Raw genomic sequence first — 144,179 nt, forward strand, 5'->3', positions numbered from 1 at the left:
CATATCGGTGTAAAATAAGTACTTCAAATTTAACACAGGCTTTTTTTTTTTGTACTCGAGTATTTGTGCTTCGACCGAAGTACCCTTGCCGCCTCCGCTTATCGGCGACCTCGCCAAATGCCTTTGATAACGTTGACGCACCCACTGACAAAAACCTTGCCTCTTGATATGACAAGGGCTTGCGGACGCCATCGTGTGTGTGTGTGGGGCCGGGGGGGGGGGGGGGGGGGGAGCTCCTGGTGTTATCTGTCGTCCATTTGGAACATTCCGTAAAAGTGGTCAGTGAGGTTTCGCACACTGGTTGAAGGAATTACTGAGGCTGGGAGTCGGAGCTCGGCTCTCACCATGGGCGCCGTTGCTCGGGAGGCCTGCAGCGAGCTGGCAGCGTTTGTTTCTCATCAACTTGGATTTAAGGGCTTTAAAAGGTTCACAGCTCAGCACGACCCGACACTCGTTTTTGCAGTTAAAGGGAGAAACGACTGTCAAAATAAATAGAGGGAGCGGTTGCTATTCTGCTCTGATAGCAACATACACATTGTACACACACACACACACACACATGCGGAAATAATACCATGAAATAATTCATGCTCAGTTTTTAATTCCTATTATTTCAAATAATTTTATGATTTAACCAATTAACATTTTCCGTTATTTACGATAAACTAATGAACGGATTATCCAATGAGCGCTAAGAATTCATAAAGTACAAATAAATGTCAATATTTGAACGAAGCAATTTTTGCTTTTTGTTACCATGACAACCAGGGCGGAGCTTATCGGGTTGAGTTTGATGACACAAATACCAGCGCTTAAAAAAAAAGACAGTAAAAGGACATTTTGTATTTTCACTGGCAGAGGCAGCACTTCATCACCAACTTTTTCTGATATACTAAAAGACAACCGCATTATTATTGCATTACAAATCGTGTTTTTTATACATTTTGGCAGATTCGTTTTTTTTTTTTTTCTAGGAAGGCACTTTTGACGGTATAAATAAAAACTCACGTTTGCATATAATTTTACCACAAATATTCTCTGGCTGGCAATGCCTTATTATTGTTATGCTTCTTTCTACTTCCAACCGGTTGAGAATGACTCAAGCTAATTATTTTTTATGACAACCATTTTTTTTTTTAAAGTGGCTCAGTGCATCAGCAAAAGCATCCAAATTCTTTGTTTCTATTCCTTCTGGCAAAAAAAGGCAACTATAGAGGAGGGAAGGAAAGGGCGGTGTTGTCATGCCGCGATATCAAAGGGAGCTGAAAGACATATTTTCACAATAAAGCAAACGGATTCAATTAGTGATTCATGACATCCCTTTACATTGTGCTCAACTCATTTCCTCCCGGCTTCGGCTGCCTTTTATGACAAAATGAATTCAAGGGAATGTTTTGAAAACGATGAGGGCACTGTTTAATTTTGGGCAGGGGGGGGGCGTTGGTTTTAAGTGGAGCGTACCTTGAGATGTTGGAGTTGTCGTCGGTCATCGTCCAGCTGCCTCCTCTTGTTCTCAATCTCTGTCTGCTTCTTCCTTTTCTCCTACAAGCAAATGAGTACATGATTTATATGGATGTCATGCACCCAAAAGCGCAGACGTGACAAAAATGCCCCCCCCAAAAAAATGCTGACATTCATTCTTCATTTTTATTTATTTTTATTTATTCATTAAGGAATATCGATCATAGCATTCAAATCATGCGGCAACAGATCCTTCACTTTATTTTTCTGCCAAGGTGACTCAGCTTTTTTTAGACATGAATTAAATTTAAAAAAAAAGTTTTCAAGTTTGAGCCATTTTTTTTTTAAGAATGTCGGTTGAAGTACCGCCAAAGGATTTTCTTTTTAGGAGGGGGGCACCTACCATTCAAAGCATGCAGTGACATTTCCAAACTTTTACTGTTTTCTGCATGAGTGCCTGAATTGAAATGAGAAATGCATATGTCACCCCCCCCCCCCCCCAAAAAAAAGATTATGTGTGACTTTCGGGCCCTGCTTCATCATTTATAAGTGTTTTTTTTTTTTTTTTAGCATGAAAAATGACAGAATAAGCAAATAATTGAGTAGATTAACTTTTGAAAATGTATGCTCCTTGTGCTCAAAAATATACAAAACTATTTTTTGGGTGGTTTGATTTTAAGCTATTTTGGTTGCATTGAACAAATAGTGATCAAATTTGCCACAGGATTAGCAGTTTGTTGAAATAGTAACTGTCAGTGTTGGAAAATGAGAGAAAATGTTTAAAAAAAAAGAAAAAAAGAAGAAAGAAAGTGTATGCGCGTGTGTGCTCCACATCTTTATTCCATCCAATAATATTTATCTTTCTTTTAAGCGCGAGTATTTACAGAAATAACAAGCGAGAGGGAGTGCCTAAGTGCATTGGCGTTTGATGTTCTCTCGTGGTGCCGGGAGATGGGACATAATCGGATTTGGGGCTCAGGGTCGTCACGGAGAGCCAATAAGATGTTGCGTGTTGCTTTTCTACTCACAGCGATGACCTGGAGCCTCTCTTCTTGCGACACCTCATCCATCCTAAAGATGGCATGAAAGAGGGAGAGAGAGAGAGAGTGAGAAGAAAGTCGAGCAAACGTTTGCTGACTGCGGCATTTGCCCGTTGGCCGCCCACGACGACAAAACTGTCAACAAGTTCGATACGCGTTGCTTTACTTTGCTTTGGATTCTTTCCAGCGCAGGAGAGTCGGTGGAGGCATGCTAATGTGCCAGCAGGAGATTCCTGCTCTACTTGTAATGATTTCCAGACAAGAGGAGTGAGAATGGAAGGTGAAAAGGGCTGCTGCACAAAAAAAAAGGGCGGCGGTAATACTGGGAAAGTGGTTAGCATGTAGGGCGGCCCAGTAGTCCGGTGGTTAGCACGTCGGCTTCACAGTGCAGAGGTACCGGGTTCGATTCCAGCTCCGGCCTCCCTGTGTGGAGTTTGCATGTTCTCCCCGGGCCTGCGTGGGTTTTCTCCGGGTGCTCCGGTTTCCTCCCACATTCCAAAAACATGCATGGCAGGCTGATTGGACGCTCTAAATTGTCCCTAGGTGTGAGTGTGAGCGTGGATGGTTGTTCGTCTCTGTGTGCCCTGCGATTGGCTGGCAACCGATTCAGGGTGTCCCCCGCCTACTGCCCGAAGACGGCTGGGATAGGCTCCAGCACCCCCCGCGACCCTAGTGAGGATCAAGCGGTTAGGAAGATGAATGAATGAATGGTTAGCATGTCGCAGTTTTGTTTTCGAAACACAAACAGATTTTTATTTTTTATTTCTTTGGAATGAAGCATTAGCATTAGCGCCTAGCAATAAATTCTCCAATAAGTTGAATTGTTAATTTTTTTATTTTTTTGCAAATGTTTTTGGTTTTAATCTTATATATATATATATATATATATATATATATATATATATATATATATATATTCTGTATATATACAGTATATCGATCGTTATTTTAGCTAGTCTTGTTTTTTAGGAAGCAAACAATGAAGACAAATGCGACAACAACAGCCTGTGCCCACGTTGTGTTTTTGTCAGCGACGATGACAATGATGAAATGATTTTGCTGACTGACCTTTTTTTTTTTTTTTCACAACAGTAACACGATGGTGACAATCTTATAATGTTACTCGACAATCATTTGGTGATAAATGTCATCGCAAGCTTGAATTTTGCTATGTAAATCTGGTGCTAATGGGCTGCTAGCTAGCTAGCAAGCATCCGTTTATTAGCTGCTCTGTGTGCTACTGTTAAGAGTAGAACATGCAGGGGGGGTTGGGGGAGGGGGTTTGGCCGGGATGGAAAGTGTAATACGTTGTTGCCTTATTGATCCATGAATAAAACTATCAGATATCGATCAGACGAAAATGTTGAGGAAATGAACAATGCAAACAAGGTCATCAGCAACAGTTTGGACAGACGTACACAATGGCTTCAATCATTTCCCCAGTCTGCTTTCAGGTCGCCCCCCACCCCTCAAGTTTTCCTCCCGACGGAGGAGATTATTTCACCGATGTACACAGACAGAGCCTCGGAGGCACAAGAGTGCCTTCTGCCATGTGTCGAGGAGCCACATCAGCGTCACACGGACAAGACCGCAATCATCTGATCGACCCCCACCCCCATGCAAGTGTGCACACAAGACACTCGCGCCGTCTCAATGCTCGTCCGTGCTGCCTTACATGAATGCTCCTGGTGTGGGGAAAAGCCTTCTTGCTCAGTGCTTCTCAACTTTTATTGAACCAAGTTCCATATTTGACGCCAGGAAAAATCTAGCAGGCCACCAAATAAACAAAAATGTCAGAATATAATTGATGATCTCATCTTAATTTATTGACTATAGAGTTTATCCGGAGCTCGCATTTATCTGTGTTGATTTAAATGACAAATTGACAACTAATTTTGTACAGTGTATATAAAAAGTCTACACACCCCTGTCCAAACACCAGATTTCAACACCCACAAAAAAAAAATGAAAACGAGCTAATTCATTTCCAAACTTTTTCCACCATTAATGTGACCAATAACTTGTACAGCTCAATTTATTTTAGTTGACTTGATCTTTTTCAGAGGTCCAAGTGCAAATACACAAAAATAATGTGGGATGTTTCTGCGTTTTGAATTAACCCATTTTGGTGCTAGCACCGAATGCTATCGTGTCCTGTTCATATTTCTTTCCACCTCATCTAAGGCTCAAACATTTTACAAGGGATGGATGACTAACGATACCAGGCATCGTATCGGTGCCTTATTTCAAGATATCGGTACTCGAAACGTCGACCGATAACCGTGGTCGTTTCACAAGCAGGAACTAGAAATGAGAAGAATAGCAAATTGCCATTAACTTTGTACAATTTTAAGAAATTTTGCTCTTTTGGGGAAAATAGCTCTTTCTTTAAAATGATCGGTCACTTTTTGGGGGGGGGGGGGGTTGGGGAGGAATTTTGTGTCTCAAAAGTGCGAGTGGTTTCGGTGACTACTCAAGAATTGAGTACGGTACTCAGATTGGTATCGGCCTGAGAAAAAGTGGTAGTGTCACTGTAGAGTCCCAAAAATATAGGGACGACTGCGATTGGCCACTCTGTGTTTTGTGGGTGTGGCTTCATGAAAAAAGAAGAATTCTCGAAACAGCCTTGTAAGAACAATAAGAAAATCAAGACATCAAGCTCAGAAGAACACGGATAGCAGGAAGTGGTCTTGAACAAACAAAGTCATATTTTGTCAATACGGCAAGGCCGGCGCATCGCAAGAGAGCTGACTAATGACGGCGCTAATTCCCCCCCCCCCCCCCCCCCCACCCCGACGAGCGCATCCGACGCTCTCGTAGCACTTCCAGGAAAGGAACGCATTAAGGGCCCGCATAGAGCCCCCACCAGCTTGCCGCTAATAGCGTAGCTTCCTCCGGCACCGAGATTCGTTTTACACAAATGACACAAAACGCACCCAAATGAGAAAAATCTTTCACAAGATGGCGGCCAAGTTTTCTTTCAACGCAGGTTTTCACAATCTTCCGACGCATGTGTGATTTCTAGCTATGAGACACCGATTTTGACACATTGAATAGCATGATTAATTCAGGACTTCATTCTGCACCGTCTGGATTGGGGGGCAGGGGCTGGGGGGGGGGGGGCGGAACAACAGAAAGATTATATTTAACTGGTACACTAACTGGACACTGTAACAGCCTGTGCCCACCCACGCACTAGCGCAGCCAATAAAGGCTTTAGTGCCTCAAATACCGCAGCAACCATGTGGGAGGATTTTATTTATTCATTTTCATTATTCGTCAGAAAAACAAAACAAAAACAACGGGGGGGATGCTATTAAAACCAGTCGAGTGGAGCGATCAACCCCGCGGAACGTTTTCAAACGCCAAACGGTGACTTCACGTTTTAATTGGAGACTTGCGTGTGAGAGGTGATCATCATCGGCGCCTTTGCAATCAAGCGGAGAAGAGAGGTTCATTCGGAGTCCATTAAGGTGAGATTAAAAACAAATGAGCTTTCCTGATTTTTTTTTTTTTTTAAGTCCCTTAATAGTGAAACTGTGAAGACCTTCCAGGCATTTTGCGTTTTCCACATTTTGCAAAGCGACTGGCCTCATTCCTAAATTCCATCCACCCATCTATTTTTCTATTCGCTTATCCTCACAAAGGTCTTTGAGCAGGAGGCGGGGGACACCCTGAACCGGTTGCCAGCCAATCTTCAATCAGCCATGCAGCGGCCCGCTAGTCCAGTGGTTAGCACGTCGGCTTCACAGTACCGAGGTACCGGGTTCGATTCCAGCTCCGGCCTCCCTGTGTGGAGTTTGCATGTTCTCCCCGGGCCTGCGTGGGTTTTCTCCGGGTGCTCCGGTTTCCTCCCACATTCCAAAAACATGCGTGGCAGGCTGATTGAACACTCTAAATTGTCCCTAGGTGTGAGTGTGAGCGTGGATGGTTGTTCGTCTCTGTGTGCCCTGCGATTGGCTGGCAACCGATTCAGGGTGTCCCCCGCCTACTGCCCGGAGACAGCTGGGATGGGCTCTAGCCAGCACCCCCCGCGACCCTAGTGAGGGTCAAGCGGCTCGGAAGATGAATGAATGAATGAATCAGCCATGCATGTTTTTGGAACGTGGGAGGAAACCGGCGCACCCGCAGAAAACCCGCGCAGGCCTCGGGAGAACATGCAAACTCCACACAAAAAAATCTACAAACAACATTTAAAAATAATAATACAGGCGTTTTGAATTGATTTGAATCGGGAAATCCTTTTTTCTTGGTGGTTCAGTTCATGGAAGATTAAAACCTGATTCTCGGTTTGACTCGTCAATGTGTTTTCAACGAGGAGCCGATTCGCTCATTTTGATTTGGCTTCTTTTTGGCTTTTTCCAAACGCGATAAACCAAATAAATGCTCAGCGGAGAGAGTTAAAGAGCCATATTTCAGCCACCAATGCTTTGAACGATAAGAAAGACAGCAAAAATTGGCAACGAATGAATGGATTTCCCCAAACACGTACACTCGAGTAATAGAAGTGTCTGGCAGGGGGGTGGGGGGGGGAGAAAAGTTTCCACTCCACAGAGTGAATGATGACAGTGAAATGACTCTTGACTTAATGACCCTCACTCTGCATTGGAAGAGAAAGGAAACTAATCTCCAGGTGCCCCCCTCTCACCACCCCTCCTCACACTGCTGGAGAAGCACTTTGCTCTCTGAGTCTCCACACTTCCATGTCTTCCTTCCTTTCTGGCCCGACAAAAAAAAATAAAAATAAAGACAACAATAGCCTTCCCTACACACACACAAACACATTCTTGTGTCCGGGTCAAGCATCGGACTGTCTAAAGCCGCAACGGTCAAACCTCGGGAACGTCCGCGTTTAGCTAGGTCCACTGTTAGCATTGCAACTTCTAAGCTTGTACCGCCACAATCAATTTGTCAAATGTCCAGGCAACCACATCAGAATTGAATACCGAGTTTTAATTTCAAAATACACGACAACATGTTGGAATATGATTTGCTGAAAATGCGCAAACAAACGGTGACAACAATGTTAGCAAAACAGCCGCGTCTTACTTGGGGCCTCAAACTGGACATTTGAAATTGTGACACCGTGTTGCATCTTCAGCTGAAATTTAGGGCGTCCCATTAATCGCGGATACTCCACGTCGTCCGCATTTCTTCAACCGTCCTTTCCCGTTTATCTCTTTCAATCACCCGAGTAAGGAGGACCAACATGGTCTTCTTCTGGGTTGCATTAGTGTAGCAGAGACCAAAATGGCGTCCTAACTCTAAAGTGCAGTTAAGACGGACAAGTGCCTGTGTGGACATTTTTTATTTAGTTATTTATTTTTTTTAGCTGATCAGCAGTATCCTCATATCGGAAGCCCAATGCATTAACAAGACCCTCCGACGCTAAGACGGGAAAGCATTAGGTGCCTTCTTTTGGCAAAGTCCCAGAAACAAAGGTTCTCAAGAGGCTCGGGAATTGTTGACGTAGTTGCGCCGTTCGCTCGGAATCGTGAATGTTTGTGTGTGTTAAACCGGGGTTACATCCAGTTCAACCCCCCCCCCCCTTCCATCTCGGGTTTGTATCAATAGGCCTTTTGAGAGAGGCTAACGGGGGTGATCATCATGAGTATGCACCAATGAATGTGAGCTGGGAGAGGGAGGGGGGGGGGTAATCGACTAGAGAAGAAAAAACGATACTTTCCAGAAGACACGGTATCTGGTGATGCTCTCTTGCTTCAATTTACGTCATGACAAAGCAGTTGGTGGAAAAGTAGGGAGGGAGGGAGGACGAGGGCGGTGGTCGTGTGTAATGTGACCATCCAGGACCAAAAGAGACATTCGTGAAAACATGAAATTTCACACACACTTGACGCCAGATAAAAATCAATCAATATTTTATGACTGTGTCACTGTCGAACCTTTGGCCCCATTGAGCCCTCCCTATTCACGGGGGTTAGTAACCCAATTACAAATGAATAACCCCCCCCCCCGCCCCCATAAACGACGTTGACCTTTTGAGAAACTATCCTCAGATGTTCTTCATGTATTTAAAAACTAACGTCCAAAGTCACATGACAATCTTTCACTTCATCACCGCCCAAAAAGGATCCGGACCTTTCTATGCATCATCTTAAGATGTTTACCGCCTTGCTTTCTCTGGCGTCACCTTGACAAGGAGACTTTGCCTGCCCGTCGGACCGCGACTGGTATCTTCCGTCACGCTGCCGTTTGCTATCAGCTAACGCTAGCTTCAAAAGGGAGCAGGGCTTTTCATCGACGTCTTTGGATGTTACAAAAACAAACACAAAAATATGTGGCTCTGCATTTTTTTAGTTCATAGTTTGAATAATTTTCTCCGGAAAATCTACGGTTGTGAATCGGCAAGAGTTTACAGTCAGGCAGGCCGGGCGCTTTCGCTTCATTCTTCATTACTGATCTAACGGCTAACAGTTCTAACAGCTAACATGAAAAAAAAAACGTCCTTGGCACTGAATGAGTTTTACTGACAATGTGTGCCATTTTTGATATGGATATACATCACAGCGGGGGGGCCAAGTTGACACCCATTGTCCTTTAATAATGGCCAACTGGCCGGGCTAAAAATAGCTCACTTGGTCACAAGGACCTGAAGTGGAGTTTTGCACTTGACAGCACACTGACTGAAACTGTTAACGACTCCAATTCTGTCCCTCGAGGTCCAATTTACGTTACGTTCACAATTAAAAACCATTCGGAGCACGTGATCTGTGTGTGATGTGGGTTTTTGTTCAAATACACAGAGAACCAGAAACTGCGGAAAGCTTTGCTAACACCCCCGATGACACAGGCCTGTTTCGAAATCATTCGAAACAGCTCTCACCTTCGTAGGATGCAATTGGCGTGTTTGCGTTCACTCCCTCGCATCTCGATTGACAATGACTGGAAGAGTGAGAGAGACTAAAACAAAAACAAGCGCTTTCGTGTCGTCTAATCCACCTGCTGTGCGCTAACAAAGCAAACACAAGTCTGCTAACACAAACCGTTTGACTCAGACAATCAGTCGCAGGCAAAATTAGCTTGGTTAGCTTAAAAACAAAACCCAGCCTCATGCTTGTAGCATATTAGCTAACAAGCTAACATTGAATTGTCAAGACTCTAAGTCTTGAGTAGTGCTGCAGCATTATGGCCAAAGTGATCATCACGATTATATTCGGGAAATGTATGTTTTTTTTTTTTACTGGACTACTTTAACAAGCGTAAACAACTTTCAGGGCAACATGATTTTTTAACAGGAACGGTCTATGGGTCGTGACCGAAAGAACGAGATCACGGATACAAGCGGCCGAAATGAGTTTTCTCCGCAGGGTGTCCGGGCTCTCCCCTAGAGATAAGGTGAGAAGCTCGGTCATCCGAGAGGGACTCCGAGTCAAGCCGCTTCTCCTCCACATCGAGAGGAGCCAGATGAGGTGGCTTGGGCATCTGATTCGGATGCCTCCTGAACGCCTCCCTGGTGAGGTGTTCCGGGTATGTCCCACCGGGAGGAGACCCCGAGGAAGACCCAGGACACGCTGGAGAGACTATGTCACCCAGCTGGCCTGGGAACGTCTCGGGATCCCCCGGGGAGAGCTGGAAGAAGTAGCTAGGGAGAGGGAAGTCTGGGCTTCCCTGCTAAAGCTGTTGCCCCCGCGACCCGGCCCCAGATGAGCGGTAGAAGATGGATGGATGGATGGACGGTCTGATTATCGTTTTACAAGAATAATCATTAAAAAAAAAAAACAGATACCCAACCATGAAAAGTTTTCCAAGGGCTAACTGAATCTTGGTTAATGTCATTTTGCCAGAATTCAAAAACAAGTGACTTATCCCTTTGCTGCAGTGGTCTCAAAGTTAGGTCCCGGAGGGCTGCTGTCCTGCAGGTTTCCCAAAGTCTCCATTTTGCAACACACCTGATTGAAATGATCAGATCATCAGCAAGCTCTGCGGAAACCTGACATTGAACCTGTTCATTTGAATCAGGTGTGTTGCAACGGGGAGACTTGAAACACATGCAGGACAGCGCCCCCCCCCCCCCCTCCAGGACCTGACTTTGACACATATGCTTCGGAGGCACTCGCTCGGCACCATGATGCTCGTCATCACCATTTGTTGCTGTTCTTTCGACTCCCGCCATGACTGTGCAGTGCGCTGGCTTGTTCTGTAGTCGGTTTAGCATAGCACCGCTTTCGCCCCCTGGTGGACGGATGACCATATGTTGACGAGCAACACAGCAAAGGTTGCATTTAAATTGTAAATATCGCTGACGACCAGGTTCATTTAATTGTGGAATGATTGATGAATTTAGCTCCAATGCAATCTGTGTTCATTTTGAATTTGGACTTAAAGCGGCTTTGCAGACGGTCAGGTTCATGCAGAACATGCGTTTTGTCTGGGCTTAGGTTTTTTGACAATGGAGCACCGCTTTATCCAGCGACTGAATTTATCCATGTTAATTTGGATCTCTGATGGATTCGGAATCATTGATTGACATTTTTGAAGGATTTAGGAGACTATACGGGGGGATTTCTTAACATTATCCAGAGCATGCATTGACGTGTGTTCATTCTGACGGATTCGGTTGACTTTTGACAACCGCGTTGCTTTTTCTGATTTTTCATGAGCGTTAGCGGCTATTTAGTTTGGACTTTTGATTTTTAAATTCAGATAGTATTAATTATTATTATATTATATATATTATATATTATTATTAGGCGGCCCGGTAGCCAAGTGGTTAGCGCGTCAGCTTCACAGTGCAGAGGTACCGGGTTCGATTCCAGCTCCGGCCTCCCTGTGTGGAGTTTGCATGTTCTCCCCGGGCCTGCGTGGGTTTTCTCCGGGTGCTCCGGTTTCCTCCCACATTCCAAAAAACATGCGTGGCAGGCTGATTGAACACTCTAAATTGTCCCTAGGTGTGAGTGTGAGTGCGGATGGTTGTTCGTCTCTGTGTGCCCTGCGATTGGCTGGCAACCGATTCAGGGTGTCCCCCGCCTACTGCCCGAAGACAGCTGGGATAGGCTCCAGCAACCCCCGCAACCCTAGTGAGGATCAAGCGGCTCGGAAGATGAATGAATGAATGAATGAATATTATTATTAGCATTTAGAGCAGGTTGGATAGGTTTTTCCCAAAAATACTCATTTGACTTTTTTTAGGTTTAGTTTTAGTATTTTTTATAAGTACATGGAGTATTTGTAAGATTCAGATACCCCCCCCCCCTCCCCCCCAGCGTACTCGGTATACTCTACACATACTAGTGTACTGCACTGTACCGACCTGGGCACAGCAGCTTGGATTAGATGCATACAGTCACATACGCATGAACACACACACACACACACACGCACATACACACACACACGGATTCCAGACAGGGCTATGTCATGGCCAACACCGTGCGCCATATTGGAGCAGCAGACTGCTCACATCACAACACACACGCACTGGTGGAAGAAGCCAGTCAGCATCATCACCGGATTGAAATCAAAATAAAAAAAAAATAAGAGGGATGACGATGCTGGTGCTGATGTTGAGACACCCCCACCACTCCCAACACACACACACACACACACTCATCTTCTCTCAGCATCACAACAGATCGATGTAGCTTCGGCATAAACATGTCCGGTTACACCTGTCGGATGCACAAATTGGGGTAACGGGTGGGACGCCAAAAAGAAAAAAATCTAATTTTTCTCACATTTGAATCATTTTTTCCCCCTCTCTGCGACTGAAGTATGCTGCAAAAATAGGCAAAATCACGACTTACTCGGCTCCGGTGGTTGATCCAGTCTCCTTCTTCTTTCCACACACGCCCCCCCCCAAACCCCACCCCCTTCAAAAATAAAAAATAAAAAATGGGAGAAAACACGCGTGGTGTTGATTTCTCCCTCTCCTCCTTCCACTCCTTACAAGCTCCCCTCTTCCTCCTCCTCCTCCCCCTCCTCCTCCTCGCCCTCCCTCCCTCCTCTTCGTCCTCGTCCTGGAGGTGATGCCGGTCGTCCGGGTGCCCGCGCGCTTCTCAGGCCGACTGTGGTGGTGGCGACACCCCCGCGGCTCTGCGCCTCGACGTACACGGCGGAGCTCCGAGCATGGGCGGCGGGTTGAAAGCAGGTTGTAATGTCGTTGGTGCGGAGGGAGGGAGGAAGCACGTATAGAGAGGGAGGGGAGGTGAATTTGGAGATGGAAGAAGGGGGAGGGGGTGGGGGGTAGGGGGAGAAAAACAGGGAAGGGGGGAGGGACGGAGGGCCGGGGAGGGCCCTCGGAATAAAAAGGCGTTTCTTATGATGCCGCTGCTCTCTTGTGTTCATCCGAGAGAAGATTCTCGTTCGATCAACTGCAGCTCTGTTTTGAAAACGAGAAGCGGGGGTTATTTGTGGATTTGTCGTCCTCTAGTGGATAAAAAAATGTCATACACGCCTGTCAATGTGACATTAAACGTCCACGTGCTATTTTGGGGTTGATTAACTTCCACACGAAATTAGATTTTTGGATGGATTCTTTTCTCCATTTGACGGGGGGGCTCAAACGAGCAGAATTGCACCTGCGTTGAAAATCCAGCAGAGTGAGCTCGAGTTTCAGAATGAACGTGCAAGAGGCGCCGCTGCTATTTTGGGTCGCAAATATATTTTTGATGAAAGTGCCATTGCCATTTGGGGCGGGGGGGGGGGGGGGGGGGGGGACTAATTTTTGGTTTTCCATAATGCCGTTTGAGTATTTAGTCAATAGCTTATTGACTAAATAGTGAGTTTGAATGTGATTGGTTGATTCCGAACACAGTCAGATCACAGTTAAAAAAATAATGAAAAATACTTTTTCCATTCAAAAGTATAAATCAATTGAGTTGTTCATGTCAGATAGTCGGTCACATTGATTGATAATTTTTTGAAATTCTTCAGCATAGCTAAAAAAAAATAAATTAAAACAAAACACCAGGACATTAGGCAACTCAATTGCTTATTTTCTTTTTTGTCCACGCCATCTAATGAAGGCAAAACATGGTGTGAAATTTGAACGATCACTTGAGGACTTAGGCCATTAAAAAAAAGGAGGCGAGAGACCTTATTCGTCGCTGATTTAATTCTTATCATTTATGTGTGTGTTTTTTGTTGGACATACCTCAAGGGAGCAAAATTGCATGACCGACATCCGGCAGGGAAGCCTTTTTTTTTTAGCTTTAGTGTAAAAGCTGCAAAATATTGGACATTTTCCCCACACTGACTATTACTGACGCGTTAGTTTACATTAAAGCCATGATGTCGCTGTGATGTTATGTCATGGCATCGTTGCAAAGCACTTTGCCATCCAATCACGTTGCGCTCATGCTTTTTCAAACGGCAGCCACCCATCCATCCATCCATCCATCTTCTTAACCGAGGCCGGGTCGCAGGGGCAACAGCTTTAGCAGGGAATCCCAGACTTCCCTCTCCCTAGCTACTTCTTCCAGCTCTCCCCGTGGGATCCCGAGGCGTTCCCAGGCCAGCTGAGTGACATAGTGACATAGTGACATAGTCCTGGGTCTTCCTCGGGGTCATGCCCGAAACACCTCACCAGGGAGGCGTTCAGGAGGCATCCGAATCAGATTCCCAAGCCACTTCATCTGGCTCCTCTCGATGTGGAGGAGAAGCGGCTTGACTCTGAGCCCCTCCCGGTTGACCGAGCTTCTCACCTTATCTCTAAGGGAGAGCCCGGACACCCTGCGGAGAAAACTCATTTCGGCCGCTTGTATCTGGGATCTCGTGGCCATAGATGACTGCACCGATCCACCTGTCGATCTCTCGCTTCCTCCTGCCCTCACTCGTGAACAAGACCCCAAGATACTTAAACTCCTCCACTTGGGGCAAGATCTCCCCCCCGGACCCAGAGGGGGCACTCCACCCTTTTCCGACCGAGGACCATGGTTTCAGATTTGGAGGTGCCGATTCTCATCCCAACCGCTTCACACTCGGCTGCGAAACGCTCCAGTGAGAGTTGGTGAGCCCCTGTTTGAAGGAGCCAACAGCACCACATCATCTGCAAAAAACAGGGATGCAATACCGAGGCCACCAAAACGGACCCCCCCCCCCTCAACGCTTCGGCTGCGCCTAGAAATTCCTGGTACAATTTTCCTACGCCTCAATGAACTCCACCAAAAATTGCGTTACACCACCTGCACCACAACTTAGACCGGTTTTCACCTGGTCTAGAGTCTAGTCTACACTCTATGTTTTTGGAAACCTAGACAAGGTAGTATTGAGCTACAAAAAAATATTGTTTCAATAACGGCACGTGTAATATTGCCGTCTCTTGACATGGGAATATTTGGCTCCAAAAAAAGGGATTGTTTGAGGGTTGGCCCGGAGCGAGGCTGGTGTGCTTTGTGCGGGAGATTTAGGGAGGTTTCCATTTGGGAAACAGTGCGCACATCATCATCCGCCCTTCAGCCATTTTGACTGCGCACACGAGACTTATCCACAATCACATTGAACGCTGTTGACAGATGAGCGTCAGACATATTTTTTTTTTTAATGACAAACAGCACAGGGAGGTCATACGTGACAAGAAAGCGCTATTCGCTGCTTTCTCAAATGTGTTTATGTCTCGATTATTTACGCCCCCCCCCCGACCGGCAGCCCTCAGGCCCAGCTCAGCACTTGACGTCTTATCTCTCTCTCAGAAGCCTCCCTGAATATGAATAAACATTGAAGAGGAGGAAAAAAAAACCGACAAAAATTCACCCTCCCAAAATAAAAAAGCGTTGGTGCCGGGTTGAGATAAGACCTGGAAAAATGACAAAATGTCTCCCGGTTTACTGTTGACAACACGCGGTGGTACTTTAACTGCCATGTTGAAGTTGTTTGGTGACCTTTGCTCATCACTTTTCCCCCCAAAAATCAAATAAAACACAATTTGCTCCGAGATTTATTTCTCAAGACATTTTTCAAGATTAATTGCTGAACGACGGCTGAAAGCGACGCTTTCCCGCCGCCTCGTGCAAAATGCCGAAAAGTACAAAGAAGGAAAAGAAGATGAACAATAGACAGGCTTTATCCTGCCGTGCGCACTTGAAGCAGCTCGTTACGAGAAGTGCACAGCGCCTCGGGAGGCACACAAAAACACACCCACACAAGAGGTTGGAATCGTGATAACAATTCACGCGCAGCTGACATTTTACACCGAGCAGGTAGACGGCAAACATGGAGACATTTTGGAATTTTTCCATCTGTTACGCTTCACAGCCATCTCCTCCTATTTTTCTCGACTGCTTTCCGTGTTTAAAGATCCCGAAGTGAAAATAAACGTCATGTAAAATTTGAACAAAAAATGTGAACGACCGAGTAAATCAAATGAGCCTTCAAAGGCATGAAAATCAAGCCGTTGTCTCTGCTCTCAAACTCTGTGGGTTGTGTCCGCTGAATGCGCAAAACCAATGCCTGCTCAACCAAACGGATGCAACTTCATATGGATCGCTCTGCTAAAATGTCCACTTCTAGCATTCAAGCAAGTGCATTTCAAAATCTGCCGTTTTTTGGCGGGTAGGTGGTTAAAACCTACCCCCCAAAAAACGTAACTCAAATGACGGGTTTTTCTGTCTCAACAAGACGCAGAAAAAAAATTGTTGTGCCTTTTATTTTCAGTACGCTCAATTACTCCAATGGTCTAAGAATCAATTAGCCAAATGTCGGAGGTCTGCTCAAAATTTTCAATTCACTGGGATCGGTTCAACGAAAACATGATTTACTGCCGCATTTGTGAATTGAGCCTTCATCTGCTTTTTTTTTCAATCTCCGCTTGCACGCTCTTTTGATTCTGACTCATCGCCGTCTTCCCTTCCGTCCACGGATTTTCATTGAGCAGCCAGCTTCTGTTTAGTCCCGTCCGGTGTTTTGCATTTTGTGCTAGCTTAAGCGCCTCGTTGCGCATCAGCCTCAATGAGTCAGTACAAGTGCCTGCTCCAATTGTCTTTTTTTTTTTGCAGTAAATGCTACAAGAGTCAGATGTCTGCAGTGTGCCATTTTGCACACATATGAGATGGATCACAGGCTCCGATTTGCTTATTTAAACGATGCCCCCTTGCCAACCACAAATAGAAAAGTCTAGCGCGTCCTTAGCATTTCTGTGACGACTCTTTCTATGATTACTTCCCTGTTTTGAACGCGACGTGACGACGTCTCCAAGCAGATGCGAGTTCTCCCCAATGTCTTGACAGCGAGGAGTGAAAGTGGGTCAGATGTGTGTTTTTTATTTAAGCGAGATCGCAAACCTCTGCCAAGAGCTTCCGTGGAGACGTCTGGTCTGTCTGACACGCTTCCTAGACAGGAGCCAGGGGAGTGAGTCCAGGAGACAGCATGGGGGGACGTAAACAATCTCCGTCAATATTTCTTCCAGTTCAAATGTACTAACCTGGATTTAAAAAAAAGAAAAGTAAAACGCATTTGAACACCTTGTGGAATTTAGTGTTGAATGGAGCGTTGCCAAATTTGGCCGCCATGACCAAAACTGCCTGCGTCTTTCCAGGCATGGATTCTTGAGACTTTTATGATGGAATTGCCTACCAAATTTCACGTTGCCACGTGAAACAGACTTCTAGGGCCAACTGGTCAAAAATGACTTTGGAATAGTTCAAAACAAAATTCCAGGCATCAGTTCTTTAGACTTTTTGGTGGGTCTGCTCATGATAGATTTGCCTACCAAATTTCACATTGCCACATGAAACAGACTTTGAGGGCTCAAATGGTCAAAAAAGGACATCAAGAATAGCTGCTTGAAACCAAAATGACAATCTCCCTGTGTCTTTCCAGGCATGGATTCTTGAGACTTTTTTTGTGGATCCACTCATGATAAATAGCTGACCAAATTTCACATTGCCACATGAAACAGACTTTGAGGGCTCAAATGGTCCAAAAAGGACATCAAGAATAGCTGCTTAAAACCAAAATGACAAGCTCCCTATGTCTTTCCAGGCATGGATTCTTGAGACTTTTTTTGTGGATCCACTCATGATAAATAGCTGACCAAATTTCATGTAGCCACATGAAACAGACTTCTCAGGCAAAATGGTCACAAATGACTCTGGAATAGTTCAAACCAAAAACTCCAGGCATCAGTTCTTAGACTTTTTGGTGGGTCTGCTCATGATAGATTTGCCTACCAAATTTCACATTGCCACATGAAACAGACTTTGAGGGCTCAAATGGTCAAAAAAGGACATCAAGAATAGCTGCTTGAAACCAAAATGACAAGCTCCCTGTGTCTTTCCTGGCATGGATTGTTGAGACTTTTTTTGTGGATCCACTCATGATAAATAGCTGACCAAATTTCATGTAGCCACATGAAACAGACTTCTCAGGCAAAATGGTCAAAAATGACTCTGGAATAGTTCAAATCAAAAACTCCAGGGCATGAGTTCTTATTTTTATTTTTTTGAGAGTCATGATTTGTGGGCCTGCCAAATTTCATGTCGCTATGCGAAATAGGCTAAGGGGTCTAAGTTTCCCCCAAAATTCCTGATTGGGGCTCGAAGGCAGTCTTTGCTATTTTCCATCCACTGTAACATGACTAGGTGAGGCGGGGTAAGCAGTGCATGAAAGAGGTCATAGACATAATACAAACACACACACACACACACACACATGCACGCACACACACAGATATGGGGCCCAGTCCCAATTAGTTTGCTCTGATAACTGTGTCAGTGTAATACTACGCATTGTAAAGCCTTGAGGGTATTGAAGTCAAGCACTGTACAGTCTTACTCATGCATGTGAGGCCACATTCACATCAGACCAATCGAGCGGAAACACTATCGAAGTCTTCTCTTGATACGTGTGCGACCGACACTTGAAAGAGACAATATTTCAGACTTTTGAGTTGAAATGCCCCACATTTCGCAACGTACGAAACTCCAAGATCACCTGTGAGTCTGGTTTCTCATGAAGACCGCGTAGCCTGATTGCACTGCCGCCATTGGCTCGCTTTTCATGTCATTGGATGAAATGGATTGCTGCCAAATAAGTGCCGTTTTGTTTTCTTGTCAATTTATTTGTGTCCCGACGATACGTTTATTTAAATGATATTGTTTTGATTCACTCACAACAAATTATTTATGGAAATAAATACATACTTATTGTTAGCTTATTTTTGTTTAAGTTTTAAACTACATTACTTGACAGCAAAAAAACAGACAAATATATATATATATATATATATATATATTTGTCTGTTTTTTTCTAAAAAAATTATGTATTTTTTATATAAAAATTATATATAATTTTTAATTATATATATATATATATATATATATATATATATATATATATATATATATTTGTCTGTTTTTTATAAAACAATTATTTATTTTTTGTATAAAAATTATATATAATTTTTAATTATAGATATATATATATATATATATATATTTGTCTGTTTTTTAATAAAACAATTATTTATTTTTTGTATAAAAATTATATATAATTTTTAATTTTATATATATATATATAATTTTTTTTCATTTGGACAATGCACATTAATCAACACACTTGTGTAAATGCGCCGGATTTAGCATAAATGCTAGTTTTCAGACATAGTGCCAAGGCAGGTTTCTTAACATAAACAACATAAGTTAACATAAAATAACCAAATAATATAAAAGAATAATGGTATATTATATATATAAAAATAAAAGGACAGAAAATCATATCGTACCATATTGGATATAAGAACACAGAGAGCGCATCGATGTCTTTGTTCCCCGTGCTAAAAATACACCCCGAGATAAATAAATAAGTATACAAAGAAAGAAAGAAATGGGGAAAAAAAGACTCCTTGCATTGATTGCGCTGATGGGAAGAAGGACGGCGGTGACCCACTTTGTATCGCCTTTCCTCACTTGAGGAATGGCGAGCGGGAAGGAAAACGAGGCATAGGGAAGCTTACGATTCTCTCGACAACAGAATGTTGGACATTTAAAAAAATAATAAACAATTCTGCAGCACCTGAAATGATTGTCAATATATAGACACCCACACACCCACACACACACTTGCAAACATGCACGTGCACACACGCAAGTGCATTTGAGTCATGGTAGAGCCTTGTGACCTCATCCTCAGGCCTCCGTCCTGCACACCATCTGCACCGTTGGCTCTTTGCTTCCCAGCCCTGAGCACACACTGTTACACACACACACACACATACACACACACACAGGCACACGCACACACATTCTGTACGTGTATGTGCACATACGCAGAACAAAAATCTGTGAAATCTGCATGCACGGAGCAGCAAAAATCCACCCGACTGACTGATGTCAGGAGCCAAACAATGACACACATCCGAGTGGACACAGCTGGCGTGCACACGTGTTGGATGGATGGACAGTTAGATAGAGAGGCAGACAGACGGATAGACAGCTAGCTAGCTTGTTAGATAGCTAGGCAGACGGCTATATAGATAGACAGACGGACAGACAGACAGACAGCTAAGCTAGCTAGCTAGATATAGATAGCATTTATTTTTCATTATTTTACTTTTGATTTCTACTGATCTGTCATTGTTTTCTATTATTTTTGGGAATGTAACCATGTGGTATGAAAAAATTGCAACCACAATAATTGTTCCCTCTATTCCATTTTACATGCATATAAAATTAAGAAGGAAAGGCCGTTTGACAATTTTTTTTATCTCAAAACAATGCATATATCTTTCAACAGCAAAAGGCGAGATAAACAGTGAGCCAAGAGCCAATCTTCACAAGTTAAGAAGTTGTTCCGTTTTATTCAACAAGATAATTATTTTCACACATCAACACAGATAGAAAATATAGCCCGCCAAAACAAAAAATGGCAGAAGAGATCAATAACGAAAATTAAGGATGTTTTTTTTTTAACACTCAAAAATGAGATTTACGATTACTCAAAAGCACTAAAAATGCAGCAATGGCTTGTTAAATAAGGTAAGGGTGAAGACCTGAAGAAAAACACACACGCTACACTAAATGAGGCGCTCTCGTGAGGATTTCGTAGGAAATAGTACAAAAAGTTAAGCACTGTATTATGTTTGAACTGAACAATTTTGCAGGAAGGTGACTGTCGCACAAACAACGAAAAAAAAACTCAAGAAAATGCAAAATTTGAAAATGAAAAAAAAATTCCATTAAAAAAAATCTATTCTTTTATGTGGCATATTAACATATTTAGGTTGAAGTCTTATTAGTTTCTTAAAAATAATTTAACAGTAAAAAAACCAACAAAAAAACAACAACAACAACAAAAAAGATGTTTCCGCTATGTGCAATTTTTGTGCAAAATCCTACTAAAGAAAACCCCAGCGGGAACAGACTCATGCGTAACGCCGTACAATACCCATTTGTACAAAATAGCTTTCGGGGATCGTTAATAAATGTTTTTGGGTCCGCCGTTTATGAAAATATCCCCAAAAAATAAAGCACTTGTTGACGGATGTTGGATGAAACAATTTGCACAAAGTAAGCTAAAAAGTTAACTTTATACAACAATGTCGAAACGTAGAGAGTAGTCGATTAATCGTTGTTTTCTACATAATGCATGACCACGATATACTGGAAAGGGATGAAATAATTTCGCTTTTGATTATAACTTTATTGTTCATTCATTTGGCTTTACATTGAGTTTATCGTTTAGTTTTTTTTTTAGCACCACTTTCTAATAAAAGCAGTTATGGTTCATGATATTTTCATGGTATACCTACAATGATCAAGATTTGCCGGACATATATTTAAAGTCTGGAGAGATACTGAATGAAGTGGACTAATCTGGATGAGTTCTGATTAGTTTTGCCCTGATCGATGAAATGACAGAACTCCCCAGTCCAGTGACCTGAATTATGTTTGTCAAAATAAGTGTGGTGTTTAGTTCTGTGGTCTGGGGTTGAGGTTTCGGGCTTGGATTAGTGATTCAAGGTTGGGGGTAGCGTTAGGGGGGGTCATGGTGGTGTTAGATTACGATTATGCGTGTATGTTTCAATTCTAAGGATTAGGGTTTAGGGTTCAGGTTAGGATTTAGCGTTTAGTCGAGCATTGGGTTTAAGGTTATAATTTTAGTGGAGGGGTTTGGGTGTAAAATAAGACCGAGGTTTAGGGTTTAAGAGAAGGGTTTTCGGGGTTTTGATTGGGCTTTGGGTTAGATCTAAAGCCGAGTGTCAGGGTTTGGGTTTTGGAGTTCAGGGTTTAGCATTGGGTTTAGGTTAATATTTGGGATTATAAATGTTAGAGGTTAGGTTTGAGTTAAGGTGTGACATTTTGGAGTTTAGTGTTGTCAGGTTGTAAAGTTTAGGGCGAGAGTTGCATTTGGGCTTACAGTTAGGGACTTAGGGTGACAGGTTTAGTGGGTTAGGACTGGGTTGGAGTTAGTAGATTGAGGTTACTAGGTTAGCTTGAGTGTCAGGTTCAGGAGTTGGTGTAGAAGATGTTGGGGTTTGGATTGAAGAGTTTTGTTACGGTAGGTAGCAGTTACGGTGAAAGTTTTGAGGTTTAGGGTTGGGGGCTAGGGTTGAGGCTTGGATTGATCAATCTGGATTTAGTTGATATGGTTTGGGTCTTGGGTTAGCCTGATCTTAACTGGATTCAGACGATAGCATTCACACTTGGCCAAAGAATTTGGACGGTCAGAGCAATCTGACCAGAGAGTGAAGAGTAGCCGACTCAAACGTGAAGTGTGGTCACATAGCCCCAAGACCCTCTAACATAAGTCTCAAAGACCAGCAGCCGAGGCAACAGCTGCAGTCGTCTTTAGGAACGCTGGCATTGCCCGCGGTTGATTTGTTTTCCTTCGTCCTCTCAGAGGAAAACAGATTGAGCAAATCTGAGGCCTTTTGAAGTTCTATCTCCTCTTTCCGCTGCAGATGCTTTTCCCTCCCTGGCGGCGAACAGGCGGCAATTCTTGTTCTTCGTTTTTTTTTTATCGCTTTTCTCGTCTTCTGACAGCTGACGGACGCTTTAGCAAAAGTGTTCCCATGGATTTGAATTGAAGAAGCCATCCTGGATCGGCAGTCCAAAATTGTCAAGACCCTGCACAACTTTACCCGGCTCCCCGCCCCCCCAGTCCTTCAAATACGAGTCGTTCAATATAGCAGCGGTTCCCAATCAGCACTGCATTGGCCACTTGGTTCCAGACTAAACTGAGAGTCTGAGCAAAAATCCTTTTTGGGCATCAGGTAGAAAGAACCTCTTGTCTCAGTCATGCGATTTATGAAAAGTCAATCCACAACCGATCAAAAATCCATTCAATACAAATGTCTTGGAAGAGCTTCTACGGAGAGACCAAATGATGAGACAGGGGGAAGATCCGACAATTTCCAAGGAAGGAAAGCGCCCATTGCACTAAGTCGCAAAAATTTGCAAATATTTGCGCAGGTGGCAAAAGTTCAATTCTCATCGGGTTTCGTTCAAGTTTGCAAATGGTCGTCAGACGCTCACCTGAACTTGTCGCAAGGGAACTTTGGTCCAAATTTCCTTGCGACAAGAAAAAACATTTAAACCGGTGGCAAACATCTGACGCTCGTTTGCCGGACGGTTCGCGAACCTTTGCTCCCTTGAAGAAACCCTGACGGCAAAGCGCATTTTTGCTTCCTTCGACGACAGTCGCAAATGTTTTCCGATCGGTGCGTTCGGGGCTTCAGAGACAATATCGGGAAAGGTTCATTCATAGAAGATCGTCCTAATCCCTAACAATGGGTATTGTGATTTTCTTCAATGCCGGCAACAAAGGTAGTGAGTGGACTGGACTCAAGGAAAACAATTTCAGTGTCATCGTGTCATGACCCCAAGATGCGACTCGTTAAATGGCATTTCCAAATGTTGAATTTTTCTTGGATTTGTTTCGACTTTCAAAATATCGCGTGACGTGAAACCCTCCCATGGCGCAACAAAGGTTCAGGACCGGCTGCACTATAGCATCCGCTCGTTCTGGAGCGCCTTGTAGTAATGCTCCTGCTCGGCGTGGCTGCGAGCTGACACGGAGGGTCGGCGGGGCAGCGTGGACGAGCGGGACAGCATCTGGTCGTCCATCAGCAGGTCGGGGTGGGGCGGAGGGGGGAGCATGGCTGAGCACGACGGGTGGGGAGGCGGCGGCGGATGTGGCATGGAAGAGGCCGGTGGCGGTGGAGGGGGCAAGGGGGAAGAGGAGCTTTGCGGTGACGCCTGAGGAGGCGGGTGAGACAGGAGAGACGTGTGAGGGGGTGGCGGCGGGAGATGGGGCGACGACAGCTGGGGCGGGGGCGGCAGAGGGGAGGAGGAAGTAGGGTGCGGCGGGGGCGGGAGCTCCGGAGTCTCGCCACCTTGCGACTCCTTTTTCACCGGGAGCGTCCGGTAGTCCCGGTACAGCGGGGCGCCGTCCTGCCCTCGCAGCACACCGCGGTGCTTCTCCAACACCGCCGCGTCGCCCGCCATCATGTTGCCGCCGATGGTGTTCCTCCACTCCCACGGCTTCCCGTTGGACGTCGTCACCCGCACCACCGGGTGGTGGGGGGCGTGGGCGTCAATGGTTACGATGCTGCCGCTGCCGGCGATGCTGCCCGGGTTGCTGCCCATGCAGCTGTCCCGGTCGGAGGCGAGGCGGTAGTAGGGCGACTCGGAGCAGTTGGAGCCGCCGCCGGAGGAGGAGCCGCCACCCTCCGCGGAGGAGCCGCCGTGGCTTAGTTGCTTGGACATTGCCATCACCTGCAAGGGGCGAGTAAATGTCAGGAAGGAGGACACGAGTCTATCCTTTGGTTTTTGAGTCATCTGGAGTCTATCCCAGAAGGATTTTGAGTGGCTCGGGTACACCTCGGACTTGTCAGCAGCCATTGGCAGGACACTTCACATGACAATTTATACACACAAGCACACTGTGAAAAAACAACACCCCCGAGAAAAGTTTGAACCAAGACTCAAACCATTTGGGCGACAGGCGGACCATGCCCTAGGCTGGTAGGCAATCACAGGCTACGTAGAGCACGTAGCCCCACGGACCAGTTTAATCGATCCATTTTAAGATCCGCTTGTCCTCGACAAGGGTCGCAGGGGCGGTTGGGGGCAGGGACTGGAGCCTATCCCAGCTCTCTTTGGGCAGTAGGCAGGGGACATCCTGAACCGGTTCCCAACCAATCGCAGGGCAAACAGACGAACAACCATCCGCGCTAACACTCACACCGAGGGACAATTTGGAGTGTTCAGTCAGCCTGCCATGCATGTTTTTGGAATGTGGGAGGAAACCGGAGTACCCGGAGAAAAGCCACGCACGCACGGGGAGAATATGCAAACTCCACACAGGAAGGTCAATGTTGGAATCGAACCCGGTATCTCAGCACTGCGAAGTCGACGCGCTAACCACTCGACGACAGGGCCACGACCAGTTTAATGTCAGAAATATTTTCATGGACCGGTCTTTTAGGTGTGACGGATAAATACAACAAAATAATAGGATATGACCTGCATGAAAATTGTGGTATTTTCAAAACGTAATATTAAAAACGCCAAATCACAACAATAGAAACGTCCTGTCCGGCCGCATCACTCGCTGGTCACTATGGTAACGTTTAAACCTGCCTTCAAAATAAGATACAAAGTGCATGGAAAAATATGACTCACCATCGCTGCATATTATGCAGAGTGAGATTAGTGCGTGGGAATCTTCCATTGATATCCATATTTTAAGTAGGAAATACTGATACTGTACTGTCGATGAAATGTCGCCTTCTTTTTCTTGTAAGTCGTCGGCTCCTCTTTTGTCTCCTGGCTGGGCCTTTTCCCCGTCCCAAAGACTCATTTTGCTAGCTCCCGAGTTTCTTTTTAGCGTCCATCACGTGACCGAGAAGCCCGCCTTGACCTGCGTCAAGAGTGTCGTACCGTAGACTGATGTAACAGAAAATCCAATCGAATAAAATTAAACGGATGTAATCTACGTTATTTATTCTTTCTGCGCGGCCCGGTACCAAATGACCCACGGACCGGTACCGGTCCGCAGCCCGGGGGTTGCGGACCCCTAACGTAGAGACAACTAGTCAGTCACATTCACACCTATGGCTACTTTAGAGTCAGGATATCTGGGGAAAACCGAAAATGAAGAACCGCTGACGGGATTCTGATTTCGCAGCTCACCTGAGTGACTCTCGGTTGAGCGGGTGGCTGAGCAGGTTGCGCGTTGGGCACCCTGGGCGTGGACACGGCGATGGGTCCCATGCCGTGCTCCTTCGCCGCGCTCCTCTCCGCCTCGGTGAGTGAAAGCCATTTGGCGCGGGTCTTGGCGCTCTTGGGGGAGACGGGCGGCGGACGCGCCGCCTCCTCGGGGATGTGGACCAGCGGAGGAGACACGACCATCCGACCCCCGGTGGGCGTCGCCATGCCTTTATTGGCCTGCACTTTGGGGTAGAGAGAGGACGGCACCCCCTTGTCGCCCGCCTCATCCGCCGCATCCGCCACTTCCGTCCCTTCCTCGCTCTCGTTCTCATCCCGGGAACTTTGACTCCTGAGTTCCAGAGAGCGCTGCTTCCACTCTGACACGAGCTGCCGGGATCTTTGTGGGTCCAGGGGCACGTGGAAGGTCATGTGGCGCTGCGAGATGGGCGGCTCATCGGAGGGCGAGATGGGGCTGTTGCCGTTGGCCACCCGGGGCAGGGTGTTGCTGAACGTCACCATCGTCTCCTTGCCCATGGGCCCGCGGGTGGCCAGGAGCTCCACGTCGGCACTGGCTCGCTTCAGGGAGGCCAGGGAGGCTTTCTCCCGCCTCACCTTGCTGCGCCCCCCCGAAGCCATGGCCACGGCCAGCTCCTCACGGCTCTCCGACACCCGCGGCGTCTTCCTGTAGAGGGAGTCGTGACTGCGCTGACTCAGCACCCTCAGGGTGTCCTTATGCGGCGTCGTCAACGATTTGGGCTGAGGCGACGCGTCTTCTTCGGACGCTTTGAAGTTTGCCACTGCGTACACGGCCTGCGGGTGGGGAGGGGGTGGCAATGACATCAGGGGCGAGATCCAATACAGTATGTCCTCCCTTATGGGCTTTACATTTAACACACAGGAGTGATTGTGTTATTGGGCTATGGGGCGGAGTTCCTTGAGCCCCGTGAAATCTGCCTAGCAACACGGAGAGTTGTAATTTTTCATTTTTCTCATCGAGTATTAAAACGGATTTTATTTACATACTCCTCTTATTGGTCCTGATTAGTATTGATCCTGATTTTAACAGAAATATTTATTTATATATCATATAAATATATTTATAAATATATAATAATAATTATTTATTTAAATAAATGATTTGTTGATTTATATTTTATAATATGTACTTTTTTTTTTTTACAGGATAGAAAAATACAAAGCATCTATCGATCCATTATCTTAACCTCTAATTCTGACGAGGGTCGTCAGCATGGTGGAATCTGTCCCAGCCATCTTCGGGCAGTTGGCGGGGGGGACACCCTGAACTGGTTGCCAGCCAATCGCAGGGCACAAATTGACAAACAACCATCCGCGCTCACACTCACGCCTCGGGACAATTTCAAGTGTTCTAATATGGACCAAATGGGACTTTTGTAAAATTAAAATTAGAAAAAAAAGAAGCGCTAAAGAAGAAAAAAAAACACTGTACAGTATTGTCAGGAGTATTCGGTTGGATTTGAAAATGTGTTCACTTTTTTTGAGAAATTTTATCTCCGTTTTTTTTAAATACTTTTTTTTTGTTTTTGTCTTGAGAAAAGAAGAGATAAAACGAATTAAGAGGAAGTGAAAAGTTCCCCTGCCTCACAACATGAAGGACAAGAGGGAAAATCTGCAGCGACTCCTTTTTTTCTTCTCCTCCTTTCACTTTCTCCTCCCTAAACTCGAGTGTGAAATTGCTGCGGCGAATTCTTATCCGATTACCGCTTCTCTCTCTGTCGCTCTCGCAATAAGCAAGGCTAAATATAGCTCGCCGGGAGAGAAAAAAGAAAGAGGAGGTGACGAATAAAAGAGTTTGTGTTGGCGCGCACAATAGGACAAAAATCCAAGTAAAAGCGCTTCATTGGAAGAGACGGCGTCCTTCGACTCCTGCCAAATGCCGGCTTGATGACGTGCAATGCAAGCTGCATGTCACAACTAGAAATGGAGACAACCGCATTGTAAGTTTTGATTTTCTTCATGATTATTATTTTTGCTGCAGGTCTCGTATTGGCAAAAACGGCACGAGCAATTTCTTTTTTTAAAACAAATAATAGATCGTGAATGCAACTTCTGTAGAAAGTGCGTATGAACGCTGAAGGGCCGAGAAAGTTTCAGAAAATCGACAAATGTGATTTTTAATTTTTTGGGGTGGAAAAAAAAACTTATGATACGTGTAGGCATGCGAGAAAAAAAAAATTGGTGATCAATTGCGATCAATTGTGAATCAAATTGCGAGCAGGCCATTCGACAAGAGGCAGGGCTGCGCCGCTGTGGGAGTGGTGACAGGCATCTTTAATCATAGCCGATTAACGTGGAAAACTGTAAATAGAGCCTATTGTGTCAAAATGGATGTCACGCAAACGATTTCCGCACCGACTGACCAGGTAGACGCCGACGCCGGCTCCGATCAGGTAGCCCACGTATACGTCGATGGGGTGGCTTCGATGCTGGGTGATCTGCGTGAGGCCGGCCATGCCCGCCGCCATGCAGAAGGCGAACACCAACAGTGGCTTGAGCAACTTTGTGGTGGCGCCGATGCTGGCGTTGAAGTACATCTGAGGGCACAATAGATGCGAGTAATTACCTCAGCGAATGAAGTCAACCAGTTGCAAAAATTTTTGCGTTGCCGAGAAGTCAAAACGCCAAAATATGTCCAAAGATTTCGCTTTGAAGTTGAAAAATATCTAATCAAGTGTTTGCCGTTGTGTGTCAACACATTCGGGATCCACACTGGAACGGTTTCCCCGACAGGAAAAACGCCGACTTTGCACAAAGTGAAGATGCCTTTTCAGCACTTTTTTTGCAACGCAGCAGTCACAACAAAATCCTCCAGAATGATTATTTGATCAAAATATCAGCAACGCCTTACCAAATGAAAATGCGCTTCATAGAATTCCTCATGTGTTGCAAATTAAATCAAAGTAGAAGGAAATTCTTTAAAAAAAAAAAGGATGCTTACAGAAATGTAGACAGCGGCAAAGCCGGAAAGTGTTGCATGCTGGGATGGGAATGTTTTCCTGCAAAGAGCACAAAAAAAACAGGTTTGTACAACAACACAAGTCAAACATGTCATTGGGATTGTTGAATGCAGCGTAATAAGGGCGCTGCACATTTTCAGCAGGATCGGATTAGCCCGCTATCGGCTGCATTAGCAATAATCTCCATTGTTGCGTTGGAGCGTTGCGCAGGAAGCAGTCGAGGGAATCCGTTGTTGGAAATACACGTTTGGTTTTCCGTCTTCCGACCGTGACAAAATAAATCGGGTGACAGGATAACGTTATTGCAAGAATATGGAGGTGTCATTTTGATTTTTTTGTGAAATATATATTTTTTTAATATGTAGGCCATTTGAAAACATGGAGCTTTATGCATAGTATAATATTACAATTTTTTGTTGAATTTTGTGGGTGCGGGGGAATGACCCACAAAAAGAGTTTTTGCACTAAATGGTGGTTTGCTGTTCAACAGTTTTGTGCTGCCTTTGAATGATCATTTTTATGCACAAACTCACACCAAAGGGCTGTTTTGTACTTTTTCAAACCCTTTGTTGTCGAAAGCTGCATTGAGAAATATTTTCAACCCCCCCCCCCCAAAAAAAACAAAAAAGGAATTATGATGATATTATTTGTGCACATCTGCACATATTCGGACCGTATTTAAAATGGCGATTATTGTCGTCCAGCCGGTATAAGGAAATGCGTGGCCCTCGTGCTTGTCGTCCTACCTTGCCGACATGATGGCGTACTGGTCTTTGCCAGTGCAGATGTCCTGCGTGATGTAGGCGTTGTTGTCGCAGGCCACACCCGGCGCCGTGTAATTGGGCTGGCAGACGGTGAGGAAGAAGGGGGCGTGGTAGCCGGTGGCCAGCTGGATGACATCTGTCACCAGCGCCGTTGCTAGGAGACCAAACACGTGAACACCTGAACGGTAACAAAGGAGGAGGGAGGCGGGCGGGCGTCAAGGTCAGCTCGAACTTCCAAAGGGTTTGAAGTTAAAAAAAAAAAACGACAAAGTGCCTTGTGTGGTTTCGCCACCTGAACGCACAAACAAAAGCAAACAAGTGGAGCGATTCAATTTGCACTCCAAAAGCGTCAAAGCGGGCCTGGAGATATTTACCATCGCATCACGCCTCTTTAGCACTCGGTCAGCCTTCATTTAACACATCTAATTAGTTCATTAGCCGACTCCCCCCAAAAACAGGTTAAGTGAGCATCCTCGGCTGGTTTGTAAAGAAGTTCGACCGTACACAGCATATCATCAGGTATGTCCATTTTTTTTTAACGTTTACGTTTAATGGGGTGTCCACATTCCGTACAAACCGAAGAAATGTATCAGGCGGTGGCTTACTGACCCACAAAGCGCACGGTCCTGCGCAGGAAGGAGTTGAAGCTACACCCGCCGGCGTTGATGCTGCTCTCCGTCTTCGGGCAGGTCTTGAGTTTGGACTGCATGCAGTACATGAGGCCCTCCCCCATCATGATCTGTGGACAAAAGCCAGGAAGTGAAAAAAACCCCCAAAACAAAACAGGAAAAAAAAAACTAGGGCTGATGGAGAACGTAGACTAAAACACTATTGATGTTGTTGATCGCTTCCAATCAAGGTGACGGATGACTTTGCTGCTTCTTTCCATGCTGCTGGTGGATAAACAGTGTGTGTGTGTGTGTGTGTTAGCATTGCCTGAGGAAGCCTGCGGTGTGTGCCAAAGTGCAACAAGGGTTTATTGGGCAATGCTGTCCAGTGATTGTGTAATTTTCGTAGAGGAGATTGAATCGTTGTCCCTGCGCACATTCGCGATCGTCAGCGGTTGTGTATTGTTGATGTCCCGCTTCTCATTCCACTTTCGAATGGGGAAGTCAGCATGTTAGCATAGGGCAAAAAGTCACGCCAAACTGGAGTGAGAACAAACAGAAACAGAAAATCGCGAAACCCCCCCCCCCAAAAAAACTGAAAAATATGATATCCGATCCCCGAGCTGATCAGAAGAGTCAGACTCCACTATTTGCGGGTATTTAGACCCAGCCTGGCCAACGATTAGCCAGAATTTGCGCGCTAAGCTAACTTTAGCTTCATGATAGGGTAAAAACTATCCTCCTGATTTTCATTCTCCAAAAACTGTATTTTTGCTACTACTCTTACCGACGCGGCGGGTCCAGCGAAAGCCAGGCTGAGCAGCATGAGCAGCGGGATGAGCTCATCGCCCGTCTCCACGTAGGGCATGGAGAGGTCGCGGTCGTAGCAACGGAAGCCCACCACGGCGGGAGACAAGACGTCCGTCAGCTCCAAGAAGTACAGCGACACCAAGGACGACAGCACGATGGGGAGCTGCGCCGCATAAGCAAAAGGGATACGCTTGATACGTTTCACCATGACGACATTAAAACAAAAACCCCCCAAAAAGGTGTTTCAGTGAACATTGACGTTACCTCCACAAAGTAAAAACATGGCAGCAGGGTCATGCTGTCTTTGGGGGGTTTCTTCTTGGTTCGGTTTTTGGGGGACGTCATCTTGGGGTGGGACCACTCGCAGGCTGGTTTGGGACAGGACATGTCGGGTTAAGTGTTAGTCGCGCATGGCACGTTTGTTTTGCGTCGTTGTTTTTGAACGATAGAAACACACACGTCGACTGAACAGACAGAAACGGGTGAACAAAGAAAATGCAAGCAAACGTCGACTAATATCTCCTTTTTGGTCTTTCCTGATGCTCCCTTTCCTAATGTCTCTTTCGCGACAATCCCTTTCTTCATGTCTCCTTTCCTACAGAGCTTTCCGTAATGTGCCTTCTCGGAGTTGCCTTTCCCGATGTCTCCTTGCCGACAATCTCTTAGCTTATTATCCTTTCCTGAATATGTGATTCCTTCAGATGCCTCATGTCACCTTTGATCCCTTTTGCGAATGTCAACATCTCCGCAAATGTCTTTCCTAAGGTTTCCTTCCCAATGGTCACTTTCCGAAAGTCTTCTTCCCTTGCAGAGCCTTCCTTGATGCCCCCTTCTCCGAGTTGCCTTTCCTAGCGTCACCTTCCCTACAATTTCGCTCCTATTGTTTTCTTGCTTATTATCCCTTTCCTTATACCTCATTCCTTAAGATGCCTGACATCACATTGGCTTTGATCCTTTTCCTAAAGTTTCCTTCCCTAAGATCTCTTTCCTAATGTCTCCTTACCTGGGTATGGTGATTATGTCTCATCACTTAAGATGCCTTCATGTCGCCGTCCCTTTGCTCCCTTTCCTGGTTCCTCATTCCTTAAGATGCCTGATAGCACCTTGGCTTCGATCCCTTTCCCAAAGTCTCCTTACCTAAGATCTCTTTTCTAATGTCTCCTTACTTGGGTATGGTGAGTGTGTCTCATTCCTTAAGATGCCAAATGTCATCGTTCCTTTGCTCCCTTTCCTTATGGCTCAATCCTTAAGATGCCTGATAACACCTTGGCTTCGATCCCATCTCCTAACGTCTCCTTCCCTTCGATCTCCGAATGTCCTTTTCCCTTTGGTGCCTTTGTTAGTGTCTCTGGTCCGACGATCTCCTTCTTCTTGTCCCTTCTTCCCTACAGGAGATTTTCGACTGTCTGCTGCCCTAGGATCTGGTTTCTAATGTCTCTTTCCCTTACTATCCTTTTCCTAATGTCTCTTTCCTATGTGGCCCTATCGCTTTTTCCTTTCTGACGCTCCCCTTTCCTCGTGTTTCCTTGCCTACGATCTTTCTCGACAATCTGTGTTTTTAATGTCTCCTTAGCTGCGATCCCTTTTCTAATGTCTCTTTCCTCATGCTTCTTTTCCTAATGTCTCCTTCCCATTGATCCCTCGACAGCCTTTCCTTCCCGAAGATGTCATTCAAATATCTCCTTCCCCGCCCTTCCCGAAGCTCCCTTTCCTAACATCTCTTCCCTTATGAGCCCTTTCCTAATGTTTCCTTAACCATGATCCTTCCCCCTCATTTCTACATAAATACGGTGTTCTTGCATTCCAGATGAACAATTAAAAAAACTAAAATTATGTGTCATTCCCTCTGATTGCCTATGCCAAGTATTTTATCCCCCCAACCCCCTTCGTGGTACTTGATAAGAAAAAAAAAAACCCTGTAGATCTCCATCCTTCTCTCCTCTTTCCTTCCCCACGTCCGCTGAGCAACATATCAGCTCGAAGAGGACGTCGGGATGGCTGGATGGTCTCCAGTGTGGCGGAAAAGCTGCTTAGTAGGAGCCGAGCCCCCTCCCCAGCGTCATCTCAGTGACCTGCTCTACTCACACACACACTCAAACCTGCCCCCTCCTTTAAATGACATCACACACACACACGCGCTCCTGTCACACAATGTGCCTTTCTCGCAGAAGAGGGGTGGCTTGTTTATCTCCCAAAAAAACGGCATTTGTTTCTCTGAAGCACTTTTGCGTGAATGTGACAGCAAAATGTCGGCCGGCCGCATCCGACGAGACTTCAACCTTGTGTGTGTGTGTGTGGTGGACAAAATCACAGTATGTCAGCATACCAGACAGTCCGAAGGACCACCGACATGAGTGGGGGTGGGTTTATTTTCCAGACTGACATGGGAAGAATAGCATTTAAAAAATGGCATGGAAACAGGAGCCCAGAACAGTTCCATGAAACCTTTAAACAAAAGAATGAAGCCAATTGATCGACCAATCTGATTGTGTCGGTCCACTCACAAAAAAATACAGTCAAAGAGTAAAGATGCTCAACATGGGTTGGCTCAGGCTGCAGGAAAGTTGAAGAGGAGCTTCGAAAAGGGACTTCAGCTCTGCAATCAAGTTTTCTTGGTTTCTCAGGGAAAACATGTTCATGGGTCACTTTGACCCGCTGCCTGTTCAATCATCAAGCACTTCATCCGCAAATATAATTGAAAAAGATGCAAATTAAAATTCCTATCCGTCAAGGACTTTAATTAGCAATTAACGTCAGGTTTTACCCTCTTGTTGTGTCTGTTTCGTAGCCTTCATCAGAAATGTTCACGTTGACCCACCTCATTCTCAAAATAGATAAAAAAAAACACACATTTGAAAGAACAGTTTTAAATGGTCTCATTATCATTTAACCGGAAGTCAATGCTTACCTCATGTCCATTCCGTACATAAGCAATATTCACGGGTCAATGTGACCCGCTGTTTAATCAGCAGCAATCATTGTAAATAATCTCAATGCAAATTATGTTCTCATTCTGAATCCAGCAGAATAATTTTTCTGGGTCTGATTTTACAACTTTAAAAGGGTCATTTTGACCCGTCCGGCAACACAGTGTTTTAAAATGACGTGTATTGTTCAAATGACAATGATTTGAGCATCACAGAAGGGCAGCTAATGAAAGGCATCACGCAAGTTGCCGGTGAGATCATCAATTATGGAATGTACACACACCCGAGCACATGCAGACACGAGCTCACGCACGCACACACACATACACACACACACACACACACACACACACAGTGCTGCTCACCTCTATCCCGGGGGCTCCGTGAATTCACCGAGTCCCGTCGCCCCCTTCGCCCCCGGCGTGCTCTGGCGTGCTGCTCCAGTTTGGCGGCTCTATGCCCGTCCGTCCCTTTAATCCAGATCCATGTCCTCTACAAAAAACCCAAATCCCAGTTGAGGTGGATGCTGAATGTTGGCTGGGATGCGAGGATGGCGTCAAAGGATGCAGATGGCGGAAAAAGTGCCCAAAATGTGCTCCGATTGTGGAGTAAAATCTTCACGTGCTTCCACCGTGGTGTTGCTGGTGCAGGCTAAGGGGTGGGGAGTGAGGGGGTGGGGAGTGGTGGGGGTCCGGATCATCCACTTCTTCTCCTATTATCATCCAGCGGTATTCACGATATTCCTGAGAATTCCAAATCACGGGGGTGTAAAAAAAAAAATTAATTCAAGGAGCAATCTTCCACTGAGCTTTTTTTTTTTCCAGGCAAGCGCCCCGGTGTTCGGTTTATTCGGGTACGCAGTCACAAAGGCAAGCACAAGAAGGGGGGGGGGGTGGGTAGGTGAGGGTACAAGGGGGAGGAGAGAGTGGTGCACCGATGGTGGGGGGAGGAGACAGTCTGCTCCACACTTCCACTTCTTCCATGAGACAAAAAAAGGGGGGTCGGGGGGGGGGGCGGGGATCAGCGGAGTGTGCACAAGCATGGGATGAAGAGGAGGAGGAAGACAAGCTCTCATCAATGAAGAAGCAATGCAAGTGCATATGTGTGTGTGTGTGTGTGTGTGTGTGTGTGTGTGTGTGTCGGGGAATACTATGGACGTTTTCCCAAGTATTAGCACAATTGTGAGCTGAACTTGAAAAGTTCTTTTGGGCTGACAGTAAACAATACAGAGGAGTTCGAAACATCACTTCTCCAGTTGACATCACAGTCAAGATCAAGAGGGACTCTTGAAATTCAGACGTAAATAAACCACAAAATACAACGAAACCTTTTTGCCTCTTTGAACATTTTGGGCCACCGTACTTCATGATGACCATTGACGATGCTAAAGAATGATTCGCATCACTCTTTGTGTTTGCATCGGAGTCCACAACCGCTGTGACCAAGTGGGACTCTTAACTGGGTGCTACGCCAGTGGGAAATGTTCAGCAACAGAATCGCTTTGTATTTCCTGGTTCTGTTGCGAGGCAGAATTTATTAGCCAGTGTAGGTCATGTATTTGTGTGCCCCCCCGCACCCCCCGCAATCCAAAACCCCCATTTAGGCCACTATACTAAGACTTCAAACTACTGCAATGACCAACAGGGACTCTTAAATGGGTTGTGATGGGGACGAAGTTGCTTCTTCTCCATCTTACATCACTTGTTGCTAGGCAGAATTCTATGGCCAATAGCAAAATTCTGCTTATGTCACGTATTTCACTTGTTGCTAGGCAGTTTTGTGGGGTCAAGTGTTAAGTCATGACTGCCCAAGTGGCCAAATAACAAAATGAACTCATGTCAACACAGCCTAAGGAAATGAAAGCAAAACATTACGATGAAGGCTTATGATACACATTTGCTCTGTATTAAACATAAAACACAAACTCGGCACGACTACCGATTCTTGTCATGTAAAAACAAACGGAAAAAAAACATGCTTCTAAAAATGGTGGCTGGCCTGTGAATCAATGTTACAACTGGAGTGTGTGTGACACCCACACACACACACACACACTCACACACACACAGAATGCTAATATGTGTACATTCCGGAATGCTTCAAGCCCCCCCCCCCAAAAAAAAACACCCCCACACCATGAATGGGGGGCGACATTTATCCTGCTTGCAGTTGCCAAGGAAATTCTCTATTCTCTATGAAGGGGGAAGGAGGGGAATGTCTGGGCTCATGCACACCCTTGCAGCCCCCCCCCCCCACACACACCCATCCACCACATCCAATAAGAGGCTATGCTTGGTCACAGCTGGTCCGAGCTAATCAACTCATCACTCCTGTTTACCTTCACAGACTGAGCACAATACAGGCCATGTGTGTGTGTGTGTGTGGAGGGGGGGGGGATTCATAACTTTAATTAAAATTATTCAAGACTGCGGCTCACACATGTGCTTCAGTTACCTTGTGGGAAGCGTTCGTATGTCATTTGCAAGTCACCCTGAAATGTTCTCATTTCAAATACGCAATAAGAAATACAAAAAAAATGGGTTTTACCTGGTTTGTGTGGTCCCCACACCGTCGCAGGTCCCGTGATGTGACTGTGTAAACAAACATGTCCCCACCAATTCATGATTACAAGAACACACACACACTCACACAAACACACACGGTTAAGAATGGCTCATACATATCATATGATGCCTGATTTGTGGCCCTCTACACTGCAATAGGTCCCCCGTAATGTGACGGCACACCTCAGTGCAGCTGACACATTTCCCCCAGCGGCTGTGAATACACACCTACACACGTGCACAATGATGCGATTGTCTTGCGATTGATGTCCTCTGTTTTCGGGCCACCCAGCACACTAAACAAACAACAGCACTAAACGTGTGTTACGTCACGACAAGCGCAAAGCAGCAGCGACAAAGGGCCAGTGGCGAATAATCATCTGCACGTTCAATGCAGAACGGGTCGCTAATTGACACGCACACTTGGCCTTGTTCCCGATGCACCACACACACACACTGCAGTCCCGTATGGCAGTAGATGATTGCAGGTGATGATTCGTGGTCACCCTCAACATATCCAGTGGCAGAATTTAATTTGGCATTGGTGCAAATGGAGCGAATACAAAGTTGAGTGCTTAAAAGTGAGATATCATGCACCTTTCGAATGTATAGAAATGTTTATTTCAAAACATGGAATGGTCCATATCATAAAATCTCCATAAATGTGGTTACAATTTGTCCGTAATTCCATGGATGAAACGTATTTTGCGTTTCTGTATGGGCGCGCTGTTGTCGTCGAGTGCTAAAATAAGTTCTCATCCTTGTCACTTTTATGAGGTGGCACTGTTTTTACATGATGCCTTCGAGTGATGTCCTCGGCTCCCAAACATGGTCGTGGTGGTCTTACTGCGTTAGGATTGCACATGGGAAGCAGAAAATGGACTGAAGGAATCCATATAGACTTTCAAAGTGTCACTCCCACCTCGCCCCCACCCCACCTGAAAATTAGATTGCTTCACAAATGTCTTCCATCACTTTGCAAGGCCACCATAGCTGCGGGAAGAAGGGCAATGGCGCTCTCTAGTGGTCAAACGCAGAATTGAATGACAAGAATGAAAGACACTTGACCGCAACGAAATATGTATTTTTTTTTTTTAATTTACGGGGAAGAGAGGCATATGTTACATTCAGGACTATGGTTCAACATAAATTTATATAGTTCAAAATAAATAATATATATTGCTCGATTCAATATTTTGAATATAGGAGGAAACCATTAAAAAAAAAAGAATCCAAAATTGATCCGATGTAGTTGATTTGATCATTTGTGTAGATTACGTTCATTGTAAAATGTATTCTTTATTTTATATATATATATATAGTCCTACCTATGTAAGTGAATATTGCAATACTATTTTTGTACCAGTAGTGGGTAGTATTGAATAATTCTAATCGTAATATTATATTAGGTTTTGTGCTCGAGCTGGTGTGCTTTGAGTGAAGAATTTGGGCCGGTTCTAGTAGATTTTTAGACTGAAACGTAGAAATGAATCTCCTGTTAATATTTGAAGATGGTTCTGTCATAATTAAGAATGCCCGTCTTCCCGCAGCGATGCACTTATTTTTCCTCCACCAGAGAGCTCCACAAATCCAATCAAGCCCCGCCCCCTGCGTGTGATTGGCTGTCTCTTGTCCTCTCCAAAGTGCTAAGAACGCGCGTCAGGCTTCCCTGCTGCCGGTCGAGGCTCAGAGTGTTCCGCGCCGACAGGACGGCGCCGGGCTGGCCGAACCGACTTCGGTCCAAACTGGCGGAAGAAGCGGCGCACGACTGGCCGGCCCGGTCCTCTGTCGGTGGTGGGGCGGAGCGTAGCTGGGGGGCTCGCCCTCGGTCCAGGCTGTTGATTGCGTTTAGTGGGCCGCTTCTCCCAAGCGTAAGGTTCCCGGGAATGGCCTGGTTGTTGAGAGTCTGGCCGGTTCTGCCGGGCTGAGCAACGCTGCTCTTGTCTGTGCTGATGGTTTGGACCCGCAACCGGTCTCGCTCCCGTTCCAGGCTGGTGTCCCGGCGCAACGCCCCGCTGCGCTCCCTCTCCAGGCTGGTCTGGATCTCCGCCCTTCTGGCCAGGGCCTCCCTCAGCTGGTTGCGGAAGATCTCGATCTTTTCCTGGAGCTCCTGGAGCTCCCCCTCCCACAGGCCGGTCTGGCCGCCCCTTCCCCCCAGGGGAGAGAGAACCAAACCCGAGGACGCCAGCGCCGTGACGGGACCCCCGTTGGCTTGGAAGCCCAAATTCCCCAGGCTGGACAGACCCAAGCCGCCGAGGCCAAGCCCGGGTCGGCCCACCATGCCGGGGCGTCCGCGCACAGAGGCGGTGTGGGTTCGCAGCCGGTAGCTGTGGAGGGTGTCCAGGTCGAAGTGCACCCGCTTCTCCTTGGGCTCGTGGGACGGCGATGAGGAGCTGCCACTGTCTGCCGCCGAGCCGGAGGCCGGGAGGGATTTGGGGGGAGACGGCGGGGGAGGCTGCTGATGCTGCTTCCTGTGGAGGCTGCAGTTCTCCGAGATGCAAGAGGAGGCGCTGGTGGACAACAGGAGGAGTCCAAGTTAGAAATACGGAACAGGCACTTCGCCCCCGTCAACATGGCACAAGGGTGGAAGGTGGACGATGATGTCATGAGGGTCTATCGAATAGGAAAAGGCTTGGCGGAGTGATTTCAGAGTGCCCCCATCGTGAGGCATCTTGATGCCAACCAACTATGTTGAAGCTAGTTGAGGCGCCTCATTGAGTGCTTAGATGCCATTTTGACGGCTTCCTGGTGTCAAGGAACTACAGTGAAGTGGGTTGAGGAGCTTCTTTGAGACAAAAGGTATATTTACATCACGGTAAGAGATATTTAGTACGGTTATTTGTCCATTCAGAATTAGTCGAGCCTCTTACTTTTGTTCGAGGCCCGTCAGCTCTTTGCCTTCATCCTCATACGCCGTGTGGAGAGCTCGGTGAATCTTCTGGAAAATGACAAGACAAACCAAATAAGAGAAAAGTCACAAAAACAAACCACAATATTAAAGCTTGTCTGACTCCATCATTGATTTATGGCGACAGCCTTGCTCCGCCCGCACACGACGGCAAAAATCTCAAAATGCTTGCTGCATGCATTTGGCTTGCTTAACATTTGCAAACAGTCCAAATCTCAAGGACGAGGTCATCTTTGAAGGAATGAAAAAGGGCCGAAAGCGATCACTTTTGATATATAAATTGTCAATAAGCACAATGACGGATAATTTCTGTCTTTCGGATGCAAATAACGATTCGCCACTTTGTCAAGCCACCTCATTGTAGCGCCACCTACTGGTGAGGAGGACTTACTCATTGTCAGATTTTTATCGCCGTCCTTTAAAATTAGCCGATGCCTTAAAATAAGGTACTTTTTCATCCTAAACCAAGACCGTGACTAACTTTACACCAGGATGAATACTGAATTTGGTGAGTTTTTGCATATGGGAAAACCCTTAAAAGCCTCCCTTAATTCAGGGATAAATTTCAAGAGGGCCTTAACAACAGAAGACTGATCACTTCAACAGCTCCGAGATGAACGTATAAATTATGGAGAGCCATTATTCTCATCACACAGCCCGAAATGTGACGCTCCATAAGGCCTGCTTTACATTTTAATCAAATTATCCGGCAAGAGAATTTGAGCTCGATGTGACGTCGCAGCTTCGAACCTTTCCTCGAACAGGCACACATGACAACACTTGGAAGGAGCATTTCACTCGCGACAACAGATGCTTTGATATCGGGCCTGATTATGGAATGGATGCTGCAGGCCGTCCTGAGGGCTTGGCCTTTTTGAGGTGGGGGAGGGACTGGAAGGGGGGAGGTAAACGCAAAAAGCCTTGATGCTCTTGTCACTGCTAAATTTCTAATAATAACTCAAACCGACTGCCAAAAGCTTCTCATTTTTCTTCTCATTCTCTCAAGTTCCATTTTGTTGATGTGGCACACCGTTAGTGCGAATCATTTTCTCAAGAAATGCCCGCACCCAAAACTAGGACACGATAAGAAAGTAAAAGACCACAATATTAGATTGTTCTCAAGCATATAATAAGATGTGACACAAGTGCGCCAAGAGAATGTTTGTAACGGCGGTGAAGTAGCTTCAAATAGTGTAGCACTAGGATATTAACATGTTTTTTTTTTTACTCATTCCACTCCATATTTTGCTTGATGCATTTTGTATTCTCATTTACTTACATTTCAAATACCTTTCCATCCAAAATATTCATAAATATTAAAATAATGGGCCGTTGATATTTGTATCACGTCATGACATTGTTATTACAACTTTTTGTGCATAATAAGTGAGTATGATGAGCAAATGTACAACATGACTAAAAAAAACGAGTAGAGAATGAGTGTTGTCACGTTATTAATGTTGTATTATAGCTTTTATTGTGTAACAAGTGTTTCTCATCGACTACAGTGAATAAATTGCACCACATTATTACGTCGTTCTATCTGGAGTAAGAAACAAAACCTGTTAAGATATGCTAAAAACCACATTGAGCTAATAATCCCGCGACCCTAGTGAGGATCAAGCGGTTAGGAAGATGAATGAATGAATGAGCTAATAATTATTCCATTCATGTTACTTATTTCAAAGAAAATCCTAGCTGCGTTGACAGGTTTATGACAGTAGAGGGCGCATCTTACCTTAAAGAAGAACTGCTGAGGCTGGTCTACTTACACAAGTGTTTGTGTGCGTGTGTGTGTGTGTGTGTGTGTGTGTGTGGTCACCTGGCTGGTGTGTAGCCAGTACTGCAGCGTGTGTCTGCGGCGGAGGCGGGGGATGACCAGGTGGTAGAAGGTGTGCTCGCCCGCCAAGGTCAGCAAGGCGCCACCCACCCCCATGCACAGCAGCACAAAAAGGCCCGAGAAGTGCTGGATGCCCATCTGGAGTGTCTGGAGGGAGGTTTAGGGGGAGGGTTGAGGGGGGAGGGGGGTTGAGGGAGAGGGACCTTCACATCTAAGTAGGAGCTCAGTGCATAAATGAGCATCAACGAGAGCTGAGGGGGACCCAAAAGGAACCTGTCGGCAGGCAGGTGCTAAAAGGAAAAGAATGATTGGATGTTTGAGGAAGATTTGCCTTGGTCGCACTCTCCAAGCCGTTTCTTAGTCTCGACTCGCTCCAGGCTTTGGGCTGGGCTGGGTTTCAACCTCCCTTGGTCTTGACTTGCTTTGTTTGGCCTTGGATTTCATTTTTGATTTGGGTTCAAACCTGCTTCGTTACTTGACTCGACCTGCCGTGGTCTTAGTCTTGACTCATCTTAGTCACCACTTGGTTCTTTGTCAGTCTTCATTTCGAGTCAGTCTCAACCTGTTTTGGTCCGAGACGTGACTTGGGCACAACCCGTCTTGATGTTAGTCTTGCCTTGGTCCCTACTGGCCTTGGTCCAAAGCGCGACTTGACCTCAACCCCTCAACCCTCATTGGTCTTTGTCGTGGTCTTTTGGTCTTGCTTCTTTTTTAACGTCGACTCAGTCTCGACCGACTCCACTAGCTCGTTGTCTTCACAGGCTTAGTCTCCGGACTTATTGTCAAGATGCATCCTATAATCTTGAGTCTCAAATCATATCAGTGACATGGTCTTGGCTCACGCTTGACCTACTTCTCTTTGACTCGCTTTTGACTTGACTCAGCGTGGTCTCAATTTACCTTTGTTTTTTTGTGGAGTTTGACCCACATTGACACTTCGATCATCTTCGAAGTGTCTTTCAGCAAGACACTGAACCCCCTTGCTCCTAATGCTGCGTCATCAGTAGGTGACCCTAACCCTAGTAACCCTTAACCCTCAACTTAATTCCAATTCACCTTGGTCTTTAGTATGAACTCGGTATTGACACTCCTTACTTAAAATAGGTCTCAAGCTGCCTTTTAACTTGGTCTCAGTCAAGGCGTGACTCAGTCTTAGTCTGGGTTTGGTCTGGATCTGTCGTAGTCTTGGTCTGGACCTGACCTCGGTCTTTCGGCAGAATGCCTGACTTTGTCTAAAGCAGTTCCCAAATGCACACATAAAAACAGAGAGACACACACACAGACGCCTTCTGTGACATCTCTTCGAGTCGGTGCAGAGGAGGCAGCATCTTCTAAAGTGCTCTCACCAGGTTCCTGTCACTGACCTTATGATAATAATAATAATAATAATATGGGCGACGCCTCTGTGATGCTGTGCAATTAGCCGCGGGCTGAATCTGCAATTTTGTCAGCCAGGTGCTTAACGTTTTCTCCATCCAGAGGGCAACGTGGCGCTAAATTCCAAAGTGTTCCTAAATTAGCCCAAACAACAACCACGGTCCATCCCCAAAGGAAGGAGAGCGTAGCGAGTTATTGTTCAAGGTTCAGCTTTCAAAGTCAAGTGCAGCCCCCCTCAGCAAATCCAGCAGATGACTGCGGCGAAAAAAATAATTATCGTACGACTCCTACCATGACTGCAACTACTTCCGCTAACAGCGTGACTGTTCTCAATGCGCCTGCGTGGGTTTTCTCTCTTTCTCGAGAATTATCCATCCATTTTCCGATCCACTTTATCCTCACTAGGGTCGCGGGGGGCGCTGGAGCCTATCCCAGCTGTTTTCGGGCAGTCGGTGAGGTACACCCTGAACCGGTAGCCAGCCAATCACAGCGACGAACAACCATCCGCACTCAGATTCACACCAAGGGACAATTTGGAGTGTTCAATCAGTGTTTTTGGAATGTGGGAGGAAACTGGAGTACCCGGAAAAAACCCCACGCAGATCCCGGGGAGTACATGCAAACTCTACACAGGAAGGCCGGACCCGGCATCGAACCCACGACCTCTGCGCACTCCCAGGCCGACGCGCTAACCAGTTGACCACCGGGCCGCCTCTGTAGAATTAGTTTTTCAAGTAGTTACGTTTAAAAACGTGACAAATATTAAAACACTGTTGCCAAAAAGGTGCACCGAGAAACAAACTCAACACACAACCAAATGTCGTCGAACTGTGTGAACCCTGTCGCTGCGCTTGTTCAGGCATGTGTGTGCGCCTACGCGTGAGTCTCTGTAATTGCGTGTGACAGTTAGTTGGCAGGCCACGTCCCCAAGGGAGTATTATTTCGAGAAGTGTCGCTTTTAAAACGCGGCGGACGAAGACGACGGCCGAAGTCCACCATCATCACCCCCGCCCCCGGCCGCCCCGTCATCCTGTCACTTACCTCAGTCACAGCGAAGACACGCTTCCCGCAGGGCACCACCTTGTACCATTTGTCGTGTAGCATGTCCATGAAGCCGTCCGACTTGTAGCGGCTCACGAACTCGGACACGTTGCGGGTCAGAGGGGAGCCTTGCGGCAGGCCGATGCCGTAACCTGCGAGAGACGGACGACAAACGTGCTTGGGTCAACTGAGTGGAAGGACTTGTCGTTTTCCAGGAAATGATGCATGAGACGAGGAATTTTGGTATGAATCTAAATGAGTATTCTGCTGAGTCAGGATCAAGTCTGAGCTTTGACTCGGTCTTTATGTAGTTTCAGACCCTCAAAATATTCATCCTGAGTTGGTCTTAACCCCCCAATGTTTTGATCTTCACTTAGTCTCAAAGTCTTGGTCTCGACTTGGTCTGAACCATCCTTGGTCTTAGGCTCTTCTTGCTCTTAAACCCCAACGTCGTCTTCACTCAGTATCCGCCCCTCAAAACCTTGGTCTTCACTTTTCAAAGACTTGGATTTGTTCTGGTGTCAGACCCTGAATCTCAAACTTGCCTTTAACAGTCTCAGTCCAACCCCTCAAAACCTTGGTCTTGACTCAGTTTGACACCCTTAAAGGCTTGCTCTAACCTCATGAAGTCTTCGTATGGAGTCTGAAAAGACAAGACCAAGACTTTGAGGTTGTCTTGAGACCTCAAAGCCTTGGTCTTGTCTTGGCTTTCGAAAACGTTGGCCTTGACTTCGTCTTGACTCCTCCAAAACTCATGGCGTGAACATTCCACTTCTTTTAACAGTTGGACCTTGGCGAAGGACTTTGCTCCACTCCGTTCTAGATTAGGCATGCTCATGATAGCATTGCTAACACCACCAAAAAAAAACCCTAAAAATGTAACGGTGACCTAAGACCTCGGCCCTAAACAACACGAGAGAATAGTTCAGCCTTGGCGGGGGTCGACTGTACGATGTGTGGCCGGCGATGGACTTTGGCTCCTTCCTCGCAGTGTGTGACAGCAAGGTCATTACGTCTTAAAGCAGCCGAGGCCCCTTGTGGTAGTTCCCATGTAGCAAAACCAGTCAGTCGGTCGGCCTCAATTAGCTAAAGGGCAGATGCTCTCTGAAATAAGATTTATTGGCTCACGAGGCTTCAGCTAGAATCCAAATCAAGCACTTTGCAGCCAAGTGTGGTGAGCTCGCGCACATACACACATACACAATAGGTCAATGCAAGGTGGTGGCCTTTTCTGTAAGCATGTCGGGCGAATAAAACATGCCGCAATTTTCGAATGCCAAGCACTACCAGCAATGTTGTTTTTCTACTATTATGCTTGTCTTCTGAAAACATTCTATGCTAAAAAAAAGCATCAAATGAACCCTGATCGGATTTTAGTCTTGACTCTGCCTTGCTCACAGTCTCGGCTCTGTTGAACCTGCGATGTTCTTTCCCCTTGGTATCAACTTACATCTGTTGTACTCTCAACCGGTCCTGACTTGGTCTTAACATCTCAAAGTCTTGGTCTTGGTTCTTTAAAGGCTTAGTCCTGCCTCAATCTCATCCCGTCAAAGTCTTGGTTTTGGATCCACTGTAATTTATAACTTGTTAGCTTGTTAAAAGTTGGGTAGTGACTCCGTCTAAACCCTCCATAGACTTGGTTTTCAAATGGTCTCAGCTGCTTGGAGTCTTTGTTTTGACCTCATCTCAACTCCTTATAGTTGAGGTCTGGAAAGTTTTAGTCTTGACTTGGTGTCCGTTCCTCCAACGCTTGGTCAGGACTTGGTTTCAAATCCTTGAAAATCTTCGTCTTGACTGAGCTTCAACCCTTCAATGTCTTTATCTGGACTCGGTCCGGGACCAAGCGCTCTTGTGTAGTACTTATGTCAAAGCTAATGATGTCGCTGCGGGAGACGGCCCCCTTTCTCAGATACAAACAAGTGCAGGAAGACCTTTCAGTGATGGTCCAATGATGAATGGCTACCCAGGTAGACATCTGGCACAGACGTCAACATGTGCGAGCTACAAGAGATGAAATATTAAATACTTAGCAGATGTTCCGTTCCTCCAGCCTTCTTGGATCGGAACACTTTTTGGCAGCTTGTTGTAATACCGTCTTATAGCAACAGCGTGCAGTGTCCTCGGCTGCAATTACCGCTCGTATCTTCCCCCATTTTAGCCTGCTGTTTATCTACATCATTCCTTTTCAGTTTTTTCCCCCTTTCTCGCTCTCTTATCTCCGCTTGCTTTGTCTCGCTCTCCTCCTCCCGCCCCGTCAGAGCAGGCAGACGTTTGCCGTCACCGTCGTCAGCCTCGGCGTGCCCATTTATTGAACAAATGATGGAACACGAGCAGGCTGACACTTATCATACCTTTATGGACTATAAAAGCCACACAAATTTCCCCTATGGCGACACACACCCACATCAGGTTTCAATCTGTACCACTTCTCAGAGGGCACATTAATGGGAAAGAACATTCGGTACACTTGCATGAACAAATGGTGCTCGGGTTCGATCGCTGCTGTTAAAGAGATTTTTGTTTATTGTTGGGATTATCATTTTGAATCACTGTGTGAAATTATTATGAGGAACACCTCTCAGTCTGACACAGTGCAACTGGATTTTTTTTTTATCTGTCTAAGTCATCAATTTTGTATTTGTTTTTCACTATGTCCATTTTTTTTTCTTCCGGGCAGATGAAGAACATTCCTCTGCAGAAGTGGATCTATTTTGATCGACAAACAGCAGGGGCTCGGAACAGTGCCCAGAGGGAGAGCGAGAGAGACGATCACTCTGCTCTTTGCCTGGAATCTGAGAGCAAATCTTGATCGGATGCTAGAAATGGTAACAACCGTGATGGTAACATTTATGTCTCAATTTTGGGGCGGGCTTGGAACGGATTAGGGCATTTATATGGAAAACGCGTCTCTACTTACAAATTTTTCTAGTTGAGAAATTTGTAAGTAGAGGTACGACTGTATTTTTTTTTCCCAATTGATTTGTTTCTAAACCCAATCTTTAAAAAATAAGAAGAGTGCCAGGGTACTGTTTGTTTTACTGTTTTACTTTATAACTTGTTAGCTTGTTAAAGTTAATTTATAGAATTATAAATAGAATTTATAATTATAAAATAATTATAATTTATTATAATTATTTAATTTAGAGAATTCTATAAATTATAAATTTATAGAATTTATAATTTTAAAATAAATTTATTGAATTTATAATTTTAGAATTATAAATTTTTTAGAATGATAAAATAATTTATAGAATTTATACGGTTCATATACAGTATGGGACCAAGATGCTTAACAATTATCACACACATAAATTGGCTTGTGCCTTGTCCAACAAAGCGTCAATCAACAATGCGCAAAATTCTTCCTGTCGAGGCAGATTGTTTAATCCACTTGAGTGTCTCGGATCTCATCGGATGGTGCAGCCGCCCCAAACGAAGCGCATCGCGGCGTCTGGCAACGACGGCTGTACGTAAACAAGCGCGCCCGTTGGGATCTGACGCTTGCGCTTCCGCTCACGTCGCCGACGTCTTATCGCCGACGGCGAAGTATCAGCGAGCACTTAAGGCGTAGGCGACGACGGCCAGGCAGCGCCATCCATTTTATTTTTTTATCTCCAAATGGAGGCGTGGCGATGATGTATTGCGAGCATCAACATGCAGAGCAACATTTCCGCCATACTTCTTCATATCGTCTTAGACTCATCTCATCATTGTTTTGGGAGTTGCAGACCTAATCGGGCTATTGTTGAATTTTTTTTTTAGGTATCCATTTACGCAGCCATTCCTTTTTAAAGCGCTCGTTTAAGTTAGGCTTGCGGGTGAGCGAGAGCCAATCCCAGCTGGGCGATCGCAGGGAATATTTTGACGATCTGCCGCACTCACGTTAACACCGACAGACAATTCAACGTCTGGAAACGCCAAACACTCGTAAGTGTAGGCACGCATACCGCTGAAAACGTCCGGCGTCATGTTATTCAATTTCACGTTTCAAACGCGATACATTTTTTATAAGGTGGTGCGTTTCACGTTAAAAATCCGTTTGATTTCTCGCATTCGGCAAAACATAACAAAGCTAATCTTTCCGGTTCGGGTCACTCGTGGAGACCTATGCAGGTTATCTTCTTTCTAAATCTTTGCAAACACTTGGAGCCCGTGCTTCACAGTGCAGAGGTACCGGGTTCGATTCCAGCTCCGGCCTCCCTGTGTGGAGTTTGCATGTTCTGCCCGGGCCTGCGTGGGTTTTCTCCGGGTGCTCCGGTTTCCTCCCACATTCCATAAACATGCGTGGCAGGCTGATTGAACACTCTAAATTGTCCCTAGGTGTGAGTGTGAGCGTGGATGGTTGTTCGTCTGTGTGTGCCCTGCGATTGGCTGGCAACCGGTTCAGGGTGTCCCCCGCCTACTGCCCGGAGAAAGCTGGGATAGGCTCCAGCCACCCCCCCGCGACCCTAGTGAGGATCAAGCGGTACGGAAAATGAATGAATGAATGAATGGAGCCCGTGAGCACAAAAGTTTGCACACCCCTCCGAGAACCACACCCCCACTGCGTCGCCCAATTCAAACGTCCACTTTCGAAGCGACTTCCTCAGATATTCCGATGCGCCCTCGGCGGCTTTGCTCCTTTCACCAAAGTTTCACAAAGTGGTTACCGGGGAAGCTAAATTGCATCTTACTCAACTTTTCCCATTAAAAGTCGTCAGCAGACGAGACGTGAGCGGCCTGATCAACGGCGGCATCTCTCGGGAAAACTCGCCCGCCGCCCCCCAAAAAAAACAACAAAAAGGGCGACGACTGTCAGCTTATCGCAAAATAATGAATGGGGCCCTGTTGTCGGCGTGGTCTCCCCCCGTTTGCACCTTTTCTGCAGAGGTGGGGCTGGGGGGGCGGCGGAGGAGCGATCGTCCGCCATCTTTCCGCGGCACAAATCACGGCATTAACGCTGGCCGCGTCGTCACCTTCTGTGCTCTCCCTTCTCCCGCCCGAGGTGAAGGTTTGTCTCGATTAGACGACTCCGTCGGCCGCCTCTTTTATCACTCAAGTGAAAGGCGGCCCCCGTATCGCCACCGCCTTTGCCATCTTGCCGCTTTATTGTTCCCTGGCTCGCGTTTACCGCGTCGTCCTCGCTCCTTTCGGCATCCGCTTTACCTCCCGTCCTCGTCTGCCTTTCTAAGCGGTTCCGTCAAGCTCGCATCCAGTGAGTGGCTCTCTCGCTTGGAAAGCTGAACGGCCCTTGAGGGACTCCGAAAGTGTTCCACGCTTTTTGACTGACAGTTCCAAATATCATTTTTTTTTCCCGCTATGTTTTCAAACTTTAATCGGAACCCCAAAGATAGCCGACTACACCTTGATAAAACAATCTGTAACATTTTCCGATGTTGAAAAAAAACAAAAACCCAACAACAAAAGAAAAACATGGAATTGGTGGCGGATGACCCCTAAGACCATCTATCCATCCATCCATCATCTACCGCTTATCCGGGGCCGGGTCAACAGCTTTAGCAGGGAAGCCCAGACTTCCCTCTCCCCTAGCTACTTCGTCCAGCTCTCCCCGGGGGATCCCGAGTCGTTCCCAGGCAAGCTGGGTGACATAGTCTCTCCAGCGTGTCCTGGGTCTTCCTCGGGGTCTCCTCCCGGTGGGACATGCCCGGAACACCTCACCGGGGAGGCGCTCAGGAGGCATCCGAATCAGATGCCCAAGCCACTTCATCTGGCTCCTCTCGATATGGAGGAGAAGCGGCTCGACTCTGAGCCCCTCCCGGATGACCGAGCTTCTCACCTTATCTCTAAAGGGAGAGCCCGGAAACCCTGCGGAGAAAACTCATTTCGGCCGCTTGTAACCGGGATCTCGTTCTTTCGGTCACGACCCATAGCTCGTGACCATAGATGAGGGTTGGGACGTAGATCGACCGGTAAATTGAGAGCTTCGCCCTTGGGCTTAGCTCCTTCTTCACCACGACAGACCGATACAACGTCCGCAGACCCCTAAGACCAATTATTTTTATTTTATATTTTATATTTTTTACTGTTTTCTGCGCACGGACGCTGGGCGTGACTCGTCCGAATGCTCTGGACATTGCCCATGAATAATAGATAGCCACCTGCATACTTTTAGCCTGCAGTGAAAGTTCATGCGGTGAAATCATTGCTGCCACTCACAGAGATAACTTTGTATTTGACCCCCCCTCCCTCCCCCCTCCCCCCCCTCCTCCCACTCCTTCCCGTACCATTTCGCTCATATGTCAAAATGTGTGTTGCAGAGCACCACGTGTGTGTTGATGAAGAATGTGCAGCTCATGCCACCATGCAAGGTACATCATTTACCCTGTGTGTGTGGGGGGGCGGACAGGGGGGGCTACATAGTAGTGTGTGTTATATCTGAGAGATAAAAATGATATCAGAGATAAATCATGCCGTATCATCCCATGTGGTCACATATACTGACTGCATAGAACTTATAACACCCCAGACCCCTCCCCCTGCCCCCCCTCGCCCGCCAGCCTCACTTTTCGTGTTTGTGTTGCGAGTGTGTTGAAGCACACCTTCGATGGCGAACGGCTTGCCCACCGTCAGCAGCTTACAGTCCGCGTCGATGGATACCTCGAAATCCAGCAGGGCTTTGTCCATGATGAAGGCATCGAGAATTGGAGGATTGGTCCTTCGCCGCAGGCACAAACACGAACACACACACACACACACACACACACACACACACACACACACACACACACACACACACACGAGTAAGACAAAACACAGAAAAAAAATTGTTTTCTTACCTGTCAAAATTTCATTATTCTTATTATCCTTACAATAGGTATGGAAAATGTCAGGAAATTTTAGGAAAAATATTTTTTTGAATGAAAAAATAATAATTCTGGAGTCATTTTTATTTTTTAATTAGTAACATTTTTTCCAATGCTAACCATTTAAACTTTCTGTGTTTAGTTGAACTACACATAAAATCATAAATAAATAAATACATGTGATTTAATAATAATAATAATAATAATAATAATAATGCGGGCGGCCCGGTAGTCCAGTGGTTAGCACGGCTTCACAGTGCAGAGGTACCTGCAGGTGTACTCATTTGCGATTGTAAATATTGATCAGGTTTAGCATTTAGCATCAGGTTTAGCATCAATTTTGGCCCTGAGTGCTTTCCAAACAAAACAGGGTGGAGTAAAAAAATAAAAATAATAATAATAATAATAAAGAGGGCGGCCCGGTCGTCCAGTGGTTAGCACGTGGGCTTCACAGTGCAGAGGTACCGGGTTCGATTCCAGCTCCGGCCTCCCTGTATGGAGTTTGCGTGTTCTCCCCGGGCCTGCGTGGGTTTTCTCCGGGTGCTCCGGTTTCCTCCCACATTCCAAAAACATGCGTGGCAGGCTGATTGGACGCTCTAAATTGTCCCTAGGTGTGAGTGTTAGTGCGAATGGTTGTTCGTTTCTGTGTGGCCTGCGATTGGCTGGCAACCGATTCAGGGTGTCCCCCGCCTACTGCCCGAAGACAGCTGGGATAGGCTCCAGCACCCTCCGCGACCCTAGTGAGGATCAAGCGGCTCGGAAGATGAATGAATAAATAAATAAATAAATAAATAAATAAATAAATAAATAAATAAACAAACAAACAAATACATGTGATTTGTCGAATGCCCAACTGCAGTTCAGTTGTATTTCACTTTTCCGTTCAAAACACCGTTTTTGCATTTCATGTTCATTTTTACATGGGAACAAATTCTTTGTTGTTGTTGTTTTAATGGTGTACATTTTTTAAATTGCATTTTTTTTTCCACAAGCAAACACATATATGAACCCGACATCTGAACATGTTGAAACACAGCGTCCCTCGCGCTTAAATTTAAAGCGGGTGCCATTTAAGTGCATGCGAGTGTAAACGCGTATATCGTTTAGCGAAGCCGGCAGTCTTCTGCGGCGGCCCGATAAGACTTTGGACACACCGCCAAAGACTCTTCTTCTTCTTCTCCTCCAATTGATCGGCCTGAACCTAATTGACCTCGAATTATAGAGCGCTCCTATTTGCCGGCGAACAACGGGCGGCCGGAGATAAGCCCCCCCCCCCCCCCCCCCCCCCGGCGCTACAAAGTGGATTGAAAGCGTCTCAACACGGCAGAGACGTCCAGTTAGGGGAAAACAATCATGTTGGGAAGGACAACAACACGAAAAGCACCTTTCATTTACATTACATTTCTTGTAAGCTCGCTAAGCGGTCTTTGTGTGGCGGCGGGATTATGTCATGGCACGTCGGCTTCACAGTGCAGAGGTACCGGGTTCGATTCCAGCTCCGGCCTCCCTGTGTGGAGTTTGTGGGTTTTCTCCGGGTCTGTGTGGGTTTTCTCCGGGTGCTCCGGTTTCCTCCCACATTCCAAAAATATGCATGGCAGGCTGATTGAACACTCTAAATTGTCCCTAGGTGTGAGTGTGAGCGTGGATGGTTGTTCGTCTATGTGTGCCCTGCGATTGGCTGGCAACCGATTCAGGGTGTCCCCCGCCTACTGCCCGGAGACGGCTGGGATAGGCTCCAGCACCCCCCGCGACCCTCGTGAGGATCAAGCGGTACGGAAAATGAATGAATGAATATATATATTATATATATATATATATATATATATATATATATATATATATATATATATATATATATATATATATATATATATATATATATATATATATATATATGTGTGTATTTGGAGTGATAAATACTTTTAAAACATGTTTTTAATTATATGGTTATATTATTATATAATATAACCATATGTATTATATATGTAATATAATTATATTACTTTTTGTGAACTATAAAATACATTAATAACCTAAAATAAATGATGATGATGATGATGATGATGAAGAAATGAAAATGTGCCCGTCCCAAAGCAATTAAGACTTGCTCGTTTGCAGGCAGCGTTCAAAAGCTGCCCCTTTTCGTGTGAAGCTTCCGTTAATTGCTTGTGTGTTTTTTGGGGGAGGTCAGTTATCAATCCAGCCGGGGGCGTCTCAATTAATGCGGTAAACCTGAAATAATTTCATTGAACTATTTGAGTCAACTCTGCGATAACCTCTTTTTTAAGATATAGTTTTTTTTTTTGTTTTGTTTTAAGGCAAGCTTCAGAGTCTTGTCCCGCTTGAAGGTGAGATTTGCGTTTGCCGACTTTTCTTCATTTTGTCTTCTCTTGTATTCATTTGTACACAAGCCCGGGTGGGTGGAGGAGCAAACTTAGCACTCTTTTTTTTTCTTTTCTTTTTTTCCATGCATGTCGTCTTCTGAAATCAAGATTTGCATTCAGGAGGCGTGACTCTGTCTGGCTTACTTTTTGTTTGTTTATTGATCGCCGGCCAATAAGAATTGAAAATCGTTTTGATGATTTTTGCACTCAAATCACACCAACAACAATCAAGGTTAGTGTTGCCGGGCAGTCTAGTTTAACTGATTGCCAGAATTTAATTGTATTTTATTTATTTTTTTAAATCGGGTGTGCGTGTGTCTTACTTGAGCATGTGCACGCCCTCGGGGGTGGTGGGCTGGTTGAAGCGCCGCATGTAGTCGTGCATCTCGGGGAAGCTCTTCTTCATGTAATCCTCGGCGCTGCTCTCGCGCACCGTGCCGAATCGGAAGCCCAGCGACGGGTGGTGCAGCTGCCGCGGCGGGACGCCACGGAAGAAAACAAACAAACAAACGAACAAAAAAATGGGGCGCAAGAGGAAGAGGATGCAGGACGGACGGCACAGCAAATCAAAAATCAAACCAAATCCGGAAAGTTCTCACGGCGCTTAATTATCTTGTGCTAACCTTATCGTCGTGGATTCCCGACACCTGCTCGAAGGTCTTTTCGCCAACCATGACGGCGGCCAGGTTGGCCGTGTAGCTGGAGAGCACCAGGAGGCAAAAGATGGCCCACAGGTTCATCAGGAAACGGCCCGTCCAGCATTTGGGGGTCTGAAGAGGGTGATGGGGGGGTGACAACAAAAGCCTCAGTCAGACGCAGTACAAAAGACCTTCCAATGAGATTGTTTTCATGGATGGTGGGATTGCAAATGGGGGCGGGCGTGGGGGTGGGGGGGAAATCTGCTCATCAGCGAGGATCAAAGCCGCGACCTTTCGATCAGGCGAAGGTCTCCCTAATAACTCGGCCTCTGTTCTCGTTCATTTCAGAGTCCCCGGGGTCGGGTAGGAGGAGGGGGTGGGGGGCGGGGGGGGGGCATGCGGCGGATTGTGCGTTCATTATGACGGCTTGCCATCTCACGGCAGGCCCTATGGAGCGAATGACATTGATGTTGCAAATTTGGATTTGAGAACATACATTAATTTCAGTGAGCGCATGCTTTCAAAACATCCATTAAGCGGGGGGGGGATTGAAAATGACCTTGCGTTCAACGAGCTTCGGCAATATAAACGAGAGGGACAAGATTTGAACTGGAATGATCCGTTTATCCGTCAATTTTCCTCGTTTATCCCGGTAAGAGTCGCGGGGATGAAGTCTCTGGATGAGACCGAGGTGTACGGACGGGCACGGTGGTCCCTTCCAGAGGGTCCAAGGTTTTACGCCGACCGGTTCGAACAGTCCCGGAACACGTAGCAAGACCAGGTGGAGGATAAGATCGAGACTGATGAGATCCAAACTCCGGCTACATGTTTATCCATCAGTTTTTCCTCTTTCCTCTATACTGGTTCGAGAGCTGGGAAAAGTCTCAGGTTGTGGAAATCGTGGGAGCATATCGAAGTGTTTGCAGGCCTATTGAGAGACACGCTGTCACCTACGATTTGGGTATGCCTAGAACACGTAACGAGGGAGGTGACCTGTCCCTGGACTATTTCTCCAGTCCCGTTGAGACGATAAGACTGACAAGATTTGAATCTCCCGTCCCAGTAAACCCATGATTCCGATTCCCCAGTCCCAGGGAGTCTGGGTCTGGGGACACCCAAGTCCCCGGAGATGTCCCCAGACCAACTCAGGGACGTGACTCCTCCAGGGGATCCGAGGACCACGCCAACATCTGCAACCCGTTGGGACAATCGGGAACACATAACCACGGAGGCGACTTGCCTTGGGTCAAATTCTCCGTCTCTTTTTGGTAGGATTGAAGTTCAGCTTGACCAGATTCAATTGTTTCTTGGTTTATCCTGGTCATGGGGGGGGGGGGGGGGGGGGGGGGGCGGGGAAGAAGTTTTGGGAGGATACCGAGATGTTTCCAGGCCAATCGAGAGAGACCAACCCTCCAGAGAGTCTCCTACCATTTGCACATGCAGAGAAATACGTATTCCACGTGTCTGCGGCTTTACTGGGACGGCTAGACCGACAAAGATTTGAACTGCAATTTTCATTTCTGCATTTCTTGTGTTTTTTCTGGTCATTACACGACAGGGGAAGAAGCACTCGGAGGATCGTGAGGCATTCGGAAGCCCGTTGTGGGTGATGGTCCCTCACGAGAGTCCGAGGTCAAGTCCAGTGTGAGTTGGACCCTGCCTTGAAAACCTTCCGAGAGCGGCGTCTGTTGATGACAGACGCCTGGCGATACTTTACTTCTCTCTGACCGTGCTCCTCGCACTCCGGCCGGCTCTACAGGTGACCTCCGGACACCCAAGTGAAGGCAAATCATTTCCGTCGTTTTCATTTGACAGAATTTTGCTTGCAACCACCAAGAATTTATTTCAACCGCTAAATCATCCAGTGCAGCAAAAATTGGTGACTGCACCAATCCAGGTTGATTTAATTCAGCACTGGGCCAACAATCTTTGAGGGACTGAAGTGCATCAAGTTCTGCCTGAACTACGTTCCTCAGTAGCAAATACTTTTAGGGACTGGACGATTTTATTCACATGGGCCTCATACCCGTCAGGGAACCTTACGGCCTGCTCGTAAATCATCGCCGTGATACATTTTCCCAAGACGGAGTGGGAAGAGAACACCGGTCCCTCCCGCTAACACGACCACCCCCCCTCCTGGGCCGGTTCCGTTTCTCATCGCCACTGACTCGATTAAGCTCTCAACCCAACGCGGACAGCGCTCTCATTACACCCCTTGTTGCTTTCTGGACTCTCACCCGTGGCAAACTTTGTACGACTCTCGGAGTGTTGACCTCCACTCCCCCCAACCCCTCCACCATAAACTTGATCCATCCCAATCGTGCCGGTCATAACTCGTTCCAATCTCTGTCGAGACACTTACCCTTGCATGATCCTCCCTGTGCCTCCCAGCTTCATCACTGCCTCACGTCTAACCTCGCCCTCACTCAATCTTCGCTGCTGTCTCATCCTCGGACATGCTCCGAAATCCCCCTTCCGAGTGACTTCTTTTGTCCTATTGCCTTTCCTCCGCACCTTATCCAACCCGCTCTCGAGCAAATCCATCAAGGCGACGATCGGCAACGTTACCTTGGTGGCGACGGTGCGGCCGAACAGGATGGCGTAGCAGAGGTTGAGGGCGGACGAATAGGAGAACACACGCACCCGGTTGCGCCCGTGGGGGGTCATTCCGAAAGGGCTGTTCCACTCATACAAGGTGAGGAAAAGTGCGGTGAGGTGCAGCGTGACGAAGATGCCCACCCACATGGACCAGTGCAGGGGCCACATGAAGGCGCCGATGGGGGCTGCCGTGTCCCGACTGCGGACCTGGGAGAAACGACGACAATCGTTTTTCTAGCATTTGTTTCTGACGTAGATGGACTTCACTTTGGAATCAGCCAAGACTCCACGAAGCGTCTCCAGTTGCTCCAAAATGCTGCTGGTACTCGTAAGAGGGAGCACATCACTCCTACTCTGGCAACCCTTTACTGGCAACCGATATACTTTTGAGTTCTTTTTAAGATAGCGGAGAAGCGGATCGGAAAATGGATGGATAGATCTTTAATTCTTTAATAATTGCCCCATCTTACCTCTCTGAGTTACTCCGCCCCTACACGCCTGCCCGGTGCCTCACGTCTGACTCGGCATGACTCGGACTTGATTTTAGTTTGATTGTTCTTTTTGTGCTTTCTACTGTCTTTGTTATTAATTTATTGTTGCATATTTTATATTTGCCCCGCGTACAGCATTTTATACAGCACTGGTTGTTTTAAGGTGCTCTATAAATACAGTTCAGTTGAGTTGTGTATTAAAAAAAACAAATTCTCGTGACTTTCTATCATTCTTTGGCAGCGATTCCATTTCGATGGCACTTTTGCAAGCCCGGTAATGCTCAGCGTGCTGTAAAATAGTCCGGTTACACACCTAACTTTGTGAAGCCATTTTCCTCTGAAATCCTTGAGAGAGCCGTTTCGGTTTCTGCATCATATTTTTACCGCCGGCCCGAGGTATCTTGTCGGTAAACACAGACGGACGGCCATAATGAGTTTGTAAAATCCATCCACAGAGTTTTCCATTTTGCACAATTTGTCGACTCTGGAAGGACAAGGAAGGTCCCCCCCCCCCCCGTCCCCCCCCTTTTTTTTTCTTAGACAGATGAGCCTTTCTCCGAAACGGGACCCTACAGTCAGATTGTATTATACATCGCAGCGTGTCAGCTGCACGGGGAGATGTTAACAAATCAAACGAATAACGGCAGCATGTCTCGGGGCTCCGCTCAGACGTCTCCTGCCGCCCGCCTCTCCGAGCCGTTACGGCATCTAAAACCGCTACCTCGTTTTTGGGGGGAATTTCCATAATTAATAGGCCCGGCGTAAAGAGCGAAAGTAATTATTCACTCGCTAATGAACTCCAGTTGGTGGATGAGAGGGGCCAAAGGGGGAAATCAAGCGGCGGCGGCGGCCCGCATTGGCAGAAATGACTGAATGCTGACGAGGGATTCGAAATTACTCACGCTCTCTACTGTAGAAGCAAAGATGAAAAAATAAAAAAAATACGACGGCGTTATTTACATGAGTAAATTGTCGAAAAAGTACCGACTCTGGAATGTACTTGAATAAAAAGGCAATGTGACTTTTATGTGTTTGCTCACATGAGACGGAAATTGTCAGCGCGAGAATAGCATTTTATGCCCGCATTAAAAACCGTAATTAATAAAAGATCTTAACGGCAGTAAGGCTCCACTGTTCTCCATTTACGTCTCCATCTAAAGCATCCTGCCGCAATCTGCGAAGGTTAAAAAAAAGGAACTTGGTTACTTCCCATCGGCGGCCGAGGGCTGAATGAAGATGTCAGCGCATTGTTCGACATGCCCCCGGACTCTCTCCGCCCTCATCAAGATGCCAAAAATACCACAAATGGATTTAATGATGACCGCGAGCCACTGTACCAGGATGCCCAGGCTGGTGGAGTAAAAGGGCGACGTGAAGTCAATGACCCTGCTCCTGGCTGAGTTGATGGAAAAGGAAGTGACGGCCATGTCGGCCGTGCCGCTCCTCAGATCGCCCACCAGGCCGGTCCAGCGGCCGCTACCGCTCAACGCGCCGTACTTCCCGTCCCCCACGATGTAGAGGTCAAAGGTGAAGCCCATGTCCTCCGCCAGCTTCTCCAGTAGGTCGATGCAGTAGCCGTAGCAGCACTTGCGCAGGTCCTCCGGAAGGCCTGCGGAAGGGGAAGACGGCGACGTGAACCGAATTCTGATCGAGCTCCGAACAACGAGATTAGTGCTGACTCTGGTGTAATTCCCTTAGCGCGCAGAGCTGGTGGTGGTTCAGGGCGAGAGCCAAAATAAGCTTTGATAGCGGCACCTCAGCGCAGGTCTCGAGTGATATACGTTCCGATTCAAAGGTCAGGGGAAAGGGGTTCAGTGTTCGGGGTTGGGTTTTCGGTTCAAGCTAAGGGTTCCGCGTTTGGTGTCAGGTGTAAGTGGGGTCGGGTTAGCGTGGACAACCCAATAAAAAGTTCGTTGGCTGGTAGGCAAAAGGATCAAGGGTTTGAGATTATGATTAGGATTAAGGAATACATTGAGTGGTTCGGTTTTTGGTTACGGTTAAGGGTTGGAAAAGGTCTTGGGGTTTTGGTGTCCAGGTTAGAGTCGGGGTTAAGGATTAGGGTTTAGAGGTCCAAAAAAAAATAGGGGTTAGGGTTGGGGTTCGCAGCTGCAATCTTGGTCCAGACCGGGGGTCGGCAACCCGTGGCTCCAATGCCGCATGCGGCTCTTTAGCGCCGCCCCAGTGGCTCCTAGGAGCTTTTTCAACATATTGGTCCAATATGGTTCTTTCAACATTTTGGGTTGCCAACCCCTGGTCCAGACGCTTAAGTCGGGAAACTTACATTAAAAAAAAAAATCTTCAGAAAGTGAAAAAGAAACAATAAATGCAATTGATTTAGACAAAGGCCCACTTGCTCAAGGTACTCCCAAAACCTGTCAGTGAGGGGGCGCTTCAAATGTAAAGATGAAAATTCCAAAAGTCCAAAAGCGAAAGCCAACTTACTAATGCCTTCCCAGTCCGCCGCCGACGCGTTGGGATTATGCAGCTGGTTGAAGAGTCCTTGTATCACATCGGACCTATTGGTCCGGGGGTCCAGACAGAGCTGCCCGGCGGGACACAGCCCGTCCTCGTCCACCTCGCGCGTGAACACAAACGGGTGCTCCACCAGGGTCACCACCCGCAGTCGGTGGCCCTCCACCGAAAGCCCGGGCCTCCAGCGTCCCCCGACGTTAAAGTCCCCTTGACCGTCACCTCCCCTCACCCCGGCGCCGAGCCCTTGACCCGGGCTGTTGCTGAAACCCCCCGCCAGCCCGTGGACGCCACCCTCCAACTCCAGCCTTCCTCGGGACCACTGGCCCACAGTGACCCAGGCCGGCTGGCCCAGGGCGCCCCGCTTCAGGCTCCAGACGTGGAAGAGCTGCGAGGAAAGTATTCTGGAGAGGTCGGCGTCCACCTGGATCAGGCCTGTGGCACCGGTGAAGGAGGTGTTGGGAAAAAACCTAGACAGTCGAGATAGAGACCGTATTAAAAAAAACAAAGTAAGTTTATAGTTCTACGATTTAAACAGGAGAACATGTAAATCTAAACATCAAAAAAGGAGAATAAACATCCATTTTTTTTGCTTGGCCTCATGAGAGTCGCGCGTGAGCTGGAACCGATCCCAGCAGTCGTCGGAGGAACCCCTGAACTGGTCGCCGGCCAATCGCGGGTCACATTGACATCTGTTGCCAATTTTAAAGTCTTTAATGAGGCTAATATGCGCGTTTCTGGAACGTGGGAGGAATTGATATGTGGGAAGCCGGAGCATGCGACTCCCCCCACAGGAGCCAATATTCAAACTCCGCACCACAGAACTGTGAGGCAGTCATGCTAATCACCGCCGGGAGAATAAACAGCTCGACTTTTGCCAAACTGGGAAAGAAGCAATCAAAAGGTTAAAATGGAGATGGTGGCGGGCCGCGCTCTGATAGCGCAGCTTTTAGCGAGCCATCTCCCTTGCGGGAATTGCATCTCCCCCGAAAGTCATAATTAAAAGTTAATGCGGAGCAGCGCGGGGTGTTCTCCGAATTGGAAAAAAAGTCCATCCTGACAAGACATTGCTATGCGCCTCACGCGCCTCGGTGGCTTCCGCACGGGGCTCTTAGCCGGAGATTAGCGATTCCGCTTGGCGCGTGAATCTGCGCGTGGCCTATCGAACCGCACGGGCAATGTTAGCTTGCGCCTTAGCGATTCGTTGGGGAAGGCGGCGTCCTCGATGCGGATGAGTAACGTCCGATCACATCTCCATTGGTGTCGGGTCACCGGAAACGGTGCGCCAGGGTTGTTGAACCTTCAAGTTCCTGGGAATCACAGTCTCCCAGGACATGAAGTGGGAAATCAACACCATCTCAATCCTGAAAAGGGCCCGGCAGCGGATGTACTTCCTGAGGCTGCTGAGGAAGCATGGCCTGCCACAGGAAGTGCTACGACAGTTCTACACGGCAGTCATCGAATCAATCCTGTGTTCTTCCATCACGGTTTGGTTTGGGGCCGCCACAAAAAAGGACAAAATCTGACTTCAACGGACAGTTAAGACGGCGGAAAAAATCGTTGGCACCGCCCTACCCACTCTTGAGGACTTGCACACTGCAAGAATCAAGACAAGGGCACGGAAAATCCTCCTGGATCCCCCGCACCCTGCCCACCACCTTTTTCAGCCACCCCCCTCAGGCAGACGCTACAGATCCATGCGCACCAAATCCAGTAGACACTTAAACAGCTTCTTCCCTTTAGCCATTAACTCGTTAAACAGTCACTGACGTAGTCACTCTTCTTGCACCACAAAATGGTACTACAAAACTACTGGTTACTCTAAAATGGTTCAATGATTTTGTTGTTTACGATGATCCTAGTGCAGCGTGTTATACCGGAGACAAATTCCTTGTGTGTTCTACATACTTGCCCAATAAAGATGATTCTGATTCTGATTCTGAAATGTTCAAGAACGCTGGGATCACCGAACGCGGATCATCGATGATCCTCGGCGAGAGATGACCTCGTCTTTCCTTTGTTTTCCTTCCGTCGCGAGAATCGACGTACGGAGAATGTCCTTCCCCATTAAGCATGAGATATGCGTTGTGAAATAATAAAGATGAGATGGATCACGCGGGTCATTAACCTCCGCTCCGAGTCTGTTTCCGTTTGCGAATTCCGCCGGTTTCTTTCTCGGCCCCGGTCTCATTATTTACTTGGGTAGCGCAATAATCCATTGATGTAATCGGTCTTCCGCAAAAAAAAAAAAAATTCCAATTGCACCTGGTGTCATCCTCGTCGCCTGCCGCTTAATGTTTTTCCTCATCAGCCGCCCTGACAATAAAAGTGCAAGTGCTTCCCCGGTGTGGGAGGCTGAAATCACCCACGGTGGTAGCGCGGCGGAATCGTCATATACCAAAAGACGGATGATTCATCAAAGCGGGCCAGACTCTTGTGCCGCACGCAAAGAAATTCAATCGCACGTCTCTTCAACGTCCCGTTTCTTCACTCTGAATCCTGTTTTTTATTTTATTTTTTCCCAGGATGCTTCTGTCAACGCCAGCGGTCCCCAACCTGTTTTGCTCCACGGCCCGGTTTCATGTAAGCCAATATTTTCAGGGACCGGACTTTAAGGTGCGGCGGATAAATACAACAAAATACAGCCGTGCCTCGACTTACGATATGAATCCGTTCTGGCAGAAATTTCTTAACTAGAAAATGTTATCAGTTGAGACACGGTTAATTCATTCCAAGTGCCCCCGAAAGGTATTCATAAAAGTATAAAAATGCAACAAAATATGTAGCGGATGCATGTTACAATGAGATTATTGCACAATAAATGAGAGCTTGGCATCTATATATATATTGCGCGTCGTCCCGCACGCGGTCTGTCCTTCCGTCTGTCCCTTTTCAAAACGTACCTACTTCACCGCGCCGCTGCGCGCCGCCACTGCGCCGCTCAGGCAGTGGCTCACTACGATCGCGCGGGCATCTTAGCGAAAAAATGTTGTCTACCCACAAGCATTGCAATGAAATTGTTAGTTATTTAGTAGAGCTAAACATCTCTTTATTTTCGCGATAAGCAATGAAGATGAGGGCGGCCCGGTAGTCCAGTGGTTAGCACGTCGGCTTCACAGTGCAGAGGTACCGGGTTCGATTCCGTCTCCGGCCTCCCTGTGTGGAGTTTGCATGTTCTCCCCGGGCCTGCGTGGGTTTTCTCCGGGTACTCCGGTTTCCTCCCACATTCCAAAAACATGCCTGGCAGGCTGATTGAACACTCTAAATTGTCCCTAGGTGTGAGTGTGAGTGCGAATGGTTGTTCGTTTCTGTGTGCCCTGCGATTGGCTGGCAACCTATTCAGGGTGTCCCCCGCCTACTGCCCGAAGACAGCTGGGATAGGCTCCAGCACCCCCCGCGATCCTAGTGAGGATTAAGCGGCTCGGAAGATGAATGAATGAATGAATGAACAATGAAGATGAACAAAAAGTTGAACCAAGCAACAACACTTTTGTGGGCCACCTTACCAGCCTTCCGTAGGAACTAGCTGATGAGCCGCCCGGAGGGCGGCGAACCAGCTAGTAATGTATAAAACAAATAATAGAGTAAAGAATAAAAATGGTCAACTTTTAACGGCGCCCTCATCGTTTTTTTTGCCCTTTTTAGTTTATGTCGTCTCTCTCTCTCAGAAGTGTTTTTTTGCCGGGCCTTTTAGAAAAAAAACGGATCCAAGGACATTTGCTTTTGTCGGCTTTTAACAATCATTCCAAGCCAAAGATCAGCATAGTGTGCGATCGGCCGCCTGGTGAACACTTTTTCCGGTTGATTCACGTTGACGTAAAACTATTGGAACGCCTCTTGCCCCAAAGGGCCAATGACGAGGACATAAACGGTAGAGGTCCCTCTGAGCCAATTGAATGTGAAGAATTGAAGAAGATGCTAGGTAATAGTCAATAGCAAAGCATCGATAAGAAAGTTGCGTTCCCTTTATTTTTTCTGTACGGCCAAATGATTTTTTTTTTTTACCCTCCCAAGTATGTTTTTGTTCCAGATCCCAGATCTGGTCTCTGCTCAGGCGTGCGACAAGGAAATTAAAGCTCACGTCCATTTGTTCCTCTACATATTGAGATTCAGGTGTCAAGATAAGCGTAAAATCATTTTTTTCCTCCCCGGACCAAATATTTTTTTGTGCCACAGCCAAAGGCCACCTCGAATGGATGAGCGCATTTTGATAAGTCTCCCCGGCCGGCGGTGTCGGAGAGGGATGGGTTCCCCGTCAATAACGCCTGGCCGGCCCGTTGCCGCGGTCAAGAGTCAATGTCAACAAAGCGGCCGTGGTCTGTCACGACTCCATAAGAGAGTCTCAGGCGTTCGTTTCACCTTCTTATCGCTCCGTCTTTCTCCGGAGGGAAAGTTGACTTCACCGTGGGATGATAGCTTGTTTTGGGAGCTTTTAATCCCTCGCGGGGACGCAATCGATGTCCGGCGAGATGGCAGCGATTTCAGATACTTCTCCATCAACCCCCCCCCCCCCCCACCCCCCCTCCCAAGTGCTGTTTCAACTTCATTGTGACTTAATTTGTGTTTTTCTTCCTCCCCTTCCGGCTTACCGTGTCCCCGTGCGCGTATTTTCTCTTTAATGCTCTCTGGGGAATAAGCAACGGCGTATTTTATGATTATTACAGGCAGCTGAAATAGAACAGCAGCCAAACTTTTTCAGGCTATAAGTTCATTCTTGGCGTGGTGACTCAGTACGCCCCCCACCCCCCCACCGCACCCTATTACCTTCTTCTCTCAATTTATATTTGTCTTCTTTCCTGCTAGGAAAGTCCGATAGGACTTTTTTCCAGATCTTGATTACTCACGGGTACATGGACCGAAACAACTATTAATTTGGATGCATACGATTAACCCACAAAAAAACAGTTTAAATGCACCGGCGTTAGCATAAATGCTCATTTTCAGCCGTAGTCCCAATAGCGCCAACTACAGGCGAGGAGGGCTTACGCAACATCAAATTTGTCTTTTGTATCAACAGCTTGTATCGGCAGCCTCGATGAGTACAGTGAAACTCTTCTACAACGAAACCTACATGGGTGAAAATACCCACTAGTGTGAAAAAATCTTCATGCATTAACACCATTCCCACTTTCCAGCCCCCCCATACAACGAAAAAACTGTGTGTGTGTGTGTGTTTAAATCTGAAATCTAATTTGCTACAGTGAAAAACCCCCTGTTGTGAAAAATGTCTTGCATGCAATCATGATTTCGTTGTAGAGGAGTTTCCCTGTACCCGATACCTTGAAATAAGGCTGGCCTTGGCCCAATACGAAACCTACTTGCCCACCCTTACGCCCACTCGACGAGTCGGTCCGAGGTGCGGAACGCTACGTCAAAATTCACGATTTGGTAAGTGCCATACGGTTTGGATGTCATTTCCCCGTTATTTTGTCGACTTCACCACAGACGGCTTAACCGACGACTCCCTCCGCTTCTGGCAAGCGAGTGTTTTGCTCATATTGCTCTGGAACCCTCGACACTCTCTTGACTCGTTCTAGCCCGTAGCCTCCCGACTCTAAATTGCTCTGGCACGACCCGCGCTCACTTGAACTGCAGTCGACGGGGGCTCTCCGGTTAGCGATTATGTTGTTGATGATGGCGCTCAGCTGGCGTTCGCATCACCCTGCGATGCAAATCCGAACTCCCTCACCACCCGAGGAAGAGAAGGGTAAAAGTGGATAGGATACACTCCGTTTCATCCATCGTGCCGTCTTAAAAATAAACTCCACATGGACTGTCAGAACGACGCCGGTCCAGGCGGTGTCACGCGGATGTTTCCGCGCATCGCTCACATCAGCGAGAGCCGTGTAAACATGACGGGATCGTAGCTTTGTCTGGCTTTAAGTGGGGGGAAAATGTTAATGGCTTAATACGTGGCTCAGAATGGCTTCGCGAGAATGCGTAGACGGCAGCCTGACAGAAACCCGAGGAAGCTGTCAGACGCTCTCTTTTTAAATCCGCAGCGAGTGAAGAAAACGCAGCGGAAGCGGCGACAATGACACCCGACCGTCTCCCTGACACCCACCCCCCTCACCCACGCTACGATTCAGCCCACGCTGCTGTGGAAAATCGCAAATGGAGCCAGCAGCAGCCAAACTTGTCACTCCAAAAGCTAAGAGGACGCTAGACGTTAACGCTGTCTGCCACTTGGAGCTTCCTCGTTGAAGAACAATCTATTTGGGAGGGTTTTTGGTATCTGGGGTATCTAGGGTATCGGATTTTGGTGTACGTTCAAATAATCATGAGGACATTACATCAGAAAATTCCTTTAATCTTCATACGCTTATTGCCCTCAAAATGCAAATGACACCATAGGATGTTTCATTAAAATCTAAAGTAGATTTTCCTGAAATGACGTTTCATGAATTGGTACCCCTATCTGCGTATGTGTGAGTGTGTTCACCTGGACAGATATCGTCCCGACGAAAAGGGATCTCGTCGCGTAGGTTTGTCGTAACAGTTAACCGCGTTCTGCATCAGCGCTAGGTCGGGCCTGGCCGCGGCCGCCGCGGTGACGGCCCGACCGATCAGCTGCAGGGCATCGCGGATGTAGAAACTGATCGGCTTGCGTCCCACCTCGCCGTACGCCAGCAGGCCGAGGGGACCCCCCAAGGTATGCAGGGAGTCCGGCGACAGCGGGTACCCCATGATCCACCGCAGGGCCGGCAGCGACGCGGCGAGCCGCTGGGCCGCCCGCAGCGCCGAGGAAAGACACTCCGGGTCCGAGCCCAGCAGAAGGACGCTGGAGACGGGCGAGGCGGCCCGCAGTAAGCGGGTGGAGAGGATCCTCAAGACCTCCTCCTCCCTCTGGTCTTCGCGCCTCTCCTCGCTGGCCTCGACCCGTCCGCCGCCCGAGACCTGGGTCAGATTGACCACGTCCCACAGGTGCCAGGCGGCGCCGCTGTGGGTCTGCATGTGGGACAGCAGGCCATCGCTGCCCTCCTCCCAGCCGGAGCAGACCACGGCCGCAGCGCCCCAGCTGCCGTCCTCCATGCCGCCGCCCCGGTCCCCGTCGCTCCCCTGCAGGACGGCGAGCAGCAGGCCGCCGAGGGAAGACGGAGGCATGCGGGCTGACATCTGCAGGTGGAATGCGTTCTGGTGGAGAAGGACAGGAAAGAGAAATTAAAACATGCTAACACGTCTGTTGTTGGTATCAATCGGCAATGTAACATTTTATTCTCATGGACCCATGTAAAAACAAAAAAAAAACCAATATATCGTATTTTCCCGCATGATAAGGCGCACCTAAAAGCATTCCATTTTCCCAAAAGCCGACAGTGCGCCCTATAATCCGACGCACCCTCTATATGGCATTACACGGTCTTAATATTCCCCAATGAGTTGTTTCCTTGTTCGTGTTCCTGTGCCATCTCGTGGTCACCTAAAATCAGAATCAGAATCATCTCTATTGGCCAAGTATGTAGAACACACAAGGAATTTGTCTCCGGTATAACACGCTGCACTAGTATCATCGTAAACAACAAAATCATTGAACCATTTTAGAGTAACCAGTAGTTTTGTAGCACCATTTTGTGGTGCAAGAAGAGTGACTACGTCAGTGACTGTTTAACGAGTTAATGGCTAGAGGGAAGAAGCTGTTTAAGTGTCTACTGGATTTGGTGCGCATGGATCTGTAGCGTCTGCCTGAGGGGAGTGGCTGAAAAAGGTGGTGGGCAGGGTGCGGGGGATCCAGGAGGATTTTCCGTGTCCTTGTCTTGATTCTTGCAGTGTGCAAGTCCTCAAGAGTGGGTAGGGCGGTGCCAACGATTTTTTCCGCCGTCCTAACTGTCCGTTGAAGTCGGATTTTGTCCTTTTTTGTGGCGGCCCCAAACCAAACCGTGATGGAAGAACACAGGATTGATTCGATGACTGCCGTGTAGAACTGTCGTAGCACCTCCTGTGGCAGGCCATGCTTCCTCAGCAGCCTCAGGAAGTACATCCGCTGCCGGGCCCTTTTCAGGATGGAGATGGTGTTGACTTCCCACTTCATGTCCTGGGACACTGTGATTCCCAGGAACTTGAAGGTCTCGACGGTTGACACAGGGCAGTTGGATAGTGTGAGGGGCAACTGAGGAGAAGAATCTTTCCTGAAGTCCACGATCATCTCTACAGTCTTGAGCGTGTTCAGCCCGAGGTTGTGTCGGCTGCACCAGAGCTCCAGCTGCTCCACTAAAAAGGTTCTGCCCGGCAACTACTTTGTGAGCTCTGCGCAGTTGTAATAAACCGAAGATCACACTAAAAGCAGAGTTAACTACGCACTAAATGAAGGAAGAAGGAGACAAGCAAGACTTCTCAGGATTATTTAGCCCCCTTGTGAGCCCGCGAGGTTTGTGTGCCTTTTTGGTTGAATCAATTGTCTTGATAACTTTTGCTCTTTCATTTATTTTGTTTTATAATGCCATTATACGTTTCATGTCCGTGCTTGTGACCGGTTCTCAACGGCTTCGTGGTAGCTACAGCGGCTATGAAGCTTCAATATAAATATAGCGGTGTTGTATTGTATTGTATTCCCTTTAGCGTAGCTCATTCTAGTGGATGCATAGCGCATCCACAGCCACTATTGTAGCTTAAAATGTAAAGTGATGCCTTATATGTTTAAAATAGGCCTTATAATCCGAAGCGCCACATACACAAAATCGTTATGCGTACATACACACATAACAGCTTTGCGTTTGTGCTGCACGAATGTACATCAGGACAAGCTAACGGTTCAGAGCCCTCAAAGAAAATGGGGCCACTGAGCTGCTGGTCTTAGCTTTGAGCTCAGCGGTCAGCATGCTCCACTTTCATGCGAGCGAAGCGGGTGAAGGCAACAGGACCCTCGACGTTGCAGTGGTGCCATGACCCGGATTAGGAGGGAGGTTTCCGGGAGGTGAGTGTAACGTGCCGTGAGAATGTAGGTTTGTAAAATCTTCACTCCTTTGAGACTTGAAAGAGGCGAGGCCGGCCTCTGGACTGGCAGCGCGGGTTTTTTTGCTCGGTGGTCAGCGCGCTCCGCTTCCAGGCAGTGGTGGCGGCGTGGGTTCGAAACCCAGCAACAAGATCAGGACCGTTACTGCCTATTTTCGGATCCCCCTTATCCTGTTGCGATGACAGCGTGCTTGACGTCACTCAAGCTAAGTTTGGAAGTAAACGCCGAACCTCAAAACTGTCAGACACACTTGCTAACCATTCAACAACCCCCCCCAGGTCAATTTCCCCGGATGACACCATCCTCACATCATTTCAGGCTCTTGCCGTGGCAGTCGCGAGGCAGCCGCCGGAACAAGGAGTTCAAACCCCGACCCACATGCCGCTTCGTCAACAACTTATGTTCATCTGCTCACATGTAGCGACCCGCGCCGGTAAATTTCCACAGCGGACTTCACAGGATGAATCTCCTAAGCGGGTCCCAGAGACAAATCGTTTGATTGAAGAGAGGCGAAAAGAAGCTCGAAGAGAGACAGATTAATCGAGAAGAAAGCAGACGCAGTGAGAGCTGAATGACATCAAATCACATTAACCGCGTCGTTTATGAGCACGGGCGGGGCGGGGGTGGTGGGGGCTAAACAAATCGACACTTGCCGCAGTTGTTTCGTCACGAGGCCTGACGCAAAAACAAACAATGACTCAAACCAGCGTTTTCTATTTTGGACTTTTGTCGGTTTTGCATTTTTTTGATCCGAAACATTTTTTTTTGTTATCGCATCTTGTCTGCGTCTGCATTTCTGGGCTCCTAAACGTTATTCGGTTCGTTGTGCACCTGACACTTGAGAATCATTCCGGAGTTATCGGAGACATCCAATCATTGGACCTTTGCTGCATTTGATCGTGAGAGAGGGAAAACGATTGTTGGCTCGCAGAATTTGTGACTTGGCCCAACTTTGGTGCTGACCACACACGTGTACTCATTTGCGGTTGTAAATATTGATCAGGTTTAGCATTTAGCATCAGGATTAGCATCAGTTTTGGCCCCGAGTGCTTTCCAAACAAAACAGGGTGGAGTAAAAAAAAAAAGAAATAATAATAATAATAATAATAAAGAGGACGGCCCGGTAGCCCAGTGGTTAGCACGTGGGCTTCACAGTGCAGAGGTACCGGGTTCGATTCCAGCTCCGGCCTCCCTGTGTGGAGTTTGCATGTTCTACCCGGGCCTGCGTGGGTTTTCTCCGGGTGCTCCGGTTTCCTCCCACATTCCAAAAACATGCATGGCAGGCTGATTGGACGCTCTAAATTGTCCCTAGGTGTGAGTGTGAGTGCGGATGGTTGTTCGTTTCTGTGTGCTCTGCGATTGACTGGCAAGCGGTTCAGGGTGTCCCCCGCCTACTGCCCGGAGACGGCTAGGATAGGCTCCAGCACCCCCCGCGACCCTCGTGAGGATCAAGCGGTACGGAAAATGAATGAATGAATGAATAATAATAGAGACGAACAACCATCCGCGACGGTCGACGCGCTAACCACTGGACCACCCCGGATAATAATTTTGGTCCTGCCGACATTCGGGGACGAGGGGAAATGCCCAAATTAAAGCCCGAGGGCGATCCGTGTACCCCCGCTTAATCCGCCGCTGCCGCCGCCTCGCGCTCGGCTTGGCAAGGATGACAGCGGCGTCCACACTTCTACACCCCAGCGACAACACTGCCTCGTTTCATTCGCTTCCAAACGGGATAACACTGTTGTCCTTGAACGCAGCACACAGATGGAAGTCCTCCCCCCCCCCCCCCCCCCCACCCCCCCTCCCGGCCGCCAACAACAACGCCTTCCTTTGGGGGAGGCAGACAATATTTCATCCTCTCAGTGCTCCGGGCAAGGTTGATCTTTCATGTATAGAAGAAGTCCAAAGTTCATCTTTTGAAGCCTTTGGAAATTAGCATGCGCCCAACGCACGGCAGCAAATGTCGGGGAACACGTTCGTCCATCAGCGTGGAAAAAAAAAAAAAAGGGGGGGGGGGGCGTGACTGAAGGCCCACGGTGGAGATTTGCCGCTTGCATCGACACAATACGCACGCGACTCATATTCTCATATGTCACCCGTGAGTCTTTAAAGATGAAATATTCACCCAAAAGTGCAGATTGGACATATTCATTCAAATGGAAATGATCCACCCGGGAGTAAACAAAAGCAGCCCGCCGCCGAGTCTCTTAAGAGGTAAAAAAAAAAAAAAAAAAAAAAAGTGAGTGAGTGAGTGAAGTGTGCCGAGACATGCTTGATCGAATTCATTCTCACCGGGGTGTGTAAATCGGCTGGGACGAGAGACAAAAGATGGACGTCTTTGAACGCTGCTTCCGGAATAATCAAATAAACGTATACGCGCCGTACCCCATATAACATTTATGCCCACGTGCCGATTTACGGCGCTGCGTGAAACGCTTGCAAAAAGGCGCCGAAAGCTCACAGCTGCCGTGTAAAAAGTCAGACCTTTTAACGATATACGCTGGTTAAAATGAATGGAGCAAGGAAATGTGAGATGGGGGTGAGATGAGATGAGATTTCCGGATCATAACCTTAAAAAAAAAAAAAAAAAAGATCGAAAAGGATCAAATATCTACCTTACTTTCTGTCAAATTATTACTGTATATGTTTTATGTTCAATAAAAAAAAAAAAAAAAAGATTGGAAAAAAATATTTTTTTTTTTGCTTCCATTTTTTGACCAAATTCATATTGACAAAATATTCTTTTGATTGTTCCTTCTTTGCTTCTTCTCGGGACAGGCGCTATTTGGGAAGAAAAGTTAAGGTATGTTAACAAAACGATTTCTGCGCACCGTCTTTCTTTGTAAATATTTAATGTTACAATGCGGGCGCCTGCGGCTTATAGACAGGTGAGGCTTATATGTGTACCAAATGCTTCCATTTTTTCCCCCAAATTCATATTGACAAAATATTCTTTTGATTTTTCCTTCTTTGCTTCTTCTCGGGACAGGCAGTATTTTGGAAGAAAAGTTAAGGTATGTTAACAAAACGATTTCTGCGCACCGTCTTTCTTTGTGAATATTTAATGTTACAATGCGGGCGCCCTGCGGCTTATAGACAGGTGAGGCTTATATGTGTACCAAATGCTTCCATTTTTTTCCCCCAAATTCATATTGACAAAATATTTTTTTGATTTTTCCTTCTTTGCTTCTTCTCGGGACAGGCACTATTTGGGAAGCACCGTCTTTCTTTGTAAATATTTAATGTGACAATGCGGGCGCCCTGCGGCTTATAGACAGGTGAGGCTTATATGTGTACTTTTACTTCAATTTTTTTCCCCCAAATTCATATTGACAAAATATTCTTTTGATTTTTCCTTCTTTGCTTCTTCTCGGGACAAGCGCTATTTGGGAAGAAAAGTTAAGGTATGTTAACAAAACGATTTCTGCGCACCGTCTTTCTTTGTAAATATTTAATGTTACAATGCGGGTGCCCTGCGGCTTATAGACAGGTGAGGCTTATATGTGTCCTTTAAAAATGTAGCGGGCGCGGCTTATAATCAGCTCCGTAATCTGTAGTCCGTAAATGACAGTACACGTCGTCAAAAGGCGACAAACGTCATATATCTTGGGCAAAACAGACAGGCGCCAAATACCGTCGTGGCTAAAGGAGCACAAAATGGCGGCCAAAAGTGGGTGTGGTGAGAGAGGATTCCAGCACTATATCAACATATTTTAGACTAAAATCACATACATTGGATGGTGATAAACTTGGCATGAAGGCTCATTGATGTGAAAATTGTTGCTCACGCTTGACACGTCGCAGCTTTTACTCCAAACGGTGGCAAAAGCTAGCCAAGAAGCAAGCCGGTCGATGCTAGCTGAGAGCGCTAGCTAGCTGGCAGACTTTCGAGCATCTGTATGCACGCTAGCCCCCCCCCTTTTATTTTGCCGTTCTCAGGTAAAAGTTCCATCTGCCAGCGCAAAGGCTCCAAAGGAAGAATGCAAGATAAGCAAGCGGAGGAAGAACGTCAGCATTATTCCGGTGTAAAATCAAGTGCAACGCCGTTTTCTCACGCAAATTAGCCGCTTTGGATGCAAAGCGGCTAATTTGATAAGCTGGACTCGCTGCATCGCGCTCTGCGCCAGGGGAACTCGCCGCTTGACAAGCGCACATGCACGCGTCGCACACAATTAAGACAACGATAATAATAATACCGCACATTTTAGCTTTGCCCAAAATGCGAGTACGGTAAACCCCGCGAGGATCTCCGGGCGACGTGGAGCCAGCGGCCCGACACGGGTGCGGCGGATCACAACACGAGGGAGCAGCTCATGATTACTAAGCTCATTCCTTATTTAGGTGCCGGCGCGTAAAGCTTCAACCCAACGCGCACACACACACACACACACACACACAAATAGATTTCCTAACATCGCTACACAAAGCAACGCGCAGCACCTGCAGTTTGAGAGCTTATTCAAGCTACGTTGTGGCGGCTTAGCCTTAAGAGCTAGCGAGTGGACGCGGAGGGCGAAGGCGGGCCTCAGTTGCACGTCAAGCTTGAGAATCATTTCAAGATGCTGACCGCAGCTTCACTTCAATACCGACTCACTCACTCACTGACACACACACACACACACACACACACACACACACACATCAGTTCAACTATTTGGTTGTACATGATTTTTACTTAACGTTGATGTCGAACGATCTAATAAAGGGGAGCTGTTGCTCCCTACACTGATAAGATGATGATAGAAAAGGTCACAAAGGTCATATTTCATATGTTGTGTAATGTTGGGAAAGAGTGATGAAATATACCCCCCTGAAAAAAAAAATGTCAAATGGAAATTTTGTTCCCATTTTTGCCATTATTTTGGGAGAGGGCCATTAAAAAAAAAAAAAAAAAAAACAAGGCCCAATTTGGTGGGCATGAGAGGCGGAACAAGTCAGTTGTGTTAACACCCACGACGGCGCAAAATGCCCTTTTTTAAAATGCGCCACGCTTCACCAGCTTGTGAAGGGGGGGATCTGTGAAAATACCAAAACATAGTCTAGGCTGCCCCTTCAGGTGTCTAACGGGCAGAATGCAAAGTACAAGCTGCAGCACATTGGGTGGGTGGGTGGGGGGTGATCGGCAATGAAAGGGATTAATCAACATGCCGATCACATACTTTTACAAAGAAATCGGCCCGATCAATTGAAGCAACACAAATTTAGAGTTCGGTGACAAAGTATTTCCCCTTCATGACTGTGCACCACTGCCCCCCCCCCCTCACCACCACCCCCACACACCAATTGAACACACACACACACACACCGTTGGCACGAAAAGTATGGACGGTTGCCCGAGCCTGTGAATAGCTGCTTGCTTCCTCCTCGTCCCACAAACAAAGCTTGTGATGAGGAAGAAGGATTTGGGATATTGTGAAAGGGTGAAGGCAGCATTCCAAAACAACACCCCCAGCAAACACATTAATATTTCACCGGGTGTACATGCGGCGGGACGCACAAGATAGTGGCGGGGAAATATATGTTGGCGATGAAAGGCGGACGTGCAGGACTGATAGGTGAGGTTTAATATCCGCACTTGTGAGGCGGAAAAAAAAAATGGGGCTGATAGTTTTGCAGCTTGAATGAGAAGGAGAGGTGTTGCGCGTCTGTTTTCGCGGCGGGGTGCAAAATCTGATTTCAAACACCATAAACTCAAAATAATGCAATGCGGGCACTGCTACCTTTTTAAAATTTTTTTTAAATAAAAAGAAACAAAAACTTTTAAGTAGATGGGGGGGGGGGGGTAAGAAGTGCCATGTGAACCCCCAGATATTAGCCCACTGGAAAGGGTTCGATTGTAATAATTATATTGTTATTATTTTGTTATTATTATATTATTATATTGTAATAACATTGTAATAGTGTGTGTTTCTGAAAGACGATCGTGAACGATTGTTCGATGACGCTGGCGTGCGAAAAGTGGAGTACATCCGAGATGATCGTCAGGGCCGACTTGTAGGGTTTTTATTCCTCTATTGTCATAAAAGTAAGCAAAGGATCCGATTGGAGGATGCTTTTGTCAGAAAATCCTGAGCGGTTATCCTTCGATGCTGGGTGTATGATGATCAGGGATTATCCTGAGGTGTGAGATTGAGCGATTTGGATTTCTACGACCAGCTGGGAAAACCGTTTCCAACACTTACACTAAAATTGTGAGTGTTAAACCGGTTCAGTATTCCCGATCACAAATATGAGTGGTCAACAAATCGGTGATTGCAAAGATCATCCTGATCAATTATTTTTCGGCGTGGGCTCATGTTCACAGTTATTTGATTTTATTTTTCGTCTTTCCTCCTCCCTTATCAACTCCGAGAGCAATCAGAAAGGCAAGTGGAATCTGATCGAGGATATTCGACATAACAATCGGCACACTTGCGGAATAACAATCTCTTGACGACACCGCATCGTTTTGTCCCCATTCAAATCAAGAGCCGCGATTAAACCGCAACCCGACGCCAGAGCACAGTTGACGCCGCCGCATCGAGAAGGACGCCTCGGTTGACCGGACGGTTGTTTTTGAGTGATTGCGTGCAAATAAGCAACGCTGTGATTAATTACTCGGCATCTCCTTCCTCGGCGCTCCGCAGTTGAATGCTGACAACGTCTGCGTGAAGAGAATGGAATAAAAATTGTTGCAAGAGAAGAGGACAACAACAACAACAAAAAAGGTCATTGGAGGTGTTGTGCAATAAAAACAACAAAAGGTACCATTAAAAAAAATATGTCAAATTGTATCAAGGAAGCCATCCATCATCCTAAATAAATAAAAAATAAATAAAATAAATAAAAATACGCCGAATAAATCATGTGAGCGACCCTAAAATCCCCAAACTTTGTCCAAATAGTAATTGGTGGAAGCAACTTCCCCGTCGAAGTGATGCACGTCGACCGCGAGATACACTTTGTACGTTGGGGAGGAGCTAAGTTTAGCCTGGGTTGTAAAAGGAAGTTATGGAGAGTCTTCGCCATGGGTGCATTTTCTTTCTCATTCAATTTTAAGTGGAATGTTGTCAAACGAATTGCGATTCGTTTTTTCTAACTATTTAAGGATCAGAGTATGTGGCAGATAACGATTTAAAACTCTCAAAGGCCGAATTTTTCCAATTAAAAAAAAAAAAGTCAGCTGTGTTTTTGTGCTGTTGACAGTAGTACATGAGTAAAATAATCTTTGAGCAAAGAAAAAAAAAAATCCCTCTCTGGACTACATTTTGAGTCTCGAATTAGACAGACAAGGTGTTGACATGCGTGCAAAAAAGCCAACAACTGGGCCCAAGTCGAGCAAACTTTGGGGGGTGTCAATTACTCTCTTTTTTTTACGCGGGTGTAACAGTCTCTTCAGCCAGAGACTGTTACACCCGCGCTGCAAGAAGGAGAGATACCGACGCTCATTCCTACCGACTGCTGAATAAAAATAAAAATAATAATAATAATAATAATAGGGCGGCCCGGTAGCCCAGTGGTTAGCACGTGGGCTTCACAGTGCAGAGGTACCGGGTTCGATTCCAGCTCCGGCCTCCCTGTGTGGAGTTTGCATGTTCTCCCCGGGCCTGCGTGGGTTTTCTCCGGGTGCTCCGGTTTCCTCCCACATTCCAAAAACATGCATGGCAGGCTGATTGGACGCTCTAAATTGTCCCTGGGTGTGAGTGTGAGTGCGAATGGTTGTTCGTCTCTGTGTGCCCTGCGATTGGCTGGCAACCAATTCAGGGTGTCCCCCGCCTACTGCCCGAAGACAGCTGGGATAGGCTCCAGCACCCCCCGCGACCCTAGTGAGGATCAAGCGGCTCGGAAGATGGATGGATGGATGAATGAATGAATGAATGAATGAATAATAATAATAATAGGGCGGCCCGGTAGCCCAGTGGTTAGCACATCGGCTTCACAGTGCAGAGGTACCGGGTTCGATTCCAGCTCCGGCCTCCCTGTGTGGAGTTTGCATGTTCTCCCCAGGCCTGCGTGGGTTTTCTCCGGGTGCTCCGGTTTCCTCCCACATTCCATTTATCCATTTTTGTGTTTGTATTGCACTTCTTTCTACCTACACTTTCTACTTGCTGCTGGAGGCTGGAAATTTCCCCCAGTGTGGGACTAATCAAGGATTATCTAATCTTATCTTATCTTTTTTAACCCACGATTCATGGCAGGGCTTCTGTGACTGAATAATTCCATGCAATATATCAGAAAATGTGTCCGAGAGCTGCACTAAATGAGTTTCGCGGACAAAAAAAAAAAAAAAAGTGTGGCCTCATTTCCATAACGGTGAAAATGTATTCCGTGATGACATAATGAGGTGCGAGGCGCAGCAAAACAAAAGCCGGCGTGAGGACGGAAAACAGACGGCGGAGAGCGTTGTGGCGCGGGCTCTGAATTGCGTTTGATTGGAGCGAACGGACGCCGGGCCCTCAGGCTGCCCGGGGCCAATTTGGTGGCGGCTGGCGGGTACGAGCGCACGCAGTCCATTAAAAGGTAAGGAGCCCGTACGTTCGGAGGAAGACGCGATTGCGTTGTAAAATAAAGAAATAAACAACCCACGCACTCACCGCTCAGGAGTGATGGCGGCTAAAGCCGTAAAATGACGACGGGCACTCGTTTCCCTCTCCATGCTTTTTTTTTTTTTTTTTTTTTTTACGCGGCATCACTCCAAATTGTGAGAAAGTGTGAGAGTAGCGCTTGCAATCCGGCGGCGAGAAACTACAATGCGACTAAAACTGCGTCTCGACAATTGTAATCAAGGCACGCGTGTCATCGAGGTACTTTCGCTTCGCATGAATCAAATGATATGTAATAGCGAGAGAGGGTGCAATTTGGGATGAAAAAGCGCCTACGGGCAGCAGAGCTGAGACTAAACCATATATCATCTTTGGAAACGGGAAAAGACTGGGGGGGGGCAATATTTTTATGATGACATTTTTTACTTTCGAAAATTTTTTTTGTGTGTTTTGGAACCCCGTCCCTCCGCTGTTGGCGGAAAAGCTCAACTATTCGCTGTGAGCTATTTGCGGAAGTGCGTTAAAGTGATTTGAAGATCGCCCTCTTGTGGCATGTATGGGAAGGCATCAATGACTTGAATTTTAGTTAGTTTACACTAGGCTACGTGTACGTGAAAATCTACGCGAGTATGGTTCCTTCCGACCACTATTAGCGAGCGACGGGAAGCCGAGTGGTTGATTCCGGTGTACCGAGGAAGGCTAATCTGACTTATGATTGCCATCCGTTAATCGTATTTTCGAAGCCGATTCTGTCTGTCAATAACATCCGCACGGTGGACGTCCTCGAGACCCTCCGACGGGGCTTTCAATTTTCCAGATCAGAACTCCCCCACTTGTAGTGAAGATGAGCTTTGAGCGTTGGCAGTAATCATCGCAACTTTGTGCTAAGGGGCCAGGGTTGGGAAAGCAAAAAAAATAAAATAATTTTTTTAAATAAGCTGTTTCGGGCATTCCCAGTCTGCTGCCGGAATTGTCAGGCTGGAAAATAGTCTCTTGCTGGGTTGGAACGGCGAGGACCGGCGAGATGACAACATGATCTAGCTTAGCGCGGAGGATATACAGAGCTCGGATGCAAAGTGACGCCACGTCAAGAACGCTCAGCCTACAGGGAATGGAACGGGAAGGCGCATCGTGCTTATAACGGCACGTCGGCAGCTTGGTGTAAAGTGAATTTGTTTCTCGATACACGATACAAATAAGATACTATTTTTTTTTTCAACCGAGCAACACTAAGACCTTTGTATTCATTCATCTTCCGAGCCGCTTGATCCTCACGAGGGTCGCGGGGGGTGCTGGAGCCTATCCCAGCCGTCTCCGGGCAGTAGGCGGGGGACACCCTGAATCGGTTGCCAGCCAATCGCAGGGCACACAGAAACGAACAACCATTCGCACTCACACTCACACCTAGGGACAATTTAGAGTGTTCAATCAGCCTGCCACGCATGTTTTTGGAATGTGGGAGGAAACCGGAGCACCCGGAGAAAACCCACGCAGGCCCGGGGAGAACATGCAAACTCCACACAGGGAGGCCGGAGCTGGAATCGAACCCGGTACCTCTGCACTGTGAAGCCGATGTGCTAACCACTGGACTACCGGGCTGCCATCTTGGGAATTATTCATTCATTCATTCATTCATTCATTCATCTTCCGTACCGCTTGATCCTCACTAGGGTCGCGGGGGGTGCTGGAGCCCATCCCAGCCGTCTCCGGGCAGTAGGCGCGGGACACCCTGAATCGGTTGCCAGCCAATCGCAGGGCACACAGAAACGAACAACCATTCACGCTCACACCTAGGGGGCAATTTAGAGTGTTGAATCAGCCTGCCACGCATGTTTTTGGAATGTGGGAGGAAACCGGAGCACCCGGAGAAAACCCAGGCAGACCCGGAGAAAACCCACAAACTCCACACAGGGAGGCCGGAGCTGGAATCGAACCCGGTACCTCTGCACTGTGAAGCCGACGTGCTAACCCCTGGACTACCGGGCCCCATTGTATTCCCGTTACACCATTTAAGGTCTTCCTGATTTAGTGGGTGTGGCTAAATCGACGCCATGTTCGTATCAGCAGTGATCCGGCACAATTGCGCGTTTACCCATTTGTACCACTTAGCGCACGCGGCTCGCAAGCTAGCTATATCCTGGATCTCACAATTTGTATAACAGATCAATCTCATGCGATATATGCGCTTAGACCCGTGGTTTCTTAACCTTGTTAGAGGTACCGGTTAATGAGGACCAGTCAAGAGGCAAGCAGCAGCAATCTGGAGCAACTGGAGACGCTTCATGGAGGACCGACCGACTTCAAATCAAAGCTAGCATGGCAACGGTTGGAGGCATTCTTTCCACTGATACTATAGCGGGCGCTCGTTTTACAAAAAAAAATGGATCATACTTCATTCATATCGTTTTGGAATCATAACTTACTTCATCTTCTATACATAAAACGCTTGCTTTAGTGGGGTTTCAATCTGGAGATGGGCGGGACCATTTTTTTTTTGCCTCTGATGAAAGACTTCTTGCTTTCGAAATGCCGAGTTTGCGTTCGGTCCATTCATTCATTCATTCATCTTCAGAGCCGCTTGATCCTCACGAGGGTCGCGGGGGGTGCTGGAGCCTATCCCAGCTGTCTTCGGGCAGTAGGCGGGGGACACCCTGAATCGGTTGCCAGCCAATCGCAGGGCACACAGAGACGAACAACCATTCGCAATCACACTCACACCTAGGGACAATTTAGAGTGTTCAATCAGCCTGCCACGCATGTTTTTTGGAATGTGGGAGGAAACCGGAGCACCCGGAGAAAACCCATGCAGGCCCGGGGAGAACATGCAAACTCCACACAGGGAGGCCGGAGCTGGAATCGAACCCGGTACCTCTGCACTGTGAAGCCGACGTGCTAACCACTGGACTACCGGGCCGCCGCGTTCGGTCCAATCGGTGGAATTTCAAAATCGGTGGTTTCTCACAAATCCGTCGTAGTCAAGTCAAAATCCGAGTCAATCTTTGTCCAAAAACACTTTGTGGGTTATAAGTATAAAACAGAACCAAACAGAAAGTCCGCCTCTTTTTGCCGCAAATTTTTGCGCCGCCCGGCAAGTGAGTTTATTGCGCCTCTCAAAAAAGGTCACATCAGGACCGGCTCGAATCGAGCTACGCACATCGCTGGAATAAAAGTAGGCAGTTTTGTTCCACGTAGGGAATTTACTCCTTATATAAAGGAGTAAATAAAACGGTTTTTCAAAACGCAAACGCGGCGGACGCCATGTCAGAGGCGTTCCGGTCCAACGAGGAATTTTCTCAAGCGACGCCCACTTTTCGACCACCGCCCGCCTTCCCATTCATTCTAATAAAAACACAGCGAAGAAAGCGGCACAGTTGACAGACTCCAGAGTGGAAAGGGATAATGTGGCAGGCTCCGGGTTGAAGAGTCTCGCAGCCGGCCGGCGGACGGACGGACTCGGACCAGTGAAATAAGACAAGCGAGCGATGGAAGTCATTTAGCAGCGCCGTGTTTGGCGCCCGGTCGAGGATGATTGCGGCGCGGGGCTACGACCCGGGGGATGGATGATATGGCCGTGGACTAAACGAGCCGACGCCTCGATATTTGCCGGCGCGCCCGCACGCAGATCTCCGACCCGAGGCGGCCTTTCATCCATCTCCATAAGACGGAAGAAATGGAGCGCTTGCTATTGGACGGAGGGGAGTGAATGATTTCACGTACAAAGGGGGTGGGGGGGGGGGCTAATTAGAGACGTGGCAGAGGGGGGGGGGGAATCGCGAACGAGAGTGACAGAGACGGAATTTAAAAAAAAAAAGTCTATTAGTGGCTAATCTGAATGCAGACTGTAAGACGTTTGACAAATGGCAGCCTGTTAGCGGCGGTTTTGTCCGGGTAATGTGACGGCCAGTTCAGTCAGCTGAAGGGGGCCGTCCGGGGGGGGCGGGGGGGGGGGGGATTTATCCGGCGTTACGAAATGCCTTATCGCCACTCTTAAGTAATATGCTAATTACGATTAAGACCTGGATTGGCGCACATTTGCTTGAATATGGAGTCCGCTGCATCAACAATCGGGGGGGGGGGGGGGGGGGGGGGGCGGGGGGGCAGAGACTTCTCAGACAACTATAATCTGCAGCGGCCGATTAATGACAACGTTGAGACAAACAACCATTTACACTTTTCATTCACACCATCGCAGAGCAGGAACCGAGCTGACCCTCCTCACCCAAATCGGGCGCTTTGTATTTACGGCTGTTCCTTATGATGAACCGCTTATATTTTGCGCCACCTCAGCAGGTTTTTTTTTGGTCTCAAATCGCACTCGAGAAAGTTTGTGAAAAATGTTGTCCTTGACAGCAGTTTGACAAAGCAACACAACATTTCGTGGACGTGTCCTAATTGAAAAGACACCCGAAAAAGTCCCAAGAAACCATGCTCGGAATGGATCGGGAAAGATGGCCGTTTTGATTTGACGTTTTGAATACCCCAAACATTTGAGACGGTGCAAAAACACATTTTTCATTTCAGAGTGAGCAATTTTCCTCCGGGGCGGGCAGCATCATGCTGCCGTGGTGCTTCGACTACTTATCGAAGGAAAGCTGTTTTCCATATAAAACGGAAGGACAAAATCAGCGAGCCAATCAGAGGGAAGCTGATTTACATTTCGAATAATCAAGACCAATTCAACTTTTTTACACGTCATCCCCTTACAATGGCATCGTGGGTATTTCCAGCTCAAATTTATTTATTTTTTTTTAACACAATATAATATTAGATAATATTTATATTATATTAATATACTATTATAATGTAATAACATAATTATAATAATAATAAAAGCAGCAGAATATTGACAATCATTAACATTCATACAATCTGCTTGTACTTATCCGCCCGAATAAATCAAGTCAGGATTCGCCAGTGGAAATCTTTTTAATCTTCCTTTAATCTTCGTTTCCGATTACACGCGCGTTACGCCGGCGTCTGATAAGGACACTGCAGGGCATTCGGTTCTGACGCGACGCCACATATCACCTGCGAGAGTAGCCACAGACATGAAATTTAATCCCACGTACAAAAATGATTCGGTGCGTCAACGTATCGCCCGTCCTTACCCGAGGAAAATTGTTTTGTACGGCGCATAAAACACACGTAAAGGAAATAAAATCCAGCATGTAAATGTCCTTGAGGTCTGCTACAGTACATGTTTGAGGTTCTTTTTTTTTTTTTTTCCTAAGCAAACCAATCTGTTGCCGCGCAATTCCTCATTTGTTCTCGACACCAAAGGTTTCTGTTTCCATCAGAGAAAGGAGAAAATGGGGCCGGCAAGGTGATTGAAAAACAGAAAAAAAAAAAAACCCAGCAACTAAAGATTCAAGTCCTTCTGGTCCAAGGCAAATTTAAAGAGGAAGCTCTCATTTGTCATTGGAACGACCGCCGATATGGTGATGTTGGTTCAACGCCGGGGGAGGCGAGGAAAAAAAAAAAAAAGGACCATCAGCTAGAAATATCTCATCAATACGTCATTGATACAGGCCCCGTCCTAATTCCCAGTTGCACCTTCATATATATCTCACCGCCCCCCCCTCCCCCACCGTTTGGGCCCGGCGTGCCCATTAAATGCGAGCATCTGCAAAACAACGTCAAAACAGACTAAACACCAGGGAGGTGCGAAAGACGTTATGGGCCAAAAACAACAGTCAAGGCCCTGCTGGCAGATGTTCAGGGTTGCAAAAAAAAACAAAAAAACTAACTAACACGACACCTGCTTCCGCAGCTGTGACCCACCATGCTGATGCACTGCGAGAAAGACAAGCAGATGAAAGATGAAGAACGGATGCATTTTTTTTTTCTTCATGGAGGACAGAACTAAAACTATTCACAAAAAAATACAAATAAATTTAAAAAATAAGTATCAGCAGAGGAGCATGTGGGCTTATCGCCTGGTGGTAAACTTCTCAAGATGATGCAGAGAAAGGTTTTGATCACGAGTGACAGTGGTGGAAGTCAAAAGTAGAGTTTTCAGTCTTAAAAGAAAAAAAAAAAAAACTTTTGTCATACTTTGCATATGTTAAACCCCGAAAATATTATTAAAATTGTCCCAAAGAAATTTGTTTTGCAACCTTAAAATACAGTAAAGGTAGTAAACCTAACAAAAAAGCTCAGACTGAAATAATATTTTTTTTAAATGACCATCGTTACTTGATGCAGTTTGAACAATTAATTCGTTATTTCTCATCATACCACTAGAGGGAGCCCGTGTGCCACAAGTGCTACGCGTAGCCCGGCCCTGCTTTAGATGCTAACGGAGCCGAAGAAGAGAGAGAAAAGTGTCATCGGCGTATTTTGGGATAAAATGTCGTTCAAACTTTTGGTTTTACTTACTTTGCTAGCATTCCAAATGTCAGCGGGCAACTGGAAAGCTCAGACTGAAATAACGGTTAAAAATATATATTTTTTTAAATGACCATCGTTACTTGATGCAGTTTGAACATTTAATTCGTTATTTCTCATCATACCACTAGAGGGAGCCCGTGTGCCACAAGTGCTGTGCGTAGATGCTAACGGAGCCGAAGAAGCCACAAGTGCTACGCGTAGCCCGGCCCTGCTTTAGAAGCTAACGGAGCCGAAGAAGAGAGAGAAAAGTGTCATGGGCGTATTTTGGGATAAAATGTCGTTCAAACTTTTGGTTTTACTTACTTTGCTAGCATTCCAAATGTCAGCGGGCAACTGGATTTCAGGACATTAAAAGAAAAAAAACGTGTTTGGTTTAGCTAATTCATCATCGTTTGCTTGCCTTTGCTAGCTCCCCTTGGCGCCAACGGGAGGCACGCATCCATCTTGCCGACCTGCCATTAGCGGAGTCCGTTATTAAACCGCGAATAAACTGGGCTAATGTTGTTCCGATGATTAACTTTCAGTGTGGGATTACTTCCAGGGACGGTCTCGGCACAAATTAAAGCTAGTTGGGCTTCTGTTACAGCCCCCCCTTAGTTGTAAAACAAAAAACTCCCAAAAAACAATAAAGGCGGACATATATACAGTTTGTTTATCCTGCGGTGATTTGCAGAGAGTGTATGTGTGTTTTTCTTGAACGTGACTCGTAGGGGCTGACATTTAAACATTTCCAAATATATCAGGGCACCGCTGCACTCGCGTTTACGACGGCGGGATTCAAACCGGTGACCTTCACGTCACGCTGTGCTTTTCATCACCGCTGCGCGTAAAGAAAAGCCGTGTGCTAATAGCTAGTTTGCGGCAAATAGCTCTCGGGAGGCAAGTGTTTTGCCCTCCCTGTCAGCGGGGAATCAAAACGGACATCATTTCACAGGTGGCGCCATCATATCCTTGCAAGTCGCATTACGTTCGGATTTCGGAAGAAAACAAACGTGACAGTCACTTTTTTTTTTTCAGTTTGATGTCCTTCACTGTCAGGCTAAGGCTGACAATGAAGGAAAACAGACAATTTGCCTGCGTATAAATAACCAAAAATGAGCAGAGGATAATAAGCCGTCACTCCACTCGCTAGTTAAGGAAGCCATTAAAACAACAATTTTTCTGTTTGTGTGTGCGCGCGTGCGAGTACGCGGACTGCCATATTTGCCATACTCACGGGGAATTAACTTAATGAAAAAAAACAGAAGTATGATTACTCCCCCTAGTAAAAAAAAAAAAAAAAAAATGCACTTAGCAAAGCCCGCGTCTCCTTCTCAATGCGTCGTTAGTCATTTTGATGACTCATCTCACTCACAGAGGTCTAATCCAATTGTTTACAGCGCACTCTCTACCTTAACATAGCCGCCAGCGGGGAATTTATGCAAAAAGGAAAAAAAAAAAATACGTTAGCGTTTAATTCGTGTCGACACCGGCCGAATTGAAAACAAGCCCGCGGAATTAGTGGAAAGTCGACATCTTGCAAAATATGTGAGCGCTATTTCGATTGACTGCAGTGGCTGTAAAACCACACACACGCACACAAAAACAAAAAAAACCCACAAAAAAGACATAAAAAGGGAAAGAAAAGCGGTTGTTGAAGAGGAAAAAAATCCCAATTGCACTTATTTGATTATTTATGACCAAGAAAAAAAAAAAGCATCTTTGTCTCTCTATGCTAGCGACATATAGTGACAGGCACAAGAAATACTCTTCCACCGGATGGCAGCGGGTACAATCAATAAATATTAGGTATTGATGGTGGTGCTTTGAGATACGAGTTTAATTCACTCCGTGATCCTGCTCTGAACTCAAAACGTTCACATCTCAAGTCCCGTTTTCCCATTGAAACGAATGCAAGTGCCATGAATCTGTTCCAGCCGCGCCCAACAAACGACGACAAATTGAAATGTGTGATTTCAAAAAGGAAAAGAGCATTCTGTCATTTTGCACTTCGTAGAAACAAGCTAATGTCAAAAAAAAAATGGTGTTCATAAAATAAGAACACAATGTTGGTGGGAAACTAAAAGTTACTTCTTGAGTACTGAATAAAGGGAAGGGCTACCAGTTTGATACACGCTTCTGAAGAACACATTTGCTCAAATCATTCATTCATTCATTCATCTTCCTAACCGCTTGATCCTCACTAGGGTCGCGGGGGGTGCTGCAGCCTATCCCAGCTGTCTCCGGGCAGTAGGCGGGGGACACCCTGAATAGTTTGATCTTTATTTATGAGAAGAGACCAATCGTGTAAATCGCCCGGTCCCTATTGAGAGTCATTTGTTTTCAAAAAGGATTTTTCACTTCAACATTCCACGGCATTCACAATTTATTTTATTTTTTGTTTTACACTGCACACCGAGCAAGCCTCTTTGGAGTTTGAAATATCGTCTGGAATCCCCCCCCCCCCCCCCCCCCCGCGCTGAAAACAGCATAAAATATTTCCCATCCTTTACTTTTTGCACCGCCACGTACTAAAGTTGGATGACCCCAGACGATAAACAAAGCAGGGCGCATGACCCCCCCCCCCCCCCCACACCCCACACCAACTCTGCAGAAATGTAATCACAACACCATCATCGGCCATTTGGCCACCTCCCTTTAGGAATGGGTGGGAATTAAGTCTCTAATCTGGCTTTCCGGTATCTCTGTGTTCCGTATTAATTGCGGCATCAAGTAAATGGAGCAAATCTCTGCATTAGGTCCTAATCACTTATCTGCTATTAAAGGCTTCTAGCCAGAGGGTATAATTGGAGGAGTTCATAGTGGTGGGAAATAACTTGGCGCTATCGTCAACAAAAGGCGCAAAGGGTGGCCCATATAGAGCCGGGAGGAAGTCATTTGCCATTTCAGAGCTAAATAAAGGGATTAGAACGAAGCTCGTCGGCTGCTGGATGTTGACTGTATACGAGCATGTCAATGCGCAACAAAAAATGGCGGGCTTGGATGCGCAGCAAAATAACAAAAAAAACCCCCAAAACAATCTGAAATGTTATCAAAGTTCAGTACAATTTGGCACGGTTGAAGCACTCGTGCTCATACCCGAGCTGGACTCGATTCCCCGTCCCAGAATTGAAAATAAAGCGCACATCAGACTCTCGCTCAAGGCTTCCCATTGCCTATTAATTAGTTTGTTAGCAATTTGGGCAGGCCGAAGTAGCAGCCGCACATTTTCCAGTGGCAATAGCTTACGAAAGCAAATAGTGAAAACTCATCCAACTGCTTCCTTTGTAAACATTAACGTGGGCTTTATAAGGGCCCCCAAAATCAGAAGCCCAAATCCAAACTTTAAGCTAGGCCAAAACCAGAACCTGAACAAAAAACTTACGCTAGCTAAAAACAAGATGAAGCGGTCCACATTGGGTTGACTTCATTAACAATTCATGTTCTCTGTAAACACTGAATTGATGACCAAAAAAATAAAAAATACAGCCGAGGAAAGCCTCAGAAAGGCCATTTTTAAAAAAGGGGGGAAAAAAACGTTGTTTTTGTCATCTTCCTTTTAAAACCGCTGGCTAGCCATGACATTTGCTAGAGGTTCGACTGTAGCTGGATAAAAAGTCCCCCCCCCCCCAAATGTGTCACACCACTGACGAAATGTCAGCCATTTTTGAAACCCTTACGATTTAAAACCGGTAACCGGCCCACACTTTCAGAGCGGAGATCGCAATCATTCGCGCTATCGTCCGTACGGCTAACGTTCAAGCTAACGTTTGCGTTGCCCGTTGACATTAGCCCCCCACCGCTCTGCGCGCTTCTGACCAAATGAAGAGTAATGATTGCCAATCTGTCAACGTATCCCCTCGCCCCCCCGCCCCCCCCCCCCCCCACGGCTCTTTACCACCACCCTTTTTTCACATTTCGCTCCCGCAATCCAAAATGAAGAGCTACCATTGTAAACGCTGATTGATACTGATTGAAACATGGAAAAGGGCTTCAAAGAGCGCCGAGCGCCGGCTTGTCAGCAAATGCAAATTGGCTTCGCGGCACGGCGTGCGTCCGCGTGCGCGTTTGTGTGTGCTCTCAGCTAAGCGGGTTCACATCACTCACAAAATATCATACATAATCACGTCCAGATTAATGACCCCCCCCGTGGTGATTAACGCGCGTTGTTTAATTAACTCCACTTTAGGTCACGGGAGCCGGCTGGACGCCGCCCTCTGTCTGCTAAATGGGGGAACAGGTGCATCATGGGAGATGGTCCAAAAAGGAAGTGGGTTACATTTGGGGATGCTATTTACCAGTTTCCAAAAAGGGTGAATTATTAACAATACCTCCCAAAAAATGAAGAGCATGAAAATAATAAATAGGGGGGGGATGTGTGTACCAGTGCATCCATGTTCATGAAAAGTGTGCGTGTGTGTGTGTGTGTGTGTCAGCAGTTGCCAAATCAGCAGCAGCAGCAGATTAAGCCAACACTGCGAATAATATGCATGAGCATGCGTGAGCTGGTGTTATGTTAGCGATGATATGCTCCCCTTTGCTATCGCTGGCTTTTATTTTTTAAGCTTACTTTTTTTTTTTTTTTGCCTGACGATGTGAAATTGTGGACGCCCCGTCGCGCCACCTAAAAGAACGGCTTACTTTCCAATAATTGTTTGTCAATAGTAGGATAATCTGCCAGCCGGCTTGTTATAATCACGTACAACGCGGACTATAAATAAATAAATCGGCACTTAGCCGTGTCGTTCTCAAATTAGCGTCGTCATTCGACTCTCACACGTGGCCGCTTCGATATTTTGTGAGCGGATCCATGCTTATAAATCAACATCTGTAGCCGCTACAGCAGGGATGTCAAACTCATTTTAGTGACCGTTTCCTTTGGTGGGCCGTTGAAACCAAATAAAAAAAAATATAAAACTCAATAATCACGGTTTATTCAACTATTGTTTTAAATTACTGTAATGAGGAGTTTGGTTACAAGGAAATGCTTACAATATGTCTCTAATGTATTACCTATGAACATTTCAAATGTTGGTCGAGATTTGCGCAGACATCATGCAAGTTGACATGCTTGATTTGCTTCCGCGGGCCACATTAGATGACATGGCAGGCCGGATCTGGCCCCCGGACCTTGAATTTGACACCAACGGGAGTTAAGTTGAAGAGCCAGCTGCTGCCGGAGCAGTCGCTCCCGTCGCTCACGTTTCCTCACAAAGTGAGACCCCCCTCCCAGATGCAATCTTTGCATCACACTCCATCCTTATTCTAGGCCAACAGCGGCCATTTTTCTTCCCGTCTTTGGGCCGCTACCACAAGCTGACATTTGTAAGGAGTCCGCTCAGAGAGAGGAAGGGGGGTTGGGGGGGGGCGGTATGAGGAGACGCTTTGGGCCATCCGTCAGGTTTGGAGAGAGAAGCAGAGAAATCAATGTCTTTGGCGAGCGTGTACTCATGTTTAAAGAGCTGAGTGGGGAAAAAGAGAGGGTGGGGGCGGATCGGAGGGGGGGGGGCGACAGGTGGGGGATACGTCTGGGAGGTAAATGGAAGCTCGGAAGCATTTGGAAGCACGCTTAGAATCAGATTAAGAGTCCGAGCTAAGGGAGCGTCTGGAAACATGATTGCCCCCCCCCCCCCCCCCCGCAAAAAAAAGACATATGGAGCCAAGATGGAATTCTTGAAAGATGGCCAGGAGATAATAGAATGACATTTCCGGATCAGAACTTCACACCTCTTTCATGACTGAACACAAGGTAGTGGATGGCTGGCTGCCTCGGTAGCGATTTGTTTGCTCAGCCGGACGGAAGAAGCGCGAACCTGCAGATCAGCATCCTCGTCTTGTTTGACAAGCAAGAGTAACGCTTTCATCAATAGCGGCCTTCCTTCTTGATAATTTTTAACACTCCCCTCCCCATCGATGCTTCCCAAGGGCTATTAGCTGCTGTGGTGAGGAAAAAAACAGTCGAACCCTTTTTTTCAAAACCAGAAAGCCAATCCCGAAACTAACTTGGCCCTAAACTCGATAACCAAATCCTAAACTAAATGACACCCTCCACCACTCGCAGACACCGATCGTAACTTCAGAGATGTTATTGCTCTCACCTGACACAAACCAGAAGCAGTACCCTAATCCCGAAACCAAATCCTGAACGGGAGTTGTCGTAACTTCGGAGACGTTATTGCTCTCACCATTGACACAAACCAGAAGCAAATCCCTAATCCCGAAACCAAAACCTGTACGGGAGTTGTCGTAACTTCAGAGAGGTTATTGCTCTCACCGTTGACACAAACCAGAAGTAGATCCCTAATCCACGAAACCAAAACCTGAACGGGGGTTGTCGTAACTTCGGAGATGTTATTGCTCTCACCGTTGACACAAACCACAAGCAGATCCCTAATCCCGAAACCAAAACCTGAACGGGGGTTGTCGTAACTTCAGAGATGTTATTACTCTCATCGTTGACACAAACCAGAAACAGATCCCTAATCCCGACACCAAAACCTGAACGGGGGTTGTCGTAACTTCGGAGATGTTATTGCTCTCACCGTTGACACAAACCAGAAGCAGATCCCTAATCCACGAAACCAATACCTAAACGGGGGTTGTCGTAACTTCGGAGATGCTATTGCTCTCACCGTTGACACAAACCAGAAGTAGATCCCTAATCCACGAAACCAAAACCTGAACGGGGGTCGTCGTAACTTCGGAGATGTTATTGCTCTCACCGTTGACACAAACCAGAAGCAGATCCCTAATCCACGAAACCAAAACCTGAACGGGGTTGTCGTAACTTCAGAGATGTCATTGCTCACACCGTTGACAAAAACCAGAAGCAGATCCCTAATCCCGAAACCAAATCCTGAACGGGGGTTGTCGTAACTTCAGAGATGTTATTGCTCTCACCGTTGACACAAACCAGAAGCAGATCCCTAATCCCAAAACTAAAACCTCAACGGGGGTTGTTTGATCCCTGTGCACTAAGGGCGTCCAAACCCTCCACTCCTGTAGTTGACACTGTTGCACACCCACACCCCTGAATCGAATTTCCCCGAGGGCTCATTGAAATACATCAAGTTAAAACAATAATCATAAAAACCACAATGGCACGGGCAGCAAACAGATTTCCTGCTCGGAACAAATAAAATCAAATAATGACCCGATCCCATCTGCAGTCAACAATAGAGATGCTCTACTAACGCGGACGTCTGGTGGTCAGCTTTTTTTACGGGGTCTAAAACCAGCCCCACAGCAGGACATCATAAATGCTAAGCAGAAACACTAAAAGGAGCACGAGAGAGCGAAACCCCGCGCAGGACAGTGAGCGGTGATTTCCATTTCCCAACCTGTCACGGGGTGGCTACATTACTCTGGGAAAAGAAGGCCACATTACCCGCGGCCGGCCCCTCCGCCCGCTCTCAGCAGCCATCCCATGCAGGGGGGGGGGGGGGGGGTGCGAAATGAGCGGCGGCAGCCGAGCGATAATGGGAAACGAGAGAGGGCGAGCGCTATAAAAAAACCCCAAAATTGAACAGCAGGCGGGCACAGAGAGAGTCTGGACGAGGCCAAGAAATCTGGAAAGATGACATCTCTCACCTTCAACGGGGGGAGGGGCTGACGTATTCCTCGCTGCTCGGGAGAATCTGCTCACCCTTTGGCGAGAAGACTTCATGGCCGTGTACTTTTGGCGGGACAGTTAATTCGTTGCTAGTATAGGGCCACCAACAGATACCAGACCGCGCTCGACAGTGACCAGCGACATGACCGAAGATTCCGGTTGAGGTCTTGGCAGAAACCGAGGCGGTAAACTTTTCAAGATGATCCAAAGAAAGATCCGCATCGCTAGTCGCAGTGGTGGAAGTTAACAGCTGATTAGCGGCTGATCGATCCCCTCCGAGACTGCACTTAGTTCTCGGTTCCTCGATTGTTGGCCGGTCCGTAGAGGTGGAGGAGCTCAGAGGGGTAAAGTGGAGCCAGGCCAATTCAAGATATATGAAAACAATCTTCAAAAGTACTCTAAAATGTACCGAGAGCCAGGGAAAGGATTCCAGAGTTATGTGCTCCCTCTTACGAGCGCCAGTTAAGAAGCTAGCGGCAGCATTTTGGAGCAACTGGAGACACTTCATGGAGGAGTCAAGTGCATTACAGTAATCCATCTGAGATGAGACGAAGGCACGAATGACTTGAAAAAGGAGAGGCTTTAGCGAGCCGCCTATGAGTCCGCGATGGCAAAGAACCGTATTACAAAGTCGGTGTCATAACAAACCGCAACCAAACCTAGCGCAGCACGGCTTCTCGCGTCCCAGTTTAGCGATATGCTAACAACGTCATGCACAAGCAAGGAAGGGCAGGAGAGGACAGATACTCCAATGCGAGAAGCTAAGCTAACATCAACGTAAAGTAGCACACAAGTAGAAAAGCAGCGCACCGGTGATACACGTTAACGGCAGGCCGGCTGGAAACCCGATTGCAGACGCTACATTAGAATGCAGGGAGCCTTGGCATTGCTCCACTGGCTCCCGTCGGCAATCCCATTCCTTATTTAATGGTCTGTGCGCCTCTAATGAACCACATTTAGACCAGACTTTATGGTCTACGCTTTTCGCTGTGGTTTTGATGCCCCCCCCCCCGTGTGCGCGACATTACGTCTGCCGTTTGGGAATACCTGAAGGATCGGCGCATTTCCGATCCGTAAAAGGCCTTTTGAAGGTCACGTTTGGACAAGATGCACTCATACCGTTCATACTGACGTATCGGTGTTGCGCAAACCACTGTAGTCTTCTAGAATCCAGACTACTGGACAATACCCAGATTCATAGGAAAGTCTCTGGATAGAATCTTAAAAAGAACTCCAAAACATAAAGGGAGCCAGTGAAGGGAATGCCGGAGTAGGAATTATGCGCTCCCTCACCACCAATCAAGAGGCGAGCGGCAGCATTCTGGACCAACTGGAGACGCTTCATGGAGGATCGTCCGACTCCAAAGTCAAGTGCATGACAGTAATCCAGATGTGACGACGGCTTCCGGTGTGTCCAAAATATGATTTCAACATCGTATCCGTTATCATGTATGCTCAAGATCTGCAGAGGGGCTTCCACTCAACCTCTCCTACAAGTATTGTTCAGCCTCCTCGGGGAGGGGGGGGGGGGGGGCGTTGAAAGGCACCACGTAAATCAACGTTATTATTATGATTATTATTTCAGTCCGATGATATCCAAGCCGATGGGATTTCCCCCCCCCTCCTCTCCTTACACTGCCATGACTCATATCCAAACGTCGCAACTTGTCTCACTACGATCAGACCCCCCCGCCCCCCCAAAATATATATATATGCTCGTCTTGTTGTGCAGAGGCTAATTAGAATCTGTACTCTGACATACCAGCCTCGGAAAGATGACAGCTTTTTCCTCTCTTTGCCATTTTATTTTCTTCCCCTTTAAAAAATAGCCCCAATCGTGTAATTCTTCACCAAGATGAATCGATTGCGCTTTTGTGAACAAACCACGTTATTTAAAAAAAAATGGCGACTGCGTGACTTTTGCCAAATGTAATTTTGGCGTCCGCACCGGCACGATTGTTGCCTGTGCCGAGACATCAACAGCTTGGTCTTGCTGGCTTCGGTGACGCATGCGACGGGGTTTTTTGTTTTTTTCTTTTGGAGGGGAGTAACAAGCGGAGAGAATGCGACTTTTTGCTGCATGTTGGAAAGAAAAATGCAAATTAGAGTCGAGACTCGGATAAACAACAGGCGAGCGATGGGATGGCTGCATCTGGCCCACAAGGGGAGGAAGTCAACTGCACACACGACTGACGTCGCTGGTGGAGGCTTTTTATTGTGCAAAATGGGAATTTATAATAATAATAATAAACTACGTTCCAACCTTCATCTATAGTCACGAGCTATGGGTCGAGACCGAAAGAACGAGATCCCGGTTACAAGCGGCCGAAATGAGTTTTCTCCGCAGGGTGTCCGGGCTCTCCCTTAGAGATAAGGTGAGAAGCTCGGTCATCCGGGAGGGGCTCAGAGTCGAGCCGCTTCTCCTCCATATCGAGAGGAGCCAGATGAGGTGGCTTGGGCATCTGATTCGGACGCCTCCCCGGTGAGGTGTTCCGGTCATGCCCCACCGGGAGGAGACCCCGAGGAAGACCCAGGACACGCTGGAGAGACTATGTCACCCAGCTTGCCTGGGAACGACTCGGGATCCCCCGGGGAGAGCTGGACGAAGTAGCGAGGGGAGAGGGAAGTCTGGGCTTCCCTGCTAAAGCTGTTGCCCCCGCGACCCGGCCCCGGATAAGCGGTAGATGATGGATGGATAATAATTTATAATAAGTGATTATTGACGTGTAGCCCAAGTAATCGCGATGCGTCTTTTATGATCACTGTGAGGACTCGGCAATTCCCACCCTGTACTGACCCCGGCGGGCCCGGAGCACGGTAGATGAACCGCAATAACAGCAGAAGAAATGTTTGCTCGTGGACAAAAAACCCCACAAAATTAATTGATTCATTGGGAAACGCTTGGAGAATAAAAACGTTTTTAGGCCCCTAAACGCCACAGCACCGAAAACGATGCCCTGCGTTTGCAGCCGTGCGGCGACGCTGCACCTGGTTGTAAAAAAAGACTCGAGCGCGTGGTTAAAAAAGTCTGACAGGAAAGAGAGCATGGAGGTGCGGGCGAACGACGAGGCACTTAAAAGGTATCACAGCCCGCGGCTGGAATTAAAGTGGATGATCAGAGTAAATGCGGGTTTCAAGGACACTTGATAGAAGACATTAAAAATGAAAGATGACGCGTTGGAACGCTCTCACTGCGGAATCTCTCTGTCAACTTTTAATCCTCAGACCTCCTTTTCCATGATCTGCCCCATCCCCTGGAAGAAAAAAAAACATCACAGGTGGAGGAAGGGATAATTGAAAAATTGTCACGCCGCGACTTGAAGTGAGAAGACGTTGACAGCTGATGTCCGCTTTTGCCAAAAAATGACGGTCCTCTGAAAATCTCGTTTGCAGATCGATGGCGGACTTCTGAGAGAGAACATGAAACGATGAGGACGCAGTTTAAAGTGAAACAACCCTCATTTTTATTCTTTATTCTTTGTTTTTTTCCCATGATGCACAACTCTCATTTATTTTAGCAATAATCTAATTGTAACGTGTATTTCTTACATATTTTGATGAATTTTTGGTGCATTAGGAAACATTTCTGTCTGAATTTTGGGGGGTCTTGGAACGGATTAGCCCATTTACATGAAAAACGTGTCTTGGTTTTCAAATTGTTCTAGTTCGTAAATCTCTTCCAGAAACTTTTCATCCATTCATTCATCTTCCGAACCGCTTGATCCTCACGAGGGTCGCGGGGGGTGCAGGAGCCTATCCCAGCTGTCTTCGGGTAGTAGGCGGGGGACACCCTGGATCGGTTTCCAGCCAATCGTAGGGCACACAGAAACGAACAACCATTCACACTCACGCCTAGGGACCATTTAGAGTGTTCAATCAGCCTGCCACGCATGTTTTTGGAATGTGGGAGGAAACCGGAGCACCCGGAGAAAACCCACGCAGGCCCGGGGAGAACATGCAAACTCCACACAGGGAGGCCGGAGCTGGAATCGAACCCAGTACCTCTGCACTGTGAAGCCGATGTGCTAACCACTGGACTACCGGGCTGCCATCTTGGGAATTATTCATTCATTCATTCATCTTCCGTACCGCTTGATCCTCACTAGGGTCGCGGGGGGTGCTGGAGCCCATCCCAGCCGTCTCCGGGCAGTAGGCGGGGGACACCCTGAATCGGTTGCCAGCCAATCGCAGGGCACACAGAAACGAACAACCATTCGCACTCACACTCACACCTAGGGACAATTTAGAGCGTCCAATCAGCCTGCCACGCATGTTTTTGGAATGTGGGAGGAAACCGGAGCACCCGGGGAAAACCCACGCAGGCCCGGGGAGAACATGCAAACTCCACACAGGGAGGCCGGAGCTGGAATCAAACCCGGTACCTCTGCACTGTGAAGCCCACGTGCTAACCACTGGACTACCGGGCCGCCTCCAGAAACTTTTAATTTCATAATAAAGGTACCGCTGCACTTGGGTCATTTTTAGCTTTGGGCAACTCACAAACGTTTCCCCACTGCAAAAATCTCATCTCACGTCCGTCATCGAGGCAAACGGAGCCGACACCGCCGCCGGACCGCGAGCTTGAAACGCTCGAGTCGGTACAAGAAACAAACAAACCGGAGGAGCTTGCGGGTCCCTCCCGCTACCCGTCGAGGCATGTGTGGGCAAAAGTCTCGCCGTGTTTAACAATGCGGAGGAAGTTTTAATCTTAGTCGAAAGCAATAAACAGCCGGCGTTTTTGCTCGGCGCGGGGGGGAAAATGGCCGCCTTATCTACTTTAGCCATCGTTGCTGTCCACTGGCTCGTGGTTTAATACCTACTTATGCAAATGCTTCCCCCGCTACACGAGACGGCCGCGACGACACTATATGGCTAAGTGCGTTTTCTCTTTTGTCGTGGTTGTCCCCGCGTGTACCTTGGGGGTCATTATGCGGACGGTTTTGCCGCGCCGGGTAAAACAATACCGATAACCGAGCAACATTTGAGAAGCTGACGTGATCCGGATTTTGCTTTGTGGATCTCAATCAATGAGTTGATATCGGGTGCGTTCGCGCTTCCTCTGATGGCCACCGCGTGTGTATAAGCCCCGATCATCCATCCGATTTCTTCTGTTTAGTCGCGGCGGCTGCAAATAGGAGAATCTTAAACGCGTAAGATAATCGGAGACGTTGTTTGTATTTTCCCGAACTTTCGATCGACGTCTGCAGAGGCTCGATTATCTCTGACAGATTATCCTGCGGTGTGTGCGGTGCGTTTCCTTCCCGCCCTGACAAGGGTCAGGGGCCGACGATCGTAAATGTTAAACCTTTTCAACGAGCCGACGATGAGAAGAAAGGAGCGTTGGAGCGGAGTGCCGATGCGGATTTGGAGCTGGGAGTCGCGGCTTGGAGTTTGAAGCGGATTATGTGGGACAGGAGAAGTGAACTAATCTCTTTTCGTCAATGGACGCTACAGCTTCGTGTTTGCTTTCAAAACTTTGCTTGTAGCAGACGCGTGCACATTTTCAGCATGATGTCTCTGATCCACTGCTGAAAGGACACTTTGATCCTCTCCTCTTTCATCTAGAACTGCTTCAGACAACAAAGTGTATGCAGAAAAGTGGTGAAGATTGCACGACTGTCTCTGTCCTATGTGTTGTCTTGTGTTATTTTTGTTATTTTTGACTTCAAAATGGCGCCGCGAGAGTGGCTGCCTTTCCAGCAGCTCCTATTTTTTTGTTGTTCTACTTCTTCCTTTCATAACTTTGCTGCTGTGAATCTGGAATTTCTCCATTGCGAGACTAATAAAGGTTTTCTTAATCTTAATCTTAATCTTTGCGTGCGGTCAACACAAAGTACGGGCGAGACGCAGCCTCAAAAAGTATGAGGACCACCCCGGATTTTGAGGACCCATGCGTGAGAAAATCACCGAGTACACACATGCTGATTGTTTCCTCGTCACGTGTACCGTCTCTCATTCTTATAAAACTGCTTATGATGTTAAAAATCGTCATGCGTGGACCCTCTTTCATGCCCCCTCTCTCTCCCGGGCCCGCCTTTTTGTCTTTTCACGGTCATCTAGAAGAACTTCCGATCAATCAGGGCCACTCAGCCGACTTTGATAGCGAGCGGCCGTTGTGTGTGTGTGTGTGTGTGTGGCGGCACAGAGTCGTGCCCTCAAGGGCCCCCGCCGCCTTCGTAATGAAATAGCCTGAGGACTGAATGCCTGGAAACTCCCGTGTACGCCCCCCCCCACCCCCTCCCTCCCAGCTGATAATAAGCCTCCATGCGGCTAGCGTGCGCCGCGGCAAAACTAATCACTTAGGCTCGCTCAATCTCAGACATGCAATCAGAAGAAAAAACTCAAATACAGCAGCATCATTAGGTTTGCGGTTTGTTTGGGGGGGGTGAGCATCCACTGTTCACAAGGGTGGAAAGAAACACAATATAAATACTTCATTCTACCATAGGAGATGTTTCAAGTATATGTACTTACAAAAAACGGTTATCGGTTATCCGGCTCGCTACTTTTTTTCAATCCCAACTGAGAATGCCTTGACGCGAAAAAGCCGTAAAAAGAGCAAGGGAACGTCAATCTTGGTTGAGGTTTTGATGGACTGATATTTTGGAGACAGAACCGGAACCAGAGAGCATTCACAACGATGACAAATTTTACTCGGACAAGCAGAATATTCATCCAGCCGCTACAGAACTACAAATCATGTCATTTAAAGAGGCAAAATTTGAAACATCCAATGATGATATCATTATTTTAAAAAGTCTATATGTGTTGCTGCACCATTTGTGTTTGACCCATTGCTTAAAGAGCTATTTTGTGAAATATATGCTATTTGGCCTTGCCTTTAAGTTTCTTTTGGAAGTAACGTGCAATTTAAAATAGTAAAACTACAGTGCGGCAAGCTATCAAAACCAGCATTGCATGTAATTAACAGTTAAAAAAAAAAACTTTTTGGGGTTTAATCAGCCCTCCCTAGTCTGCTCATAAATGCTCACCTGGAGAGCAGAAGAAGGACGTTGAGCGGCGCCTGATGAAGTCAGGGTCAATGGAAACGGACAGTGACTGGTCTCGGGGACCCCCTCGTCGATCCCAAGGTGATTTGCGCAAATCAGGAAAATAAGTTGTCCGAGTCGGGATCGATATTTCATCTTTTAAAGTGCCAGCGAAGGAATTAGAACTGACCAGCGCGAGCTCGCACTGCACGACCCACAACCAACAGACGCCGGTGAGACATTTAAAGCGTGCGACAGATGGAAGAGCGGCTCAAAAGACACGTTGGGAACAATTAAACGGATGCAGAACCTTGTCAAATTTTTCATGGCCTCACGACGCTGAGCTTTCGGGGGGGTATAGTTAGTCAATCGATTTGGGTTTGCGTCCCGGAGACTTGGCCATCGACCTCGCTGTCAAGCAGCATCAAGAGATGTTTTGGTGAAGGAAAAAAAAAGAGACTTGGGAGCTATTGAACTCAAACAACAGCCAAGTTAATGACAAACTTTAAGAGGAAGAAAAACACGGTTAGCACGCAGAGGCGGATCTAGCCCGTTTTTGCGGGTGCTGAGGCCCCCCCTAAAAAGAATAAAAGCACCCCCAAAATCCCAGACCTTGCGTGCGTCCAGAAACGGATCCTCGTCATACAAAAGACAAAGCACTTTGGACAGTCCAGTCGACACAACCAAAAACTCATTCGCTAGCATTAGCCAGTGACTTTTTGCTAGCATAACTTTCAGCATTCTTTTGACTGGCAATTCATCAACCTCAAGCTGTACCGCTCATAGCCGAGCAGTGAAGTCGACATGTCAACTAATCAGTCGACACAACCAAAAACTCATTCGCTAGCATTAGCCGATGACTTTTTGCTAGCATAACTTTCAGCATTCTTGTGACTGGCAATTCATCGACCTCAAGCTGTACCGCTCATAGCCGAGCGGTGAAGTCGACATGTCAACTAATCAGTCGACACAACCAAAAACTCATTCGCTAGCATTCGCCGGTGACTTTTTGCTAGCATAACTTTCGGCATTCTTTTAACTGGCAATTCATCGACTTCAAGCTGTACCGATAATAGCCGAGCGGTGAAGTCGACATGTCAACTAATCAGTCGACACAACCAAAAACTCATTCGCTAGCATTAGCCGGTGGACTTTTTGCTAGCATAACTTTCAGCATTCTTTTAACTGGCAATTCATCGACTTCAAGCTGTACCGATAATAGCCGAGCGGTGAAGTCGACATGTCAACTAATCAGTCGACACAACCAAAAACTCATTCGCTAGCATTAGCCGGTGACTTTTTTGCTAGCATAACTTTCGGCATTCTTTTGACTGGCAATTCATCGACCTCAAGCTGTACCGACAATAGCCGAGCGGTGAAGTCGACATGTCAACTAATCAGTCGACACAACCAAAAACTCATTTGCTAGCATTAGCCGGTGACTTTTTGCTAGCATAACTTTCAGCATTTTTTTGACTGGCAATTCATCGACCTCAAGCTGTACCGATAATAGCCGAGCGGTGAAGTCGACATGTCAACTAATCAGTCGACACAACCAAAAACTCATTCGCTAGCATTAGCCGGTGACTTTTTGCTAGCATAACTTTCAGCATTCTTTTGACTGGCAATTCATCGACCTCAAGCTGTACCGCTCATAGCGGAGCGGTGAAGTCGACATGTCAACTAATCAGTTCGGACCCCCCCGTAGGTGCTGAACCCATACATGTTGCCGTGCTATCAAAGCCCAAGGTCTACTTGTAAAAGATTACAGCGCGCAGGTAGTGAAAGGATCCATTGGTTATGTAACTTTTCTAAAAAGCAAAGCTACCGCCTCAGAATATCATCCGTTAAGCCAGGTATGTCCAAAGTCCGGCCCGCGGGCCAAATCCGGCCCGCGGTCGAATTTCATCCGGCCCTCGGCCCCTGTCATAAAATCAGTGCCGTCTGGCCCGCAGGTTGGGCGCAATGGAACACGTGTTGCATTGACTGAGGTCTCGTAGACTGGTGAATGATGTTTCATAGAGTACTGCTTCCCTCTAGTGGCTAAATGAGTAATAGCATTCACTAAATGAGTAATAGCATTTAGACACTAGAAGACATCACTCCGTGTTTATATTGACTGATATGTCATATTTCAAATGATCCTTGCAGTTGTGGATATGTGTATTGCTTGTTCATTTCCCCGTTGTTCGAGTCAAAGACTATTGAAAAGTCATGGTGATACATTTTATGTTTCAAATCAATCAATTTGCACTCAGGAGACTTCTGTTTAAGAAAAAGTCAAGTGAATAAGCAGTTGCATGTGATATACCTGTTTCAAATGAACCAAAAGAAATTCTTAAGATTGTTGAAATTAAAATAAAAATGGAAATGTGAAACAGACTGGCTTACTAAAATTTGTTGAACAATATTGTTGTTCAATGTAAAGAATGTCAGCCAAGGTCGGCCCCCCGACATTTTACCACATAAAATCTGGCCCCCTTGGCAAAAAGTTTGGACACCCCTGCGTTAAGCGCACCGCTGGCAATCTTTCCGACTTGTCCGTGATATCTTGTTCAAGTCAGGCGAATAAGAAGAAAGAAGAATGTTTGAGATTAGTGAAAGCGCGACTCCGCTAGGCAATGCGGTTATGGGACTTAAAAGGCAAGTCGATAGTTGCCACCGCGTGTTTGCGCCCAACCAATATTTGCATCGTAACGCGACAGGGAAGACGAGTCAGCTTTGGAAAAAAGAAGCGGAGCGCAAGAAAAATGTTTTCAAAACAAAAGTATTGACAAAAAATGCAAATGGCAAAAGCTGCCTGAGCGCCGGGCGCTGCTGGGGAAGAAAAAAAAAATAATAATACTTTTGGCCAACGACCAGCGGGTGGCAACCGTTGCGGTCAAAAGCGTCTGATTGAGTGCGACAACGGCGAGGGCGCCTGCCAGTGCCTTTGAACCCAGCGGCTGAGAGCCATTTTAGGCCTCGTGTGAACAAGTTCTTTAAATAGCCACAAAAATTGTTCGCCTTGCCAAAAAGTGGAAGGGAAAAAAAGAAAAATTGGACAGTGCTACATTGAGATCTTGCCAAATTATTTGCTCACCCGCCTTGACTCGCATATGGATTTCGGATCCCATTTTTAGTCCAGAGGGTTTAATTTCATTATTTTCTGACATATCGTGACCCACCAAAAAAAAAAAGTTGATACTGGCCACCTGGCTACCAAAATCGGCTGACTTAAGGAGTCAACAATTTGGAACAACCAAGGTCCATAATACCACGTGACGTACAATCCGGTCACCTTTTTTAGTCCAGAGGGTTTAATTTCATCATTTTCTGACATATTGTGACCCACCAAAAAAAAAAAAAAAAAAAAAAAGTTGATACTGGCCACCTGGCTACCAAAATCGGCTGACTTAAGGAGTCACCAATTTGGAACAACCAAGGTCCATAATACCACGTGACGTACAATCCGGTCACCATTTTTAGTCCAGAGGGTTTCATTTCATCATTCTCTGACATATCGTGACCCACCAAAAAAAAAAAAAAAGTTGATACTGGCCACCTGGCTACCAAAATCGGCTGACTTAAGGAGTCAACAATTTGGAACAACCAAGGTCCATAATACCACGTGACGTACAATCCGGTCACCATTTTTAGTCCAGAGGGTTTAATTTCATCATTTTCTGACATATTGTGACCCACCAAAAAAAAAAAAGTTGATACTGGCCACCTGGCTACCAAAATCGGCTGACTTAAGGAGTCAACAATTTGGAACAACCAAGGTCCATAATACCACGTGACGTACAATCCGGTCACCTTTTTTAGTCCAGAGGGTTTAATTTCATTATTTTCTGACATATCGTGACCCACCCAAAAAAAAAAAAGTTGATACTGGCCACCTGGCTACCAAAATCGGCTGACTTAAGGAGTCAACAATTTGGAACAACCAAGGTCCACAATACCACGTGACGTACAATCCGGTCACCTTTTTTAGTCCAGAGGGTTTCATTTCATCATTTTCTGACATATCGTGACCCACCAAAAAAAAAAAAGTTGATACTGGCCACCTGGCTACCAAAATCGGCTTACTTAAGGAGTCAACAATTTGGAACAACCAAGGTCCATAATACCACGTGACGTACAATCCGGTCACCTTTCTTTCAACAAAACAAAGGCCCCCCCAAAACCCTATTTTGTAGGTTAATTAGGCTCCGTTTGATTATTTGGAAGCGTTCCTCCCACTCGCGTGTCTGCTCACGCTTGCTGAAAGTTAATGAGCTCGGTCTTGCCTCCCGTCACTTGAATCAGCCGCTGCCGGCAGTGCTCAGTTTCGCTCGGGTCTCTCGGTCGAGTTTCTGTCTGGCGGCTTCCCTGGCGCGCTCCCACCCGTGTCGAAGCAGCGCTTTTTGTTTTGCCGGGTTTTTGTGGAGTCTCGCTTCAGATTCTCGTCGCGAGACCCAACAGCTACGAGAGAGTCAATTGAAACTCAAGTGTTGATCCGAGAGACCCTTCAACAGCGTCCACTCAAAAGTTTTTAGGGCTGTCCGTAGGGATTTTTTTGTCCGTTTATCCAATAGTAACGTTGGATGGCAGTTTCCGGGCTCTCGAGCTTTACCGGTTCGACTTTTTTTGTTTTTGTTTGTTTGGTTCTCACCTGTGTGGAGATTCGCTCTAATCCCGTCCTGCTGGTGGGTGGTTTATCCGTCTTTTTTTTTGTTTTGTTTCTCGAAGCTATAACAGAGCTAGCAGAGCCGAAAGTGAAACTCGCCAACGAAGCGCAGACCGACAGTAACCGTAACCGGAGAGCCGCTTGCAGTTTTTTGCGCGCTCAGTTTTGATTTTTTTGCCCAATTTAGCGGCGTGTTGGAAGGCAGAGGGCCTGGTTCTCAATCTTTAATTTGGTGTTTGATTGGGGTTAAGGTCCGGTGCCAAGTATTCCGCTGTGGCTCTGGCTAGAAACGAAAGAGGCTTTCCTCAGACAATTGCCACAAAAAAAAAAAAAAAAAAAGACAAGCGCGACTTTAATCAGTGAATGGTTGGCACTCCGTTCTGTCTCGTTCACAGCCAAGCGCCCGTCTTCCTTCCCTTGTGCTTTTTTTACATCCCACTCAAGCTTTTCTTTGATCCTGGCCTTCTGGCGTCTGTTTTGTGGCCAAGATTTTGTGAGTTTGGAAGAGTTTTTAGTTTTGCCAGTCCCTCAGTTGGCGGTTTATGTTGAGTTTCAAGTTCTGACTCGTCTTCCTGGACTCTTAAGACTAATACCATTGGCCGCTTTCGCTCTTCCAGGACGATATTTGACCAAATATTTCAGTCTGGCAGAATTTAATTCGGAGCTAACGGCTAACTTTGGCTCAGACGCTCAAAAATTTGATATTAACATTCTGGTTTTTAAAAAAATCACCCATTTCGTGACTCATAGTAAAGTTCAGAACCCGTAAAGAGATCATCAAATAAAAATTTTATAAAATAGAAGATCATATTTCACCGAAAAAAAACCTCTTTGGTTTATCTTTTTTAAGAATGCTAATTGAGAATTTTAAGGACCAGAATCAAATCAAAGAACCGTAATTCTCCAAATCCAAGAGCAGAAAGGAGACCGCTTTGACAGTCCATCATTCGTCATCGGCTGTGACCACACCCACCGCGGTGAAGCCCTCCCACTTGCATATCCGTCCAGCCGGCCAGCGAAATCGGCTTTCTTCCATTTTAATAATTATTCCATCTTGGGTGTGTGTATTCTGAGCTGCCTCTAAAATGTCATTTTTCCAAAAGTCAACCTGACATTACGGGCGTCATTGAATAAAAAAAAAATAAAATAAAAATTCGCCCGCAGTGGCTTGCGCTAAAATATGAAATCATTGTTGCTTTTATTGCGCGTAACAAAACCACGTTTGCCTCTCTTGTGTAACGTACTTAATAAATGATTGATTCTCCTTCTGTTTGCTCAATACACTCATATCGCTTTGTTTAGCGGAATGCCCCCCCCCCCCCCCGTTGATTTGTTGCGTTCTCTCTCCCAGAGCTTGCAAAGTCAAATAAATCTGATTGTCTGATGCATTAAAGTAATTCATGCGGTTCCCCAGCCTCTCCTTTTTTTTTTGGTTTGTTTGTTTCACAGAAACGACGTGATAGAAAGACAAACATACCCCCCCCACCCCCCAGTTCACCTGAGTTAAGGTGAATTATTAAGTGCAATGGGCGTTAGCGCTACCTGGAGGATAGTTTGTCCTCGGCCATGAAGGGTAATAAAGACGTAAAACTTACGGCGTCTCCTTTTTTTTTTTTTTTTTTTTTTGGTCTTGAACTCTTCCCACTTTTGTCACTTGGCTCTTATTTATCATCAGCACTTTGCTTTTGCTTTTAGCCGATCCTTCTCGGTTATTTTCCATCCGCGGCTGATAAATTGCGTCTAATGCGGCGAGATGGTGCGCGTATGATTATCAGATTGTCAGTTTTAGAGGTCCGTCTGGGAATGTCTGTGCCGCTGTGATTTATGGAAGACGCCCCCGACCGCGGAGGTCAGCAACACAAGAAAGAGGGCGAGAGAGGAAACGCAGTCGATGAGCTTGGGTGGTTCCCAAAAACTGGGGTGCCTCGACGTCCGCGAACCGGAGCTGCGTAGGGGTGAGGGTCGGCGAATTTATTTGCAATAGATTAGGTTGAAACAGTTGAAAAAAAAATAATAAATAAACAAACCAAACCCGCCATTTTCATATTTTCTAATAATAGCACCATGACCAATGTTAAAAATCGGTTGCGCACCTGTTTGGATTCCTAAAAAAAAGTAGATTTAATATTTTTGAAGCTACTGTGCCACTATGTCGTTTCAACATCGACGGTGAACTTTTAAATATTCATTCATTCATTTTTTCATTCATTCATTCATCTTCCGTACCGCTTGATCCTCACTAGGGTCGCGGGGGGTGCTGGAGCCCAACCCAGCCGTCTCCGGGCAGTAGGCGGGGGACACCCTGAATCGGTTGCCAACCAATCGCAGGGCACACAGAGACGAACAACCATTCGCAACCACACTCACACCTAGGGACAATTTAGAGTGTCCAATCAGCCTGCCACGCATGTTTTTGGAATGTGGGAGGAAACCGGAGCACCCGGAGAAAACCCACGCAGGCCCGGGGAGAACATGCAAACTCCACACAGGGAGGCCGGAGCTGGAATCGAACCCGGTACCTGTGCACTGTGAAGCCCACGTGCTAACCACTGGACTACCGGGCCGCCCAACTTTTAAATATCGGACCAAAAAAAAAAACCCCTTTCTTCAATAACAATCAAGCGGGATAGCGGCTTTCGCCGTACGCGCCATCGTTATGTTGAATTAGTTCTTTGGATGATGAAACATTTACCGCCCCCTGGACCCAAAATGTTTGAGCGCCTCCGGCGTCGTTGCCATCACTTGTTGGAGTTGCGGGCGGTGATTTAAGCATGCTTTCAACAAACACGAGGACTCCAAAGATAATCCAGAGGCGCAACGTCAGAATTGATGCCGTGCGATTTCCTTCAGGGGCGCTGCGCTTAAATTTGCAACGGCCTTAATGAGCCTCGCCGAGCTCATTGCAAGGCTCAGCGAAGGTCGATTGAAATCTGACTCTTGCCTGATGCCGGGGGTGGCCTCTATTATTATTCTGTTTTCTTAATACTCATTAAATCTCACAAAGTGGCCAAGTCATTATGTCGGGCCTGATAGCAACCTTCATTTGGAGTTGTAAACATGATGGCGCATATTGACTCCGCCGTATGGGTGGTGGCTATGGAACACACAGTCGGTCATCAATACAGGGCTCGGCCGCTACGGATGACGCTAATGGGCGGAGTAAAACGCAGATAACCAATTAATCAGCGAATTTATTTAAAAAAAATAGTGATAGAGATCATGGATAAAGTCACTTTCTTTTTTTTGGGGTGCCTTAACAGCAATAAGCAGGTGTCAGGCGGAGCATGTCATTGTTTCTCAATATTTTGTCGTTTAGCATTTTGACATCGACAAACAATCATTCACATTCACAATCACAACCGAGGACAATTTAGAGTGAGCAAAAAATTTAAATCAGCCAAAATATTGCCCATTCCAAAACGTTACATTCAGGTATGATCGTTACAAAGCCACCAATGCTCATTTGCAACCACTAGAGGCGCTGTTAAGTCAGTGTCAACGAATTTGTGGTTAGAAAATAAGCTAAAGATGACATCACCAATGAAACGTTGAGCTATGGCAGCATGGAAGCATTACGCTGCTCGATTTGACAGCGCTATTGAAAAGGGAGTTCAGAACATTCAGAGAGAAACCCCTCCATCGTGTTTACAAATAATAATCCGTTCATTAGTATCGGTAATGAACATCAGCTTCTCTGCAGTTTAGGGTGCAGCCATTTTCTTTATTTTTTTTGTGGCATGACACACAGACTGGACATCGACTTTATTGTGGTATGATTCAACGAGCGAGCGGGCGTAAGCGTCTCTTTGCGTGCTTCCTCCCGTCTACAGCCTTTGACACGCATCAGACCGGATTTTTCACGATGAGTAGGCTTCGGCTCACACACGACCTGATCACAATGAGCAGCAAAAAAAAACAAAAAATAAAAAACTAAATGCACGGCTGGGTGGATGAATAGCGATTTGCCCGTGAATGTTTCTTTCCATTCATTTCCGTTCATCTCCACAAGGCAATCTGAGGCGTCCATCGCTAGTGCCTATTTCCTTTTTTAAAAAAAATTGACCCATTTGTAACAAAGCGGGTGACAGTTTTGGTGTCATCGGCTCATTGCAGAGTCAACAATTTAGAAATAATTGACTTACGGCCAATTACGGCGTCTTCCAAGCACTTAACATCAATTATCCCAGAAAGAAAATCATTATTTGACCAATTTGAGTGAGATTTAGAGCCATGCATTGCGGTTCCATCTCAAATTATTTGCCATACTGTTTTCCAAAGTGGGTCATCGGGATGAAATGTAACGGTCCTAAAATGGTTCCGGTCCGACTGGGAGGAAGGAAGTTCAAATCTGCGCGAATGGCCGTGCCGTGGGGTTCCTCAAGGGTTAGTCCTAGGACCACTTTTGTTCAATCTGTGTGTATATATACAGTACATTTCAAGAATTGGTTAAGAGGTTAAAAAAAAAAATGAGACGCCACAAGTGTTTGGACATCAAGCTAAAACGAAATCGGATCCACAAGATCCTTCTTCTTTGATTCTCGGTTGTCGCACAAGTAACGGTGAGGTCCGCAACCCCGAGACATCCACGAGAAACATCTGCCAAAAGCTGCAGATGTCGCAGACTTGCGTCCCCCCGAAGCCCGGGGCTTCCTTTCATCTGCTATAGCGAGACCCACGGATGTTCCCTCGGACGGAGGGGAGGGGACTTGGCTGTGGCTGAATCTTCAGATGGCTATCGCAGTCATGCTATGACAAGAGAATCATACCTATGGATTGATTTTGATTATTATTATTTGCTATTATTTTAGTTTTCAAAGATTTTTTTACTTGTCATAGTAAGTTTACGGCACAAATACAATAGGCGAGAGGTCCCGGGTGGAGGCGGCCCGGTAGTCCAGTGGTTAGCACGTGGGCTTCACAGTGCAGAGGTACCGGGTTCGATTCCAGCTCCGGCCTCCCTGTGTGGAGTTTGCATGTTCTCCCCGTGCCTGCGTGGGTTTTCTCCGGGTGCTCCGGTTTCCTCCCACATTCCAAAAACATGCGTGGCAGGCTGATTGAACACTCTAAATTGTCACTAGGTGTGAATGTGAGGGCGGATGGTTGTTCGTCTCTGTGTGCCCTGCGATTGGCTGGCAACTGATCCAGGGTGTCCCCCGCCTACTGCCCGAAGACGGCTGGGATAGGCTCCAGCACCCCCCGCGACCCTAGTGAGGATTAAGCGGTTCAGAAAATGGATGGATGGAGGTCCCAGGTGATTAGAAATACAACAATAAGTAATACGCAAAAGAGACGGGTGACGCTTAGCCACGTGCTAAGTTTGGCTAATCGTTTTTGTTCATCGTGATTTCAATATCAAGTAAAATCATCCCCATGATTGTTTGTTTGTTTTTTACCCCCCCCCACAATCGCCCAGCCTGCATGTATGAATATGACGATCCAAATCCTCCCTTTTGTTGGAGTTTCTTCTTTCCGCATGGCTCGCTTTTGGGATCTTTCCACCCGACTCCCCCGCCTTCCCACCCTGGGGCGAGACAGTCTTTTTTGGGCATTTGCGGCCCACCGCCATCTGCCGGTATCTGTATAATTCCAGCCCGGCGCATGTCTCCATCACCTGTCGCCCCCCCCCCCCGTCGGCTCGCCTCTGACCTGCGACCTAAGGGAGTCGCGGATGCGCGGCGCAGTTATCGTGACGTAGCAGCTGGCCACCGTCGCCCGCGTTGCGCCTCGCTTGGGCGCACGCGAGTCTGCTGCACAAAGTCAGGAAGGGAATCGTGGTGGGACGCAAAGAGGGGGGGGGGCGAAAGGAGCACAAAGTCCACCTGGACGTGTGTGTGCTGGAAGCGTAGATTGCTGCCGGGTTATCGGCCGCTAATCCTTGAAACGGCACATTTGAATCAATCGCCCCAACGGAAGAAAAAAAAAACCTCCAAATGTTCCAACTGCTTGCCGGCATTCCTGCGATAATTTTTAGCCGTCGTGAACGCCGTCCTTTCTGGATAACGGCGACATCCCTTCAATGGCCGCATCCCGAATCCTTCCTTTGCCGCCTCTTTATAATAGGGGTCCCCAATCTACAGCCCGCGGGCCGCATATGGCCCACCCTCCACATTTTGCGCAGCCCCCTGAACAATACCAGGGATGCATTCTCATTTTTTTTTCAGTCTGAGCCCCCCCGTCCCCCTAAAAAAAATTATATATCCATCCATCCATCAATTTTCTGAACCGCTTAATCCTCACTAGGGTCGCGGGGGGTGCAGGAGCCTATCCCAGCCGTCTTCGGGCAGTAGGGGGGGACACCCTGGATCAGTTGCCAGCCAATCGCAGGGCACACAGAGACGAACAACCATCCACGCTCACATTCACACATAGGGACAATTTAGAGCGTCCAATCAGCCTGCCACGCATGTTTTTGGAATGTGGGAGGAAACCGGAGCACCCGGAGAAAACCCACGCAGGCCCGGGGAGAACATGCAAACTCCACACAGGGAGGCCGGAGCTGGAATCGAACCCGGTACCTCTGCACTGTGAAGCCGACGTGCTAACCACTGGACTACTGGGCCGCCCTCATATAATATATATATTATATATAATCTCCATCCTGTCAAATAAAACGAAATAATGGCAAAAAGATCCAATCAGAGTAAAAATAATTGGTTATTATAATCGTGTTATTAATTTCATTACTAGTGTTATTTTCATTTTCTTTTTTTTTCCGGTCAAGATCTCTGAAAGGGTTAATATTTGGCTTTTGGGAAAACAATAAATGTGTCCACTTTCAAGACAAAATAGGTTGACGGTCATTGGAGGCGAACAATTTCGGGTGCTTTCAAGGACCCCCGGTGCTATTTCCTCCTAAGCGACAGTGGCACAAATAGTTTTCTTCCTGTGAGAAGGATGAAAACGGCCGACATTACGACTGGCTCGCCGTGATCTTTAGTCAAGATGGTGACTCGTGCTTTCCCCTTCGACTCTGTGTCGTTGCCTTCCTCCATCACCCGACTTTATCTACTCATAAGGTCTTTACTCGTTTCCAAGCCCCATAATGGCTCTCCTTATTATTCTTTATCTGGCCTTTAACTTGCTGCGAACTGTGGTGATCATTTTCCTCCCTCCCAAATCGTCCTTCCTAATGTCTCTCGTTTCCTCACACGGCGTACGGATTCTTCCGTCCAGGTGTGCTGCGCGCGTTGTGCTTTCACTTGGTGCGTTTTGATCGTCACATCCTTCATTTCCTGGCCAGCTCATTCCAGGTGATTTCACCCAATTCCGCAGTTTCCGCTTCAGCTCTCCTTCCCATCTTCCCTCACACTAATTGCGTTGTTTTTTTACATTTAGGCGGCACACTCTAACATTTTAAGATGCATCTCGGCTGCCACGAAAGTGTACATTTTTTTTTTTAAAGTACAAAATGATATAATGGCTAAAACTAAAATAAAGTAAAAATACCGTTGTCAATGGCGGACTCTGTTTGTGGGTCTTTATCAACTTCCAAGTTCAGGAGCATCTTAATCATGGATATGAACAGAGGTTGAGATACGACATGCTACTTTTGAGTCATGTGCCAACGGCGATGCTAAGCTAGTAGGGGCAAAGGCGTCAGCGCCAGGGTTACAATCGTTTTGGATTTTTCATGATTTTTATTTCGTTTTGACATTTTTTTTTTAATTTGTTTTTAGCACATGTTGGTTAGAACAAGCAAAAAGGTACTGTGTATAAAATGAAACAACAATTATCAAGTGAATGTTTGACCCTCCTTTGCTGTATGAAAAAAAATGAACTCTGACAAGCTAATTTATGATATTAATTAACAAAGACAAAAACAAAGGACATTTTCAGGATAAAGATATTCTTAATTTTATAACTGTAAGATGTAGATTATTATTGTTCCAAAAAAATTTTTTTTTCAATTTTCATGCTGTATTGTTCGCACAGATTTGCGTATTGACAAACAAATAAACCCCATGAAAATCAGCAAGTGTGGATGATCCGCCTAACACTTTGTTTTGATGATAAATATGGACCGTGAGCACAACATTTTGCCCACCCCGGAGCCAAACAATAAATTCAATGTTTACTTCTGCTCTAAAAAAAAAACAAACCAAAAAAACTTTTTGCACAAAACACCACAGTACAGCCCGATACAAATGTATCACACTGGTGTGAAATGACTTCAGACATGCTCCACGGACCAAAGGCACAGACAGCATTTAAAAAAACAAAACAACAAAAAAAACATGCATAAACACACAAAATTGAACTAAGGGCTTCAGACAGGCCCACAATACGCTGTTTGCCGTCCCTGCGCAGTGCCATTAACGCTGTCGAGACGCCGCCGAACTGTCACCACGCTGCTAATAAACAAGACGGCGGGGTTGAGAGAAAAACACACACACACACACACTTTGAGCTGTTTGCAGTTAAGTGGCGAGCTTGGCTCTGGCCTGAGTTTTGGGGGTAACCCCCCCTCAACCCCCCCGCCCCCTTCCAACTCTTGGGTGCTTACTGGACTGTGGAGTAAATCCCCCTCATCATCCGAAAGAATACGTGAAAAGCAGCAGCAGGCTTGTGAAGCCTCATTAGGCTTAGTAACTCATAGCATTGCACAGCGCCGCGCGTGTTAAGTGTAGATATACAACAGCGTGCGGCCGCGCACACACCTGCGACCGCGCGCAACCACGCACACGAGTTTTTTTTCTGCTGGTGTCTACGGATTAAGATGTCATTTCGTTCAAGGGATTTTCCCCCACGCCCCACCAATAATTTTAATTTTACTAGTGAATGGCTGTCATTAAAAAAGCCTATAATAAGAATAAAAGAATGACTGAATGGAGGGACACGCGTGTGGGAGAAAGTAGTTCCCAGATTCATGCTAAAAGTCCTAATTATTGCATTTTTAAAAAATGGCAGCTATGTGAAAGGTGGCGGGTTAAATCAGAGGTGGGGAGTCGTTTCGGTTTTTATCGCATGCGGCGCCGTACTAAATGCACTTTAATGCAAATCAAATCACCTTAATGCAAAGCATGGGCGATTTAATAAGTAATTTTTTTTTTAATCGCCATGACACGGCCTCTTGTATCCATGAGTGACAAAGAGTTTATATGTCACATTGGGCTTTGACGATGCATGGTGCTGCTTTCTGGTTTTCTCAATTAAAAGCCTCCCGTTGGTACAGAATACCACGGCAAGACTCTTGACTGGGATTAGGTTTGATCAGATTTCCACTCTAGTGGCGCCGACTCCCTGACAAGCTAAAATGAAAAAAAAAAAAAAAATTCACACTCTGATACTGTATTCGACTGAGATCTGAATTTCGGCCTGTTTTACTGCCGCTTCTCCCATCACTAGTTTCACTTCTATCATACGAGGATGCATGAAAATGTCTCAAGGACACGTGCTTGGAATCGAACAGGAAATCTGCCAATGTGGTTTGAAGTGGCCATGTTAGAATTCTGGGAATCATTCTTTGACAAAGGAAATTCTCTCAAATGACTCCCCCCCCCCCCCCCCCCATTAATAGCGAGCATACGAGACAGATGGGCGGCTCTAAATTGTCACGCCATTTAATGTCGGAGGAGCATGGCATGGAAGTTTGATGATCATATTGAGGATTGTCAGGAAGCTTAGAAAAAAAAAAAAAGAGACCCCTGACACCACTTTTATTGAGTGCCGCTATTATTATCTCTGATCACAAGACTTACATAGCATGATGCTTGTCCGGTGAAGTCATTGTGTTGAAGGATTTTTTTTTGGAGGACACAAATTCAGTAACTCCTCATGCACGTCAAACGAACTGTCAACGGTTTGCGTACTTTTGTCGTGCTGTCATGTTAGCATGTCCAAGAAAACTAGCCGGATAGTAAATCATATGGAAATCTGTTGCCAGGAGCCACACTCTTCCTCTCTGGTGGAAAGAAACAGTCTTGCGCTTCCTGAGCAACATTCGCCATCTTGTGGCAAACGCTGTTACTGCAACTTAAAACGACTGCGCTACATTGAAATTTTTATTCCTAAAAATTATTCGAGGAGCAATCCGGCGAAGATGAATTATGAAGTTTTACCACGTGAAAGGGGCTGCTCCTCGCTTTTAATTTTGCCGAACACCCGCATAGTGCGCAGGATTTTGTTGCCAGGAGCCACACTCTTCTTCTCTGGTGGAAAGAAACAGTCTTGCGCTTCCTGAGCAACATTTGCCATCTTGTGGCAAACGCTGTTACTGCAACTTAAAACGACTGCGCTACTTTGAAATTTTTATTCCTAAAAATGATTCGAGGAGCAATCCGGCGAAGATGAATTATAAAGTTTTACCATGTGAAAGGGGCTGCTCCTCGCTTTTAATTTTGCCGAACACCCGCATAGTGCGCAGGATTTTGTTGCCAGGAGCCACACTCTTCTTCTCTGGTGGAAAGAAACAGTCTTGCGCTTCCTGAGCAACATTCGCCATCTTGTGGCAAACGCTGTTACTGCAACTTAAAACGACTCTGCTACATTAAAATTTTTATTCCTACAAATGATTCGAGGAGCAATCCGGCGAAGATGAATTATAAAGTTTTACCACGTGAAAGGGGCTGCTCCTCGCTTTTAATTTTGCTTTCAGAATTCATCTCATAAAACCACCGCCTGAATTATTAATAAGACATCTTCCTTGAAAGGATATTTACCACGTAGCGCACAAACAACAAGCCACCGAGGCGAATACGACGCGCGGTATAGCGAATTAAGAAATGAAGTATGAAATGAAGCCCCTGTGAAGAAGTCCAAGGGTGTATTTCAATAGTATTAACCGTGGGGGGGGGGGGGGGGGGGGGCGGAAGGAGACGGTAAAGAAACACATCCTCGGTGGCAACATAAATTAATTCACGCCACAGCGGCTTAATCACATTTAGCAAATCGGGAAGAAGGTTTCCCGCCCTCCCGCTCCACGCAGAAAAGACGTTAGCGATAAGTGAAAGGTGTTCGGCGAGGCCGCGCTTCAAAGCAAAGATGTTACAAAGATATATCCATTTTTTTCTTTCATCTAAAGCTACAAACTCGCTGGGAAGGTCGATTCTAAACGTGGTTTCATTCACTTGGTGGGGGATGAATAGAGGTTACATGAGCTCTTATATCAAGTATCATCACGTTGCTCAAGTGGGAATTTCGAAAGCCTTACTCTGGGTTTTTTTTTTTCTTTTTCGACCTTCCCCCACCTCGCTTTTTAACACTCGCACGTCCTCCGTGTCAAAAGATAGACAGCAGAGATTTACAGTGAGGGGGTCACACACACTGCTTCTAATTAGCTTAAGTAGAAAGGGCTAGCGATAAAGCGCTCGCAGGCCGGGAACGCATCGTCCCGCGGACGAAAGTGTGTCAAGTGTATTTCTGGAGCACTTTTAAAACAACCAACACTGTTTACAACGTGCTGTACATGATAGCAAAAAAAAATAATTCATACAAGAAAACAATAGATGAAGAAAGAAGACAGTAGGTAGCACTAAAACGGTAGCACAAAAAAAGTCCGACTATAAAAATCAAGTCTTGGGTGCGGAGCGGCGGAGGAGCTCGGACAAGTAAGCGGGACGGATGCCATTTAAAGATTTGAAAACAAAGAATAGGATGTTAAAAAGAACTCCAAAATGTCTCGGGAGCCAACAAGCAATGACTATTGCCCTTGCTAGCTTAATGCTAACCATCGCGAGCTTCACGCTAACACCAACGACGAGAATACACCAATACTCACGGCCTTACGTTCTTTACATGACAAAAGCCCGAGAACAGGCATGCCGTGATGTCCGCAATGCGAGCCCGAAGGCACTTTGGCATCCATTTCAGCAGACAGCAGAGGGCGACATCGGACAAAATGGCCGCCCCCTTCGGCGGATAAAGCTGCGTTATCTTCATATTAATACCTACTGCTATGCCCTCTGCGAAAAATGCCCAGTTGTGTCAGCGGACATGCAAGACATGCTGTGCTGTACTTTGCCACCATCCACCACCCCCCCCCCCCCAAAAAACTGCAAAAAAAGCAAAGCTGAATGAAAAAAAAAAGGCTGATGCATCCAGAATGGGAAAGAGTGATGGTTGTTTCTTTTGCCCTGTGGCTGTGTGCCAGAATCCCGCCGAGCTCAAAAGTCCTCCTTGCAGCTGGGGGAAGCGCTCAGCTGTGTCCCGGGCTCACCCTTTGCCATCTCTTTCCTCTTTCCTCGCCTCCCCCTCTCTCGCTCGCTCGCTTTTACGCCCTCGCCAAGCGACCTCATCGTGACGTGGCGGCGACCGTCATTGACCTCAAATGTGACTAAAGCTCATCTTGAGACCTTCTCATTCTTCTTGTCGACCGGGTGTATATCTTCAAACGTTGTCGATTCAAGACAATAAGATCGCTAAAAAAAAAAAGCTACAGATTTCCAAAAATATATTTAAAAAAATATAATAAATGATGAGCCCAGTGCTTTTGCAACTCATGAAATTGTCGATAATGTTGTCTTACCAGCATGTCGGAACATATTTGGAAGACTTTAAAAAAATTACACGTTTTTAGCAAGCACATTGTTTTTGTTTTTTTGACTGATTTTATGAAAATGACCATAACAAATTATGTTCCGACTGATTTCAATGTATTTATTTATTTTACTTTCAATGATATTGATAATGGTCAATGTGAGCCCGAAGGCACTTTGGCATCTATTTCAGCAGACAGCAGAGGGCGACATTGGACAAAATGGCCGCACCCTTCGGCGGATAAAGCTGCGTTATCTTCATATTAATACCTACTGCTATGCCCTCTGAGAAAAATGCCGAGTTGTGATCAATGATGTCAGATATTTGGCAGGGTAAAATTATGATTAATCTGATAATCATTAAAAATTATATTTTGAATAAAATTTATATATATATATATATATATATATATATATATATATATATATACACACACTGTATATGTTCCTGGATTGCTTTCGGAAGTATTCAACATTTATAGTGGATCCCATCCATAAATTGTGTGCGTGTGGAGCAGGCCACACACACACACACACACACACACACACAAGCACATAAATATTGGTACACACGGCGACAGGAAGCAGACGCTGCACGACTCGGGAGTGTCAATCTATCAGCAACTGTTGCAGTGATTTACTTGGGAGAGGAAACTAAACATTTCATCTTGCGCGCATGCGCGCACACACACACACACACACACGCACACACAGTCAAGACATTGCAGAGACAGCTTGAAGTAATAATAAAAATACAGTAAAGAAAAAGCGGCTTCTGCTGGAGGGGCTTGAGAGTTCAATGCAAAGTGAAGGTATGAAACATGCATGTGGAGGGGCCCGCAGGTTCACCCGGCACTGAAAGGACACCGAGATTGAGTTAAAAAAAAAAAAAAAAAAGGTTTGATCGACCTTAATTTACTGACAAATGTAATTTGTGCGGGTCTGTTGATTGGAAAGGCAAAGCTATAATTCAGTTTTATAAATGGCTACAGGTTAAAAAAAAGTCGACTTTTATTTGACGAGAACATCAGTCGCTCGCCCACATTTCTGATTGGAGCTAAGGGGGCGGGGCCTCGTATTTGGAGCCAATCGGAACATTCCCTCCCGCCCCAGTGGCCGCGGGAGGCAATTGCAGTCCAAATTGTTTGAAAGCAACTCAAGTGAATTCTTAGTTTGTCAATAAAAAAAGACTCTCCCAGTGTTGCAGCGTGACATTCACGGTAAATAATTATTTTTGGAACAACGGGGTTATTTCCTGTGCAGGGTCTGATTTGATGCGAATCGCCGCTTTAAAAAAAAAATCACTATTGCGGTTCGGATGTACTCAATGTGCTAATTAGTGTTGCAATTTCCTGCAGCGCATTGATTTTACTGACATTTAGTGCCCCCCCCCCCTTCGAAGACGGTCAGCTTTGAAAAAGAGCAACAACAATAAACAGTTTGGAGCACAAGCGCGGCAACAAGCGGCACGCTTCCCCGTGTGGTGTCGGTGACGCACGCACCTTGGTGACAAGGGGCTCCGTGTCCTCCAGGATGGAGATGAAGGGGGTCTCCAGGAAATTGGAGAGGAACTCCACCTGGACCAGCTCCTCGCTGGAGCGCGGAAAGGCGAGCACGGCGCTCACCCCGCGCACCGCCAGCTCCTGGCAGGCGCACCGGGACAGCGACGCCGGGTCCCATCCGGCCGGGGAGCGTGCCACCACCTCCAGGCTCAGGTTGTAGGGCAGCAGCGGGAGGCTCCGCGCCGGGTTGCCGCTGCCCAGGGTGGTGGAGGCGGTGGACGAGTCCGACGCGGCGGCGGCGGCGGAGGCGCTCTGGTGCCGGAGGCTAGCTAGGGCGCGGTTGAGCGCGTTCTGTATCCGGGCCGGCTGGCGGGCGGGCAGCAGCGCGCCGAGGCGCACCGTGTGTCCGATCCGGGCGAGGATGTGGCACGAGGCCGGCGGGAGCGGGCACGGCTGCGGCGACGCGAGGGCGCCGAGCAGCAGCAGCAGCAGGACGAGGGGCAGGAGGAAGGGGCGAGTGGCTCTCCCGGGGGCGAGGCGGCGGGTCCAGGGTCCGGAGAGGGGCACCATGCTGCAGCTCCGACACGCGACGCAGGAGGACTGGGCTCCGCTCTGCGGGAGATGGCATAGCTCCCCCCTTGGCTCTCGGCTCCACCGCTTCACCGGGACTTGATGCTGCTCCTTTTTCCTCACCGATTTCCACCGATTTAGTTATTCGTCCACACTCTCGCTCATCCCACGTCTCCCCTCCGTAAAGTTCTTCAAATCAACACACTCCCCCCACCCCCGCTCGAAGCTCGGACTAGCCCGGCTCTGTCTGATGGATTCAGGCACACCAGCTGCGTACGTGCGTGCGTGCGCGCGCACGTGTGCGGGTGTGTGTGTCCTCCCTCCCGCCAATAATGTAACCTCTCACGGAGACTACCCCTTCCTGAATTTTAATGGCAAATTCGATGGGTAACGAAAAGGGTTTTTGTTCATTCACAACCGCACGCAGCCGCCATTTGTACGGAAATTGCAACACAGCGCTCGCTTGTTTTTTGTTTTTTAATACGATATTTATGGGACGTACAATTAAAACGTGGAAAGGGAAAAAAAGTGTCGTCAAGTCTCCACTAGACTTTTTTTTTCGTTGCAGTCGACTGCAATGTGATGAAAGTCGTCATCGCTATTCAGTGATGGTTTTGAACTTGAACTTGAAATGTGAAACGATCAGATCATCGGCGAGCTCTGCGCAAGCCTGACATTGAACCTGTTCATTAGAATCAGGTGTGTTGCAACAGGGAGACTTGGAAAACATGGAGGGCAGCGGCCCTCCAGGACCTGACTTTGACACCAGCATTATTTACCTAATGACCAACAGGTGTGCAGCTATAGGGCACACCTGCAGTGCCACCTGTTGGTGCCAAAGCGAATCATGACAATGCGCAGCTGCAACGTTTTTACGATGGCAACAGATTATTTCAATTTCCAGCATTTCCGTCGGGAAAAACTAAATGTTGACTTGCAAAGTGCAGCTGCCCAAAAAATAAAATAAAATCTTTATACGTTTGGAAATCGATCTTGAAGCCGGCTTGAATTTTCACACACACACACACACACACAGATATTGTTTGCTAAGCCTACTGCACGCGATTGGTTTTACATTCTGTCATATTTCATAGCCAAGTTAAAAAAAATGAATAAACCAGTACTGTGGTACTTTCTGTTATATTTTGTCAAATCAAAAATCTCAGTATGACAGACGGTAGATGATTATTCAAATCATCTTTCGGAAATCATCCGTCTCTGTCCCCATCTTAAGCCTCTCATTCAATTGTTAATTATCGTGGATTTCTAAACGTGTGCCGGCGTGACAAAATTAGCTAATGAGGCAGAAGGTGCGCATATGGTCGCCCACGTGAGCGTCCGAATCAATTCATGGGTTAAGTTGAGCAGCCCTTTTGCGTTTTTGTTGATTGTACATTTTAAAAAAAAGCAACACACACAGAAAACATTTCATGTTTGGCAATACTCCTTCAAGACAAAGTCATGCTAGCAAAGCAGCGCCGCCTTGCATGCTAGCAGTTTCGACCTTGAAATACTCAACGTGTACGTAGCTTTGTTTTATTTTGTCTTTCACAGTAAATTCCAACTGTTTGAAAGAAGCACTTGAGCTGGGCGGGTGTATGGGGGTGGGGGGGGGGGATAACCCTTTTTGGGATTCTGCCAAACTGCCGCTTGCTGTAAAGTTTGCTACCACCTTAGCTAGCGCTCGGATTCAACATCGTCGCTCGCAACGAAAATCAAAACCTCGGCCCATATGTTAAAAAAAAAAAAAAACCCTTCTAAGTCAGATCACTCGCATGAGTTGAGGTGCTATCGTACTTGTCCGCACTGATTGATCCAACGAATGTAAAACCACATACGGTGGTCAGAGGGGTGTTAAAACCGCATCCTTAACAAAAGCCGCTTCCTCTGGAAAATAAAGGGCTGTATTTTCCGGGAGGAAATGAACTGTGTCGTTTCAACGGCGGCTCTCTTTTTGCAAGATAGCAGCCGGCGTCAAAGCAATTGCATGTCGCGCTGCCAGGCGGGACGCCGTAATGCTGATAACCTGTTTGCGTGCCAAAATATTTTGCTGAGATTTATATTGCCACTTCACGACTGGGCGTCTTTTTCTTCCAGTCAGTTTGCAATAAAGCTGAGGTGGAGTGTGTGCATGCTAATTCGGGCCAGGTACAGCACTGGCTCTGTGTGTGTGTGTGTGTGTGTGTGTGTGTCTGTGTGTGTCCTCCCAAGTCATGAAAATGGAACGTGAAGTGTGCACACAGCTGCTGGCGTTTCTTGGGAGGTCCGACAAAGAATGTCAGGCTTTCATCTGTGCGGGTTTTCTTTATGCATGACTTGCCATCTCGGGATTTTCATATACGTATCAAGCTGGAATATTTTTATTTTCATGTATTATTCATTTTCCTGATGAATGGGAGCGCTCATTTCGGTGACAGGCAGCCACAAAATGGCGTCGTGTTTTTATTTTTGTTTTGTTCAATGGTATTTGAATGGGGGTGAGGGGGGGGGTGGATATTGATGTTAGAAAACATAATTGAATAAATAGAAATTTTAAAAAATAACTAATTGGCGAATTAAATTATTTTTAAAAAATACCTAAAATCCTCAAATGCTGATTTTATTTTTTTTATGTTTTATGTGTCTTTATTGTTTTCTTTAATTCAATTTACTGTATCTTGAAAACCCCCCATATGAATTGATTCAAATATGCTATCAAATAAATTGTACTTTCAAATTGAAAAAATAAAACCACAAATCTGTTTCATAAATTAAATAGTACAGTGTAAAAAGAAACAGTTTATAAAAATTTCAAGGCAACAAAATTCGATAACATTTTAAGTTGGCTGATTCATCAAAACATTTTAAATTTATCTGATGTGAAACTTGCATTTTCCACAAAAAAAAGAGGTGTTGTCCCTTCTATTGTGCCCCAACTTAAAGCTAGTAAATAAAGAATTACAACTAAAAAAAAAAGGGCGGCCCGGTAGGCCAGTGGTTAGCACGTGGGCTTCACAGTGCAGAGGTACCGGGTTCGATTCCAGCTCCGGCCTCCCTGTGTGGAGTTTGCATGTTCTCCCCGGGCCTGCGTGGGTTTTCTCCGGGTGCTCCGGTTTCCTCCCACATTCCAAAAAAATGCGTGGCAGGCTGATTGAACACTCTAAATTGTCCCTAGGTGTGAGTGCGAATGGTTGTTCGTTTCTGTGTGCCCTGCGATTGGCTGGCAACCGATTCAGGGTGCCCCCCCGCCTACTGCCCGAAGACGGCTGGGATAGGCTCCAGCACCCTTCGCGACCCTAGTGAGGATCAAGCGGCTCGGAAGATGAATGAATGAAATGGATGAACTCAAAAAATTGTTTTGGTGGAAACATGCTTTGTTGCGTTAACATTGTTATATTTAGATTTTTTTGGGAGGGGGGAGGGGCATTTTTGTGAGACCACCTCAGACGCGTACCAGTTTTGACAAAGAGGAAAAGTGTGATGATAACCGTAGTACAGGGAAAAAGAACGAAAAGCAACCAAATATGAATTGCGCAATTGAGTTCACCAAACAGATGCGAACATAACTAGCATAGGGTGAAGGCGATCGAAAAAAACAAAAATCACCCATTACATTCTACAAAGTGTCTGTCAGGCGTCTTCAATTCTTCCCATTAGATCCTGAATCAATTATGGATAAGATCTCGACTTCCGCATGATTGAGATTCTAGACCGGAGGCGTTCACTCATTTCTATCATTCTAAATATTTGAGCCCTGGAGGAGGTCCATCCATCCATTTTCCGAACCGCTTGATCCTCACTAGGGTCGCGGGAGGTGCTGGAGCCTATCCCAGCCGCCTTTGGGCAGTAGGCGGGGACACCTTGAACCGGTTGCCAGCCAATCGCAGAGCACACAGAAACGAACAACCATTCGCACTCATACTCACACCTAGGGACAATTTAGAGTGTTGAATCAGCCTGCCACGCATGTTTTTGGAATGTGGGAGGAAACCGGAGCACCCGGAGAAAACCCACGCAGACCCGGAGAAAACCCACAAACTCCACACAGGGAGGCCGGAGCTGGAATCGAACCCGGTTCCTCTGCATTGTGAAGCCAACGTTTAGGAGGTCTAAACACTTGGTCCTGCTTGCTCACATTCGCACACTCTCGCACAAAACACACACACACACACCTAGGAAGTCATTTCACAGCCTGCTGGGCGACTCGGCGTGTGTGATAGCGGCCCACTTTAGTGACAAATCTAAGACAGTTGCGGCCAAATGTGTTTTTTTTTCTTGCTCCCCGCGTGGAGAAAAAGGTGAAAAACTGACACGAGGGGGTTTTGAGTACACCATTAATTTCGGCTCGACACGAACACAGACACACACACACACGCTAAACTTGTTGAAGCGAGATAATATCGCCGTATAAAATTATGAATATAGGTTCTGCGCCGCACGGTCAAGTATTACAGGGGGAGAGAGTGTTTATTGCCAGAGTTGTCTTGGTGCCGCGTTGAGCTGCTGTGGCACCAAATGTCAAATGTGCTGTTCAAAAGGTTTGCGTGAGAGATTCCAAATGTCAGAACACCTTTTAGAAGCTTGTAAAATTCAGAGTAGGAGCCAAATGTTGCTCGCGCTCCTCACTCGACTTCCTTTCAGACAACGTCAAGGGATTCATCATGGCTGTTTGCGATTCCTACGGCTACTATTTTGGTGGGGGTTCCACATGTTTTGACAGGACAATCATTCATTCATCGTGATGCTTTTTGTACTTTTTCTGCCTTGATTTGAAATATATTTTTTCTTCTTTTTATGTCATTCAATGCGTTCAAATCTCGACTGACCTCATGTATGAAATGCTCGCTCCAAGTAAAGCTTCCTCGCTGTGCCTTGTGGACAAACGATTTGAACTGGAATGTTTGAATGTCTTTTGACGGCCGCTGCGCAACTGACTCCCGATTTTTGTTGTTGTTATTGTTGTTTAACATGGAGCTGATAGAAAGATGGAGACTTCTCTCTGAGACGTCTCACAGTAGATAACTAGCTAGCTAGATAGCTACAGACCGGCTAGCTGCTCTAGCAAAAGTGTCATGTTTTCACATTTTGCGGTTGACCTTCAAAAAGGAGACATTCGAGTTACAAGGGCATTCCTACTTCCTGCTTTTGGCTTGATAGGCCTTAGCTAGCTAGCAATACGCCAGTTTTGTGAACAATTTACTCATTTTGGTCTTCAACTGACTCCCGATTTTTGTTGTTGTTATTGTTGTTTAACATGGAGCTGATAGAAAGATGGAGACTTCTCTCTGAGACGTCTCACAGTAGATAACTAGCTAGCTAGATAGCTACAGACCGGCTAGCTGCTCTAGCAAAAGTGTCATGTTTTCACATTTTGCGGTTGACGTTCAAAAAGGAGACATTCGAGTTACAAGGGCATTCCTACTTCCTGCTTTTGGCTTGATAGGCCTTAGCTAGCTAGCAATACGCCAGTTTTGTGAACAATTTACTCATTTTGGTCTTCAACTGACTCCCGATTTTTGTTGTTGTTATTGTTGTTTAACATGGAGCTGATAGAAAGATGGAGACTTCTCTCTGAGACGTCTCACAGTAGATAACTAGCTAGCTAGATAGCTACAGACCGGCTAGCTGCTCTAGCAAAAGTGTCATGTTTTCACATTTTGCGGTTGACGTTCAAAAAGGAGACATTCGAGTTACAAGGGCATTCCTACTTCCTGCTTTTGGCTTGATAGGCCTTAGCTAGCTAGCAATACGCCAGTTTTGTGAACAATTTACCCATTTTGGTCTTCAGTTACTGGTTTTCTATAATTCAGTCCAATTTGTTTTTACCATTTGACAAGGAACTGAGAATAAATATGTGAACTGCTAAGTTAACTTCCTATCCTAGCTAACTTCCAAGTGTCTCTTTTAAAGTCGCTCAATCCGACGGCCTCCCTAGCAGACATCGAGCAGCTTTTTTTGTGAACTCCGCATTTTCGGTTTGGATCTTTACATTTGTTTTTTGTTGTTTAACTAAAAGAAACGCCGAGTAATAATGAAGCCGGCTACTTTGGTTTATCATGCTAACATTCGCTTTGCTATGCGAATGTATTCGGCTGCTCTGTTTTGAAATACTTTCACGTGTTACGCTTTTGGTTGTGTGAAACACTGACTTGCCTTATGTGTAACGTGCTATATCCATAAAAGTGCCTTGACTAACTAGCTAGCTAGTGGCCTAACTACCTAGCTGAACTATTTTTGTTGCTAGCGATGAAACGGTGGAGCTCTATGTCTGTGACATATTTCAGTATTGTTTTTTTTTGTTTGTTTTTTTACTCAATAAAATTTGAAACGGTTAACCACTGAATAATGTAAAATTGTGATCTGAAACATTGGCCGCACAGCTAGGTTTTATGACCGCGGTGACGGCGACTCTGATCTCAGCAGGAAGTCATAATGTACCACCCGTCAATGGATAGCAGTACCTGCAGGAAAACTGACCAGAGAGTGCCTCTCCTCATTAGTGAACGTCTGAACATCTTCAGTTGAATCTCCTGACCCGATGTAAACCTCACAAACTGCAAACTTCAGCTCCTTTGCATTCAACCCTTTTTTTTCTCTATTTTTTAACCGGCCACGCTGCACAAATTAAGACCTGAGACCTGCGGAAACAGTGCTGAGCACCATTAAATGCGCGAGGTTAAATGATTCCTGCAGTTTTAGAGGTGAATCTTCTGCATTTAAAAAAAAAGCTCCGGCACATGAAATGGCGGTCAAAAGTGACTACGGTACTTGAAGAGGGCACAATGAAAACGAAATCTTCCAGACTTGTGCGTACGTTTTTTTTTTTCCTTCAAAAAGTGATGCGCTCGTGTGAATCGGAAATTGTACGAAAAACTTCGTAATTACAAGATACGGAGACAGTAATGACAAAATAGTTTACGGAGGAAGAAACTGAAGGACAATTTGGCGTACTATTTTCCAGTCATCAAAAAGTCTTCAGCTGTTCTGACTATTTTTTGTTTTTGACATTTTTACATCATGTAGCAAGGTTGGGCTTAGGGTTGATTCAGATTCAGATTCAGATTCAGAAAACTTTATTTAACCCCGTAGGGCAATTACAGTGCGTTGGGCGCAGTTTCGGCAAGGGCAAGCGGACGGGATCGGCATCTCGGCAAAATTGTTGGGTCACAATAATCACTGAAATGAAGGGGGGTGCTGGAGCCCATCCCAGCCGTCTCCGGGCAGTAGGCGGGGGACACCCTGAATCGGTTGCCAGCCAATCGCAGGGCACAGAGAAACAAACAACCATCCACGCTCACACTCGCCCCTAGGGGGCAATGTAGAGTGTTCAATCAGCCTGCCATGCACATTTTTGGAATGTGGGAGGAAACCGGAGCACCCGGAGAAAACCCACGCAGGCCCGGGGAGGACATGCAAACTCCACACAGGGAGGCCGGAGCTGGAATCGAACCCGGTACCTCTGCACTGTGAAGCCGACGTGCTAACCACTGGACTACCGTGCCGCCTTAGAACAACATGCACTGGATAATTTTTATGTTTATGGGTCCGATCTTGTGATTTGAGTAAGTCTGGGTCCTGAGCAATTCAGCTCTCTATCAGAAAACCTTGAATTTGGTCAGTCATTTCTTTCCAGACCCCAACCCCCCCCCACACCCACCCCACCCCGTCACCAAATCCTGGTTGCTCAGGTAAAGATCAAGGTTGACTGCAGACGACGTGACGGTCGGCGTCCGTTTCGGTTTATAATTTGCCCAAAAACGACTCTGGCATGCATGTCTTGGGTGGGGGGTGGGGGGGGGGGGATTGTTTTGTTTTTTCCCCCGAAACAAAACCAAAATCGGCTTGTTGAATGCGTGAAGAGCTATGGATTAACGAGGCGCAGCAGCACGGCAAGCTGTGAAAATGGCATTTAATAACCAGCAGAACTAGAGAGAAAACAATAACTGCGGTTATCGTTTTTGTTTTGAGGCAAGGGGACTCGGCTGTATTTATTTCTCACTTGCATGGATATGCGAGCTTTTTGTGTGTTCAGCGTCATTAATGTCCAATAACAACCGTCTATGTCACACATCTTCACTTGTATTTTTTTTTTCTTCCATCGGGAGTAATAAAAAAAGTTTGAAAATAAGCTATTCAACTCAACACCATACGAAGTGCTGCAAATGCAGTGAAAATCAGTCATACAACGACAAAGACAGTGGCGACACAAATTAATCCACCTCGTTTTCAATACATTCAGTCATCAATCAATCAATCAATACAAATACAGCAGACTCCAGAAGACAATGGAACAATGCCATGAGTCTCATGTTGAGTCGAAAGCTGGGCAGGTGCGTAGGGAGTGGAGGAGCTCAGAGAGATAAGGTGGCACGAGACAATTTCAAGATTTGTCTGAAACAAAGAAAAGTCTGAAATGAGCCCGACAATGTCAAGGTGGGCAGTGAAAGGCAGTCCAGAATTGGAGTTCTGCGCTCCTTCTTACGAGCAGCAGTTAGGAGGAGAGCAGCAGCATTTTGGAGCAACTGGAGATGCTTAAAGGAGGACTGGCTGATTCAGAAATAAAATGCATGACAGGAATCTATCCAAGATGTAATAAAGTAACGCATTACTGTTTGTAGGTGCTGTTGAAAGGAGAGACTTGACCGTAGCCAACTGCCTCGGATGAAAGAAGCATCGATTTGCGGCTCCAATTTAAAATCACTAACCAGTTGAACACGCAACAGTCCTCGCAGTCCATTTCACAAAACTGCAGTTCTGCTTCTGAAGTCTGGACGTTCATTAGGTTACCAAAAATAAAAATAAAAAAGGCAGCTACGGTCACGGGCGACCCGGTAGTCCAGTGGTTAACACGTGGGCTTCACAGTGCAGAGGTACCGGGTTCGATTCCAGCTCCGGCCTCCCTGTGTGGAGTTTGCATGTTTTCCCCGGGCCTGCGTGGGTTTTCTCCGGGTGCTCCGGTTTCCTCCCACATTCCAAAAACATGCGTGGCAGGCTGATTGAACACTCTAAATTGTCCCGAGGTGTGAGTGTGAGCGTGGTTGGTTGTTTGTCTCTGTGTGCCCTGCGATTGGCTGGCAACTGATCCAGGGTGTCCCCCGCCTACTGCCCGGAGACGGCTGGGATAGGCTCCAGCACCCCCCGCGACCCGAGTGAGGATCAAGCGGTTAGGAAGTTGAATGAATGAATGAATGAGCTACGGTCACTGTAAACGTAGCAAAGCTGATCGCTGTTACTCCCACACGGATATTCCCCAAATCGTCAAAGGAGTCACAAAGCCAAACAAAGACGTGGTGACACCGTCGCCAGCGTCTGACGTGACCCTAAAATAAATTTCTAAACTAAATGCAATTCCTTTCAACACAATAAGCGAGAGCCAACTTATAAGACTCAACTTAATGTGCTGGATCTCATCCGACCTCCCAGAGGGACAGCTAGCATGAGAAGGAGCCACCCTTTCAAAAACAAGCTAATTGTAGCGTCGCTACAAAAAGAAGGCAATTCTTCATAAACACAGTCTTGCTAATAAGACACCTGGGAATTCTTGAAAATGGGGGATGGAGGGGGCATCACGAGAATCCAGAAAGTATACATAGCCCATAATGCCAGTGTAATATTTTTTTAAATGTGAGATGTACAAATGTATTTTAAAAAAATATGTTATTATTATGTTATTCATTCATTCATTCATTCATTCATCTTCCGAGCCGCTTGATCCTCACTAGGGTCGCGGGGGGTGCTGGAGCCTATCCCAGCTGTCTTCGGGCAGTAGGCGGGGGACACCCTGAATCGGTTGCCAGCCAATCGCAGGGCGCACAGAAACGAACAACCAATCACACTCACACCTAGGGACAATTTAGAGCGTCCAATCAGCATGCCACGCATGTTTTTTGGAATGTGGGAGGAAACCGGAGCACCCGGAGAAAACCCACGCAGGCCCGGGGAGAACATGCAAACTCCACACAGAGAGGCCGGAGCTGGAATCGAACCCGGTACCTCCGCACTGTGAAGCCGACGTGCTAACCACTGGACTACCGGGCCGCCCATTATTATGTTATTACAATCTCAAATTTGAACCCAGGTGCATCCTTTTCCCGCTGACCATCATTGCAATGTTTCTACAGCCGAATTGCATTGCATCTGGGGTAAATTCAGTTGATTGGACATGATTTGGAAAGGGCACGCACACTTGTCTTTATAAGGCCCCACGGTGGGTATTGCACGTCAGGGCTCAAACCAAGCATGAAGTCAAAAGAATTGTCTCTTGACCTTTGAGACGGGATTGTCTCGAGGCACAGATCTTGTGAAAGTACAGAATAAAAAAATAATAAAAAGTTTAAAAGTCAAACTGGTCACAAAGTAGGCTTTTGTCATTGAGCGGGCCACGATATCGAATTCAGCAGCACTTGGCCGTTTATTAGCGCTCTCGAGTGTGATTGCTCGCACAGCCGCTGGGACGTGGCGGCCTTGGATCGTCCCGGACCGAACGTTAGGACTGAACTGTACACAGGTGTCCCGTCGTCTCCCCAGATGTCTCGCTGTCCCCCCCCCCCCCCCCGCCCCCCCCCCACTAACTTCTCTTACCCTGACTTCTTGTTTGGATTGTGTACGGGATTAATAGGAAGAAGAGGATTAAGCGGGCGTCAGGAAGCCAATTAAAGAAGCTCTTGATCTGCATTAGCGGGGTCGTTTTTGTTGTCGTCGTCGTGTGTGTGTGTGTGTGTGTGTGTGTGTCCCTCTCTTGTTCAGTCGTCATTTCAATGTCAACATGTTCCAAAAATTCACACCATGGGGGGCCAAAGAGTCACGGTTTTCCCAAAATTAAAAAAAAAATAAATCAAATTTTCACCCCCCCCCCCCCAAAATTCCCCACGCATTCCCAAATGAGGTTTGCCATCAAGGTTTTTTGTCGTTCATTCCAAAAGGCACATTCAACATTAGCCGTTGACATTGTGACCATTCGAAATTGAAACCATTCATCTCATTCAAATTGACTTTTGTTACCAAAGATTCCCACTGACCAAAAATTCAACTTCACCATTACAATCACCACAAAGGGTTTCCTTCATTTCTCCCCAGTGGCACCTTCTCCAAAACAGATTTACATTGTCCCATTTGAAATTCAAAAAAATTCCAGCCATTCAAGCCACATGCCAAAAATTCAGATTGACATTTTCCAAAATAGGCGGCCCGGTAGTCCAGTGGTTAGCATGTTGGCTTCACAGTGCAGAGGTCGCGGGTTCGATTCCAGCTCCGGCCTCTCTGTGTGGAGTTTGCATGTCCTCCCCGGGTCTGCGTGGGTTTTCTCCGGGTGCTCCGGTTTCCTCCCACATTCCAAAAACATGCGTGGCAGGCTGATTGAACACTCTAAATTGTCCCTAGTTGTGAGTGTGAGTGCGAATGGTTGTTCGTCTCTGTGTGCCCTGCGATTGGCTGGCAACCGATTCAGGGTGTCCCCCGCCTACTGCCCGGAGACGGCTGGGATAGGCTCCAGCACCCCCCACGACCCTAGTGAGGATCAAGCGGTACAGAAGATGAATGAATGAATGAATTTTCCAAAATAAAGTCCCTCCTCCAAAAAAATTTTTTTTTTTAATCCTTCACATTACACCAAAGAGATTCACATTGTCCCCATTAAAAAAATTCTAAAATGGGTGCGCCAACAACAACAAAAATCCCTATTCATTCTCAATGACACATTTCCCCGTCATTGCACCTTGCAGTCCTTTTTCAAACACTTCACATGCAATCGTTCCAGAAATGGTTTTATATGTTGTGACCTATCCTGCACTACCCCCTACCCCCCCAAAAACAACAACAACAAAAAAAAAAAACATCCAACAATGCAACTTATACCACACAAAGCTCCAGCTGAGGGGCAAGTCGACAACATTTCGAGCATTCTATATGTGCCCGAGTGTCAACGTAATCCTCAGTTATCTGCGAGCGCAGACCTTAGTGTCAGCCCCCCCCCACCCCCCCAAAAATAAAAAAAGACACTTGTATAACCTTTTCGCAAAATGCTTGCTAACAAGACAGCGCAAGGGAAGGAAGACTGGATGCTGTGAGGAGCAAAAGGTTACCGGCCGATTCACAAAAGGGCGCCGAGGCGGGAGCGTTTTTTTTCCGAGGTTTGGGGGGGGGGGGTGTGGATTTGTCCCGGACGCTTGCTGTGTTTTTATTGCTGAGACAAATTAACAACATGAGTTCACTTGCCTGCTCTTGCTTTCATCCTCTGATGTACAAAGATGCTGGTCTATGGAGGCAGACTAATCTGGAGGCGGCAACAGTCTCAACTGTGTGAGCGTATGTGTGTGTGTGTGTGTGTGTCTGGCGGCAACTCAGCTAGCTCAGAAATTTGAAAAGCGCGTTCGGGATTTGCACAAAAAGTAACGCATCGCACGGTGGAACCAGAGGCTTCGAATGCAATGAGACTTCATCAATTCTTGTGTTAGCTAACCTGAGCTAGCTTGAGCTAACCGGCATCAACGCGTCGCTTCGCTGCGCGGGTCCACATAAAACCGTATACAGAGCAGGGTCCTCAAACATCATGCGCCCAAGGGTCAAAAAAATAAATAAATTCCGTTAATGACACACTTAAATTCATTTTCAATGGCACGCTGAGGTGCCACTCGTGTCGCAATGAAAGAAAATGTTGATGAATAAACTATAATGGTTATTTTCGTCTTCTCATTTTAGTACAAGGGAGGCTTTTTCATGTTATTTTGCGATATCTGACAAGCGGGAGCATCATCATGGCGGATAATTAGCGTTGAGCCTTTGTGTCGCCAAAAGGATTATTTTTTATTTTTTTGGCATGCTAGCGTTCTTCCTGTCAATAAAACATCACTGCACGCTCCAAACATACCCGGACGATCACGACAAAGAAATGCTTTTTAGTTGTGAATTATTTCACCCAAAAAAATGAGTTTAACAATTGAGTACCGCGGATGAAATATTAAAAAGCAGCAAAGTAATGTTAAGGCGACGTTGCATGTTTGAAAATGTCTTTTTAAAGTTTGATGTAAATATTTGATTCAATTGTGCGGTTGTCTGTGTGCAACGCGATGATGAATGAGCCCTCGAATCCACCCCCCCCCCCCACCCCCCCATGGCTGCGGTGAGCAAAATTTGGAAGCCGCGTTTGAGTTTGGGAAATTGGAGCACCAGCTGCGGGTATTTTTGCATGGATCTAATTGTGCCAGCATGGGGCGCCAATGAGAGTCGGCTCAGGATTTGCACTAAAAAGTTTGGTTCAGATCCTTGTGGAGTTGACTCTTTAGAATTTTGTGGGTTTCAGTGAGTCATCAAATTTTGGGCACCACGCTCGGGCCAAACGCAATGACAAAAACTAATTTCTTGCCATTTAGCCACATCCATTCGTCTCATATGCGTGATCCAAATTTGCAATTGAAATCTTTTTGGCAACGGCTACTTTTACATTTTTGTGGGTCTGATTATGATCGACTTGACAACCAAATTTCAAGTTGGCAAATCAAATTGGCCCCCGGCAGTTTGCTTTTTTTCGAGCCGTTTCAAACGAGTGACAGTCCACACGTTACTTCCGAACCCGCCACAAAACTGTCATCTGCGCGGTGCTGTTGTTCACATGAAAAACGTCCGCACGCTTCATCAAAATGCCGTTTGCATATTGAACGTCTTTCGAAGGGGAGAAGAAAAAAAAAAGGTACCATTTTCATGATTGAGTTCACAAAGGCATTAGGGCTGACAAGGTGAGCTTGAAAGGAAGCGGCGAGCGAGATGACAAATGGCAAAATAGCGCCGCTGATTAGCGGCAACAGACTTGCGAAGTTCTTCAGTGTCTGATCACGTTTAGAATGGCGGCAAAACAGCAGTTGTTTTTTGTCCCCCCCCACCCTCCTCATTTGAACACGGGTATGGAAAATGTTTGAACATGTATGTCCTCTTGCTCACCCCCCCGCCAAGAGACGTTCAGGGTGGAGGCAGGTGACGTGCTGATCAGAACCTCTGGCGATCAACGTAGCCTGCGGCTAACACCCGAGAGGATATACCGTATAATGCTTTGTTTACATGGCCGCACGCTAGGATATAAATAATTGGCGCGTAGCGCATTAGCACAAATATTTCCTGAAGTGCCTTTTAGGAAGAGGCCTTCGTCTGGACATTCATTTGAAATCACGTAAACAATATTACAGATACAGTCAACGCCGCTCCATTCAAGGCTTCAGGGATGCTAACGACGAGGTGGCGGTATGCTAATTTAGTTAGCATTCCGCTAATTAATTTAGTTAATTAGCGGATCTTCCGCTAATTAACTAAATTAGTAACTTTTTTTCATTCCGCTAATTAAATAAATTAATTAGCGGAATGCTAACTAAATTAGCATTCCGCTAATTAATTTAGTTAGATCATTTAATAATAATAATAATAATAATAATAATAATACATTTTATTTGTGGGCGCCTTTCTAGAAACTCAAGGGCACCTTACAACAAGCAGTGAAAATCACGAGTACAATGTTAAAAACAACATCAAATATAAGAGAAAATACAACAAAAAGAAATAAATAAAATAATGGCTAATAATAATGGGCTAATTTAGTTAGCTACTTTAGTTAGCGATGGTGAGTCATGGAAAGATGATGAGCGAAGCTGGAATTACTGGACATTATTTCAGCACATGGCAGTTTTTTTGTTGAAAATCATCGAATGTTATGCTCTGTAATCCTGATTTGGAAACCAACGTGAAAGCAACAGCTGTAGGTTCAATTTATGGATGGATGGATGGATGGATGGATGGATTCTTGGTATATTGTGAGTTAAGTTTGTAAGTCGCATGTTAGCCCACAGTTTCTTCAAAGTGCACCTTCACGAACACGAGAAGAGGATTTGAAGTGAGTTGGTTAGCACAGACAAGCCAGAGTTGGTGTGGAAAAAACCCGAGCCTTGTTCCATGAACTGATGAGGCCTTCTAAGACGAGAGGCCAAACGTCCTCAAAGACAAACGCGGCAGCCCACTTGCGATGGATTCAATTCCCTGAGAACCAAACGACCCGGATGGGGGTTTTTTTTGGTCATGTCGCGGACCGCTGAAAAATGGATGGTAGGTTGGAAATGGCCCCCAGGCCGTAGTTTTGACACTTGGTTTTGATGAATGTTGCTTTCTATTGCAAACTTCATCCAGGAGCAAAATCTAAAGTGTCCAAAAAATAAGAAAATCCTGCTTCAAGACAAAGTTCAAAATCACGGGAGAAATCGAGATGGTGAAAAGAGGAATTCACGCTTTTAATTTAAAGGAAGAAACGATAACCCACATCAGTTGAAGAGCACAGAAACCAAATGCCGCTTGACTTTTGTTTAAATCTGGTTCGAGAAACCGGATTGAACGAGCCGCCACCAACGAGCAGCTCCAGATTGTTTTGTGATTTGAATATATTGAATATATTCAATATATTATATATATTATATATATATAAATATATATAAAGGGCGGCCCGGTAGTCCAGTGGCTAGCACGTCAGCTTCACAGTGCAGAGGTACCGGGTTCGATTCCAGCTCCGGCCTCCCTGTGTGGAGTTTGCATGTTCTCCCCGGGCTTGCGTGGGTTTTCTCCGGGTGCTCCGGTTTCCTCCCACATTCCAAAAACATGCGTGACAGGCTGATTGGACGCCCTAAATTGTCCCTAGGTGTGAGTGTGAGTGCGAATGGTTGTTCGTCTATGTGTGCCCTGCGATTGGCTGGCAACCGATTCAGGGTGTCCCCCGCCTACTGCCTGAAGAAGACAGCTGGGAGCTCCAGCACCCCCCGCGACCCTAGTGAGGATCAAGCGGCTCGGAAGATGAATGAATGAATGAAAAAAAAAATTATATATATATATATATTGAATATAAGATGATTCGCCCTGAAAAAAAAAAAAATCTGCGAGGGCCCGTTCATTGTAGCTTGCAGCTTGATTTCTCTCATTCTTCTTTTTTTTTTTTTTTTGACATGGCAAGAAAAACAGATGAAAAAGCAAAAACGCTCACAAGCCGCGGATCAAAGGGAGCTTTGAGTCATGCTCGGGGAAACTAAGCCCCTTGTCGACTTGGCAATTTGTTTGTGTGCAAAAACTGACATCGGCGCTGTTGACATTTACCTAAATTCAGCCTCCCTTTGGCGTAAACTCAATTTTATTGGCTGGAGGAAATCCCCCCCACACGGGGTGTTTCCCATATTTGACACTGACAAAACGCTTTATTATTCATGACAAGAAAGCAAGACCATGCGATGAATTATTCACTCTTGAGCAAATGTAAACACACCAAAAAAAAAAAAAAAGACGGCAAATCCACAAGTGATGAGTAGCTAAAGAGTTCATTTTCCGCCCGGTGACGGCGAGAAACTGTACCAGCTTATTTCTAGCAGAAAATGACACCGGCTCAGAAGAGTTTGGACTGGCGAGTGAACCCCAGCGGCACATTCAGCCATTAAAGACGCGCGTAAATTTGTTAAAAAAAAAAAAAAAAAAAAAGATCAGGCGGAGCCCAGAAGTAAATGATGCCATTAAAAAATAAAAAAAAGAGCAATATAATTACTTGGATTTCCATTCCTCTTTGGATCAGTTAGTCAGCAAACAGTCAAGTTGAGTGAGCAAAGAGAAGTAAAGTGCTGACAGAGACAAAAAAAAAAAGAAGAAAAAAGAAAAAACTTTGCTGCAGCATTCAAAAATGGTCGAGAGGAGTATTACCTTCACTTGCAAAGATGGCGTGATTAAAACAAGAATATACTTGAAAAATGTTCCAAGCCCGCCCCACCCGCACCACACTGTTTTTTTTTTAAAGGGAAGTTGACCTTTTTCATTCATTCATTCATTCATTCATTCATCTTCTGTACCGCTTGATCCTCACTAGGGTCGCGGGGGGTGCTGGAGCCCATCCCAGCCGTCTCCGGGCAGTAGGCGGGGGACACCCTGAATCGGTTGCCAGCCAATCGCAGGGCACACAGAAACGAACAACCATCCACGCTCACACCTAGGGACAATTTGGAGTGTTCAATCAGCTTGCCACGCATGTTTTTGGAATGTGGGAGGAAACCGGAGCACCCGGAGAAAACCCACGCAGGCCCGGGGAGAACATGCAAACTCCACACAGGGAGGCCGGAGCTGGAATCGAACCCGGTACCTCTGCACTGTGAAGCCCACGTGCTAACCACTGGACTACCGGGCCGCACCTTTTTCATTATTTTTTTTTTGTTTTGTTATTTTGGGGGTGGAGGTTTACGCCTCTTATAATAATAATAATAAAAATAATAATAATAAATTTTATTTATAAGCACAGGGCGGCACGGTAAGCCCAGTGGTTAGCACGTTGGCTTCACAGTGCAGAGGTCCCGGGTTCGATTCCTGCTCCGGCCTCCCTGTGTGGAGTTTGCATGTTCTCCCCGGGCCTGCGTGGGTTTTCTCTGGGTGCTCCGGTTTCCTCCCACATTCCAAAAACATGCGTGGCAGGCTTTTTGAACACTCTAAATTGTCCCTTGGTGTGAGTGTGAGTGCGGATGGTTGTTTGTCTCTGTGTGCCCTGCGATTGGCTGGCAACCGATTCAGGGTGTCCCCCGCCTACTGCCCGAAGACAGCTGGGATAGGCTCCAGCCCCCCCCCGCGACCCTAGTGAGGATCAAGCGGCTCGGAAGATGAATGAATGAATGAATTTATAAGCACCTGTCAAGACACCCAAGGACACTTTACAATAACAAAAAAACACAAAATAACACGGGTTTAAGACATTTTATATATATTTGGGGAAAAAGGACGTTGAAAAAAAAATAATGGTCTTTAGTCTTATATTAGATCACCAAATAAGGTGAGCCATCAGAGCCCAAAATAGCATCTTAATGATTTTAAAGCAATCACCTCGAGCTCGAATGGCAAATGTGTTGCCCAATAACTGATAGAGAGAGAGAGCAAAATCAAGTATTGATGGGGGGGTTACCAAGTAAGAAATTCCCCCAAGTTCAAGTAGGGCTGACTTGGGGTTTTCTAGCCGCCTCTTTTTTGAGCAGCTTCATTTCATGTCGTCGTCGTCGCATTTCATCATCCCTCGCCTTTGATCAGCAATATTTGCCCTTTCAGTATCTTCTTTCTGCTCCTTTAGAGCTGCTAAAAGTCCCGCAACAGCAGGCGGAGATTTAGATCAATACGAAATGTAAGGATGACCCCCCCCTCCCCCATAAAAAAAAAAAAACAATGCGCTTGAATGTGTTTTAATTTCATGCCTTGGCGGGTGTGTGGGCTAATAACATTTCTCGGTAATTTACATGGCAAAAGTGATCAGCGCGGCGCAGACGTCCTTTTTCCGGATTCTCCAAAATACCCGCTTAGCAGTCATGCGGATGTACTGCGGCTGAAATATTCCCCTCGCCAAACGTGAGCTGTGACGATGGCTCACCGCAGCGGCGGTTCGTGCCGTTGTCATGAGCGAGGCTTCGCCGTGCTGAGGTTGCGCTGCTGTGTGTCGAAGATTAACATCCATAACGTGTACGGTATTTGATATAAGGCGTCATGGCCTCCGGGCGGTGTTCTGGGAAGAGCAACGGAAGCAAGAAGAAGGTCCCAACCCGAGCGCGGGCCAGCTGGCTCGTAATGACCGCACCTCAAAGCGGCTAATGGAGACTTTGTCTTCTTTGATATATTCAAATCTAATCAGCCGCTTTGCCCTTCGAGGCCATTTGTCAACGTATTCACATGGGAGCCGCTAACAACGCCGGTGACAGGCAAACGTCCAGCCAAGACCGAGCGCGACTCCATCTCGGAACTCGCATTTTTTTTCCCACTGACGGAATATTTTTAACACGCCTGTTAAGCAGCACGCAAAGCCGACATCATCCGATGTGTTCAAAAGTCGACTCATCACCTTTTGCCTTGCGTGCAAAATACATTTCATCCCCTCCGCTGGGTTCGGGAGCGGCCGTAAATCTACTCAATGATCTGCAGCGGCGGGAGGGGGGGGGGGATTGAAAAGTTACTTTTATGTATTCGCAGATGTTAAGACGCAACCGACGCCACGCAGATGCCGCTCGCGTCGAGCTCGATGAGGCACGCTGGAGCCCTTTGGCTTTTCCCCGCGGTGTGACTTTATAAAGTTCATCCTGGGGTCACGGTGGCAGTTTTCTCATTTTGACTGGTTGCCAGCGATGAAAAGGGCAGTTCAGACTTGATAGGAGTCCAACAGGAGGGGGCTGGGAAATCGGAAGGCTGCTTGCAGTGGCGGCACGCTGGATCGTGATGGATGCACATGACAATGTTTAGCATCCTATAAGGATCCTTGACGATTGAACGATAAGGGCCCTTGACGTGCTTGTTTTGTTTTGGTTTTTTTTGCCTCAAATGTCATAGCAAGACCATAAATCAATATTCTATCTCGCCACTAAAGGACAACTGTTTTGTTTTGTTTTTTTGGAAGATTCTTTTTTTGGTTTTCATCCAACAGCAGCAATCCCATGTACGGTGGTACTACTTATAAAAGTAATTGGTTCTGGAAGAAATTTCCGAACGACAAAATTCCAAGCCCCGCCCCCAAAATTCAGACAAATGTTTTCTAAAGTGAGGTGGTTTGAAACGTCACGTAATTTTTTCGGTGCAATTTAGAGAAAAGCCTTCCGCCTTTGGCCCGCACAAGCTTATTGGTGGATATTTCTAACTGAAACTTCAGAGAAGGGGTTCTCCGAGTAGCAAATGAGGTTGAGGAGTTGTACTGTTTTGCACTAATATGAAGGTGTTTTGGGCCCGATTTTCTTGAGGCCAGTTGTCCACAACCTTATTTGTGTCTTGGACCAGCTGAGACAAGTACATGCTGTTCGCGGACCGGCAGCTTTTTATTTCATTGTTTTTAAATTGCTGGTACTGGTACCGACAACATAAAATAATTCTAGAGTAATTCAGGGATGTCCAAAGTCGGTACTGCAGGGCCGCTGTCCTGCCTGTTTTCCAGCTCTCCCACACCTTAAGGAACGTCCTAACGAATGTCGACTTCATTTCAAAGATTGTCATTCCACTATACAACAAACGTAGAATAAAATAAAACAACTCTTAAGGAACGGATCGATCAGGAAAAATAAATACGCCTTCTAATGTAAACATAATATTTTACTAAGTTATGATTTTACATACGACGTTAGCATGACTGCTACTTGCAAATGTGACTGATCAAAAGATGAAACGATTTATTTGCTGCTTTCATCCGGTAGCTGCCGGCTAGTTATTAGCGACTGAACTGCGAATGTTTACGTGGGCAGGCTGGGCAAACTCTTTTCGCATTTTTCATACTTTCCACTTGATCGCTTGGGTGTTACTTGATCAAAGGATTCAACGGGTTTCTTTTTATTACCTTGTTTTTTTGACGACATTCCACGTACAACAGCTCCCACGCTCCGGAGTGCAAAGATACCGCCAGGGGAGGAACTGCTCTTGGCCAAATAGCTTCATCTTCGGAAGTCATGGCTGCCCATCAAGCTGCCCGTTTCACTGTACGTTTGGTCACGATGTTTTCGTTACTTTCTGTTGACTGCTTCTTCTTTCATTTCGTGCAAACCAATCTTAGAAGGGGGACTCCGATTCGCGTCTGATTCGGCGTAAAAAATAAAAAATAAAAAAGATTTTTAAAATAGCATTTGGGTTGAAGAAGCCATTCCAACCAGACACGGCACACTTGCTAGCACTTGGCAATGTCAATATTTTTAATCCATCCATCCATTACGTCTCCGTATGCGATAAGAATATGACACATGGCAACGTCAATATTTTCCCAATGTATCCTTTTGAGGTGTCAGTACTGTATTCGATTCCGGTGAATCCATATTGAGTCGTAAACCAACTAAATACAAATATCCGAGATGATGACACTAAACGCTTGCATTGGACAGAGGCTATATTGATCTTGTGTGCTGGTGCATGTATGTTACTTTTGTTAGAGATGTATCCGATACGTGGTAGTATTGATATTTTTCCCCATCTTTGTGAGCTGTATGCTTGATTTTCATTTCACATAGACAATAATAGTTTTGTATGGCAAGAACGAAACAATTCTGTGCAACCTAGATGGACAAGTGTCTTTATGAGCTATTATTTGTTAATCGAGATTGGTGGTTTCACATCCACGATTTGGGGAAACCGGAAGTCAGAAACGGAAGTCCGAGCGTCCGTTAAATCCTCAAGGCCTTTTTTTGGATCATTTAAATCCCTTTGTCCCGTCGCCGAATTGACAACGGAGAAAAAAAAATCAATTGCGCCATCACCAAAGGTCTTTGCACGCCGTCTATTTGACTTTCCTCCTTTCACTTGTAAAATATCTCCCGTCTAAAGTCGCCGTCCCGGCGGAGATCGTCGTTCCCGACGAGACCCATTCATGCCGCCAATCTATATTGACGGCTCAGCCTTTGTCTGGCTTAATCACTGGCTTACTCCGACATTATTCATCGTCTTTTGTCCTTTCGCACTTTAGCTCACATTTGAACCCTTTGCCTCAATTTGACTCTTTTAATCGGCCACCTTCCTTATGGAATCACATTCATTTACCGCACTTATTAAAACGTCCTTCCTGTCTTTTCCCGCTTCTTTGCCTTGCTCATCCCCCCCCCCCCGCCCCCCAACTCAATCCTCTGCCCCCCCCCCTCTCCACCCCAATCCTCTCGCTCTCTTCATCCATCCTTGTCACTTTGCTTCCTTTTCAACTTCTTTACTTCAAACGCTCTCGTCGGCATTTCTCGCCGCTCTCCCTCTGTTAGCGCTAATGGTCCGCTCCCGTGCTTGCTTCCTCCGTTCCGGCTCACATCCATTATTCCGCCCGCTCCCCTCCCATCTTTTTTTTTTTTCTGCAATCCCCTCTTCTCATCCTGTACATTTCTCACTGTCTCTCCTTCCATTCTGAGTGATGGCTCTATTGATTTAGCCTGTGATGATATTGCCCAAGGACGAGAGCAGGGCGGAGAGCCTTTTTCCTAAAAAAAAAAAAAAAAAAAAAGTAACCCACCTTGTTCATACGTGCTGCGCCTGTTTCGTTTTTTAAGATAAGATAAGATAAGATATCATTTATTCGTCCCACACTGGGGAAATTTACAGCCTCCAGCAGCAAGAATGTATGTAGAAAGAAGAAAGGAGAAAGAGAAAAAAAAACAAAAACAACAAACATCTTTCAATTAAATACAATATGAACACAATGGATAAATCGCAGTACTATTTACAATTTTACGTCACATAAATTAATTATTATTATTATTATGATTGTTATTTTGTTTGTTTGTTTGTTTCCCCAGTGCCTTCCAGATACTTCTTGTAAGATGAAATATCTGAAGGAATTGATGGTGATGTAGCGAGACCTCCGGGGATGTTTCTTTGGGGTGGTGGTGGTGGGTGGGGGTGTTTACCCCAAACATAACTTCACCAAAAGGAAAAAAGAAAAAAAAAAAGCCATGTGGCCGCTGAATGCGGCATTCACGTGTTATTGAGATGTCATGCTGGCTGCGTAGAAAGTCAACGAGGTGAGTCGCTTGCATTATTGATGCCAACTTTTTACTGCATAATCCCGACAAGCGTTTTGTGTGACTTAGTCCAGTGCTACGTGGTGTATTTTGGAGTTGATTAACTCAAAGGCCGCTACGGGAATCATTACCCGACTGATGCAACCTAGACTGCAGAGTCCCGTCATATTTCTCCTTTTGTTCCTCTGCCGGGTCCAACGTCATAAATGTCCTTTGGTGGGGGAATTTCTGGGGGATTGTTGGGCCAGCTATGTGACTCACTGCGTTTCCCTTTGCTACCTTTTTACAAAATGATTTGTGCGCTGGGGTTTTTTTTTTTTTTTTTTTGGCCCTCATTTGTCCCGTGGGTCGCGTCTCAATCGTATTTCCGGTATTGAGGTGTGCGCCTGCGGCATGCAAGGCAGTTATGTGAATCACTACATCTGGTTTGGGCTGTCAAGGTTTGGTGAAATCATGACCGTTACAAACATAAATCTGCAAAAAATGTCCTCATTTCCATGTGAAGTGGAAGCTTTAAAAAAAAAAAGCTGATCGCTCTTGCGCCAGTTTTTCATCACTGGCCCGCATGCAAAATCTTCTACTGTCCTCATGGCCAGACATCTGAAGCTATCAGTCTGTGCCTGTGCTGGTGATAATTCTTAGCTCCTCCTGCTCCCTCCGAGCTCTTGGAATGACTTCGATGCCGCTGGCTTTCATGACCAGCGGGACAAATGGCGACAGAGATGCAGATGTTTCCCCGGCGAAGCCAAACTCTGCAAGCTCAGCTTTCTTACATCGCAGCTCATATATCTCAAAGACACAAAGACAACTACCGATGCAATGAAGACCTTCGGCGACAAACTGTCGGAACGGCTCTCGTTTTGCTTGCTGGTTGAATATTAATGTCTCCGACGTGATGAGTTGCACCGCCGAGCTGTTGGAATGACTCCAAATAAGTCTGTAATGATGACGGGTAAAGGCAAAGTCTTTGTTGGACACCACGAGGAGGCAAGCGGTCGAGATAACCACCGCGCTTGAAATGTCTCCCTCGGGTCACACGGCCTCCGTTCAATCCAGTCCGATGCGACGCGGGCTTGTGAAACAACCGACCGTGTAACTCGCTTATTTAGCATTGGATGACCAACAAGTGAGGATGAAAACAAATAAGACTCTTAAAAATGAAAAACAAATTGGGTAATTCGCGGTGGTGGTTCTGGGGGAGGGCCAACGGGGGCAGGTGCCCCTGTAGCACTGATTCTGGCCCCCCCTGTGCCCCCCCCCCCCCCCCTCCGAACGTAGATTACGCAGTCGCGCCGAGTCGCCGATGCGAAAAGTGGAACCAAAGTGCGTGATTTAACATTCTCGTCGGACCCTTTAGTGCGCTGCACCACTTAAAAATGAGCGGGAAATGAGAAGCAGTCCGCAGAGAAGGAACTTACCACGACGTGCGCGCGCGTGTGTGTGTGCGTGTAACTTTTTTAGTCTCCCTTTTTATTTTTATTTTTATTTAACAGGATCAATATATAAGACATTGCCTTTTAAAATTTGGATAATTATATGCCTGTAAAACATCGAGCTTCAGTGTATTTGCAATTTTTGTACCCGGCAGGCTCGTACCATATCATCCCCTGGCTTGAATATTCTCAACAGATGGACACGGCGTATTGTTACGCTAGCAGACATTTTAGCCCTCCTAATACTGTTTTTTTCTCATCACTGTAATGTTAATGACTAAAATTTCAAAGTTTGAAGAAATTAAAAAGTCATGTAAGATGTTGAATCTGTCTTTTTAGCCCTGGGTTGAATGTGCCCCCCCCCCCCATCAAAACCCCTGGCCCCAGCCCGGCCCCCTTAGTGAAATTGATCCAGAACCGCCACTGGTAATTCGGCCTGTAAGGAGACTGGATTGTTTCAGAATTGTTGTTGATGTTTAAAGACGGATTCCTTTGTTGTGTGTTCATAGAGGAGAACTCGGACCGACGTTGGTTTTGCGGAGGCGGTCCCGTCTGACGCAAACGTGCCATTCGCCAGCCTGCCATCGACCGAAAGCTTTTACTTGGAGGTTTAATTTCACACTCGGCGGTTGGGACGGCACTCCAGACACGCAGGTATTTTGCAATTCAAGGAACTTTTTCCACAAAACGTCCTGTTTAATGAAAAATCCTCAACTGTGGTCTTCGGACCGCAAACTAGTTCAGAGACGGATGCGGTTTGCCGTAAGGGGGGCTTGTAGCGTCAATAAATGCGTCGATGAGCCGCACTGCAAAGTCACAATCTGGCAAAATTCAGAACGGCTCGCTCACCGATACTTTTTTTTTTTGGAAATAAGCTGCGGCTAAATGATTGACTTGCTTGTTTAATTTCACACTCGGTCGGTGGGCAGACACTCCAGCGACCCAAGAATTTGCCATTAGAAAGTCCGTTTTCCCGTAACGTGTCCCCTATCGAGCCACAACAGAGATCCAATTCGCACGATACGCACGCAGGTTGATGTGACTATTTTTCCCCGGATCAGATAATGTTGTAAAAGGAGCAGAGAGGCGAGATGGGGAGTCCAAGAAGAAGAAGAAGAAGGGAAATCCTTGTTCTATCTTCACCTTCAAGTCCAGAGGTGAATACAAATGCCGCGCGCAAATACGCTTGGCTAAACCAATAACACAAAGTGAGAGCGCGCATAAATTCTCGTCGCTGGTCTTCGCTTGTCCTGTGAAGGTCAACAGCCTGCCGCTTCTGCCTATCTGCATGCGCACGCGGCCCCGCCGCGTCCTCGTTCTTCCTGCGTTTCACCAGCCCCTCCTGCTGCTGCTGCTATCGGAGTCCACTTCTGTGCCGCGCCTTTAAAATACACCGCCAGCCTTTGAGTGTCCTTTACGTTACTCCGCCGGATTGTGTCCTTTGGTTTACGACTCTTTTCATGTTCTTTGGGGGGGGCTCAGCAAAGACCAGCTTTGTCTGTACTTTTGGACAAGAGCAAGACTCCCACTATTGTCCCCTGTAGCTTAAGCACTCACCAGTCAAAACATAAAGTGACACAACATTCACGACACACACTGTTAATTTATGTTAATTTCTCAATTAGTCACGCCCACTCCGACTCCGTTGCCCATCTCTTGGAGTGTCGTCGTCCACAGACATTTTTTTTTTGTCTTTCTTTCTCAATGCCCTGATTACAAGACATATGCGTTTATGAGGTAATACAATAATATGTAGAATTCATTATTTGTTAATTTTATGCATAATATTTTTCTGTTCAATATAGCACAGTAGACAAAAAAATACGTTGGGGATTTTATTTAAACACTTACCTATATGTATGATTGCTACTTCGACGTGAATAAAATAATATAAGTGAGATATATTTCCCCAAAATAAAAATAATTATTAAAATAAAAGAATAAAACATTTTCTGTACAACAGGTAGTGTGAAGAATTTACTGCCATCAAGTGGTGAACTAATAGAATGCAACGACCGAAGCTCAAACTACGGTGCTTTGGAAAGACCACACTTCGGGAGAAAACCACCACTTTATTTAGCTGAGGTGTAAGCAAGAGCTCATCCGAAACGACTTCTAGTATCCCATAAAGTGACAGAAAAAGTGCACGGTAATTGTAAAACATGCTGTGGTCATCGAGTTGAGGAACTACGGTGACATAAATTTGTCTCCATCGGGTATCCGTAGCAGAAAGATGGCGGCCAAATATGACCGTCTTCTGTAATTTAATTTGCGATTATTTCACCTGCAATCACATTAAAAATTACATTGATGTGATGGAACATGTTTTAATAATTTTTTTACATACTATTGACATCGTTTTTTTAAAAATTGTGACTATAGAAAAATCGAACGACAACCCGTACCTTTAAAATAATCTTCCGTTTGAGGGAGGCTGATCTAAAACTAGTATCTTTGTAAAAGGCATCATTTTTGAAATGTGACTCTTTTGCAGTCACACTAAATGATGTGGACGCCAAGTACTGAAAAGGTTGACCCTGTTTGTCTCATTAATGTTGGCCTTGCTGAGGCAGGGAGATGACTACGGAATATAAATAAAAATAAAAGGCCAAAAAAAAATCCCTTGACTTTGAACCTCTCTCTGGTCAAAACGCCTCACACGCTCTCTCACACACAGGCGACACACTTACACGTGTAACCACTGGGAAGCGTTTTAATCCTCGGATTTTACTGTGCGCGTGTTCATAGTGCAGCGTGCGCGTGGACTGTCATTGCAGTGCTCGCCGTACTCCTTCAGAGAGCTATGGCCCAAGAAATGAAAATGTTCCGTCGTCTTTTGACCTCAGGCTTGTTCTGCTCTCTCGCTGGTGTCAATAACATCAAACACACACACACACACAGGCGCACGCGGATCCAATAAGACCCTTTGCAACGGCGGCCCCACCGCTGCCTGCTGGCGCTGCCCTGATAGTGACTGATGACAGAGGTGCAGGAATAAACCAAACAGTCGGTGTTTATTTGAAAAGTGTCTCCATTCGATCAACATCAACAGCGCCTGAATTAATGACCGAACGGAGGTAGAAATGAGTACAAAAACAACAATTCCAGGCCGCCTTCATTGGACTGACGGAATGCGTTTAAGGATCGCTCGTATTAACTGAAAGTATCCAAGGTTTTGCGTTGCTCGCAGAGCGCCACGACATTTTCACGGCTGTGCGTTTTCAGCTCGACAAAAACGTCTCCCCAGGTAAACTCATTTGGAATGCGTCGTCACGTCTGGGCGACGTACTTGCATTTTCACGGCTTGGTTTTAATACTTGGAGTGCGAGGGACTTGTAATCATGAAGATATTGCAAACAAAATGAGCCTGGGAGTAGGAAGTGGCGAGGGATGAATGTGAGGCAGATTGAGGATAATGGCGTACGGGAGGTAAATAGATTGGAAGATGCAAATGTTGTAATGAATTGACGTAACAACAAATAGAAAGTGACAAAACAAAAGACAACAAAAAAAATTAAAAAGCAAGGCTCTTGAAGAGCACTTGCCGACAGCTGCCAACTACGGCGCCATCTCGGACACTTCTTGAGTGATGGCCGAATGAAATTTTAGTGGAAATGATCACGCGGGAATTAAAATGCGGATGAAATGTTTGCCTTTTTTTTTTTTTTTACTCCGTGGCCAACGACGAAAACGAAACGAATCCAATTCAGAGATCTGAATGTGAAGTGCTACTTCTCATTCGTCGTCTTGCGCCTGAAAGCATCGCTATTCCACACGTTCACTTGCCCCGGGCGATTGCCACTGCTGCTTTC

At 46.4% G+C, this 144,179-nt stretch overlaps 3 protein-coding genes and 2 long non-coding RNA genes across 10 annotated transcripts in view; 2 read left to right on the plus strand and 3 right to left on the minus strand.

Annotated features, from left to right (window-relative positions):
* The window catches only part of LOC127614350 (uncharacterized), a 130,023-nt gene extending 123,877 nt beyond the window's left edge, over positions 1 to 6,146 (plus strand). Inside the window, exons 2-3 of the long non-coding RNA XR_007966471.1 lie at positions 2,895 to 4,966; positions 5,022 to 6,146. This is a non-coding gene — a long non-coding RNA (uncharacterized LOC127614350). The remainder of the gene's footprint in view (positions 1 to 2,894; positions 4,967 to 5,021) is intronic.
* Positions 1 to 12,390, minus strand: part of palm1b (paralemmin 1b) — an 84,316-nt gene extending 71,926 nt beyond the window's left edge. For 2 of the 5 annotated variants that reach the window (XR_007966461.1, XM_052085604.1), the window contains exons 1-3: positions 12,266 to 12,390; positions 2,490 to 2,532; positions 1,462 to 1,542 (exon numbers count right to left, since the gene is read on the minus strand). Coding sequence is in view for 4 of the 5 variants with exons in the window: in XM_052085604.1 (XP_051941564.1) it covers positions 1,462 to 1,542; positions 2,490 to 2,531 (123 nt within the window). In the remaining variant the exon portion in view is untranslated. The remainder of the gene's footprint in view (positions 1 to 1,461; positions 1,543 to 2,489; positions 2,533 to 12,265) is intronic. The other 3 variants (XM_052085603.1, XM_052085602.1, XM_052085601.1) reach the window with 3 other exon arrangements.
* A 75-nt stretch (positions 12,391 to 12,465) lies between these two features.
* Positions 12,466 to 16,899, plus strand: LOC127614354 (uncharacterized). Its single transcript, XR_007966478.1, has 2 exons — positions 12,466 to 12,609; positions 16,454 to 16,899. It is a non-coding gene; the product is annotated as an uncharacterized LOC127614354 (long non-coding RNA).
* A 3,326-nt stretch (positions 16,900 to 20,225) lies between these two features.
* On the minus strand, positions 20,226 to 36,746 carry plppr3a (phospholipid phosphatase related 3a). Of its 2 annotated transcripts, XM_052085531.1 has the most exons (10): positions 36,262 to 36,746; positions 34,080 to 34,690; positions 31,052 to 31,155; positions 30,765 to 30,950; positions 29,979 to 30,108; positions 29,352 to 29,547; positions 28,587 to 28,644; positions 28,009 to 28,182; positions 25,592 to 26,419; positions 20,226 to 24,172 (listed from the first exon to the last, which is right to left on the minus strand). In XM_052085531.1, the coding sequence occupies exons 3-10, from the start codon at positions 31,130 to 31,132 to the stop codon at positions 23,402 to 23,404; spliced, it is 2,424 nt and encodes an 807-aa protein (XP_051941491.1). In that variant the 5' UTR covers positions 31,133 to 31,155; positions 34,080 to 34,690; positions 36,262 to 36,746; the 3' UTR covers positions 20,226 to 23,401. The 2 variants fall into 2 exon arrangements, with proteins under 2 accessions (XP_051941491.1, XP_051941492.1); XM_052085532.1 differs by lacking the exons at positions 34,080 to 34,690; positions 36,262 to 36,746 and adding an exon at positions 31,791 to 33,585.
* A 130-nt stretch (positions 36,747 to 36,876) lies between these two features.
* On the minus strand, positions 36,877 to 116,680 carry grin3ba (glutamate receptor, ionotropic, N-methyl-D-aspartate 3Ba). The gene is made up of 12 exons (XM_052085512.1): positions 115,899 to 116,680; positions 65,270 to 65,961; positions 58,801 to 59,297; positions 57,696 to 57,967; positions 55,838 to 56,074; positions 53,255 to 53,401; positions 52,955 to 53,100; positions 49,984 to 50,099; positions 43,445 to 43,596; positions 41,009 to 41,173; positions 39,149 to 39,216; positions 36,877 to 38,788 (listed from the first exon to the last, which is right to left on the minus strand). The coding sequence occupies exons 1-12, from the start codon at positions 116,466 to 116,468 to the stop codon at positions 37,873 to 37,875; spliced, it is 3,978 nt and encodes a 1,325-aa protein (XP_051941472.1). The 5' UTR covers positions 116,469 to 116,680; the 3' UTR covers positions 36,877 to 37,872.
* Positions 116,681 to 144,179: the final 27,499 nt, after the last annotated feature.

The sequence above is a fragment of the Hippocampus zosterae genome, chromosome 14 (assembly GCF_025434085.1).
Source record: "Hippocampus zosterae strain Florida chromosome 14, ASM2543408v3, whole genome shotgun sequence".
Taxonomy (NCBI): domain Eukaryota; kingdom Metazoa; phylum Chordata; class Actinopteri; order Syngnathiformes; family Syngnathidae; genus Hippocampus; species Hippocampus zosterae.

Excerpts from the sequence above, each read along its gene's own strand:
- grin3ba (XM_052085512.1), bottom strand. The coding sequence starts at position 116,468 with ATGGTGCCCCTCTCCGGACCCTGGACCCGCCGCCTCGCCCCCGGGAGA. Across the intron at positions 57,968-58,800 it reads GGCGGACTGGGAAGGCATTA|GCCTTCCGGAGGACCTGCGC; the intron begins GTAAGTTGGCTT and ends CCCCTTCCGCAG. Across the intron at positions 39,217-41,008 it reads ACTGGCTACACACCAGCCAG|AAGATTCACCGAGCTCTCCA; the intron begins GTGACCACACAC and ends GTCATTTTCCAG.
- plppr3a (XM_052085531.1), bottom strand. The coding sequence starts at position 31,132 with ATGACGTCCCCCAAAAACCGAACCAAGAAGAAACCCCCCAAAGACAGC. Across the intron at positions 30,951-31,051 it reads CATGTTTTTACTTTGTGGAG|CTCCCCATCGTGCTGTCGTC; the intron begins GTAACGTCAATG and ends TATGCGGCGCAG. Across the intron at positions 28,645-29,351 it reads TACGCCATCATGTCGGCAAG|GAAAACATTCCCATCCCAGC; the intron begins GTAGGACGACAA and ends TGCTCTTTGCAG.